The sequence below is a fragment of the Hippichthys cyanospilos genome, chromosome 4 (assembly GCF_059441005.1).
Source record: "Hippichthys cyanospilos isolate Australia breed blue-spotted pipefish chromosome 4, RoL_Hcya_1.0, whole genome shotgun sequence".
Classification (NCBI taxonomy): domain Eukaryota; kingdom Metazoa; phylum Chordata; class Actinopteri; order Syngnathiformes; family Syngnathidae; genus Hippichthys; species Hippichthys cyanospilos.
In genome coordinates this window covers 7,155,443-7,277,338 of record NC_142372.1, presented here as the reverse complement: position 1 = coordinate 7,277,338, position 121,896 = coordinate 7,155,443, and the positions used below count along the sequence as shown (strand labels likewise).

Sequence of the window (121,896 nt, the reverse complement as noted above, 5' to 3'; positions counted from 1 at the left end):
CCTAAACAACCGTGCTCTTAAATATTATATGCACAATGAAATAGATATGACAAGCGTAATTTGATGTCTTGGCACATAGCAGCTGTTAAAGGAGACAGATGGTTGCTTGACCATTTGCTTTACTTTATTTTTATCTTCGCCTTACAACATACGAAAAAACAACATTTTAAACACATACATCATGAAAACCATTGTGTTGTGGGATGGGGTGTTTATTATCATTCACAAATAATTTACAAAAATGACAGTGTCATTCCCATTTGTTTTAAAAAATGTTTATTCAGATTTCAACCACATGTCGTCGCTGTGGTGTCGAAACCCAATTCTTTTCTTGTTATACCAGCCTGACGATGCTTGAACCAATCAAACCTCATTGCGTAATCTCTACTAACCAATGACAATGCGCACCAACGCATCGAAACGCCTACTCCTCATTAGGTTAGATTGAACTCCGACTGTCAAAGTGTTTTAGCTACATACCCCACTTGCTACTTTAGCCGTGTTTACACCCGTGGGAATGGCGATCAGCTGAGCATTTGACCTCGCGTCAGTCCAGGTAAATCTTTTTTTAAGTTATTGGGCGTCTGGAGCAAGCCCGGTGAATATTTTAGGGTTACATTCGTGTGTCATCCAAGTTGTCATCGACGCCGAATCTAGTTATGCTAATGCTAAAGGTTGGGTTAAGGGAGAGGCAGGTGAGGTTACGTCAGATTGTTTTTAAAACAGTCCAGCGCATTAAAGAGCCGCTTTTGGTAGGTTAAAAGCATATCGTCTTTTGAAAATCGACATCCAAGTAAGGATGAACAAGACGTTATCCACATCAGAAGCCTAAGCCCCCCAGCTAGGCGAATGACTGTGTAAACTGATAGCTTGTCAGGCGTGCTCCTGCTAACAACTTCTTCCTTTTGAAGATGTATCTCTAATGTGGTCAATTTAGGTTTGTTTGAGTGAAGTAGTAGGTGTGCCGATCAGTTTGAAAAAGAAAAAAGTAAAATCGTTTTCCAGCCTTTTATTCTATTGATCGCACACCACTAAACAAAAATGTCACTAGAAGGAACTAGTTTCAGACATTGACGATTTCGTCGGTTTACTCCCAGTGTACTTAGTGTGAAACCAGAGTCTGTTTTATTGAAACACGAAGCAATTCAATTCAAGTATATTGCAAACGTGTAAGTGCATACTTTGTAGCAAATAAATAATATTTTCAGATCAAATAATAGAACTTGCACAATCAATTTCATGGTGCGAACTTGCATATGATATATTCAGAAACTATTTTTACCTGTTTATTTTATTTATTTATTTTTACCGTCAGCTGCAGATCTTCATAAATTTCTCTGTCTGAATGGCCTGGCCAGCACCTGTCATGGGACCTACTTGAAGAAAGAAAAGGGAGGGATACCACACTGGACTTCTACATGAGTTATGAACCTAAACCCCTTCTGGAGCATGTCTGCTAATACGAGTCGTAAGGTAATGTAAAAGAAACTGTCTATGCTTGAAATAATTTGAGCAGCAGTTAGTTAAAATGTCATTCACCAATGGAGAACCTTTTATTGGTGGAAGTATGTTTGACTATGTCACAAGTGCGTTTTTCCTGTACAAACAAGGGAGGTTTAACTTGTCATCAAGCTGTGAAATTCTCATGAAGCTGCCAGGTTTGCAGTTACATCTTGTTTGAAGGATTAGTTAGGGTCTATTTTCAACTTGGGGAAACGATGAAAATTGTGTCCATTCCTCCATTTTTTTTAGTGCTTGTCCTCAGCAGGTGAGCTGGTATGATACCAGCTGACTTGATTGCACGAACACCAAAAACACAATCTGTTTTGTTTTCACACGTCGATGGACTTTTTCAGTTTTTGTCGAACGTATTTAGTATTTGTGAAATACCCAACAAAATTCTTTACTGTACCAGTCTAAAGGTTGGGAAAACCTTCCAATTCAAATGTTTTCAGACACATTAAGACATCAAATTAACCTCTCAACTATTGATAATGCACAGCTGTGTATTTAAAATCATTCCAGGTTGTAAATCTGATCCCTAATGTGTTGTTGCATTGTCTGAATGACCTCGATATTAATATAACATAAAGGAAAAAAATGTGAACATTGAATTTGACGATGTTTCCAAACTTTTCATTGGTACTTATTTCCGACATCTAAAACTTTGTTACGAGCACTATAATTTTCCATATTTTTAAAACTTTAGTAAACCTAACATGTCTGTTTTTGAATTGTGAGAGAAATAAGTCATATGAAAAAATCCACACAAGCACACGGTAGACTGAATTGTGAGCGTAGGTTAGGTTCATCCTGTATGTCAAATATCCTTTACTTGTGAATTCTTTTCGAGCATTCATATCAACAACTATTAAATAAGTTCGAAAAAAAAAGAAAATGAGCAACATTGAGTGCTTTAAATCTTAAAAATACTCTTTTAAGATGTTGATTTTGGATATGGTAGTCTCGTATGTTGCAGTGATAGTTCTACATTTTATGTGAATTATTCATCTGATCTTCTATGTTGTAACATCGCAGAGACCTGAAAGTGAGGATCAGGGCGAGCTTAAAAACAGTCCGTCGCGGCTGCCTTTTAGCAAGAAGCAGCTTCCAGCCATTCCCAAGAATGTGGCCGCCGTCACCAAACCCACGGCCTTGGGAAGCCCCACCCACTCCACAAATGGCCCGCACGCACCCTACGGCCCCTTTTACTTGGAATACTCCCTACTAGCAGAGTTGTAAGTTACCGTGGCGGTGCGTGTGAAACGATTTTTAGTTCACGTGCGTCTTGGATTGATTTTCTCGTCATGTGACCTGCAGCACACTCGTGATTAAGCAGAAACTCCCTGGAATTTACGTGCAGCCATCTTACAAGTCGGCACTTAGTAAGTTTGCACAGAATTCTGACATTCATTTAAGCCATGCATTAAATCAAATGGAGGGGGATTAGTTTCAATACAGTTAGTTCCAGGTAGTATTTATTACATTTGTGTTCTTTTTCAGTGTGGTTTGGAGTCATATTCATCAGGCATGGCTTGTACCAGGATGGCGTCTTCAAATTCACTGTATATATACCAGATAACTATCCAGATGGTGATTGTCCAGTGAGTAATGTTTGGTCAGGTGATTCAGTGTAAAGAAAATGCATATATCTTAAGATCCTATCGATTTAAGCATCTTATCGTTATCTTAGCATTTTAGGAACCCCACGCATGAAGATAAAATGTGTGTTTAGTGCTTTTCTCGATGACAAAATGGAAGAAACTAGACTAATTAGCTCATCTGCTAACTACATAGGTGTTAGTTTTTTATTTTTTTTTTATGGTAAATGATGTGAGGCATATTTGTAAAAATCTACAAAACACATCACACCCTTCTTGACTGAGCCCAACTTTGTGCCCAATTCAACCACTCATTATGCTTCAATAACTTTATATAAAGGTTTCACAATGTTTGTTGCTTCACAGAAATTAGTTTTTGACATGCCAGTCTTCCATCCTCTCGTCGACCCAGTTTCTGGCGAGCTTGACGTCAAAAGAGCTTTCACCAAATGGAGGTGAACACCAATATTATTACCACTCCTTCCATCAAAGTCCAATAAACATTTGCACTATTTATATGTATAATTGGGTGTTTTGTGTGTACAGGCGAAATCATAATCATATCTGGCAAGTCCTTATGTATGCACGTACTGTTTTCTACAAGATTAACACCACGGAACCCCTCAACCCAGAAGCTGCTGTACTGTGAGTGTCCACTTTCTTATTTTGATTGTCATATCAAAATCAAGGCACATGGAAGGTACAACCATGTGACGACCAGGGGATTGTAGCACCTACCAGTCGCGTTAGTTTTAAGGCTAGTGACCTAAAGCCTGTCCGTACAAAGTTTGCATAGCTGTATCCCCCTCACCCTTTTCAGGTATGAGAAGGACGTGCAGTTGTTCAAGAGTAAAGTTGTGGACAGTGTGAAACTATGCAACAGTCGTCTTTTTGACCAGCCCAAGATAGACGATCCCTACGCAATAAGGTTGGTAGATCATCCTCACTCTTTTTATTTATTTATTTATTTATTTTTTAAAGGCTTGACATCATGAGAAATAATGTTGCCTGTTATTGTGTTGCAGCTTTTCTCCATGGAACCCAGCTGTTCACGAGGAGGCAAAAGAACGGATGTTCGCATACAGGGTAAGCCTATCACTGAGTTCAATAGGAGTATATGTACGTGTTATGTGGTGTCATAGGGTGTTCTCAGTAGGGATGTTCAGGTCCCAATGTCAGAAGAAATCAGCCCAATCACATGATTTTTGTTTGTTTGTTTTGAATTATTATTATTATTATTATTATAGTAAAAAATAAGATTATTTGTATACACTTTTTTCCTCCTGAACACTTTGTATCAGAGTAAGACCTGGTGTCAGCAAATCCTCAAAATCAGGTGACTTGCGCTCAGATTTGAGTGCAAAAAAATGTGATCGGGACACATTGCACTTCTGTAATTCATTTTCAGATTACAAATCAGTTTTGTAAAACTTAAAAATAAATAAATTATAAATCCCAAAACATCTAAAAGTGAAGTAAAATGATTCTAAAATGAATGATATAGCTTTAACACTGTTTAAAAGTGTTTACAAGAGCTTAAAGTTAAAGAGAAAACAGTTTTAACCTGAATTTAAAAGCATCACCTGACTATTTAATTTAGCATCTTATTCTATTTGCGTGCAGCATATTGGTTAAATGCTGCTTCACCATGTTTGCTTTAAACTGAGGGTTCGGATGTTTTAAATAAGGGGGTATTGATTTGCTTTCACACTAAAGCATCCTTACATTTTTTCATGACATATTTAATATTAGTTGTTTGCTCTAGAGACGTCCTGAGGACTATCACAAGGGAACACAGAGCTCTGGCCTGTCCTGGGTCAAACCTGGGTCGACACAGCCTTTCAGCAAAGATGATAGTCCTACTGTAAGTTGAACCCATGCTTGCATCGCCACTGGCCACTAGTTGGAGGCACCTACATCGCCAGGAACGCCGTACTTGCTTGCCGGATTTTCATTGAAGGACATTATGAATAGTCCTCAGCTTTAAAAGCTTCGCCCACCAACAGTTTGAGCGGACACAAACCAATTTCATGAGGCAAAGATGACAAATGGATGTCTCCAATGTAGAATCTAGCAATTCATGTAGATGTTTCAGGATCCATATGAACATGCAGCCCAGCCTCAGTGATTACATACTGTTCTTAAAATCCCAAAAAGTGTGCAGTGGCTTTGGTGTTCTCTCAGCTCAGGACTGTTTTTATTCATCACGCCAGGAATGTCAATCAGAGCTGGGTGAGGACCTGACCTCCAATTGTCAATCATCATTATTTTTATTTTATTTTTTTTTAATTCATTTTATCTTTCCACAGACTGCTTTCAAACGTTGTTCAGTCAGGATGCATTTTGTTTGTTTGTTTGTTCTTGGTCTGCTTATCAGAGGTTTAATATGTAAATAAGAGGTTTCTTTTAAAAAACAAAAAAAAAAAACAAGGTCCTACAGATATCCCACATAAATCCAAAGTCTCCCAACCCCTTTTGTCTAGCCAACAGGTTACAAGGATGGAAAAAAAGCCTTCCTTTTTTTATTTGTTTTTTGAGATTTGATGATCTGGTTATATGATTGGTGCTTACAAATTAAAATAAAGAAGCTGCTGGATGTGTTTGAAAGGTAACTTTTTTTTTTTGGCATTGCATTCTAATTGATTTTATTTTGCGATGTTCCATACAGACCCTTGTGCATTAATGCGTAAGATGACAAGCTATGTCAATGCTTTTCTGTGACATTAATAAAGATGTTGCTTTATAACCCACATTTCTGTCATACAACTGATTAGGAAGTCTATTTAGCCCAGGAATAGCGCAAATGGAAACATTCCTTGTCCAGTTTTTAAATAAATATTTATTCAGTGGTTTTCAGCAGTAAAATATTTGTTTGCAATTCTTGACATAACTTATGCCATCACTATGTTGAAATACAAACAATACACTTATTGTCAATGGAAAATAACATCGCATGTGCTTATGTCTCACGTAATGAACAGTCACGGCCCATCAGGTTCCTGAGTTTAGTCATGTGACATTCGTAACTGCGCCGTGATTGGTTGTCACCTGAGCCCTAAAAACATGTTAAAATTAACAAGTGGCAAAATACGTATTTAAAGGTAATGTTTGTATATGAAAAATGAGTATCGACATTGTTATAGACAACCGGTTAACTTTGGACTGGTGGAAATGGATTGTCAATTTTTTGCCCTTCCCTACTTTAAATGAAAATAGAGCAACGTGTATAGTTTTAGAACTATGTTAAACTTATGTACAGTTTTCCAAAAAAGCGCCGCACCTCGATACATGTGTAATACACAAATCGGCCACTTGAAGTCACTGCTGTCCTACGGTGGTTGCGCTCATCTCCGGGGCGCCTGACATGTTCGCACGGGAGGACTGACTTGTAGTCCATGTGCCAAAGTAAAAGCTCTCCGGATTGGCTTCTTTGGCTTCCAACGCGGCCATCTTATGCACGGTGTCACGACACCACAACACACGGGACTTTGGCCCGGAGGCTCCGTGATCAAATCAACCGCTCTCCAAGTGTGGGCGGTGCCCCGGCGTCTTGTTGTATTTCGCTGGGGGCGCGGGTTTAGTTTAAAAAAATCTTTATTTTTTTATTACTTTATTTTTATTTTTTATTTATTTTATGACACTTGGTCGGGGTGAAATTGCAGTGAACACCCGGACGTCCAATCAGGGAGGAGGTCACTAGTATGCAAATGTGCCCTTATCGGCAGTCACGTCAGCAGCGGCGGCAGCAACACAGAAGCAGCCAGCAGCACCCGCGGAGGTGGCGGTGGTGGTGGCCGGGCTTGGCTTCGGGTTCGGGCTTGGCGGCGACGGAGCAGCAGTTGAGCCGAGGTCGCCCGCAGAAGGAGCAAACTTCCACCCGGTACGCGCACGCATGTGTCCGCGTTTGGCGTCGCTTCTACCGGCTCCGTTTCGGGTAAGCCGCCGCCGCCGCCTTCTTTTCCCCGTCACTCGGTTGACTCGATGCGCTTCCCTTGGTAGAGGAAGCTGTCAAACCGCCGCGTCTCTTCGCACTTGTTCCACGTACTTTTCGAACAACGCTAGCGGGACTTTTGGCGCAGTTTTCCCCGCCGAAGTGTTGCTGGTGTCCCGGGGTCCTGAACTGACAGCGACCGGTACCGTTTGCTCGGTGGCTCGGTTGATTGTAACCAATTGAAACTGAAACTCAGCCCCGGAAATAACGCCCGGCGTGGTGCTTGTTATCTCGGACACTATCGACGTCGAGCCCCCTTACACCTTATTTCCTTCACCAAGCCACCCCCATCGTAGCCATCTCTTCAATCGTCATCAGTGGAAACTTCACCTTCGTTTCATTTTTTTCCGATATAGTTTGGCCAATTCTTTTGAAATTTTAGGGTGTACGAGGATGCTACGGCACTACTACTTGGTTTAAGGATATCTCAAAGTGACGGAAAATGGAAACTTTTCCTCAAAAGTTCTATAATGGGTTTGCCCATTTATGCATTGTGAATGGCATTGCCATTTACCACGATTTAGAATCGATTTCAAATGTCCCAAAATCGATATTCTAAAAAATTGTTTCATCTGATTCTTATTATTCTATGAAGCCTGTGAACTTCGTAGCTAGCTTCAAACGGTCGCTGTTGTGGTCCATAAATATATATATATATATATATATATATATATATATATATATATATATATATATATATATATACACATATATATATACACATATATATACACATATGTGTGTGTGTGTAAAGAATCACCATTCTAATTCCATCTGCTTTACTAGTCAGATAAAACAAAAGGACTCAAACAGTTTTTTTGTTAACAGAAATCATTGTAATTTAACCAAATCAAATCATTTTGAATCAAATTGATTTTGAATCAAATCGTAGGGTTAAAAATGAAACTAATTGAATCTTGAGACAGTCAAAGATACACACTCCTTGTTGATATTATCGGTCATAGCGTTACTGCAGACAGCTGTAAGTCTACACATGTGAGGTTCCCTTCATTAAGGAAGTAAGCACTGTGTATATGTGTGTAAAGATTGTCCCCAGATTATGTTGAAACGTCGATTAAAGGGAATCATGTCAGCTTTGGCTTCTTTTTTTGTTACTACCTGCCTCTTACCTCAACTGTCAGTCCATTTCTGAGTTCTGACCGCATTTTGAATTATGTCAACGAGGAAGTATTAAGAAACGTGACAGTGAGTTATTTGTTTTTGCCAACTGTGTCCTTTTTCTTCCAGAGAGTCCTACGCATATTTCTAGTCATATTCATAAGCATTCATTCAGAATATGGTGGGAAATTAAAAGAATATGGCATACATCCACCTCCATTTTTTTAAGAACCCAACAAAGAAGGCTATTGCACCAGTACTATTACACATATATCTCTTTTTGTATTTTATACAGAACCCAGAAAAGGTTGCATTTAGGTTGTGACTGTGCTTACTTAAAAAAATTACATGATCAACGAACAATATGGCATTTATCTACTTTGCCTTTTTAGTAGAAATCAGTGAAGTAAAATGTTGCAGTTTCATACAACAGACAGAGGATCTCATTTGCAGATAATTACATGAATTACCTTTAGCTTTTAACATAAGCCCAAGTGAAGTGGGATATTTGCAATTCCACATGGAAAAACAGCATCCTGTGATCAGGCAATTTGTTATGTGGTAATATCCAGCTTCTAAACACATTTTCTCTGCATATGAGCCATAACAGTAGGTTTTTGTTTGTTTGTTTTTTTATAACACAGAACCCAGTAAAGGTGGGATATAGCCATTAACATGTTCACTGTCACACAGACATGTGGCGACATCTAGCATTTAGCAACTTAATTTGCACACATCCAAGCTGTAAAAGTAGGTCTTTTTTATGGATAGAAATCCATGCCTTTTACACAACAACCCAGCATATATGAGATATAGCTTTAATCATGTGCACTTTCACGCATTGATGTGAGATCCTGCATTCAAGCGATTAGATATTTGACAATGTTCTGTCTCTTTCAGCTTTCACACAGCTTCACAAATTTGTCATATTGGAAACATAACAGTACATCTGACATTTAGGATGAATCTTGGTAGTTTAACTTCACATCCCGGTCCCCGAATTGTAGAGTATACCGTTACGCATAGGTAGTCCCCCCCGGTGCATCTCTTTAATACTAGATTCAGTTGATTCTCATATTCGACTGTATCCAGCACAGTGTAATATTAGCCTCGAGGCAGAGATAGGAGCGAGGAGTCTTCCACTATCTGCAATCATTGTTTGGCCTTGGTGGAGGTTTAGATGGTATTATTTGTTTCCGTGCTTCGTGGTCATACTGTATGTAGGATCAAGGCCTAGTTGGGTCTCCATGCTTTGTCGATGCTTAACAATACACTAAAGACAATACCCTCAATTGTCATTCCATGGTGATTTCTGGTGAGTAATGTGAAATACGGAATTGTTTGGGATTCATTTGTTTTAAAATATCAGCATGATCGGCTAAATTGATGTTATTGGCCCAGCAAGTCTTGGACAGAGTTTGTGGGCAACCTCCTGGCCACAATGCGTGTTTTGTATATCCATGTGGGACATACAGTAGTTGCTGGTAATTTATTATAGCACATTTTTTTTTTTCTTTTTATTGGGCTGTTTTGTTGAAGAGGACATATGCTTAGTTGTCATTTACTGCTTGTATATAAATACATAGGAGTAGTCCCACCCATTAAGGGTGTAATCAAACAAGCAAATACAACTTCTTTTATAAGCTCCTTTTGTATGAAAACACGTTTGTGACGTAACAGTGTGGCTAATTTACATAAACCCCCCATGTTGTGTTTCTGTGGTCGTGGCTTGACAGCTAGGTTCAGTAACTCTCCACCATTTTCAAGGACTTACATTTAGTCTTCAACTGAATGTCACCACACGAGCCTGTTCCTGTCTTTGCGCTCGTATATCAGCCCACTCTGCTATGAATGCCGGTTCTTCAAACTTTAATGCATTTGTTTTCGGTCCCCAAGCGATTATTTTTTTGCATTGGTTGCAAATTGCGAGGGTCTTTGCTGGCAAAATAAAAGTACACTTAAGAGCATTGGTTTCCCAAATTTATCAAGCTAGTTTATAAGACATGACCGACTAATCTGCAGGCTAAATAAATCAATGATTGTATTTGCCGATTGTTTGTTTTTTACAGACCCATTTACTCTGGTTAAATTAATCTGGTGTCATTATTTATTACACATAAATCAACACCTCAAGCTTGTATTCTTAAATATATACAGTATCATGAAATTCATTGATGACGTCATTTGATGGACCTGTCTTTGAAAACATAGCAAATTATAATTCAAATATGAATGCATTGTCGGGCTATTCATTTAAAAAATAAGCAGGCTATTAATCAGTTTTCTTTTCTTCCAAAAATCCTCTTAAGTCACAAAACAATCTGCATCGGTCGGGCTGCTTGATAATTGATACCTCCCTTGAGGTTGATGGCAGCAATCCTTGGGTTTTATTTTTTGAATTGAGCAAATGCAAACCAAAGACAAATTGTTAAATAGCAACAAAGTCACTAACCAAAATAAATGTAGTTATTTGAATCTATCAGAACTTTTTACTATTTTTAAGAACTATTACTACAGTAATAGTGAGTTTTGGTGTCCAACCCTACAGGTGACCAGTCCAGTGTCTACCTGGACAATGGATAGATGAGATTATCCGTGGTATATTTTTATTTTTTTTTGCGCCTAGAAATACATTGCGTTATGTATATCTTACAGCCGTCCAAATTCCCACCAGAAACCCTTAAAAATACTTGAATTCAATTGCTGTAATATTCCTGAAAGCATCCCCTTGAGTTTGCCAAATAGCATGTCAGCACAACGCCAGAGCATTCGCTGGCCTCTGTCATCGTGCGCCGGTCTGCGGTCGCTAAGCACACGCCCTCAAAGGACCTGGTCTGCCTCTGTTCCTGGGCTGTTGAAATTCTATCAGCTGTCAACGCCTCCCCGTGCGTCCTGCCCCGCAGCTCTGTCGGCTGTCCAGTTTAGAAAAGGTTGTGGTGGAGAGGAGTGGAAGGAGGGAGGGGGCATACAAGGGGTTGCACGAAGAGGCACCTGCTGCCGGTGGTTGGCAGTTGGCTCGCGCCAGCTGCTTTTGCTACACACATGAAAAGCCTGCTGATAGATAATTGACAGCGCAGAGTTCCTGACCTAGCTATTACGTGGTTTTAGAGCGCTTCTTTTCATCGGCGCATGGAGGGCCATTATGGAAATCTACTAGTCAACCAGCATGTTTCACGGAAGGGCTGGATGTTATAAATAGATGCAATGGGACAGCCACTTCATGATTTCTGTTCATCTCGTTTCGTTGTTTTTTTTATGTTTTTAATAACATCTATTTAGAGGGATACTAAACTTGTTTAGTCATTTTTAGCATATATAGCCGGTTAAATTATTTATTTTGTATATAATTTGCCTTTTTTTTCCAGATGCAATTCATGCTTTTAAAAACAAATTTTCCCACTTGCTGTTGACTGAAAACAACATCACGTGTCCTCAAGACTCATGAAATGGCCAATCACGGCTCAGCCTTTTCTGGGTTTGGTCTTGTGACCTTCATGATTGGTGATTTCCTGTCCCAAATCCTGAGCTCTAACTGCAAACATTGGTAGCACCAGTTCCACCAGTGCAAATGTTAACTTCCCTTTTAACTATACTCTGAGTAGGTGTGTAGGTTGTGTGCCTTGATTGACTGGTGGGTTAAATAGAGCACATATTGACTCCTCTTGCGTCAAATCAAAAAGATTAGACTTGAGTTACTTGTGAACCCAATAAGGTAACCCAACGGTAACAGCTGAAACTGCTTTTTGTGAAAGGAAGTACCTCATATTTGTTCTAATATCTATTTAATGTCCCCTGTTTTTACAGACTCATGATATGATGCCATAGCTCTTTGAACACTGGTTCATCGTAACCAACGTGGGATCCACTGAACCACAGAAGGGGCCGACACCCGTCAGAGCTCCAACATGGAATTTTTCGATGACCCCAACCTCTTTGGTGGAAGTCTGGAAGGGGTGGATGTGGACGGTTTCCCGTCAGCTCCGTCTTTTGGAGATGAGCTCCAAGACATGATGCTGCCAGTGTCTTCCACATCCACCCAGCAAGCCGTGCCCGGTTACACTCAGCAAATGGGGCACTACATTGGAATGAAGGCACAGAATCCTGTTGGGCAGCCATTTTCTAATCCTGCGGCGACAGGCGGTGTGGCGGCAGTGCAACAGGGCCAGTACCACAATGGTCCTGTGAGCCAAGTACCTCAAGCCAATGGGTTGTTTTTCAACAGCAGCAGCCCAATGTGGGGGAATCAGGACCAGAATGGTAACATGTATCATCCCTTGCCCCAGCAGCAGCAACTGTACAACCAGCAAATACATGTCAGACAGCAACAAATCCAGCAGTCGCAGCAGCACAGAATGCGTCAGCAGCAACAACGGCACCCGCAACAGCTGTTCCACCAGAGCCAGCATCAACAAATGAACATGCAGGCCATGCCTTTGGAACAAGGGCAGCATCACGGGTTCCCCTATCACCATAGGAGCCAGCCTCAGAGCCAGCAGCAAGTTCACCAGAGTCCACAGCAGGCTCAGCACCAGCTAGCTGCAGTAGGAACAAGATTTCACTCAGCGGTCGTGCCAAGTCAAAATGCTCCCCTGCCGGTATCTTGCTTGCAGCAGCAACAGAAGCGCAGCTTTTCTTGCAGATTAGGAATGGCGGAAAATAACCCTTCCATGGAATCGTCACCTTTGGTTCATGCACTGCCCACTTACTCAGTGAATTCTGTCACAACTTACCAACCAGCTCAGTACCCTTCCTACTCCGAAGAGCCAGAAATGGGCTGTTTGCGTCGCCCGACTTTGTCTTCGGCGTCTGTGGCGGCTCAGCCCGCTGCCGCTGCCACTCCGCTCGCGGCAGCTCTGCCCGAGCTCCCAGGGGCAGCGTGTCAGTTTCCATCAACATCAGTAATAGGTCAAGAGCATGCTCAGACCTCAGTTAGCCAGGCAGAGGAATGTCAATTTCAGGCTTTACGCCATCGAGGAGAAACCCAGGGAAACAACAAGTTGTCTGAGATGTTCGGGGAATCCATGAGCTGCTACTCCAGCGTGGCACAGCAGTTGCCCTCTGAGCAGCCTCAGCGCTGCGGGGCAATCAGCGCCAACGGATACCCGTCCCTAGGGGACAATCTCTTGGCATCGGAGGCTCAGGATGGAGACTTGGCAGGGTTGGAGCCCCCCGACCTCTTGCCTGACTTTCTGCCACAGCTGGAGGCAGCGCTCAGCCAACCAGATCAATCTAACAGTTCCTGGGCGGATTCCAATCAGGCATGGGGGCACGAGCACATGGCACAAACACCTGTTGGACAAAAGGAAGAAGAGGTAATTCTTTTTTTTTTTCCTTATTGGTGTCAAGGTGTGTGCTAGTGTGTGTTTCTTTGACGACGATTATGCTGAAGAATCATTTAAAAAGAAATAATAGTTGTTTTATATTTAGAACTTGATACACTGTACTGTTCTGAAAAATATGTATGAAGCAAGCATCAGTATGACAGTTTTGCTGCTCATTGTGACTCCCTGCTTTTTAACAAACAACCTTTCACGTTTTATATATGAAGATCTCTGAAACCAGAATAGGACGTTCTTGACAAATAACTCGGTACAACACTGAAGTGCTGTATTTCTTTGTTTTATGTTTTTTTCTCAAAGTACAGTACTAATTGTTTTTTTGAAAATTCCACACCCTTCCTTCCACCTATAGAAGAGAAAAAACAGTGCAACCAAATATGTAATGTATTGATGCAGCCTAACTGTGAAAGGTAACGTAGATCCCTGTACCATCATGCTTACTGTCGTTATGACCTTACTTTTGCGTTAGCGTCTGTTAGTGAGACATTGATGTGTTGAGACTTGCCCACAAATTTGGTCACCACTCTGCTGAATATGTTCTTGATCGAAGAACGTTTGAATGCGATACACCTGTGCTGTACTTTATTACAATATATCCAGTATCGTTATGTGATAAAATCATCCCCTATTAGATATATAATCATTTGTTTATGTCAGTTTTTTATTTAGATCTTTAGGATATTTGGTGTGTTCTCAGCAACCTTGCGTACCACTTTCTTCGTGTCACGTCACATTCCAGGCAGAACTAAATAGATAACAATTTTTAAAAAAAATACATAAAAAAATTAAGATTAATCTAACAGTTAATATCTGAATTATGCATGACATGCTAGACATGCAACTGATATGCTGTGGCGCGCTCTTATGTTTGCTGTGAGCTGACATCCATAAACATACAGTAGTATGCATGAGCACCAAGGGAGCATGAGTTTTTGTGTGACAAGCGTGACTTTAGTTGTCCTACATCTTTGAAGCTGCACTAACTTTGTGGTAGACTATTTATCTCCTGCAAATAGTCATGCACTATGCTAAGTGAGAAGCATGGATGTCAACAACCGTGTACATTACATTGCATGAAGCGAGAACACTCACAATCGATTAGTCTGTAATTCATTTATTATCAAAATAATCAATAATGATTTGATAATCAATTATTTTGAGGCATTATTACATCTTTACTACAGGTTTTTTTCATCATTGTGAGAAATCATTAACATGATCGGTGTCTTCACATAAATTGATATTACATTAATTAACCTATAACAATAACGTTGACAGATACTTTGAACAAATTTGGCATTTCAGAAGTGTGTATCAAACAGGTAGACCTTTTTTTTTCTCAATACCAAAAAAGTAGTTCTGCGTTTTAAAAAGTTGGTGATCCCTTCATATTGTAAATTGTTTGTAAATATAATGATGGAATTTGAGAACTTTCTGCAGTCACACAGTCTGGTGTTACTGAATGCGATTGTTTTTTTAATCTTTTTTGACAGTATCATTGAAGCAATGAAGATAATACTGTTGACTGTGCGACAAACCGTAATACATTTGTTCTTAGCTATAAACTCAAAACAGTGACCGTACTTGAAAAGGCAATGGTGTCACTCAGATGTAAAGGTTAATTTGAACTGAATAATTTGAGTTGTCCTAATTGAGAGTTCTATAGTGTATACTTTAGTTAATTCTTTAGCAAACTTAGTAAGTACTATAATGTTAGTAATCAGGTGAGTTTCTGCATTTTATTATACATTACTAGGTCAACATTGCACCATGCGTGAAAAGAAACGTGATCGTTTCATTTAAACGTTAACTCTTTCTCACTGGTGCCTCTGGCAGGTGACAAGGTGATATAACATGGAGTAATAACTTGTTCTTTTTCCTGTATTATCAGGTTATTTCCGTTTTGACCCTTATAAATGCACAAAAATACCTAATGACGGCTCAGAAAGGTAACTTTCATTTGATTGCCTGACAGGAAATGGTTTGCGGTTGATTGATCGTGACTTGAAAATGTGCACATTTAGGACTTGGACTTTCACTTATTTAGCATTTTTCGACCATAACTACTTAAAGTGCTTCACATTGACTACTTATTTATCTACTGATGACGCAGATTCAAGAGCAACTGGGAATTCAGTGTTCAAGGACACTTCGACACGGTCGGGAATCATACCCACAACTTCTCGGTTGGATGACCACCACTCTACTACCGCTGAACATTTAGGAGTAACACATTTCTTAATTGCTTTGGAGTAACACGTTCCTTAATTGCGATGTCATGCGAGCTACCAATACTACTTCGTGATCAACCAATCAACCACGATCGAGATATTGAGCAACTCTGCCTTTGTTTAATCTAAAGTTGTACAAGTCCTCAGACCTTCTGCCTCTCAGCAGTGAATACTGTACATTTTCTGTACTCCCTCACTTCATAATACTTATCCTCTTTGTGTTGCACCAAAAAAAAAAAAAATAATAACTGGTCCAGGGTGCCCCCCGCCTACTGCCCAAAGATGGCTGGGATAGGCACCAGCAAGCACGCGACCCTAGTGAGAATAAGCGGCTACAGATAACGGATGGAAGGATGGTAAAAAAATTAACATTTTTGCCATTTTATTCAAACAGTAACTGAAATTTATTTAATTTATGCTTTGCATTTTTCAGTCAGTGTGACATAATGTCCCCGTTTTTGAAAAACACTAATTCAACTTGTTACAAATTCTTTGATCAATGGATTATTAAAATAATTAGTACTTGCAGCCCTACTTGTGGCATTACAGTGTACACAGCAACTGCAAAAGTAGCCCCGTCATTGCTAAGATGGCCTCAGAGAAGATAGATATCAATAAATGCCATTTCTCCACTTTATTAACGTGAAAAGAACATTTCACTTCTTCCTGTGGTGTAAAGGACATCAATCTGACCACTTGTGTAATTTTGAACTAGTGTTCCCCAGATAAGACAAACTTGCTTGTGGGGAATTGTCTCGTTTGAGTGGAAGGGTAAGAGAATGCTGCAGCAAATGATGATTAAGACGACTGTCGGTCCAGCCAGACTTGTCTATCTTCCCCGTACACCGACAGCAGGTCAGGCCTGATTAGGCTAAGAGTGGAGTGTCTTCAGGACTTAGCTGTAAGCATACTTAGGGCTATATCAAGATGTGGGTCAGGGCAAGGCAGGAGCACACTGGAGTGAAGTGTGGGGGGAGGTTGCACGCTGTTGTGGTTGCTGCCACAGTGGCCGCCAGTGCACGCGCACGCTTGAGCGAAGAAAGGCTGTCGGAGGAAGGAGAGGGGGGAAAAAGTGTGGCTGAGGCGAGCACTCCGGGTAGGGGGAAGGGGAAAAGAGGAGTGCAGTAGCTCATGGAAAAAAAGACGGACAGCTTAGGAAAGAAAGGGAGGGAATGAGACAGCAAGGAAGAGCATGAGTGGGAGAAAATAAATGAGGTGTGGGTGGGGGGGGGGGGGGGGGGGGGGGGTGCAGGGTGATTGCCTGAGCTGGCTGTAACAGGCTTCAGGCAGATCTCGGCTCTTTACTAGGCGAGTTACCTAGCAGCCTCCATGGAGGCTCTGGGCAGTGACACATGTCCAAAAGGCGAAATCGACCAGGTTCGAGCATGCTTACGAGAATTTTGAAACAGCCGTGTAGTCCTTATATGTACTTTACTGCATAAAGAGCTTACAGGAGTCTTTGATCTTGTTCAAGACACCTGCACATTTTCCCCCAATAGCGCGGGTTTGTTGCACTTAACATCGGCTGTATTTACAGTTTATGAACAGACATCTTGTTCACTTTGTATGGCCACGTGCCTTCACGACCACGTGTTGCAGGACCCCTCCTCTCATCTATCTGTAAACAAACACAATAAAGGGCACAACATTCTTACCTTGACCAGAAAATGTATGTCCTGTATAGCCACGCTAAGGCACTTAAAATACAGAGACACATTATTCAGGAATTGGCAGACATTACATATTTACTTGGGATTTGTATAACAGAGATTGCAGACCAATTTTTAGTGATATCTCAGTCCCTTTTTTTGTCATGCTCTGTGCATTTCAACATGAACAGTCCATGTAATGGTACCAGAATCCAAACTGAGGTCAACACAAAGCTCCAGGAGTAACAGCTTTATATTTTCTTCCGTTTTGGCTGCCTTATGTTCATATAGAATCTGAATACAGGAGTTGATCACAATCTTTAGTCTTTGCTGCGTGTCCAAGTGCGACCTTTTTTCAGCCACAACTGGCCGACGCCGGCGTCTTTGTCCTTTATCGAGACCCTTTTGACTGGACCCTTTGTCCGGCCCCCGTGTCGATGCTCAGCGGCTGACTGTGCTAAACATGTGCACTGATTTGTGAAGAGCCTGCTGATGGTGGCGTGTTTGCTGAGCAGGCGAGGCATCGGGGGGTTAGCGGCCCATTCTGCACTCCCCCGCAGTGAATCCGCCTAATTAGGATTGATCACCAAATGCTGCAACAGTCAGCTCGCAGGTGTGATGAGCCCCTCGGGTTCAAGACTGAGTTATTGTCCTAGAGGCCTATACATACATAGAAGGGTCTGTTTGATAATAATAATAATAATAATAATTAAAAAAAACATGTCTTTTCCTCGCAGACAAATGGACAGACATGTACATTTCTTTCAACCTTCTAACAAGAAAATTCCATAGTGAGGAGATGGATTTGAAATAATTTGTTCCAGAGTTAAAATTGTCTATGCTCTTGTTAAATGTACAGTACAGGCCTTTCACTGTTTTTTTACTCTCTCTCTCTCTCTCTCTCTCTCTCTCTCTCTCTCTCTCTCTCTCTCTCTCTCTCTCTCTCTCTCTCTCTCTCGCTCTCTCACACACACACCCGCACCCACACCCACACCCGAAGGCAAAACACTGACCATAAGCGACTTGCATATGGCATGTCATCATTCGGCTGTAGTTTTATTCATGACACGGCCCCCCAGTTGTTATGCCATCATATCTTATCTATTTCTATAGCTTGTTTAACATAACAAGGCACCGTAATTTATCTTAGAATACCAAATTGCATTTACAGTTGATTTTGGTAACTAATTACCAAGCAGTTTTTATTTTACCTCTGAAAACTAAAAAAATAAAAATAAAAAACTATAGGTCCTGACACAAATGTTTGGAGTGCCAAAAATTGGAGGAATATCTAATCCCGAGCATGCCAAAAATTGGAGGAATATCTAATCCTGAGCAGTCCGGTTCAATAAAATCATTTTATACATTTATATAACTAAAACAAAAACTGAAAATTTATTATTTATTTTGAATACGCTCCAAAATAAAGCAAGTACAACATCTATATTAATCATAAAATATTAATATAATAATAATAATAATAATAATAATAATATATCTTGCAGGCCAGTTTGAATCCGTTTGTGGCCCAAAGCCGGCCGGCCCGCAGGCCGATTATTGCACACCCCTAATTCAGCCGCTATATCTGTCAACTAACACAAGCTTAATGCTGCAATCTCAAAATTATCATGTACATAATTTTTCATGGCCTTTAAACCCCTATCCCACTGAGGAGCGAATGTTGGCGAGTGTGTGGGAGGGTGGCAGCTCTTTTGATCCCCCTGAGATTCGTTCAGAAACACCGGACGTTCACTAGACAGTGGCCAGATGTGGCCCAACTTCAGCCTGTGCTGATCTCGCTGCACTGACTTTTTGATCAAGTTCAAAATGTCCATGTGATAAAAGCCGAACAGGTGGACGCCTGGACCCCGAATGCAGCATGAACGTACTCCACACTCCGAACCTTGACAAATGCCTGACGTGCACACACATTGCAGTCGTGACATGTTATCAGTTAAAACGCAGGCCTAAGTAAATGGGCAAATTTTCCCATTCGGATAGAACAGAAAATGAAAATGACTGTTTTCAAAGACATTTTTGAGGAAATTGCATTGTGAGACATTGAACCTAAACTTTACGAATAGAGCTTTTTACACTGATATGAATTAATATCAACCCTCATTCTCTCACACCTCCACGCTTGTGCACTCCTGTCTGCATCACGCCAGCCTCTCCGCCTGCTGACCTCACAGAGGTTTATATAACTCCGAGGCAATGAACGATCAGCGCGGACGAGCTTGGGTGGGGAGGCCGCGATCGGCCCTGAAAGACGACACCCAGCGCCGGCTTAATATGACACGACGTGCAGATTTTACACGCAGCTGCCGCGCAGCCCTGTGGAAACCTGCTGCTTCTGCACGAACCCCCACTTCTCCTCCCCACTTGCTAAACCTTCCCCTCCCTCGTCGTGTCAAGTTGTCTGCCTGTTTGCACTCGGCCCATCAGCTCCTCTGCTGGGAGGCCTGACAGATAAGAAAGGGCGGGCAGCGAGGGGGGAGGGGGATAAGCGAGGGTCAGCGGTAAACAGGATGCTAGGCGGTTGAGGCGGAAGAGGCGGCACTGTTGGGGAAAATAGGGGAGGAGGGAGGCTGTATTTGACAGTGTGTGGAGCATGTGACAAGCCTCAACTACTGCACCGTAGGTCTGAATTTCCAGTTATCTCCTTTCGTCTCATCTCTCCTTTTGCTTTAATGTTCATTCTACCGGGTGTAAAGGCCAGTGAGTTTATTTTGGGCTGAGGTTGAGGGAGCACGGCACAAATATGGAGTACTGTATGTGTGTGTGTCTAGCTGGAATGGACGCATTGTGACAAGAGGCAATGTAGCTGAACTTTGTTTGACCTGCCATTTGGCGGAGAAAAAGTACCACAGTCTCCCTCTCTGGGCATCTAAACATGAGTTTGAGGGGAAAATAGAAACTTGGAGACGATGCAAAATTTCAGGAAAATGTGGCGACTGACAGTGAAGACCTGGCCCCTGCACGTGTGTTCACAGTAGTACCCCCCTTTTTGATCGACTGTCACACTTGGCCCTCGGGTCCCCAGCTGGAGATTTATAGAAGTTCCTCGCTCTTTTACAGCATTCTGTTCTTACATCATACCTACCCAGATTTGTATGCTGGAACATGTTGTCGTCCATCTCTGACCTATGCTGACATTAGAATAAAATCATAGTTACGTAAATATTTCAGTGACTATGAATATAAAACAACAAAAGCATTATTGTTATTAATCAAAACATAATTTCTCAAGAATAGCGTGCCACCCATATGCCTTACGGCCCTCACACCCCCCAAAAATACCCTTTGAAGCTGTTTTTTCTATGTACTCATGAATATTATGTTTTCCCCAAGGGGGAAAAAATAACAGATAATTCCACTATAAAAAACGGTTGACGCAGAATGTCTGCCTTGAAGCTATGCGAACACCATCATATAGCATAATCAGGCATCTCATTGTAACATCAAGCTGTGTAGTGTATTTAAAGTCCTCATGACGATTTCACAGTGTTTCAGCACCGTCTACCTCAGTTAAAGTGCTACAGGAGTTCTTGGGCGTAGCTAATTCTTATAACCGGTTCCTTCACCGCGCAGTCCACCTCCTGCAGCCTGACAAAAGTCCAGAGAATCAAATCCAACTAATATGCTGATTTAAACAACGCATCTAAGTTTTTACATCTGATTGTTTTTTTTTTTTTTCCCATTTAAATCCACAAGATCCATATCAAATGTTGTTTTTCCCCAAATCTTAAAATGACCCATATGCGCAGACCTCCAGGCCCAAACATGTCAACATTGGGCAGCCATAACACATATGTAAATAATGATTGAATAATTAAGACATATATTAAAAGTTTAATTATGTTCAGTTGAACTGGACTAAAAAAAAAGAAGATTTTGGTTTTGGTCAGATTTTATTCTTAGATGTATCACAAATGTGCAGAACTGCAATATGCAGTTATCTGTGAACCTTCCTCTAATTTAATGATTATGATTAGAACCGTTTAATTTTCTAAAATTGTTACACCCACTTTAGCTAGGGGATTTTACAGACCGTGAAACAGGCCTGCATTCACAGTGATAAAGTTTTATAAACGATCCAGAATGGGTCCCACTGTTCTGTATAATTTGCACAGTTTATGGACATTGCCGGTCTTGCTACCAGTCGCCTAAACGACAGACCTTTAATCTTTCTGACTAAAGACCTCTCCAGAGCTGACACTTTACGATGCAGGGACAGTTACCCTAATTAGAGTCTCTGGCAGTTATTTAAGTCAAGTCCCAGCTGTTTTTTTTTTTTAAAGATGTTTGTGAAAACACATGCGGTTTTCTATTGTGAGTAAAAACTGATATGAACTATGCCTAAACTCCTGGATTGTCCATCCCATTGATTTGTTTTTGGTCAATAACTTAGAGTTGTCTGGAGCTCCCCTACTAATTCCTAGTGTGCTCAGTTGAGGACATCCGCGTCTTTCCACAGATTTCTCATGTGTTTGGGTGGGATTCAGCTAACCTTGCTGAACATGAACATGAATAGGCTGTGTCTCAGAAGTGTATTAAGGCAGTACATACTTCAGTAGTTTGTATTCAACAGTTAAATGTGACTAAACATGCAAAATCATTTAATTGAGCTTCCTTGGTTTTAAGTAATTTTTCCTATTACAGTATAATGTACTTTGCAAAGCTTCTCACACCTGTTTTCTTGAAACACTGCACACTGAGCTGACCCTAATTTCGATCAAAGAGCACAGAGTTGTATGTATTCTAAAATCTTCGTCATCTTCCAACAGCCCTAAATGTCTGGTGGGTAGTCAGGCATTATGTAAATTTGCTGCTCACAGTGGTTTATTGTGGTTGGCACAAGCGGCATCTGCACAAACTGGCACTGTACAAGTCCAGCTTTGGCATGTGGCCACTGGCCCAATGTTCAAACTGAGCCCCTTTAATGTGACATTGCAGCGAGCATGCACTTGCGAGCATGCACTCTCCCGCTTCACCCGTTCCATGATTCCATCTGGGCGGTCACAGCAGAGTAGGCCAGATAGCAGAGGGGGTCCAGTGCAGAGATAATGCACTGATGGGCTTTCAGCAGCATCTCCTGGGTGGGGGGGCATGGAAATCCTTTTATAGTTTCTACCTATCTTGTGACCAATGGAGTAAAGGATAGGCCGTTAGCCTTCACATGTTTTTTTCTACACCTTCACCTGTATTATAGCTTCCACATTTTTCTGACATGCTACTCCAACCCATTCTCATCACTCCAACATCCAGGAACGCGTGCCATTTTTGTCGTTCCAAAAGTTCAATGTTTTTCCGAAATTTTAAAGTTTTACCCAATATTTTTCCATTCACTCACTATGAGGATCGGGAGCAATTTTCATCATGCTAAAATGTTTTGAATGCAAAAAATGACCAACTTCTTACACAAAACAAAACATACTTGGACATATTCTTCATGATTTACTCACTCTTTTTGTGCTTTGTTTAAAACGACTTTTGATCTTTTTTTTTTGTTATTGTTTTAACTTAAATGTACTACTTTCCTCTCTAGAAACATTAGATTTTAGACCAACATTTCCTCATAAAATTTGGTTTATGAAACTAATTTCCAAGCACATCTGAGTCAGCATGGTTTGTTAAATTGTGACCAGTAGGAACTGTGGCTATCTCAGTCTGTGAGCATTAAAGTGTGCGGATGCATTTATGTCTATCAGGCCAGCCTATGTAGAGCAGAGTAGTGGTGATAAAAAGGTTGGGGACCCCTCATGTAGAACACACGAGTGCTGGTAGCTAGTGGCTAAATAATGCTAGTTGCAGCTAAAACGAAGCCCAAGCCATGGGTAAACACCGACATGGCACCTGTTCCCAATGTCAGCATAACTAGTAAGTCGTTTATTAGTACCCTGAATTGCCATTTGAATGTGATTTCAGAACAAAGTCGCGTTATCTGTATCTGGGGTGAGTAGTAACAGTTGCAGTCGTAAGACTAGTCAAGTTGTTATGCTGCGGCACGCTTCCTAGAACAATTTCAAAATAAAAGCGTAACAAGGCATTTGTGTCCATATATTATTTGGTAAACTGAGGTTTGTTTTGAAGTTGGCCTTCTCAATGCCTTTACACCGTTTTTTAGTCATGAAGAACAGTGATAATTGCTGCTGCGATTGGCGTAAAATGATTAGTCTAACGTGTGCACTAATAAGCGGGTATTTGGAGCAAGAACTAAATGCCATGCATTTCTCTTTTTTCAAAAGAGGTACTCAAATTACTCGGACTTGTCTTCACCCTTATTCAGCTTCACTTGACTGATTAAAAATAACCTCTCAAATTTTGGGGAAATGCAGCAATTAAAAAATTTGAATTAACATGTTATAAAAACAAAAAGTGCCGTTGTGACTTGTACATCTCCATCATAAGAGCCAGGGAGAGTGTGTTTAAATTAACCCTGGGCAGAAAAACTTGCCTACTCCTGCTGGGTGCAAATTCTTGCTCCTTTTCAGTCTTTTTTTTTTTTTTTTAATTGAGCTGCTTGCTGTGGTGGATAAAAAAGGAGGCAAGGAATGGAGTGTCAAGAGACAGTCACCTGTGGCTGTGCAGCCACCCACTCGCCTGCTCTTCCTCAGAGAGCTTACAGTCCCCTCCCCTTCCTGTACGCCTTCCCCCACCCCCTCCTCCCTCAACTGCTGAAAGTTAGCCGCACCCCCTCTAGTACAGAGCAGTCAGGCCTGTTTGCATATTTAACTCTTCAGTTGCTGTATAGCCTGGAGCCCTTGTGACTGCAGAAATGCCGTTGTCGCTTGGTAGCTGTTTTTTTTATTTGACCGTCAGTTAGCTTGTTTGCCGAATCCCATGTTTTGGATTCTGATATTTTTGTACCTTTACCCTTAATAGCGACCATGTTATTTGATTTTTTTTTTTAAATAGCCATTGGTTTACTGTGTCCCCCTGCCTACTTGTGAATTCACCTATTTGCAGATGATTTTGCATATTAGTTTCATTATTTGATGAAAAACCTGCCTATTTGCAGTTTTGTTTTGATTTTTTTCTCCGTGATATGTCCAAGGATGCCACAAGGTGGCACCAAAGTTGACCTATTAAGGACTTTTGATAGGATCCTGTGGCATTTTGGTGCCAAAGACCAATTAGGTTTGCCAGAAAGGTTTGAGGATTGGAAACCCAGTCAATTCCAAACTCACAAAGTTCCATGACTGGAAATCCAATCAAATGAAAACCCACAAACTCCCAGGTTTCCACTTTGAAGTGATGCTCCTCGAGTCTAATGTCCCCCAAGTGTCTTTCCCTCTATCACAAAGCCATCTCTGATATAATTCAGCCCATTGATATGAGCCTCCCTTGATAACCGCCTTGTTCTTGGGAAGGAGTGAGGGTGGAAAAAAAGATCACATATTGCTAGATTGAGTTGGAAATGCGGCCGGTCTCGCATGGCGATGATCAGGATATGTGATACGTTAGACTCCACAATTTGTACTTGAAGATCCATGACTCATCACTGGTGATGACTCTCCCCAGCAAGTCTGTTCTCATTCGTCTCATCATCTCGCACCGTGCTCATCGTGTGATGACCTGACTTGAATGATATGTACAGTATTTAAAAGCCTGTGTAAAAGATGAAATGGCGGCAGAAAACTAAAGAAAAAGGCATACTGTATCGTCCAAGCTGAATAAATAAGAAAAGCTTGGAGGCAGAAAAAAGTTCCAAGAGAGTTATAGAGCTCAGTGTGTGCAATTGGCAGCATGCTCAAATCCCTCCTGGGTGTTATCAGACTGTGCATTTGTGCTTGGATGGGACTTCGAGCCACAGTTTTCAGTGGGAACACCTCCCCAGTTTCAAAGTCCAAACTCAAAAGCACAGCCTGGCAGGTGAATCTGATGCCCGCTACTGCTCCTGCTGTTTTTCGGCATCGCTATTGCCACATCCATATTGGGGCTAGCTCCATAACGGTAGTCCCCTTTCATACAGGTGAAAGCCAAAATTTCCTGGCTTCCTTTTGAATTTTTTGTTACCAATATAAACATGCTTCTTTTTTGCTTTGCTGGGTCACATTTTACGCTAAGATTTTTTGTGTGAATGAAATGCATTTTTGCGATCAAAACATTTTGCGCTGACTGTAAACAAAGGGTTTTTTTGTTTGTTTTCTTGGTTTTTTTTTACACATCTCATTTGTGTAAAAACTGCACTGAAGTGGTTTGAATGGTTCTGAATGAGAGTTACTATATGCACCTTTTAAGCTGGCATTAGAGGCAGTATACAGCTTGCATGCCCAGTTCTGATTTATTTATTTCCGTGGTTTTTGTTAGTTTCATATGACTACTCGATCGAATCTGTAATTTTTTTCTTGTACTTGGTTCATTTGCAATAATTGTCACAATCTCACAACAGATTGTGTATTTGGATAAGATCAAGCATAAAAGACCATTAAACCCGGGAAGGGGTCAAATAATTTAAAGACATTTAAAATTGAAACAGGAAAGATTCGATTCTGTTCCACCCAGCGGGACCGCAACTCACTTCAATGGAGTACAGCAAGAGCATATGGTGCAATTGCTTTTTTTTTTGTTGTCATTTTGCATAATGATCATGTGAATTAACTTTTCAGGGCTGTAAATGTCCTTTTGCTTCCAAGCAATATCTCATAACTGAATACTTTCCGTGTATCTTGGCATATTTAAAAGTGTAACAATTGGGCTGGAATCAATGCAATCACAACTTTTTAATACAGGTTCAAACTACTTTGTGTTACACCCCAAATTGTAAGCCATCCGATTCATAGTGTTTTTGTTTCCACATTTTGGAAAAGGCCTTAACGGATTCCAAACATGCAACGACACAGATTCAAATAGTGCTCTTTATGAGTTAAATAAATAAATCTAAATAGCCACAGCAGGCATAATCCATCCAGCCTCTATCTGATTTTGCAATGCTGTGTTGCTCTGTGAAAGTGTGCACATTTGTGGGACTATCAGGCTCTTGCTGTACCTGCATCGTAATAGTGTGCGGATTGAGACGCAAGACCGCGGTTTAAGAACAAGTCAACATTCCAGTTAGTCACATAGACTTTTATTTACTTTTCAACATTCAACAAACACGAACATTTATTATTCCAACTCAGCTGCTGCTCTGGCTAATGTTTGAATGACTGTTTTGTTCATATTTACCAATCTCCCCGTACCTTTCACGTGACTTGCATTTATGGTGAAGTCTATCTTTCTGGAATTGCACTTCTAGCTACATTCCAGCCACCCATAACGGAGATTGTAATCCTTGCTATCTGTTGCTAGCCTAGGCCGGGTCTTTCTAACTGTACTGTACCTGGCTCTGGGCCAGCCATGTCTCTTTCCTGGTGCCATGTGCCATCGGTTGCACATGTCCGCCTGCTTTGGGGAGGGGGAGTCGCGTAAAGGCCATCGCCTCTGGACCTGCGGGAAAGCTTCGCTCCGCTCTCGGATTCTTGGTCTGAAAGTCTCAGAATGCTTTTATAACGTTTCCTTGAAAACAAATTATCACGCCATTTGCTGTAACCTACAAAAAAGGGCAAATATGCAGTGGGGGGGGGGGGGGGGGGGGATCCAGTATTGAGAGGGTTAAATTGTGAAAGTTAATGTAATAACTGCTAGCACCATCTGCTGGCCTACTTCCTTTATAAAGAGAGAGAGAGCGCGAGAGAGCGAGAGAGGGGGGAGCGAGTGAGGGGGAGAGAGAGAGAGAAAAAAAGAGCTTGGGTTTTAACGACATCTCTAATATTCATGCTGATGCATTTTGCTGCTTTGTGCTTTCATTTTCCTGCCGAAGCTCGCCGCGGTCGGGCCTCCAGTCGCCCGGGTTGCGGACCGCACATAAAAAAAAAGCCTTCGAAAAAGGAGTTACCTTACCTCGTCCCAGGCCGACGAAGAAAAGAAGAAACGAGGAATCAATGATTCGGCGGTAGGGAAACGAGAGCGAGGGGGCGGCCAGCGCGTCGTGGACTGCCACGAGCCTCGTCTGCCTCTGCTCCCTCATCACCCCGTGAAGAGACAAACGTGGGTGAGGGAGGGAGTGAAGAGGGAGAGCGGGGGTGAGAGAGCTCCTATGCACTCCTCTTGAGCCCTGCCCGCTGGGGGAGGAGGAGGAGACAAGCCACTCCGCCGTTCACGCACCGCCTGAGGAAGAAGACGAGTGGACCGCCGCCGCTGCCGCCGGAGGAGGAGGTGGTGGAGGAGGGGAGGCAAACCAGCGGGGACGGGGAGGGGGAAGGGGGGGGGATCCACACTCACCGCTCAAGGAAGGAGACTGTGGAAAAAGTGTATTTATTCCGGAGAAGGAGCGTCGGCGAGAAAACCCGGCGAAAGGGCAACGAGGCTTTTGTTAGCCGGTCACGCCGAGAGAGGGAGGGAGGGAGGGAGGGAGTTTGTAGGGGGAGGTAAAGAGGAAGACGAAAAATGTCTACAGTGAAGAGGCCAAGAGGAAGGGTAAGTGAGCTCTGGGAGGGAGGGGTTGGTGTGAGGGGAGGGGCGGAGCCGGCAGGAACTGAACAACCTACTCGACTCATGCTGCACTGCCGCCATCTTGAACTCATTGCTGCTTTTTTTTTTTTTGCTCTTCCTCTCCTCACCCTCCCTCCCTTTCCCTGCCATACTCACATGCTTTGCTTATATACAGCCGATGATGTTACATGTTTCTCCACCCGCCCTTCCCCCTTCAAACTGCTCTCCTACATTCCTAATCTAATTCATGCGCTTGTTTGGGATAGTCAATTTCTAGTTCTGTGTAGCTCCCAAATTGAGGCATGCCTTGCTACCTTTTCACGTTACCTTGAGGTAATAATAGTCTGAGCCGCAGTGCCTGAAACCCGTAATTTCAGTTATTTATAGATGTGTCACACTCATAGCAGCGACGTTCCCATGCTGCATTTTAAGCATTTATGCACACACATTCGCTTGTTTTTATATCTCGCCCCCCCCCTTGCCTTTCACGTTGCATGTGCTCTCATGTCCCTCCACTCCTAGACATTACTTTCAGCCCTCCCCCCTCATTTATCCATTCAATGAGAACATTCCAGCATGATCCGGTAAAATTTCGACCTAATGGTCTCGGCTGCGTTGCACACGTGACTGGTCATAATGCAGCCTTTGTGTGTGCTTGTTTTTGTTGGCTTGCACCCAGCGCACGTAGGTACACATGTTGCTGGTAAAGTTGAACTTGGGGTTAGTTTTCACAACAAGCTTTTATTTTAAGTTTCGTGTACAAACCTGCAAAAAACGACACCGGGAGGGGGGGTGGGGGTCTTCCCACACCTGTGATTGTACAACTAGTGGTTCTCAACTTTTTTTTTCTTTTTTTTTTTTTTTTAACTGATGCACCCCCTGTGTAAAAACATTTTTCAGCCAAGTAACCCCTAAACAGGGAAAATTATTTTTGGATGAAATAGTAACCCAAAGAGTGCTATGCCATCCTTACCTGATTTATTACTATGGTTTTACAAGGTGTGATTTGTTCTGTAACTCCCAATGATGGATCGTGTAACATCACATGTTTAATTTCTCATCTGCAGAATAGTTGTTTTACAATTAACAATGGGAATCTGTGCAAAACTGTGCAAAAATTAAGCCATATGAAGTTTTGCAAATTGGTCAGCATAACAATGTGGCTTGCTTTATGTTCCAGTTGATTTGCTCTTAATTTGGAAATCAGTTTTTTTTTCTTTCACCACATTAAAAAGCACTAAATTAAAATTGCTGATCGATGAATCCATTCATTTGAGAACTACAAATATAGTCCGTCACCTCAGTAGTAAAGGCATAACACTTCTAGGCAAATTTTAAAAATGCAGTCAATAATAAAATTGCTGATGCCTTCTTTTGCTACAATGTTTTAATGAGGTATATTTTGAAAATCAGATGATGGGTTTTGAGAAATTGAGACTTTTTTGTGTTGGGGAAAATGCTCTGTTTTTAAGCAAGATTTTGCTTACGTAAAATTGCAACATTAAATTAGGATGAAATAATCCGTCTTAATTATCTGCTTCTTGGGAACCCCTTCTCTGATTTCTTGACATTTTAGTGAAACATACATTTCCACCCATTTCCAAGGATTCTCTAAGTTGACCTGTCAAGAGTACCGCCACGTTTCAAACGGCATCTTTTGCCCTAAAAGCTTGAATTAAAATGGAACATTATTCTTGAGGAAAGCAGTGTGGGCAGCAGAAAATGTGATGTACTAAAATGTGTTTTACAGACAATTATTGAGGCTTTAGGTGAGCGCATTGCAGTTGATTTATTTATTTATTTGCACATCATGTTGCTAATGATAGTAAAAATTTATAATATTAATTTTATGTTAGTATATCATAACAAAGTTTTGGACATAATTGTTTTGTGGTGGTAAATGACTGCATCTTCGTATGCCTCGTGAGCACGTTGTCCGGGTTCAAATCTCCTTTTGGAGATTGCGTATACAGAAATACTGAGGGTTGTTTCCACATTCATATTAACAGTTAGTCGTCAGTTGTCAATATTTGCCTTTCCATTGACTGGTGACCAGTTCAGGGCATAACCCACCCTTTACCCAAAGTTAGACATAGTATGCTGTGCTTTCTTTGCGGTTAAAGAATTTAAGAAAATAAATGGGTAGCTGTTTTTTGTTGGTATTCATTTACAAAAGGTCTCTTGTAAACATCTCTTTAATATGTATTTAATTTGCAATTAGTGGGAGAGCAATAATGAAGAACCCATACATCTTTCAGCGTTTGAAGCTATAGGTTGCTCGTTTGTGGGTCCGTGAGACTCAAGGCCCACGTCACAACGCCTCATGCAGTCACGCTATCTCTATCATTTACATATGATCATGTATCCGCCTGGCCTGGATTATTTACAACCTCGAGGCCCAACACTACACTGAGCTGGTGTTTACCTTTACTCCCAGTGTGACTTCATTTCAGCAGACTTTTCACGTGGCACACACTTTCAAGGTTACTTTCCGCCTGATCTAGATTATTTGTAGAAACATCGGCTTCTGAAGCCCAAGGTCTTCTAGAGGCCATTTGAGCAAAGTATTTAAAACAATTTTATGTGTTTGTTTATATGAAGGCGACTTGGTGGTGCAGTGAATAGCACGTCTGCCTCACAGTTAAAGGACACCGATTTCAAATTCACATGGTGCCGGGCTTGCTGTGTGGAGTTTGCATGTTCTCCCCGAGCTCGCGTGGGTTCTCTCTGGGCACTCCGGCTTTCTCCCACTCTCCAAAAAGCATTTTTGGCAGGTGTATTGGACATACAAAATTGTGATTGGGTGCGTGAATGGTTGTTAGTCTTTGTGTGCCCTGCATTTGGCTGGCAACCAGTTCAGGGTGTCCCCCGCCTCCTGCCCGAAGCCAGCTGGGATAGACATCAGCAAGCCTGTGACCATTGTCATGATAAGCGGCCCTAGAAAATGGATGGATGTTTATATGAATGAATGTTAGACTACAGCTCTGTTGGTATGTTCAAGTTCAACTCAACATAATAAATTTGTCAATACTTTGCAATTAAAAATTCCAATTTTGATTAAAAATCTTGAAGCTAGGAGTTGGCTAACATGCTTGTTTGTTTATAAAAAGAGAGCAATATCTCGATGTGTCTAGCTGAAGCGTCAGTATCTTTACCTAAAGCCGAGTTCAAGTCTCCTGAAATTCATGAATGACAACTTAAGGAAATCCTATTGATGCGTGTGCCTGTGTTTCAGTGGTGCTTTTGAAAGTTGTTTTCAAATAACAACTTTAGAAATGTTTCCAAATGGGAGAGATACATTTTGGCTAATGTCTTTTTTCTTATTTTTCTATTTAAAGCCTCGAAAGAACACCAATGGTCCATCGAGCCACGTCCGGGCTCTCAGTCCCGTGATGAAGAGCAGCTCGTCGTCGTCCTCCTCCTCTTCATCGTCGTCGTCATCTTCATCATCCTCGTCCTCCTCCTCGTCCTCGTCTAGCTCTCCCTCGGAGAAGAGGACGCCGCGGCGGACGCACCATCAGCCAGACGTGGCACCCTTGGACAAGCAGGAAAAGGCCAATAGGATCATATCAGAGGCCATAGCTAAAGCCCGCCAGCGTGGCGAGAAGAACATTCCGAGGATCATGAGTCCTGAGAGCTTCCCCAGCTCGTCGTCACAGCACAAGAGCCGCCAGGAGCATAAAGGAAATGGAAAAGTGCGTCCCAAATTTAAAACCTCCAGGAAGGCCTGTATCGTCCCTTCTTCCGCATCAAAGCAGAAGCCCAAGATCGGGTATGTGCTTCTTATCTTGTATGAGCTTCTTTTAGTCCTGTGAACTTAAAAGATATTGTCTGAAATTAATTCGATCTCTTAAAGCTTCAGTCACAGTGAATTCAAGCTGCGAGCAAAGTTTGACTGTAGCCTCGTTCCACTACCCCCTATCCAACCCTCGCTTTACCCGCCACAAACATATACATAACATGAAGCTGTACGTAAATTATGCACCCATCTTTTTTTTTTGCTTAAGGTAAACATTGTGTGGTACGACATTCCTAGCCTTGTAATGAGCGTGAAAACCGGGGGCTTCATCTTGCTGAAATCAAAGTGGTATAGAACAGTGTTTTTTTTTTTTTTTTTAATTAATACATGGCGTCCTCGGATTACGACGGTCTCGATTTACGATGTTTCGTGGTTACGAATGCACGCAGTAAACAATTGGCCATCACCATGGAAGTGAAATTAGATATTATTAAGCGGCCTTAAAACAGTGAAACGCCAACAAACAAGTTGTCGTGCCCAAGAGAAGCCGTTTGAGTGCTGTGTTCCGTGTTTGGGTTTTGTTGATGTAATAAAAGTGACGGTTGAGATCGACCCTGCCTCCCCGCTGCCATTTCTGCCGGCCGTGGTCACATCGCAGGGCAGAATGACGCTTGTGCGCCGGGGTGAAAATGACCGCCGCGCTGTTTCCGGTTGCACGGCCCTTCAAAACAAGAGTTCCCTACAAAATAAAATGCAGTGCAAGAATAAAGTTTATCTGAGGAACTGTACTTTACAGTACAGTACATACAGAAAATAATCTATTTTATTTATGTTTTATGTTATTTTTTTTGTTATTTGTATGGTGTTGCGACTTACACTGAAATTTGGGTTACACCGCGTCTTAAGAACGGATCCATGTTGTAAGTCGAAGACCCTCTGTATATATTTCCTTAAAGTCCTCCATTTTTATCTGACAAGCTGTCTGATTACTTTGCAAGTGAAATTATGAATCTGAATGCAAGGGGGTAGTAGTTTTTGGTAAATGCTGGCTTATTTTTGGAGTCTAATATAAACCTATAACCTTCAATCGAGGTATGAGGATATTGATATAAATGAGAGTTTTGTGTTTGTTTTTTTCCTGAGTTCAAGTTCAAAGTTCAGACTTTACAGCATGCCTTGACAATACAATAAACCCGACACGGGCCACCAGAAAAGACACAGGTGCAAACAAAAGCTGCATTCACAAGTGACACAGCGCTGGCTCATATATGCAAGTGTAATCCATTTTCCCCTCGCCCTGTTCCCGTTATAGTGGTGTTGAATAGTTCCAGGACACACCCTTGCACGTTTCTATTGGTAGCTGGAACAGCAGCCAGTGCAGATGTGAGTGCTGAGGCAGTGCATGAATGAATGTGTTAATGATGCAGAATTTTATCTGCGTGAGAATAATCTATCACGCTCGCTCATGTTAATTAATTGAAGCAGAAAGTCATTGCAAGCCTTGGCAAGGCTGCCCACTTTAGTACCTTGCTTGCCCACATGCTAATTTGGTGGCAACAGTTCAGTAAGCTTTCCTCAAAATTTCAACAAAAGATTGATCATCTGATTTACTGTATCTTTGAGGCAAAATATTGCTTGATGATATACTGTAGCTTAAGTGCTTTCCCTCCACTACCACCCTCCACTGGAGGCAACAGAGCCGACCGTATAATCAAATGCATTCCCAATCGGTCTAATTTCCGTCTTTCAAAAGGTAGCAACGATAAGTGTCCTTGTTGCAGGGTAATGAGCTGCATAACCCATTTTTTTAGTCAGTGTAACCATGCATGGCCTACATTAGGAAAGAGCACAGCCTGCAAAGGGAGCTTACTGTTCTAGGACCTCCTTGTGTAACAGTTGTTGTTACGTCATGGCGCTGTACTCATTTTGTATTCCATTTTACAACATTTATTAGAATTGACACCCTATGTCGCGGTGATTTAAGCCATAGTGATGGTCTGGTCACGTCCTTCCCGACTTGTGAGTGCCTCTTGCTGTGAGCTGATGGCAAGTTCAGATGTACAAGCTCCTTGTGGGAGTGTGCAAAATGTTGCATTAAAGGCGCAGAGACTCTGCGTTGGCGATTCGTCATGCACACAAATTATTTTTGATGCTACCGTTTACAATGTCACTGCTCAGAAAGGACACTATACACAGAAACCGCTTTGTTGTTGATTTTTTTGGAGGAGAGCCGCTAATGTTAAGTCAATCATTTGATGTAAATTCAATTTACCACAGTGCTTTGAATCAGGTAAATGGGGTTTCTACCACAGGGTTTGTGGGCCAGATTATGTGTTAACTACAAAATAGTGACAATATAATAGATCAGCCTGACAGTATGTAATTTGTCAATTGATTACACACTCTTAAAACACTTCCATCAAAAAGGAGCTGACCTAACATTTGGGTCAATTTGATGCAACTTTCAGGGTTGTTTTATTCAAAAACACCCAATTTTTTAGGTTGTACTGTACAAAACAACCTATGTTTTGGCGTTGTTTTATACAAAACAACCAAGAAACTTCAGTGAAATCGATTCAAATATTGGGTCGGTCCTTTTTTGACGCATAACAGGGTTAATTTTAACCCAACAATTATTATTATAATTTTTTTTTAATACAAAACACAGTGGAACCTCATTTCACTGACCTAATCTCTGCGAGACAGTTGTGTTGTGTTTTGTACAATCTTGAGCCTCACTCTCTCGCCATAACAAGCCTTCCTAGACCGCATCCAATCCCTACAATCGAACAGATACTATGTCTGGCCTACTCATACAGTGAAACAAGAGCAAACCACCACCTTTCTCATTTCTGATTTTTAGTTCCTTATTTTTATCTTTTACAGTGGTATGCTTCCTAATTACACTACTGCAAGTGATGGTGTCAAATTGAGGACTGAATTAGAGGAGGAAAAAAAAAACAAAGTCAGGAACACCTCAAAAATCCATATCATTGCCATGACTGTTCGTCAAGGTATAGAGCAGGGGTGGCCAAGTTCGGTCCTGGGGAGCCACAATCATTTGAATCAAGTGTGATGTTTGAAGGGAAGCATTGAAAACAGGCTCTCAAGGTGACTTAGCCACCCTGGAATAGTTGACTGAGGCAATATACTTTTGAAGCGTTTTTTATCAATAGAAATGTTTGTTAAGCAACTTTTCAGTTCATATATTTTTTGTGATAGTTTTTTTTGGTCATTTGAAATGAGATTCTTAGAGTTTAAAATGTGTGCCTTTTCTTAGTAATTATTGGGAAGCATTGCCACATATTTTTACCAGGTCATACACATGCTTTCAGTAATTTCGTTTTACCTATGTTAAAGCCTCCAAAAAGGCAATTTGGTCATTGAGAGAATTATGATAAATGGCGATATCAACAAAGTCTTTGTCGTGTCTGGTGCCAGATGACCTGATTTTAATTAGTTAGTTGCCTATTTGCAATCCAATGTTAGGGGAAAATATTGACTAGAGGGCTGCATAGATCACTGTAGTCAAGTTTATGAGATAAAAATTCAGCCTCAGTATGGTCACAATGAGTTCATGTTGATACAAGACAAAGGGGCGGAAGGAAGCTAACATAGCTAGCACGAGTGCCACGGAACAAAGCTATTTTGAAATGTTCACTGGAAAAGGTCAAGGTCTTGTTGTCGTTGCGTCACTACTGACGTCCCGAAGCAATGATGGAGTGGAGGCAGCGTGCTCGCTTGTGGAGATTGGCTGCAGCTCCATTGTGCTATCGCTAATGAAGACAACCGGCAAGAATGATGACAAGCAGGCCGGGAGGAGAGTCCTGCTCACTGGCACGCACTAGCCAGGCTCTCCCCATCAAATATTAAAGCATGATCGAGGAGGGTGTGCTCAGCCCCTTCTGCAGACGGTGTCCTCTCCCGTTGATGCTCAGGAAGCTCGTACATGCTCATCTTTGTCACAAATTCAAGGCAGGAATAGAGTTTGAAATTGACAACATGGTTTCACTTAAAAATATCAATACCGTGTGAAGATTTGATGAGAAATTGTTCTTGCAAATCCGTAAAATATTCTTGAGAAACCTAAAGCAACTGAGTTATTTACAAGCCAAAACAGCTTCTTTTCTGTATAATCTTTTATTGTGTTATTTTTTCCATTCTGATGAATTGATACGAGCGACACCTCATTTCAGTTCAAAGAAGAAGCAAAAGAGAAGCTCCTTTCTGTCAGTATTTACCTTCAAGATGCGTCCATTAGTTAGGCGAAGCTTTTTTTTTCAGCGGCTTAAGCAATCTCAGTGCTCCACAGGCTTGAACTTGATTTTCCATGCATACTACCTGCTGTAAAATAACAGTATAATTATCAGGTAATAGCATTATGCCCCCACCTCCCTCAATGTTTTTTTTTTTCCCCACCTTGATTATAAATATGCTTCCTCCATCATGCTTAGAGCGGTTGAAATGTTTCCTGTGTGCCAGCCTGTTTCCCAAATATGCTGATGCTTCAAAGCGCTCAGAGTAGTGGGAAGAATACAACACAAAATGGTGCATGTGAGATCAATTACATGATAGAAAATGGAGGTTTAAAGTGTAGCCTATATTCCGCAGCATCCTATCCAACAATATTGCTCTTTTGTCCCCCTGTGCGGATCCATCTTATCCGGTAAATCAGATTTGTTTTTTTGGTTTCTCGTTTAATTATGTTATCCCTTCATTAATCTTTTGTGGGGTGTGTGCATGCTCGTGTAGTGTTGCATGATACATACGTGTACTGTCGGTGCATGTGCATCAGAGTGAGTGCAGTATCCATTTTTCGTCTGAAAGGTTGAGCCAACCTATTGTTGTATAACCAAACAATACAGTGCTGATAGTGCTCTGCAGTTTGCTTGTGTGTCGTCAACATCAGATTAATTAACATTCAATTCCACACTAGCGACCACATTCTTAAATGATTCACCCTTGAACTGACTCACGAAATTGCTGTCTTCCCAAGACTGACTTGTCTTATTCGGGACCCAAAATTCATATAAAGTGCAATTGTGCCTTTTAGGGGTCCTGAACGTGGTCCACCCAAAAGTGTATAGTAGAGCACCCTGTGTGTGTGTGCGTGTGCGTGTGTGTTTTCAAGTTTCACATTTTTAGCTGTCCAATGAAAGTTCAGTTCAAATTTTGTGATATTGATTTCTATCCCCAACACACACACACAAATTCCTAGATGAAAATATAAATTACTCATAGAATATTGCTCCAAAATTAAATTGAACGTCTGTTTTGTCACATGACTTATGAGAAATGTTTTATTTTGTCAAATGAAATGGTAAATGTTGTAATTGGCTGGTTGAAAAGGAAAGATGGTTGCACCATGTAGTTGGAACTTGCTACATAAACATACTGTACATTCCTGACCTTCTGTCACTGCCAAATGAACTGGAGTTCTGTGTCAAATCTTATACGTAATACATTGGATTTCAAGGTAAATATACAGTCTTAAGTCTTGAGTCAACCTGATACAATTACTGTACTATCATTTTTTTTAAGAGAGGGGAGTGTTGGTCAGTACTTCTCAATGCATTACTCATGTTTTTAGGATGAACAAGGCTTGGTAAGATCATTAAAGAAATCCTTTTCACACCTTTTTGTGGAAAGCCGTGTTTCAGTGCTCCGCACAAGAGACCCTTCCACGAATTAAATGAGCAGCTCAAAGAAAGTGCAAACTAAATTATCTACTTTGTCAAAATAGATTATAATGAGAATATAGGTTGCCAGAGTTAAAAGAGCATGATGAGAGTTGGAATCTAAAATTAAGTCAGAAAGTCACAAAGTTGAGCAACTAAAAGGAACAAGGAACTGAATAGCTGATACAAAAATGGGTTGACCAGATCAAAAAATAAATGGCTGAGTAAAAGTTAAAATCAACACACCATAAGCTCATTGCGTTGTCACATTATGCTGAACTGTATTTCCCGCACTATAAGGGATACCTAAAAGCCTTCAATTTTGTCAAAAGCTGACAGTGTGCCTCATAATTTGGTGCGACTTATACAGTGCATAAACCGTGAGTTTTAATTTTTAGGGGATCAAAAAATAAAATAACTTATTTGCCATATAAATTCTACAGTTTTTACCTCTGCATTTCAGTATGAATTTATTTTTTACAATGAAAAAAAATTATAACACCCTGTTTGAATTTTTTATATGATATATTATGCTCCAACTTTGTAAAAGAAAGCACAATCCAGAAACTGTTTTTAAATCAACAAAACAATATATTTGAAAGTTTCTGGTTGCAGCTTGATTGAAAAAAGAAGTTTAATATTGACTTGAATCATAATTATGATCTTTTAAACTCTAGATTCCTCTTAGCATTGCTCTAACTGGTCTCTTAATGTAAGAAAGAGGTATTCCCACCTCCATTAATTATAGACAAAGTATTACATTTTTACTGTAGAAATCCATTTTAATATCAAATTTATCTCTTTAATTTTGGGCCTATTTGACAGTCAGTGACCGTATTTACATGCGGCCTGTATGTGGCTTCTGAAATATTTGTGAATTGGCTGGCAACCGGTTCAGGGTGTCCCCCGCCTACTGCCCCGAAGCCAGCTGAGATAGGCTCCAGCAAGCCTGCGACCCCTGTGAGGATAAGCGTCTCTTGAAAATGAATGGATGGATGATTCCCTGCAACCTCTTTGGGCGTCTCAGCGGGTAGAATTAGCGTCACCCTGACTTGGCACATTTCTCGGCATTCACCGTCAGCGGCCTGCCGACAGGCATGCGCCACTATTGCCTTTTGCACAGGAAGTGATGTCACTGACAGGGCTGCTGCAAGCCCGGCTCTCAAGGGCATGTTGCGTGGCAACCATAATGTGTCATTGTCAGAGGGTTTGTGAAATGTAATATCATGAGCATGGGAGGGGGAAGGGGAGGGGCCAACAGAAAGAGGAGGCAGCTCTTTATAGCACTGCACTGCTTCAGGAATGGGTTTTTACAAACACTTCCTGTAACAGAGAGAATACATCGAGTCACCATATTCAAAAGCCACCATATTCTCAGAGATTCCCCACAACCTCGGGTTGCAGGGTGACTCTGTAAAACAAATAAGCTGTGCCTGTTTTAGATTTTTTCCGAACCTGTCTGAAAAATGTAGGTTTTGCTTTTTACAAAAAGAATATTGTGAAACAAACACAAAGAACAGGCAGGTTCGCATTTTTTGCTTCTGTTGCGCTTTTGTTCCATGGGTTGTGGCGACATAATGCAATTAACCCACAGCATCTAAGTGTTTTTTTTTTTTTTTTCCATAAAATAATTCAGTGTTTGAGCCTTTTTTGAGCCAAGCCCCATTAGCCGAGTTCTTACATGGAGACTGTATTACGTGATCTATTCCAATTTGCTCTTTATATGTGCCAACACAGTTATAGCAATCGTTTTACTGCCATGTGACACACTGTAATTGTGATTTACTGTATAGTGAGTTAGTTTGTCTATATAGCACAATAGTCTCGTCTTAATGACAAGTTGTAAGAAATTTAAAACAAGTTCTCCTGTCGTAGACGAGCTTTTGTCCGCAGACAGGATGGAGCCTGGTTATTCCGACTGAACTGTTTACAAGACGATTTATATGTTTGTTGTTTTTTCTTTTTTTCTTTTTCCCCTGATTGGCTTAAGGATTATGATACAATTGAATTAAATTAGTCTTTACATGCATATTTCAGCTTTTTATTCTAAATGAGGTGTTTATAAATTGTGTTTTGGTTTGGACATCATAATACATATAAACCAACTGATTGTTTACATTTGATAAATTAGGACATGGCGCACCACTACACAAATTTTAAACAGAAGTTTATATTTGGAAAAATAATGTGATGATTTAGTTTTAATTGGCTCTCAAAAGTATGAAGTGTGACATCTGGGCTTATTGAGTTGAGCATAGCTCTATTCAGTTCAGTTGTATGAATGGCAACTGGTAAAAATAGGCAATTTATACCTTCTGCTATCTAGTTAAAGATCATTTCATAATTCTTTCATTCCTGAAGTACACCTTGTAAATAAATGATAATTTTTGGAAGCATGTGCACATGTGCCATAGCCCAGGGACTGAGAATGACTGTATGCAGAACACCCATTAGTTTTCTCCCTTGAGAGGTACGACGAAGGTTCTTGCAACACCTATGTTTATGAAAATTCTCGAAAGGAAAATGTGGTGCTTTACTGTAAAGTGTCTTCTTTGACACTCACTTGTCATGACTTGTTGCTGCCATCCAGCAAGTATTTTATGCACCGCTTTACCCAAGCACTGACATCAGTGTTGTGGGATTCTGTTAGTGATATCACACACAGTTTGGGTGGCTTATTTTCTCTTCTTACATCTGATTTCCCTTTAGCCTGAAGATATTCTCTTTATACAGAGTCAAAAGTCAATCATTCGTGAATATATGTAAAAATAGCCACAACAAGGTGAGTATGCAAGTGACCTCACATTATTGCAGCTCACTTTGAGATGTAATTATTGCTTCCGACTCAAATTAGCTCTGATTTACTGAGCTGTCAGGACCAAGACACATATTTGCAGCTCCTTTACGGTTCTTCGGTCATGATCAAAACCCACGACGTGGAGGTAGTCCTGTAAATTTGGTGAAATATTAAGAGCAGCTACCAGTTACCGTGCGAATCCTTTGCCTTTCATGGACGTGTCCTGATGTCATTGTTACCCTTCTCAATGAGGTGAATGAATTTGAGGGGAGACAATGTTGAGTTTAATTTAATCAAACTGGTAATTCAAAGTGTTTATGTCAAAGCAATTTTCCACATTAAATTGAATGGAAATCCCATGAATTCGTTCTAGCGTCCCAAAAAACACATTTTAAATGTGTGTTTAAATATTGAAAATAATGCTTGATAATATTGCATGTATATTTAATGTATTTTTACAGATACTTCAGCAGGCAAGCTTTCTCTAACTTAATCACTTACTTTCTCCCCCAACAACTTGTACTGTCACATACTGTACAGTACAGGGCTGTTTTTTTTTTTTATACCAACCACAACTTCCTGTTTAAATTTACTGCAACAATACTAATCTCCGACAAAGAAGCTATCAATAGTGACGAATGTGCCTGTCATTTAAATCTTGAGAGTAAGAGCGAATACTGTCATGACCAACTAAACAAACACACATATGACTTGTGTGACTTTTCAGCTATAAACTACAGTGTTTCCCACCTGCAGTCCAGGTTCAATCACACCAGTCATCAATCGATTCTTTTTCCTCATCAACTAAATGGATGGTTGTTGTTTTTCCTCCCTCAGGAAAATTGTCATCAAGATTGGAAAGAAGAAGAAGCGAAAGCCCGACACTTCCGAGGAGGAGTCAGACGAGGACCCGCCGCCTCGGCACACTTCTAGAGACTCTGTAAGAATGGGTATTATGATAAAAAGTGTCGCCTTGAAACTTTTTCTTTTCTGATATGAAAGAAATGTTGCAGCTTAAAATACTGTCCGATACCAATATCGATCTAATACGATATCATTCTGAATGTTACTTGTTTTTGTTTATTTTAATAGGAGATGTTAAAAGAGACTTGATCAAGTGGTACTATTCGAAGAAGTTACAATAGCAAGCAACATTAGGCAAGAGAAAATGGAATATTCGAGATTAAAATCTACATGCTCGATCCAAATGCAAATACATATATATTTGCACCATCTGGCTGACGAATATAAGCTTAATAAGCTAGTTATTTGTGGTCTTGTTTAAACTTTATTAACCTCATTTGACTTCACTTGCATTAATGTTTTAGGTTAGAGCCCAAAAAGTAGTATGTATGTAGTTAGTGGTTATGTGGCTGCAGGTGATGCCCTTGATTGGTGCATACTGATCTCTTGATGGCATCAATGAGGTCAAAGCAAGGACATCAACACCTCATAGAACAGAATAAAGAATGTGCTGACAGTGGAATGCTTATTTGGATGTTCAGCTTTTTTTCCCCATTATTATTAACTGAAGCAATCAACATATGCTGTATTTGAATTTAGTTTCCCCAGCTTTTGCCACATTAACCCAAGAAAGAAAAGTAATCAAACTCATGTTGAGTTTTGCAACATGTGGTGTCCTAATCTTTTCATGACTTCCTATTTAACCAAACATTTCCTACACACACACACGCAATATAAATAATCACCATTGTGTTAGTATCTATACGGATGAACAGCTTACTGTTTGACTTGGCTATTTTTGTCATAGTCTGTGATGTTACTGACTTTTGGTCACTTTAGATGCGTTTCTATTGAGAAATATTATTGTGTCTCCAACCTAATCAGCTTTGTCTCTGTAGCATTTCTTTTTGATTACCAGCATTCATATGAGCAGGATCGTGTTTTGATGCGAAAAGCAGTTGCCCACACGCATATTATTTATAAGTATCAAAGTCAAGAAGGAATTGAATAGAAGTATTGTTTTTTTATTGTTTATTCATAGTAACTTTGACATGATGAAATGCCATGATGTCATATACAGAACTTAAAGGAACGGTGCGACAATAAACATCAGCATTGTTATTCATATTATTTGTTATATATGATGATCCCAAAAAGTCATAAAAAGCTGTCATCAAGATCAAACTGTTGTCTTTTTAAACTGAAGGCTATTGTTGAAGTCAAGTTTTACATATTGCCCAAAAAAAAATAAAAAATAAAAACATTGTCAATATAGAAACAATAACAGAAGTCTTGTAAATCCAAACAGTTTGCATGCTAACATATAGCATGATGGCAACCTTAATGGAGAAACTTTAAATAGAATGAGGGTTAAAATTAGAATCAATAAAATATAAGCAAGATTAAAACTAGAGATGGTCAACATGCATAGTGAAAGTACTAAAGCTGGAAGTTGATAAGTTTTACATCATGCCTGGTAGTCAGGTATTATTTCAAATGCTAATTGATAAAATGCCAAAATTCTCCTGGTTGGCATAATTGTTTTTTGTCTCTTTGTATTTCAGAAAAGACGCTCAAATCGTCAGGTGAAGAGAAAGAAGTATGCTGAGGAGCTGGAGGCCAGGTTGTCAGACGAGGACGGCAAGGTGATCGTCAAAGCCAAGAAGGCCAACACGATTGTGCCCAAGCAGCCTGCGGTTCAACTCTTTGTGGTGAGTGCTTGCTTCTTCTATCACTGTGTGTCAAAAGTTAAAAACTGCCTACCCATGAATGACAAAGGTTGTATTTATCCATTGTTACTATTGAACATATGTACTTCGTTGTGGGATGCGAGTTTATTCACATTAACACTAGGCAGACTGACTCCATTGGTTTGCCTACAACTTGCCAAATTAATATGTGTCATAGTAGTATAACTAGGGGGGGAAAGCTGCTAAAATCCAAAGTAAAAACTCAACAGGCTAGGAAGCTAATTCTTTGGAGAGTTGCTACTTTTAATAAAAGCTCAATTCCAAGGCACAATGTACCAACCACCATAAATTATTAATAGTTCGAAATCACAATTTCACCCGAGGGCTTTTTACGACCTGTGTGATTTATGAGCGTAGATTCCCGATATAGAAACAAACTCTCTCAAAAGCCTCATACCGCCGCTGACCATCAGCATTTCCTGTCGTCTGTGTTTTTAGGAAAACCCCAGTGAAGAGGATGCCGCCGTCGTTGACAAAATCATGTCCTCTCGCGTCGTCAAGAAAGAGGTAAGTTACACATCGCTCTTTTGCTCTTAATCCTCTGTGTGATGTTTACCATCAGTGTAATAAATTGTAGCTTTGTTTCTTCGTTATAACGTGTATAGGTTTCTCCAGGGGTGGTGGTCGAAGTGGAAGAGTTTTTTGTCAAGTACAAAAATTAGTAAGTTCTATTTATTCATTTTCAAGCTTTTTTTGCTGGACATTTCAAGTGCTTAAAAAATACTTCAAAAAACAAAACTCAACACTCGTTGCTTTGGGACAGGTGCATTTGCTAAATGTAATAAAACTAATAATCATGACCATTTTGGTCATGATAATCTTGATAAGACAATTTAATACTGTTTCATCTCTAATTAGATTGCTTGTGCATGTGATTTTCTTGTGTGTGTGTGTGTTTTGCAGCTCCTACCTCCACTGCGAATGGGCCACGGAGGGCCAGCTGGAAAAGGACAAGAGGATCCAGCAGAAGATCAAACGCTTCAAGATGAAACAGGCGCAGCGGGCACTCTTCTTCGCCGACGTAAGTTGACATACATTCAAATGCGCATGTGTGAGTTACCTGCTGCGTGCTTACGACTGCAGTATGAAGCAAGTGTGTGTAGGTTGAGAGGCATCCTCACTTGCTGTGTGGGTGGGCACATCTGTGTGTATGCCTGTTGACTCCAGATGGCGAGTAGGCGCTGGATTTGATTCGCTCCCTTTGTCTCCCTCTTGTGATTCCCAGATGGAAGAAGAGCTCTTCAACCCGGACTATGTTGAGGTGGACCGTGTGCTCGAGGTGTCTTACTGCGAGGACAAAGACACAGGAGAGGTAGAGCGAGTCCTTTCATTTTCAAAAAAAAGTGTTCAAGCAAAATTCAAGTGGTTATTAATAGTTTAATGGATTAATAACGTATGTAGTTTGTGATCAATTTTACTCTGTTCCAAATTTCATGGCATATACCCATACCAAAAATCAGGCCAAATTTGAGTTTTTTCTGTGTTTTTTCGCTCATCCCTCATAAAGGCATCAAATGCAGTATTGTTTATTTTCTCCATGTAATATCTTGAGTGAGTATCTTGTGGTGTCGGGTGTGTTCAGTGATTTGCAAGGTGTCCGGGGTGGATTGTTCACTGTTAACACTAAATGCCCTTCACTATTTAAAAAATTAAATGAAAAATTTGTTGAATCAAACCCCAAATTTTCAAGGCAGAGAACTGATACAATTTTCAAGTTGGGCATTTCAACTAAATATTTACATTTTTCCTGACATGAAAGTTGGGCTGTTTTGCACACAACAACAAAAAATGTTTCCAAGACTAATATGCCCACCTTTTTTTGTGATCATTTTGACAAGAAACATTCACACTTTTTTATCTGTATTAGTATTAGTAATCATATCTGGTATTACCATCTTCTCCATCTCTGTGGTGTCTACTCTACTCAAGCGCTGTCTTTTATAGCTGACAAGTGCCCCAAGGCCACGCTAACGGGCTCCCTGACGGGCCTTTTGTCACCGTTATGAAAGCGCTCACTCTCCTGCGTGTCTGCCGGCAGGAAGTGGTCTACTACTTGGTGAAGTGGTGCTCACTGCCTTACGAGGACAGCACCTGGGAGCTGAAGGACGACGTGGATCAGAGCAAGATAGAAGAGTTCGAGCAGCTGCAGGCGGCCAAGCCGGACTCACGCAGAGTGGTGAGTGGAGTGCGAGCCGCAGCTTGCGTTATTTTTGGATCAATTACCCAGGACATTGGTGTGAGCCTCTACTTTTATCCATTATATACCTTCCTTGTCAGAATGAGGAATACGATTATTTGTCAAATTCTGTTAATTACCAATAATCCTTGAACAGGTCATGGTATATTTGCAAATTTGGACTATTATTAAATATCAACAAAATGCTCCACTTTATGTCAATCAAAATCTATTTTTTGAATGTTTATGCTGAAATTTAAAAAATTCTATATTATCTGTATGAAGGAGCGGCCCCCAGCCAACCTGTGGAAGAAGAGAGAGCAATCGCGGCAATACAGGAACGGCAACAGCCTCAGGGACTACCAACTGGAGGGTGTCAACTGGCTGCTCTTCAACTGGTACAATCGGTCAGTTTCAAGCATCTCGCTGTTTACATGCTTTAGTGCTGCTGTTTTGGTTAGCAAGTAATGCATGTATAAAGAAAATAATTGTAAAGTTATGCTTACCTAAATCCAGTTGTCCAGAAATTAGTTTCATAGTTCCCCCAACATTGCGGTGCAACCACTTTGCTAACCTTGCTAGTAAATTGAAAAGTTGCACCAAAAATGATTAACTACAAAGATTAACTTCTATTTAGATTTTTTTTAAAAAAGGATGCCAGATCCTAGAAAAGAAACTCGTAGTTTCATGTCCTTGTGGAGCAACATTTTACTTATTATCACGAATTTCCTATAATATTCCCATGGCACTTGTTTACGTTTGTGCACAAATTAAACTTTTAAAAACTTTTCATTTGAAAGGATGGTTTATGTGTTTTGTTGGTGCTGCTATTAGCAACAGTGCCTAAAATTGTATAACTATCAGATGTGCGCAAAATAGCCTAAAATTTTGCTGCAGTGTACAAACCTGTATCGCCTGTGTGTGGACCAAGATTATTTCATTAGGCCCGCTGTGCAAATTTTCAAAACAAACCCTGTGGAACTGCATTATAAACTTGCCCATAAACATTCGATCGCAATAATAAACATTTGTTCCAATTATTGCTTTTTTCCCCCCTTGAATCTTCTGGTATCGCTTTTAGAGGACTTCATAAAAGCCAAAATGGCCCTTGATAGGGGGAAAAAATGTTGATGTGATCATGCTAGTGAGTATAGATTCAAACATCTGATAATAAATATTGAATTACATTTTCAGTCGGCTGCTACTGCGCTGTGCCTCGGCTCTTATTTAAGAACTGCGGCATTTCCTCATTTCCGTGACTTGCCTTTTTCCGATTTCACCCGCCATCAAAAAAGGAGGCAGGCGCAGCACACCTGGAGCACACACTCCATTATGCTTGTGTTATATTTGAGTGCGCAGGAGTATTGCGTGCCCACGCAGACCGATTTGTCAGCAATGGAAGGCTGCTCAAGCAGCCGGTGGGAATATCTGCCTGTTACCCCCATACTCTGGACAGCTGTGTAAATGCTACACAAAAAAGCTTGTGATTATGCTGGTGTCTTTAGTCTTTTAATATCAAATGCTTTGTTGTTATTTTTAACTCCTGGCGTTGTAATTTATGTTCTTAACATAGTGCAATAATCCTACACCCACACTTTTAACGGCCCACTTTTCCTTAATAATAATTTGTAATTGATATTTAATCAGTATATTTTATTTTAGTTGTATTTATCAAGATAGAAACCTGAGTAGAGTAATAGCTAAAGGGCAGATCGTTTGTCTGCAGCTGTGTAAGTTTATAGCAAGAACTAGCAAAAAAAGGAAAAAAAATAAGTGAACTTGTACCAGATTACAGGGCACGACATTATTGATCTGTTTTATCAAAGTATAGTTGTATCAGATGCTTAAATAACAGCAGTTAGTATGCTGACAAACAACACGTTTTATTTTTCACTATTGTCTTTAGGCGGAATTGCATCCTCGCTGATGAGATGGGCCTGGGGAAGACCATCCAATCCATCACGTTCCTGGAGGAAATCTACCGCGTGGGCATCAAAGCACCTTTCCTCATCATAGCCCCGCTATCCACTATTGCCAACTGGGAACGCGAGTTCCGCACGTGGACACACCTGAACGTCATCGTGTACCACGGCAGTGTTGTCAGCAGGCAGATGCTGCAGCAGTATGAAATGTACTTCAGGGACACGCAGGTAATTATGAGTATTGTTTAAGGGTGTAGCTTGCATGCCATATGTTTCGGAAGCTGAAAGTTTTCAGTTTTTCCAGCACATTTTCAGTACAAAAAGAAAAAAAAAAGAATCATTGCTAAACAACCTCAATAGTTCAAGATGTTCGATTTCATTGTCTCGGTAGTAACTCAGACTTTGAGTTGTGTACCAATATATTTTTCCAAGTCAATTATTTATGGCATTTGGATTTTTGCAAAGTCAGTGTAGATCATCACATATGCAGGTAATTTCTTATAAGTAGCTGTAAGCGTCTTTTTTGGGACAAGGACTGTAGGAATATAGAAATTGTCCATTTGCAAATCTGTGTTGCCCAAATCAGGAGTAAATAACTCATTATATTACATAGGCATTTTATAATCTGTATAAGGTAAAAACATAAATGACTACTATTTTCTTGTAAAAGGACATTATATATTAGTGTTATGTATTTTCAGGACATTTGAAAATGTCTTCGTGTTTTCATCCGGTTACCTTCGGTACACTAAAAAAAAGGCATTAAATCCGCAAAAAACAATATAATGTATTCAGAGACATTAAACACTGAAGTGGATCAAATTGACCGAAGACACTGACTTAAAATCACACAAAATTATAATTTTTTTAATGGTGTGTCAAATTCCTCTCTCCGGGTTCCTGGTTGCCTAAGATTTACCTCTGTTCTGAGTTCCATCTGTTTTGATATGAACTGTCATTTGTTTCTCAGGATTTCCCACATGATGTTTGAATTAGCTTTGCGTGATTTTTCTTCATGTAATTAATCTGGAGTTCCCGCATTGCAAAAATCCTTGTTAGGGTGATAAAAAAATTGGATTCTGCATAGAAGTGAATGCTTCTTTTTTAATGTGCCCTGTGACTAGGCCATGTGCCACCTCCGACAGGCCCTTCTTCACCAATTGAGCTGCCAAATTGTTAGTCATGTAGTAGTCTGTTCTTGTAAGCTAAGAGGTTGCGGCGCAGAGCAAAGCCGCCACCTCACACTGATGTCAGTGCAGCCTCCGAGGGGTGGGAGCACTCCTTCAGCGCCTCTCGGGCTTGTCTGTTGTGCGAAGGAGGATAATGTATAATCGAGTGGGCCTCCAGAGGCCCGTTGTCAAGGCGATGGTAACAAATGCAGAGGCGAAGTGAGTCGATGCTTACTCGTACGTGCTGACAAATAAACAATCCTGTGGGTGGGAGGAGGATAGGTGGAGGTTATGTCTCTCCTGTGGCAAAATAGAATTGAAACGTGTCAATTTTGCTTGCCAGCTAAAAGGGTTGACCACTCTCATCTCTTGTGTTCTTCTGTTACGTTGTTTTTAAGGGCCGGGTGTTGCGGGGCGCCTATAAGTTCCAGGCGGTCATCACCACGTTCGAAATGATCCTTGGTGGTTGCCCCGAGCTCAATGCTATTGAGTGGCGTTGTGTCATCATTGATGAGGCACACCGTCTGAAGAACAAGAACTGCAAGCTGCTGGAAGGCTTCAAGCTTATGAGCCTGGTAGGCCTAATTTTCACTGTAGTTCTTTTCTACGTAATATGCTACGTGTTAAAATGGACCCTCTCAAGTCGATCCAGATTCACTCCTCAAAAGCAAAACAATACATGACAGCATACTGCTTGCAAATTAACTACATGGGTTGCTAGGGGCTGCTCAGTACAATGTGCTCTAACTAACTGCTTTGCTACTGTTTTTGTCAGGAGCACAAGGTCCTGCTGACAGGAACTCCTCTGCAAAACACAGTGGAGGAGCTCTTCAGCCTTTTGCACTTCCTAGAGCCGGCGCGTTTCCCGTCGGAGAACACCTTCATGCAGGAGTTTGGAGATCTTAAGACTGAAGAACAGGTGAGCTCCATATCACGTTTCCCTATCAAAATGTTTTCATGGAAAATGTGCGCCCTTTTTTTATGTTGGCCCAAGCAGACATGAATGTGTAGATTTTGTCTAACTAGGCCATGCTGTCATTTTGTACCATATACAAACCACTTCCATATGGTGGATTTGGATAACAGTGGACTAAATGTTACTCACTCTCTGATTGTGCATGGACACGGTGACACCCAATGGAATCAAATCTAGAAGCAGCTATGAATGAGCCTTAATCTTGAAGCAGAATGGCAAATAGCTGTCTCAAGTCGAGATGGCCAACGTGTTTGGTTTTATCATTGTACTGTATCAGCAACTAAGGCAACGGCAACACCATCCATCCATTAGCGAACGCTTTATCCGTAGTCACATGTAGACCGCTAGGGCAAAGTCCCATGCACCCTCGAGGACCCTGCCTAAGGTGTAGAGCTGATCCTCTGTTCCACGACCGGGACAAAACCCACACTGCTCCTCCTGGCCAAGCCACCAAGCGCTCGCCAGCGAGCCCCACCTCCAGGCCTGGTTCAAGAGAAGGGACCCGGTGATCCATCTCTGGGGAAGGGAAAACTCTATCCAATATCTTTTTCTTTCTTCATTAAGGCTGTATGGGCTGTGCTTAGTCTGGTCCCTTCCCTTGGACTTGTTTGCCTTGAATGACCCTGCCAGGGGCATAAAGCCCCAGACATCGTAGTTCCTAGGACCACTGGGGCACGCACGAGACACACTACCACGATAAGATGACGGCCCACAGAGGGCAAGCGTAGGTTGTGAATTTGTCAATATCTTAACATTTGTAAAGGTTGTATGGTGGTCACCGTTTGACCCCGGACCAGAAAAACGTCCACTTTCTTTCTTTGAAGTGACTTACTGTGAGGCTGTGTACAGAGAAACTACTATGCGGCGAGCCTAAGGGGGAACTCATTAAATTAATAATTAGCAATCTTAACTGAATATGGATTTTGGTGTGCGTATATTCCATCTTTGTTAGCTGCCCCCGCAAGGCTTTTTTTTTGGGGGGGGGGGGGGGGGGGGGGGGCTACATCACTGATCACTTCATAAAACTTATTTACATGGATGGATTTGACAAGGAAGTTTGAGTGTGTTTTTGTCTGTAATGGTGTCTGCCTCATGTTTTTCCATTTACATTTCTTGCTCCTCTGTTTTCTTCCCTTTTCCTCGACCAAAGATCTGTGTGGCTTATCCTCAATAACACACAACAGATGAAAATGTGGTCATACATTTTGCGATTTTCTCTTTTTTTTTTTTTTTTGGTTTGACTTTTTTGTGACGGCTGGTTTTAAAATGGGATGATGAAGCAACTGCTGTGTTGACTGTTTAGGCTCTTTATTTTATTGTTAGGATATGCTATTCATATTGTAATCATATATCATATACTTAATTATACTAGAGTTTATATTTTTGTGCAGTTTTTAATTTTTTAATGTCCTATCTCAGGTGACTGGGCTAGGGCATGCCAATCAGCTGGCATAAATAGACAAAAATCACACTATTGTTCTTTTAAGCCAATATTTGTTTGTTGTGGCCTATTTTTTTTCTTACATAGGTTTATTTTATATTGTATTCAAATATTTAATATTTCATGGATTTTATATGTATGGTATTTCATTTTTCCCCATTTAAGGTTGATTCATTGTTGAGCAAGACTGTAATTAACCTCTCCATTCATTCAATTAGCTTCAAACACGATTGCTATTCTTTCTGAAGTCCACTTCCACTATAATCTTTATAGAGTAATACATGATAACAGAATCCCAACAACGAAATTACAACACTTGAAATGGACGACACTCACAACGAACACATACAGTACAGGACGTAGTTGCTATCCATGATATTTTCAAGGTATTCATGGTATTTTCAAACTGTAGCTCAAAAACAGTTCATAAATGTCAGATAATTAAATGTATGTGCACATATATTAACTTTTTCCCCAAATTTACATTCATTAAAAAACTAAACAAATCAAGACAAATGCTATGCTGATCTGATCATCTCAGTGCAACATTACTCACAACATATTACCCAGCGTCCCATCTCATCTGATGAACACTATTACTGTGGTAATACATTGCATGCATAGTTAATCTTAAAATAGCAGAAATTCCTTGTGGGATACACAGTGGCTTTCTGTAACCATGCTTTTATAATTCAAACGTAAACCACAACTGTCCTGTTATACTTGATGTGATGTTTTTTTTTTTTTAATGTACAAATATAGAGGCTGCAAATATAGTATCTAAAAAGTTCTCTAATTTATTTTGGGGGGTGCTAACAGGTGCAGAAGCTGCAGGGCATCCTTAAGCCGATGATGCTGCGGCGCTTGAAGGAGGATGTGGAGAAAAAGCTGGCGCCCAAGGAGGAGACCATCATTGAGGTGGAGCTCACCAACATTCAGAAGAAGTACTATCGCGCCATCCTGGAGAAGAACTTCTCCTTCCTGGCCAAGGGAGCAGGCCAGGCCAACATGCCCAACTTGGTCAACACCATGATGGAACTGAGGAAGTGCTGCAACCACCCCTACCTCATCAAAGGTATTATTGGATAAAAATGACATTCAAATTTCTACAGTGATATAGCTCTTGCAGCTAATGCTATTGCGTTATGGTCAGGGGCAGAAGAAAAGATTCTGGAAGACTTTAGGGAGGTGTATAGTCCAGCTGCCTTGGACTTCCACCTGCAAGCTATGGTGCAGTCTGCTGGAAAGCTGGTGCTCATCGACAAGCTGCTGCCCAAGATGAAAGCTGGTGGTCACAAAGTGCTCATCTTCTCCCAAATGGTGCGCTGCCTGGACATCTTGGAAGACTACCTCATTCAGAGAAGGTAATTATCAATATCAAGGTTCCACGGGACCATTTGCCCCACATATTGGTTGAAATCACTGTAAGGAGGGTGCAAATGAATGGCATTGCTGCTAGACTAGAAATATATGACAAAATTCGAATAGAATCTTTAGACTCAGCCTATTTATTTGTGTCCACTGTTGTGTCCATTTTGTCTCAGCATTATAGCAAAGTTAAATTGCATCCCACGCAAACACATGAGACATCATTGTAAAGGCCAGGATCATTGTAAAGGCCAGGACAGTTAAGCACACTCAGACTTAGTAGGGTAGGTCGAATGACTCAAGAGATATTGGCCAAAAAACAATATCTACTGTAAAGTAACGGGCACAAATGAATAGGGTAGGCCTCAGGAGGACATGCCAAAATTCAGAGCAAGTTGCTCCGAGACACACTTTTGGAATTAGGCAGTTCAACAAAAAAAATGACTTTTTCAAATTCCCACGTAAAAGTGTGGGCAGGGTCAGCAGATGCCATTTTTTTTGTTTCCAATCATCATTTTTCCATACGTCCCATTTTAACATCACGCCCCCATCTCTGCAGGTACTTGTACGAGCGGATAGATGGTCGCGTTCGTGGGAACCTACGACAAGCGGCCATCGACCGCTTCAGCAAGCCCGACTCAGACCGCTTTGTTTTCCTGCTGTGCACACGAGCCGGTGGACTGGGGATCAACCTGACTGCAGCGGACACCTGCATTATCTTCGACTCGGACTGGAACCCGCAGAATGACCTCCAGGTAAAGCTTGCATGGACCTGTGTAAACATATGAGGTCAAATCAAATTATTATGCAAATTACCTTGTTTCCTTTTATTTACATTTTTGATGCAAATGACACTCGGCATAATTGTCAATTTATGAACAACAAGAAAACATTCAATGCCAACAATCATTCATTTTTTATAAACTATAAAATATCTTGGGAAAAAAAATCATTTATCATTACATTTGTTGCATATTTGCACAGGCGCAAGCACGCTGCCACCGGATTGGTCAGAACAAAGCGGTGAAGGTGTACCGTCTGATCACTAGGAACTCGTACGAGCGAGAGATGTTTGACCGCGCTAGCCTCAAACTAGGTTTGGACAAAGCGGTGTTGCAAAGCATGAGTGGCCGTGACAACAGCCTGGGAGGAGGCACTGGAGGAGGGGTGAGTCATTGGAATTTATTTTATTTTATATTGTCATACTTTGGAAAATGAAGATTAATTCACAAGTAGTCATATGACTTGCGTACTCAAAAGTTTTTATAAATACAGTATCACATAGTCAAGACTTTCGTTACCGTATTTCAGGCATATTAAATTAGTTGTATTGAACACAGCTTTGTTCTCTCCGCCACGTGAAATGTTCAGTTTTACACACATTGCAAGTCACCTTTGAATTGGTTCTGGTTTCCATGTTAAAATATTTCCATATGGCTGACATTATGATCGTTACATGACGCTAGCATCACGTTAGCTTCCAGAACATTACCCCACTAGATGTGTTTACTTCCGCTTTTTCCAGCTATGTCGTAATGTTGAGAAGTATGAAACTGATACGTTTTGTTTTTCTTCCGGCAATGTCTGAGTGGATCATTTTGTTGCTACCTAGCTCTTCAAAAATAAACCAGGGTTTTTCCCACCAGATTTTAAGGCGCTGAAAATTATGTAATAGAGTATCAGACTATCACATAATCTGGACAGCCCTAAACTGCAGTAACTTGACTGAGGAGTTGGATTTGGTCCATTCATGTACTGAGAGGCACTGCTACACCCCTGTGAGAAAGCGGGAGAATAGGACAAATATAGTCAAAGAAAAGGAGTTTGTTTTGTTTTTCTTGGCTTGACATTTTCAGTTATGCTAAGTCTGAGGAGGTCAGTGTAATGTATTTCAAGCAATACTTGTGAGACCGCTGTTTGAGGTTCTTTTGGGGGGGAAAAGGCTTCAATCGAAGCTGCTCCCTGTTGGCCGGGAATGGTCTAGAAGATGCTGAGATAAGACTTTCTCTGACGGTCACGGGTCAGTTCCAACATAACTGTTCCAGCAACATTTGGGGGAAGAACATATAGGCATTGTTTGCTTGAACACACCATAAAGTAAATTTATTAATTTGAAGAGAGTGACTGAAAACTATCCAGAATGCTGAATTGTGGCTCTCACATTAAGGCAGGAACTGAGGCAATATCACCACCCATTTGAGGTGTTTGTTTCTCATGTAAAGATTTCATTCCCACTTCCAGGCGGTCCAGCAACAACTGTCCAAAAAGGAAATTGAGGATCTGCTACGACGTGGAGCTTACGGAGCCATCATGGATGAAGAAGATGAAGGGGCCAAGTTTTGCGAGGAGGACATCGACCAGATCCTCCAACGCCGAACAAAGACAATCACAATTGAGTCTGAGGGCCGAGGGTCGACCTTTGCTAAGGTACTGTGACACACACATTTTTGATGAGTAGAGGTTAGCAAATGCGATTGTTAAGATTGTTGAATGTCATCTTCCAGGCGAGTTTTGTAGCGTCCGGAAACCGCACAGACATCTCACTAGACGACCCTAACTTCTGGGACAAGTGGGCGAAAAAGGCAGACATCGACATGGAAATGGCCAATGGCAGAGTATGTATCTTTAATTTATAATATATTAAATAGAGAACAGATGTCAGTCAATATGTCTGTCAAGTGGAGTTCTGGCCGCAGCTTGCAATAAGCACTGATTTGACAAATTTAAACAAAATATGATTGGGTATCTAAGTGCCACCTCCATGAGTGAAATTGTGGAAATTGTCCATGGTTTTATGGTCTGTATGGACACTGCGGGATTTTTAAACATGCTATATTAGAAGTGTGTCCACTATTAAACAAGCAATATAATTGCAAACAGCAGGTTTGTGGAGTATTATGCATGTTATGCCTCATTTAAATCAATGGAGGAAAGATTCAGTCCAGGCAGACTACCTGTAATTTAGTTGTAGTAGTAGTACTTTAGTTGTAGTTATAGTTGTAGTGTTTTTGAAAACCATACTCAACGGTCTTGTCACACCTACAGAACAGCCTGGTTATCGACACGCCCCGCGTCAGGAAGCAGACCAGGCCCTTCAGTTCCACGAAGGACGAGTTGGCCGAGTTATCCGAGGGCGACAGCGACAGTGACGACACCAAGCCCAAAGTCAGGCGAGCTCATGAGCGGCCCAACAGCTATGGGCGCACAGAATGCTTCCGCGTGGAGAAGAATCTGCTGGTATACGGGTATGCACATTCACATTACCTGCTGGAGGTGTGCATTGATGCCTCTTATGCTGGATTTGGTATGTAATCGAGCCACACCTTGAGTTTTCCTTGTGTCGTCTTCCAGGTGGGGCCGCTGGAAGGACATCCTTAACCACGGTCGTTTCAAGAAACAGCTGACTGACTGGGATGTGGAGTCCATCTGCAGGGCACTGCTGGCTTATTGCTTGGTGCACTATCGTGGCGATGACAAAATCAAAGGCTTCATGTGGGACTTGATAGCACCTGCCGAAGACGGCCGCACCAAGGAGCTGCAAAATCACTTGGGTAGGTGAACTCCATGACGTCTTTGAACCATAGGGAAAAAAAAGATGGACTTTAATTTTGCCATCCTCTGCCGCCAGGGCTGTCTGCACCTGTTCCTCGGGGCCGCAAAGGTAAGAAGATGAAGACCCAGTCCAGCTCATTTGACATCCACAAGGCTGAGTGGTTGCGGAAGCACAACCCGGAGCATATGCTCCAGGACGACGGCTACAAGAAACATCTGAAGCACCACTGCAACAAGTAAGTTAACGCGGATCACTGTTGTATGTGGATGATGGTGATGATTCTGGAGACCTGTGGGTCAAAAGATTATGTATGTGTGTGTGTTTTCAAAAAGTTTTTTTTTTTTTTTTTTTTCACAAGGATTCAGTTAATGAAAATGGACAGTCATTTTTTGGAGCTGACTACTGTATTATTGGATTGGCTTTTAGGGCCTTCAGAATGTCTTCAGATATAAGAAATATTGTTCCACATGCGCATTGAGGACATTATGAAGTCACCCTCAGTTTAACGTATTTACGGAAATACTCGGCAAGAGCCAGAATATTTTCAATCTGTTCAATTTAAGGGGTAAATAAAAATGGGGAAGGGTGAGCTGTTTTGTCACGCACGTCTCTCTCGCCAATGCAAATAGAATGCACTCTTCACTTCTTTCGCCGCACACCCCCTTGCCTGGGTAAATACGAGCTACTAAAAGACGCTCTGGAACCGACACTGCTGATTCATTATCAGACGCAGCGTGTGGTTGAGTGATGGAAATCTTAATGAGACTTCAGGCCCAGCTAATGGCCACCATGTATCACCCTTACTCACAGGCAGCGAGAGAAGGTTTGGGTGCCATAGAGACAAAAGCTAAATAGATGATGAGCGCCTGTGTTGAAAGAGGACTGCCGTTTCCATCGAATGTTCCCCTTTGTCTCTCAGTCCAACCGTGCTGAATCCAGCCATTGTCCAATACGTGAAACACGGTATTTGCTGACGATGATGTTTTCCCACTGGAGGCCGCTCCCTGATGTTCATTAGAAACCAAAGCAAGGAGTGACATATCACGCTTAAGCGCTCATGCTGTCACCCGCGACGTCTTTTCCCACTCGCGTTGCTTCAGGCCGGGCTGGTGTCTGCGAACAGAGCCGAGAGGGATTCCTCGCATGCCAGCCGGCTGTGTCACGCAACTCAGCTGGCTTGCTGCGTAACGAGCAAGTGACAGCGTGCAAACTGTTGTCTGTGCATGTGTGTGAGTCACACTGCAAGCACTTGCATGGGACCTGTAAGGAGAGTGATGACAGGTGCAGTGGAGCATCACAGCAGCTGCGTCAAAAGTTGAGGGTCGGTGGGCGAGGCCCACTCATCAGACTCAATATTTGCCAGGAAAGATGTTGGGTTAATGTTTTTGTCAGATATATTTGGCTGTGGTCCTCTATGGCAGCTTTATTCCTTAGTTTTCCTTTTGAACCGCTAAGTAAGCATTTATCCATTGGTGTGTTTGTGTGATTTTCTCTTTCCGTTTACGACATTGTGTGTATGGCTTCCTTTTCCTACTGACTCTCTGGTTGCTGTTGCAACTGAGTAGGCGTGACCAACATACGGTGTGTGTACAGAGTGAGTGGGCACTCATATACCAATTTTTAGTGTGTCTGATGTGTCTGAGTTCTGAATTTGTTTTTGTGTCGGTTGGTTTGCTCGTTTTGTTTTGTTTTGTTTTCCCCAAGACCAACATTGCATCCTTCAGTCCAGTCCTTTTTTTCTTTTGTTTGATTGTAAAACTGGGATCAAGCACATGAATCTGCAGTCCTGTCAAATTGCCAATTTTAGCTAAGAAGCTAGTTTCCAATTGTATTCCCTGTGTAGAGTGTTAATGTGGCCACATAACCACGTAGCCACATAAAACTGTCCAGAAAAGACAACACATATACATACATATATTACTACAAGAATATTTTTTTATGTTCACCCATCATATAATCAGTGTCTGAATAAACTTTGGAACTACATTTGTAGTGGTATCTCTTCGTATATTTTATTCATCAACTTTAGAAGATAGATCTGTTGTTTTTTTTTTTCTGTTGTGTTTTTGTATTGTCAGCGGGACTATTGCATCACTAACAACAGTACTCCATTGCACATCCATATAAACCATAACAAAATACAGGCAGGCCGCATACATTGTTTTGTTGAGGAGTCACCATAAAACAATTTAGCTTCATGTTCCAATTAATTTGTTCCTAATTTTAAAAAAAGGAATTGTGTTCAACCAGACTATGTGTATGTGTGTTTGTGTGTGTGTGCGCACACTACTCCCTCAGCAATTGTGCTTGGTCAGGAATTTTTTTTTTTCTAAGCGGCTTTTCTGCTTGTAGGGTGCTGCTCCGGGTCAGAATGCTGTACTACCTGAAACAAGAGGTGATAGGCGACGAGGCCCAGAATGTTTTGAACAACGTGGATGCTAGGTGAGTGCACATTTGACCTCAAGGATTTTTGGAGAATTTTAAGCAGGAAAGATGTGAAATTGATGGTGTATTATACTTGATGCGGACAGACATTTGCTCAGCAACAGGAGATGACTGCTTTTCAGGAATTAACCTCTTCTAAACATTGCAATCTTCCTGTCATAATCACATTTTATTAATTATAATAATTCTTTAACACTTGTCTGTAGTTGGGTTTTAATAACAGCACATTACTCTATCTGTATGGCAGCGGCAGAATGTCAAACCGTAATGCATCTTACACGCATTAAAGAATAAATGAGTACAAATCCAAATATTTACATAACAGTAATGGTGGTGTTTTTGAATGTTGAATCTTCAACCTGTTGAAAGCTCTCAAGCCAAATGTTTAGACAACTATTGAGCACCACCTGCTGGAAATGTTTAGAACAACTTTACAAACGTCATCAAAAGAAGCTGTTGGTAGGAGACAGAAATAAAGACTACATTGTAATTGCAGTCTTTTGATCATTATACAACTCAGGTAGAGGTATTAGTTTGATATCATAATTGTGTCATTAATGTACCATTGGATTTTTTTTCCTTCACCAGTGAGATTAAGATTTGGGTGCCAGAGCCGGACCACTCAGAACTGCCAGCCTTGTGGTGGGATACCATCTGTGACAAATGTCTGCTACTGGGGGTCTACAAGCATGGTGAGTCTATAACACTTTTCCCTGCTGGACAATATCCCAGGTGACCACTAGGTGGGCTACACTATGGACTGGTCACTAACCAACCACAGGACGAATACAGTACAGACAAATCTGGATTTATATTTTTGGAAGTAAATCTGTCATGCATGTTTTTGAAATGTGGGAGGTAGCCGGAGTTCCCAGAGAAAAGCATACAACAGTGGTTACTGCTGATATTCCATGCTGTCTCTTTCATATCCATCATTTATTTTATCATTTTTTTTACGCCAGGTTATGAAAAGTACAACACCATCCGAGCAGACCCCGCACTGTGTTTTCTAGAGCGTGTCGGCCGACCAGATGAAAAGGCCATCGCTGCTGAACAGAGAAGCAACGATTTCATGGATGGGTGTGTAGAAAACATCCCAATAAATATTTTCAACCTTTTTTTATTAAACAATATATTGACCGCTTTTATCTATGTTGGTGTGTATGTGTGCCTGTCTGCAGGGATGTGGATGATCCGGAGTACAAGCCTGCTCCAGCTCTGCTAAAGGACGACATTGAGGTAAACATCCGACCCTGCCAAAGGCCAGCGATGTCTCCTTTTGAAAAGGCCGATCAATAATCAGACTGACAGAGATGAACGCGTTCACTCTCAGCACTGACATAGCAGTCACGTCTGTTCTTGTTTCTCATTCAGAGTAGGTGTTGTTACTGTAATTCCTCAACTATAAGACACATTTAATGTCCCCAAAATGAAAGCCAAAAGTATGATTGTGCCATATGAACGCAAACTCAAAGATTAGAATTTTGAGAATCTTTATTCATCACCATTCGAGAAAAAATGATCTGTCAGTAACAGAGAGATGAGTTTTGATGCACAGATGTGCATTTTTTTTTATTGTCCGTATTCTTACTTACAATAATTACTGTGCGGACGTCAGTTGGCTGTTAGAGTTCGTCCTATACACAGCTGCATCCTATACATATTTGGGAAATCACGGTATTTTCTTTCCCAATTTGAATTAACGGGACAGCGGTTGGGAATTATCTGAGTGATTTCACATTTGATGTTGATGCTGAGACCAGAAAATCTAGATACAAATAATAAAAATTCAATTCAAAAGTTAATTATCCATGAGATTAGACCTATAAAATGAGATTTCCTTCTTTGAAGTAAAACATCAATTTCCCCATAGGATGACGCCTCCTCTCCCGGAGACTTGGTTGTCACAGACAATGCTGGAGGTGAGTATTAGTCACGCATAAATCCTGCATGTTGTCAGCATGAATCAGAAATTCCACAGACACTAATTTGCAGAAATGCTTTTCTCCTCCCCCCTCACCCAGACACGGTTCCCGGAGTAGCGAGCGCCTACTGGCCCTCGTCCTCTTTGCTCACTGCCCGGCTGAGGCGTCTGATCACGGCCTCGCAGCGCTACACCAAGAGCCGGCAGATCCTGCAAATCCACCAGGTGCAGTCGCAGTCCCAGCTGGCCGTCATGATGTCTGCGCCACTCGGCCCGCCGCCCCAAGCGACGGCGCTTCTGCTACCGCCAGTGACTATCAGTGACCCGCTTAACCCCAAGATAGCCGCTAAGATTGAACGTCAACAAAGGTGGGGCAGAGTGAGCTACACATTAGCCCACATGCATAATGCAAACATTTTCACTTTGATTCAAGACTGTTTTATACTATTACAGACCATAAAATTTCATTTCATATATTAGCCTTAGCATAAAAAAAATGTATCAACAGTTTTAGCCTTAGCATAAAAAAAATGTATCACCAGTTTTTTTGCTGTTGTCAATAGATGGACCAGGCGGGAAGAGGCAGACTTCTACCGGGTTGTCTCCACATTTGGCGTGGTCTTCAACCCGACGCTTGGCTGCTTCGACTGGACGAAATTTCGTGCAATGGCACGGCTGCATAAGAAGACAGATGAAAGCCTGCAGAAGTACCTGTGCGCCTTTGCGGCCATGTGCAGACGTGTTTGCCGCCTGCCCCCCAAAGAAGGAGGTCAGACAATACTTATGTGTTCAGTGCTAAGTACGGTTTATGTAACCATGGTGACTGGGGAAATAGCTTGGAGTATTACAACTAGGCAAGCAGCAATTTAAAGTATCCTCAGAACTTTTCTGACCTATTGTTTCTCCTCTATTGTAGGGCTACACCTAAAAAAAAAAAAAAAAAGATATTCACCCAGGCTAGCTGCCCAGGCATGAGCTTGAAAACAATCTTACACAATTTCACAATGTAATTAAAGACACATTTTCAGTAATGCACCTCATTTAATGTCTTATTTATTCATTGGACAAGCCTTCCAAAGAGCCAATCTGTTTAAAAACAATTTTAAATTAAAATTTTTAAATCTTCAGTTCCCCTATTTAAGAAAAATAAAATCATTTTCAATTTGTATGCCATACAATACTACAAACTAATCAAATAAATACGGGCCATTCATTGTGAATGAGTTGCTAATGTGCACATAGAATGTTTGTTTTTTGTTTTTGTTTTTTTGTCAAGAAATAAGTGGTCACACTCATAAAAACTCTAGCAAATCTTGAATGTCAGACCAAAGCTTAAATGAAAGTGCATTCCATCCCCTCCAAAACATTCTTATGTGTTATTAAGAATGTTCTTTCAATATTTATAATATGATACAGGACAAACAAACAGAGACCTTTGTATTCAACATGATTTCTCAACATGCTCACATTCTTCCCATCTTTTTCTTCAGACTCTGCTGTGGACCCATCCCTCATCATCCAGCCTATCACCGAGGAACGGGCGTCACGCACCTTGTACCGGGTGGAGCTGCTACGCCAGGTGAGGGAGCAGGTCCTTCGCCACCCGCTGCTCTACGAGCGCCTGCAACTTTGTCAAATGAGCTCCGACTTACCCGTGTGGTGGGAGGTTGGCACACACGACCGGGACTTGCTCATTGGCGCCGCCAAGCACGGGGTCAGCCGCACGGACTACCACATACTTCGAGACCCCGATTTGGGCTTCATGGCGGCCCAGCGCAGCTACACCCAGACGAAAGCCATGACACCGCAGCAGCAATCGCTAAGCTTCACGCCGCTTTTGCAACCTCAGTACCAGACATCCGCCCCTTCTTCGGCGGCTCCACCCCCTGCCCCGAGGGACATGGAAACTAGCGGAATTATCCCGAAAGCCGAGCCCCCCTCAGAAGGAGAGGAAAACAGAGAGAAATCAAAAGAGAGCTGGAGTCCCAGCCTAGTTCCGGAGACCCCCGCAGGAGTCACAGAGAACAAACTCGACAGTGAGGGACAGATGGTGGCAGCAAGGACAAAGCCCCTGACGCCCAATTCCTCGGAGAGGAAGCCCAAGAAGGCCAGCAAGCGAAGCCGCAGGGAAAGGCGGGCCTCGGGGTCCGACTCGGACGGCTCCTCGTCCAGCTCTTCATCGCGCTCCTCCTCATCTTCCTCATCGTCCTCTTCTTCCTCATCCCGCTCCGGGTCCAGCTCGTCTTCGTCTTCATCGTCCTGCTCCTCTGGTTCTTCCTCCTCGTCGTCCTCCTCCTCGTCTTCGGATGACAGTGACAGCGAAGGAGAGAACGGAAAGAAGAAAGGTGAGAGGTCAAGATGCACTGTAGTCAGTAACAAAAAAAATGCTGAGAGCCAAATTGGAATGACAAAGTACTAAATGAATTGATGGCTCAAACTCCGACAACGAACTTTGCCCTAATAAGCGTCAATCAGAGGCAGACACTAAGTTGCCAAGCGTTATCTCTGCCATCAATTTAGAGCAGCACATTTAGGTAATTTAGATTTTTTTTTTTTCAACACACTCCATTTAGATTATTATGAGAAAAATGAAATGATCTACCCAAGGGAGTTAATGAGGCCTCCCAAAAAGGGGATAAAACACATCAAGAGGCTATTAATAAACACAGTGAGTCCGAGAGAGTCTTTGCAAAACCTGTTTTTGATGCGCAGTCACATTACTGTCAATTATGTTCATTATTGACACAAAAATGCTAATGACAGCCATTAGATTAAAAGCTTCATATCATTACGTGTGGTGTTTCCAGTGCCTGCAGCTCCAAGTGTGAAAGGCTTCGACGAGGACAGCGTGACGTCGTTAGGGACTATGCCCCACGATGCCCAAGACGCTCACACGGCACAGAACGGCGTCGCTGGCAACGCCTCACATCCTTTCCAGGCAGGAGGCTACATGCTTGCTGCATCCCACTGGCCCAAGGTGAGGCGCCGGCGCTACTCTTGACCAACAAGAGGTGACATTCTGTATTTGATGCCTTTGTGTTGTGCAATCAGGACCGCGTCATCATCAACCGGCTGGACAGCATATGCCAGGCGGTGCTGAAGGGCAAGTGGCCGGCCACGCGGCGCGTCTATGAACCCGGCGGTCCCGTTGCATCCTTCTACACCACCAAGCTCTTGGACGGCAGCCTGTGCGAGGACCCCTCAGCCTCGCCACAGGGGTCTAAGGTGACCGAGCATGTTGCAGAAAGCAAGGAGTTCTCAGTCAAGATGAACGATGTATGTTGATTTCTCCCGTCCTCGCCTCGCCTCCCTTTGCCCCTAGCTCCTCCTCATCCACGTTGGGCATGTCGCTCTAATTTTTCTCACTTTGTCTTTCATCCGGGGGTTCTGGTTAATTCTCGCGGTGGGAGGATTGACATTTAACAGCCCTTCCTGTCTTTCCTACACGCTTACTTTAAATTAGGCCGAAAACACAACATTAGGACAACATAGAAGGCTCCGAGATCTCCCCAGCGCTTAACAACATTTGGATTTCTCCAGTTCTCCTCTTTTGGCTTCCAATTACAGTCAGATTGATTCTACCTACGTGGCACTGTCTTTTGTGTGGCTGGTGTCCCGGTTGCACTAACACGCAATTAGCACAAACACTTACAGTGGAACTTGTACCAAAAGAGTCAAGGCGGTATATTACAAAAATATAGAAATACTGAAAGCTTAAAAAGGACGATAGTTTGTGTTTTACTGTGAAAATGGAGTTGAGTACTGTATTTAAATAAAGATGGTGTTTTGGGGAGAAAAAAAACATTTCTCCTCCAAAAATGTGAGAATATTTTGCAAAGGTAATAATGGCAACAAAAAAAGTCTTTTAAAAATAATTGAAATTAGTCAAATTGAAATGATGAAAAAGAAATAAAAATGAAATGGACTAAAACAGCAGAGAAAAATCATTCACAACCAAAAAAAGTTAAAAAAAATAAATTAAAATCAAATGAAAGTAAATTAAGGGAAAAAAAAAATTCAGGGAGTGAAAAAAATAGTGAATTGTCAATGTTTGACAGTGAGGGGGAAAAGGTTAAATAAAATGTGTAAGTAAAATGAGGGAGGAAAAAATGTAAACTTATTTGAAAAGTTGTAAAAAAAGAAAAAAGACTATCTGATTAAAAAAAGAAAATGGTTTAAAAAAAATCAGAATATATTCTGAAATGAGTAAAACACATTCAATGCCTGTTCCAACATTCAGGTTCCGCTGTAATTATTTGTGTTTTCAAAAGTCATGTTGCAATGGCGCTTTAAAATAACCCCTTTGGGCTTAAACAACAGTTTTCCCCACATTCACCCATAAGAATATTTCACTAACTCAAACATGTTCCTCTGTGCAGCAGGAGGGTGGTCTCAAGTTGACCTTCCAGAAACAGGGGCTACCTCTAAAGAGAGCCCTGGACTCAGAGGAGGCACCCGAAGCCCAGCAGCAGCAGTATCTGGCCCGGCTCCACGACCTGCAGAATGCCTCAGACACGGGCCTGGCCGACATCACCAAGCCGCCGTGCAGCTTCCAGAACGGTAGGTAACAAAAAGAAGACGTCCGCCATTAAACGGTTAACAAAGAATGTTGTTGCAGAGATTTATTCCTGGGTGATTCAGTGCCTTCAGGTCTCGCTGGCGCCATGAGGCTGAACGGGGTTCTGGATAGCCAGCCGGTGGTGAAGCGGCGACGGGGGCGGAGGAAGAACGTGGAGGGCATGGACCTGCTCTTCATGAACAGGACGCAAATCCCGGAACAAGTAAAATGCTGCATCAAAAAGACAAATTACTATGACAAACAAAAGTGTTTTGATTGATAGTCTGTTACCATCTGTAAACAAGGATATAACTTATGAATGATTTTTTAGTCAGTGAGGAAACTTCAGCAAGAGGATCTAAAAAAACAAATAACAAAGCAAAAACGTACCACACAAAAGAGTTATAGATGTAACCGCGGTCCATGAAAAAGGAAATGACTGAAGGGAACGTTTAGTGGTCTCTGCATCGCCCTCTGGAGGTCAAAAGAGACCATCTAGAACCTAATGTTAAACCTATGGCCCGCGGGCTGAATTCGGCCTGCAAAGAGTTTTAATCTGGCCTCACAAGATGATTTTGTGAAGCATTTAAAAAACTGAATTAAATGAATCCATTAGCCTGCTGTCCATAATCAACAGAAATAATCAGCGCAACAACTTACAAACGGAAGTGACCAATTTCCACGCATGTGCGAAATAGCTTGCTGATCGCTTCAATGACAAAAGTTGGAACCCTACACTGGTGTTCTCATCCATTTACATGAATTGTTTTTCATTTGTTTATTGCGATTTTACCAGTCCGGCCCACTTGGGAATCGACTTTCCTCCATGTGGCCCAGGCTAAAATTAATTTGACACCCCTGATCTAAAACTCAACCGTGTTTCCAGGCGGCTCCTGGATGGGGCGGCATCGGCCAAGTGGGCATGGCTCCGATGTCAGGTTACAACCACCAGACCTCGGGGCCGGGCCCGGAGGACTTGGAGAGCAGGGTCCCGGTCATCAACCTCAAAGACGGCACCCGGCTGGCTGGGGACGACGCTCCCAGGAGGAAAGATCTAGACCAGTGGCTGAAGGAGCACCCGGGCTTCGTGGCCGACACGGGCGCCTTCATCCCCGTGAGTTGCCTGCCGTACTTGACAAGCTCTCGACACACGTTTTGTTTTTTCTTTAACATGCGGCTTGGTGTGCAGGGCGTGAACAAGATGCCTCTGCATTTCCACGTCCAGGACGGCCGACCCAAGCAGAAGAGGCACCGCTGTCGAAACCCCAACAAGATCGACGTCAACAGCCTGACTGGCGAGGAGCGAGTGCAGATCATCAACAGGAGGAACGCCCGCAAGGTGAACATTTTGGGCTTCTTTGGTGCGCTGACCACTCTCTTTGATTTAATTGTGATGGTTTATTATATTGTTTTTCTTAATAGGCTATTTTTTTAACACTGATTGATAAGGCTTTTAATTGCCGTGAACACAACGGCATATTCACACAATCATAAAGTTAGTGGAACACGGATGTTGCACAACTTCGAATATTTATGGTAAAATGAACTCGGGCCGCGTGGCGAATAAAACGGAAAACTGCTTCGAGCGCATTTAACGTTACATTGGTGGTCTTCACTGATCGCTCATAATGTGGGATCTGGGAAATCTGAAACACACATAACTTACCGCCAAACAAATATACAACATATGGATATGAACACAATATGAAGAATTTACAAAGGTAAAATTTATTGTTTTGCAATAGTTTTTACATTGTCGACAAACTGTTGATCCGTCCTATACACGGTACCATGGAAAATACCATAATTTAACCCTAAAATTATGGCTGCGTCCTATGCACAGGTGTGTCCTATATTTGGAGAATTACGGCATAATAAAACAAAAATATTCATCATTACAACAATTTTAAAGCAACAGTACATTCAGTAAAGCTAAAATTGTCCCGAACATTAGCAATACTAATACACAGTACAATAGTATCTAGTATTAAAACAACAGTTACTTTATTATTTGAATTAACTGTTCTATCCAACAATAGAAATGTAATACAGTACTTTTAATTCTGCTAACAACAGAACATCAGTATTTAACATCGCATCAGTAGTTTTACAATAGTCGTTTAGGGCAATTAAAAACAATACGGTAGATTCAGCATTACAACAACAGTAATCCAGTTTTATATTTTGTCGTGCAACAATATCGCTAAGCAAGTTCCCGTTTCCAAGTATCCCCATTTCATCTATTGTATTTTTGGCTTCAAGGTGGGTGGCGCTTTTGCACCTCCCCTCAAGGATCTGTGCCGCTTCCTTCAGGAGAACCCAGAGTACGGCGTCCCGCCTGAATGGGCTGATGTCGTCAAGCAATCGGTGAGTCAGGGAAAAAATTGTGTCCACTCTAGTCATATACATATGGAGGTTATAGTGGGTTTATTATTTTTGGACTGCCCCTGTGCAGTCACCATTTTGTTTTGTCAGAACAAGTATGTATGTATTATTGTTAAAAATTAACAGGTAATATTGCATTGTAATTGAACTTTAATTCTCAAGTGACATCGAACATATACAAAAAATTAGAACAGTATTACATAAATTCTATATCTATAAATGAGCACGCCCATCCGTCCGTTTTTAAAATTTGAGTACAATTAAGGAAACAGCATCATGGTTTCCCACAGGCAGATTATAAATGTTGACCACTCCCTCCAAAGCTGGTGCAAAATAAAAACTACTCTGAAATAGATAGTGTACCGCCTTTCAACTCTGCAGTTGAATAAAAACATGCCGTCGCGGTCACAATGTTATCTCAATCGAGTAATCAACGGAGACCATGCTGCGAACGCAGAATGAAATAGAGACCACCTCTAATTATTAATAACGATTGCACTTCTGTGAACCTATGATTCATGATCTATTCTGTTTATTCTCGTATTTATTGGTCATAGTTATTTAACTCGTTTAGTGCCATGGAAGAGAACTCTTGCCTTTTAAAATAGAAATATTAACAATAAATGATAAAATTCTTATCAAACACGTTTTTTATGGAGGGTAAAGGACACCCTTGACTAATGCTTACCTGATATAAGCCAATTGAGCACTGTAGTGATAACTGTGACCATTGGATGGCAGTGTTTCCACACCTATAACACAGCTGTTACCTGCATGCAAGTGTAACTGAAGAATTAAAATCAATCTTTCATATTATAGCACCCATATTTACATAGCACGCAATATTCTGTGAGTGAAAATGCTAAGTATACCTTGAGAGGTTTCCTTTTCAAATAATGCTTGGCACCAATCAGAGCAGCGCTCCCATTTTTGTTTTATACCTGCTGTACAATAACCATAAAGTTCGAGATTAAATTCTATTCTATTCTATAAGCAGTGACGACTTTTCCTCTTGCAGGGTTACCTCCCAGCGAGTATGTTTGACCGGATCCTGACTGGTCCCATCGTTCCTGAGGAAGTGAGCCGGCGAGGGCGGCGTCCAAAGAATCCATTGGTGAAAGCGGCGGCGGCCATGACGCCCAACGCGACAGCGGCGGCGACCACCTCATCTTTGAGCCTCAACCCCCTGCTGGCCAACGGGCTCCTGGACCTGGGCAGCCTGCAGGCCTTCCAGCAGAACCTTCAGCTGACCGCCGGCCTCATGGGCCTGCCCCCCTCGGACGCCGGCAACCTGGCGGCGAGCAACTTAGCCGCCATGTTTCCCATGATGCTCTCGGGCATGGCGGGACTGCCCAACCTGCTGGGCATGAGCGGCTTGCTCGGGAAGAATCAGGAAGGAGGCGCGGCCGGCGGAGGATCCCAGGACAGTGAGACGGGACTCGGCAGCGGCGCCGCGGCGGGGGAGCCGAGCGCCCTCGGCGGGGAACGGACAAAAGACGCCGCCGCCGCCGCTTCTTCCCAAAGTGCCTCGTCCAGCTCCAGCCCGCCTCTCCCTCTCAACCCCTTGTTGCTATCCAACATGCTTTACCCAGGGATGCTTCTTAATCCAGGCCTTAACCTCCCCGCGCCCAACGCGAAGCCCGACCCCACGCCGCCCGCCCCCGCTCCTCCCGCCTCCCCTCCTCCCCAAGCGCCCGCCGTCAAAGCGGAAACTCCGGAAGATGACGACGACGACGACGACGACGACGAGGAAGAGCCCAAAGACAACAGCGGCAAAGCAGAGTCGTCTTCATCCGAATCCGGGAGCTCCTCCTCTTCCTCAGATGACTCGGACTCCAGCAAGGACTGATGAAATATTCGTTTATTTATATACGGCCCCCGTAAAAATCTATTCATATATTCACATATAGTATGTGGACCCCCACCCACCCACCGACCACCTATCACACCCTCCTCCCTGCATTTACCATTTCTTTACTTGTAAATAACTAACCAAATTGTTGTGTAATAAAAGAAAAAATGTCAAACAAACAAAAAAACTGAAAAAAAAAAAATCCAATTTCAACATTTGTGGACGAGGTAGCGTCTTGTTTCCAGACATTTTGCATGTCGGACTTGAGTAGAAGCGTCACCTTGTACTGTTTCAACAACAAAAAAAGGCATTATTGTAATTATTATCAAGTCAGGATTTAATTTTATTATTAAAAATGCGTTGAGCTGTACTATTAATATATTTTAATGGCGGGGGTGATGATGTAAATAAGACACGCTTGCTTTGCAGATCATGCGGATGTGAGCAATAACTCGGGCAGCTAACGAATGTCACTCAAGCTGTAGATTCCGTCACGTTCCAAAAACGGCTTTTCACGTTGGTCCTATCATTCAGTCACTTGATTTTCGTCTTTGCGACCGCACAGTGGACTAGTGTTTCAACACGTCCGCCCCGCAGTCGAGAGATCCCCGAGAGGCTCTCTCTCCCTGCTCGGGGTTGACAATTTTCTCCTGGTGCATCTTGCTTACTTCCTGTTTCCCCAAAAACACGGATTTCATGTTTATTGAAGACTCTAAATTGTCCATAGGTGTGAATATGAATGTGAATGCCTGTGAATAGAGTTGTACTCGTTATTTCCAGTGGAAATTTACCCGCCCGATCACACAAACGATTCATTTCCCCTCAAAACCTTCATCGGTTTTCGCTATGCCAAAATCCAAACTCCTCCATTTTCTTCAAGAGCTTCCTGATGTATTACCTCTTCTTCATGTTCCCCCGCCTCCATCGACTACCTTCCCACGGCACAAGCACAAAAAAATGGTTTTGATTGTTGTTCGATACAGCAGTGCCACACCTAGCAAGCGTGTTAGCATGCTAGCTAGCTTTGCTAATCACGCTAGGGTTTTTTTGTTGTTGTTGTTTTCAGCTTCAGCTTAGACTTAGAAGTGCCCTTATCTTGTACCTCCGCTTTTCAATCCTTTTTTATTTTTTACTTTGGGGGGGACCGCAGACACTGGAATTCCAACAAAGCCGAAGTACCTTTGCCGCCCTCTTGTGGACTGTTAGGTCATCAACACTCGCTTGTGGCCGTCGTGCCATTTTCCCATGGTCAGTGAATGCATCAAGACTGAAAAGCGTGCAGTGATTTACTCAGAATACACTTTTTTTTCCTCTTGTAGTGCCCTTATACATATTTGACAATTATGGTACAATCTTACACACACAAACACACTACTGCTGTACAGGAAGGTTTCATCCATGTCATCACTGAGACAAGATCTTTTTTTTTTTCTTTTTCAACATTTATTTGTGTTTTATTTCAAGCTTTGACGATATCCAAGTGTCACCATGGTCAGTTTTTGTGTTTCGCTCTGTGTAGTCAAACTAATTTCATGTAGTCAAAAGGAGGAAAAAAAATGAGGGGGGAGTGTCTTAAAAACAGACAAAAAACAAGTCATTTGTAATTTATTGGATTACTTTCTATGAAGTTCTATAGAGGAAACTGAGGTTTAATTATTTTTATTAAACATATTCTTCTGACTATCCATCAGGTGTCAGTTTGTATGAGCTTGTTTAATGTTATATTTTATTCTGAATATATTATATGTAAAATCACTATTTTCTTGCTTTAATGTGATAAAACAAAAGTCCCTGACGTAGTTGAAATTATTTTGAAAATGAATCTGTTTTTGCACAACAGCAGTCCAGTTTAGGGCAAACATAATAGTTGTCTTGTTTCCATATAGTAAAAACAATGGGGCGCATGATATGAATGCAATGTTTTCCATCACCAGGTGTGCGTTGCCGGGTTGGTGAGTGAGCTAAACAATTGGAGGAGGGCCCTACTCCTGGTCAGGAATTGATCATGGTCGTCATGGGAATACTCGACGCACAACACCACACTGAGATTGGAGCATCACTTTTAAGTCAACTGGCGTGGGCTGAAAGTCGTTGAAATTATGGGCTGCCACACCAGCAGGTGCACCGGCGCCAACGCAAGGGCAGCGAAGCCTTCGGAAATGCCAACCGAAAGACCCAAGACGGCGGCGTCTGCCTCGGCGGTGGCGGTGATGGCATCTTCGTGCAACGTTCAAGTGGACCGGGGGTCACACAAAGAAGAAGCAAAACAAGTTGACAGTTGAGGGACAACTGTATGCTTCTCCTCATAACGTAAGCTTAACAACATTCTGCTTGGAAAAACGTGAAACACTGCAGTCTTAGTTTGTGAATTTATTTTTTCACAAAACTGTCCCAACATAGGAGCTTTTACGTGGCTAGTGAATCAGTGGTGGAAACCAAGTGGTCAAACTCAGCCCTAAACTTTTCTATCAAGCTAAATGCTCAATTTGCACATGTTGCCATTACATCTGTTTCCGCTTTTCACAATAAAATGTTTTTTGTTTTTTTTTAAATGACGGATATCATTGTTATATATTTCGAACTTCATGAAAGCTTCAGGCGTCAACTAGAATAGAATAGGATTGGGCCATCCTAATTTATATATTAATATAAGTAAGTTGAGTGTACATAAGAATGTATACTTACGTGCATACTGTACACGCACAAATACAGTGCGAGAAAGTCGTTTGAATTACGTAACGAAATAGAACAATCAATGTAAAAACATGCATTAATATGTGTTGTTGTTTTTTTTTTTTTTTACAGATTGGCGTGTGCAGATGATGTGAACGAGATGAAAGACACAGCCACGCTCTGCCAGACAAATCCAGAAATGCCCACATCAAAATTAATAAATTATTTTGGAATAAGTTTTGCATGGATTCAGTTTATTCTTGTTCGTTTGTTTTAAGATCGACAACGAATGCTTCGTTCCATGCACCAATAGTGTAATTCTGCCAGTCTGCCACTAGAGAGCAATGTGGTATTAGATAAATATAAACTGGAGTTCTTATTCTTTCCACCAGAGGTCAGCAATGACTTTCATTTAATCGCTTCAAGCAGGAAAACGCTCAAGATTTAAAACGTCGAAATAAGACATCAAAAGATGTACAATTAATGTGCAACGCGACACTGCAGTGGTTTACGCGATTGCTTCTTAATTGTGCTGTCGCGGGTTCGCACTGACTTATTTGCATGTCTGTTATCCTTACTTAGAAAAATGACCACAAACGAAATTGTCAACGTGTTTGAACAAGTGTCAAGAGGGGAAATAATCAATCTGCTTGAACTCATCGCAGGTGTGTGGGGAGGGAGGGATCAGGTACGTGACGTACTTCCGTCATTGTTGCCATGCACAATATGTTGTTGAAATGAATTTGTGGTAGTGATAATATGTGATCATTATTGCATAAGTGGTTGAACAAAGACCTCTGCAAAAGCAGACACTAAAGTCATGCCATGCTGTCCTTTGAGAATATGGGTCTGAGACACCAGTTTGAAGACAATGGAGAGAGGACAGGGCACGTTGAACTCCAAGTAAGTTCGAAGTGTGTGTCTGCTTTACGTGGTGCTTTTTCACTCGCCTTGAGTCTTTTGTGGATATTTATATTATTGCTTTCAATTATTAAGTTGTGATGTTGTAGGCTAGAACTGGTCCTGTTTGCCTTGCTCATTATTTGAGGGGCAAATGTCCCAAGGGCTTACTTCTTTTTTTTTTCCTGGTATGTTCAAATGTCACAAGCTTGAGAAGTAAGTCAAGTGAACAAGTAGATGATGAACAAGTAGATGATGAACAAGTGGAGAGAAGGTGGTGAAAATCCTGTGGTCTAATCCAGTTCAAGTGGACTTCAAAAGGTCAGCAGATACAAGGAGACATGTGGACCGCCACCGGAGGCTCGCACAAGGACTAACCTTTAGGCTAAGGAATACAAGCAGACATAACAACCTTATATTATTCAAACACTCTTGGAATTGTTTTAGATGGCAACAGGATGCATTACAAAGTCTCAGAGACCCATGCTTAAAATTGAACAGAAAGTCGGCCATTTTGGTTGGAAGATGCATTTTTGAGCCTTGTATTTTGATGCTCCTACAAACAAATTGTCAAAAAATTGTAAGTCCCAATCCAATTTAGAAAAAATGGGCAACAGAAAAAAAAATGTGACACTTATTTAGCCATTTTTGTCTATATTTCATCTAAATTATTTTTTCCTGTACAATACTTTGATAACACAATTTGCCACTTGTTGTCAACTGAAAATGACATTACATTTAGGGCTCAGGTAACATCCAATCAGCTCGCAAACCCAGGTGAGCTGTGATTGGTCGTTGGAGACTTGAGCAGATGTGATGTCATTTTTAGTTGACGGCAAGCGGCAAAATGTGTTTTCAAAGGCATTAATTTTAAACTTTTTAGGTTGTAAATAGCTAAAGTTTAAGAATCCCTTCAAGAAAAAAAAACAATTGTGCTGTTACAGAAAGTAAAACTGTTGTTTTTCATGTATAATTGTACTTTTTTAAGCAAATTTTGCCCCTTGATGATATTACATTTAGGGCTCTGGTAATGACCAATCACAGCTTAGCTTGCAAATGTCACATGGCCAAACCCGGAAAACAAGTTAACCATGATTGGTTGTTAGAGCACATGTGATGTTATTTTTATTTGACAGCAAGTGGAAAAATGTTTTTTTTATTGGTTTTGCAAAAAATAATTTAGTTATCAAATTAATGAAAGACAAATATGAACTTTGTGCTGCTGAGAATGCTTTTACTGCTGAAAATGTATAATCTTACAGAAGGATAAAAAAATTATACTCCAAAAAAAAAACGTCACACAAGAGAATCAAGTCAGACTCTTAAAATAAAAAAATAATCTACACTGGTGTCGGAATAAATGTGATGTATTTTCACAAAAGCAGCTTTATGTCCTGGAGATTAATTTTGAGTTATTGATGAAAATACACATTTTTGACTGATGCCCACTTTGGGACTGAAAGAACATTCATTTCCTAGTAGTTCAAATTGTATTTGAAGCATATGAAAATAAGGGATTAGTAGATGATGCCCACAGATTAAAGATGAATGTGGTAAAATGTAAGACATTTTTCTCAAAACTAGGAATTTCATGTAGGCAACAGCAAAATTGCTGTAACTTCACATTTTGAGGTACTTGCATGCATTACATATCATTTTAAATGAAATCATGTGAAGTATTAGAATATTTCAATATTTTCATTTTCAGAGACACAAGCCTGTTTTTGTGAAAACGCTTCACAGTAAATGTATACCAGGTGGCCGTCATCTTTTAGCTGGTAGGAGTGGTGTAATAATAAGTATTATTATTAGGCTCTCATATCCTTTCCCAGGCCTAATTACATGACTGTCATTAAAATGCTAATTGGCGCTATAAAAGGGGCAATTAAAAGGCTCATTAAAAAGGGCTTTGTTCCAGCAGTCTACCTGTGTGACCACTGGTGCTAAAAGTCTAATAATCCCCTTTCAATGGAGGTTCAGATGAGGGTCAGCGACTTCTCATAGGTGGCGCTATGAGGCGTTTTATTCTCGCTTCGCACGTCAATCATCGCGGGTGATGAAAATCTTTTGGGCGGTCAAGAGGCTTTTATTCAAATCCTGATATATTGACTCAAGTGACACAGTTAGTTTGTTGACAAGTTGACACCGACAAGCAAACCTTGTCATGTGACCCACGATAGCCACATGGCCCCGAGGGTCCAGGTTCCGAGTTGTCCTGCCGGATCAACTCACCTTCCCCGGCTAAAGGGGGAGCATATGTTCAATATAACACATGGCTGCCTCGATACGCGTTTTCATCTCCCCGCTCCCCTCCATCTTGATACCATAGCAACCCGCAGCTTCACACATACGAGATGTGACGGAGGCACAGATACCCGTGCATGTTCTCGATTGTGAAATACTTGTTTCGTCTCGGTGATGATATCGTTGCGGTTTGTTTTTCGGCCGTGGAGGATCCCCGCTTAAAAGGTTAGCTTGCTCGGAAAAGGTTGCGCTATAAACTACCAGGAGCATGTTTGGTTCAGGCCGGATGAGTAAGTTGTACATATGTTGGAGTTGACATGGAGTCATTCTGTTGAACAGCGCGATGTCCACCGGGCCGGGATGTGATATGACAAGCAGACTGGAGCCTCACGGCGCTCTCTGTTCCGCTTTGTTCCGAGCACGATGACCTGTTTGGTGTGTGTACACAGTTCAAGCACATCGTAAGGCATGGGAAGTCGTTCTGCGTCAAGTCAGGTCGTCACATATACACACACTGACCTTACTGTAGTAGGGATGTATGATTTTTTTTTTTTTTCTGAACAAAACCAGTATGAATATCACATTAGTCTGTATGGAGAGCTTGAGCGCCTCTAGCTAGTGGTCAATATATGCTAACGGACAGATTTGGCAGTCCATCAGCACTGACGGACTGTCCGTCAGTCCGTCGCTAACGGACTAGATAAGAGTTTTTTAAATTCCCTAATTAAAGACGATTTTAAAGTAAATTCGACCTCAGCAATACTTTGTTTTACTTGTAGTGTATATGGCTGATGAAATGTAGACAATTTTAGATAGATGTTAATGAAACCGTATTCTATAGTTGTAGGGCAGGCAGTTATAAATGAGGACTAGCATCCGTCATTTGAGTATCATGTAAAGCAGGGGTGGGCAATTCCAGTCCTTGAGGGCTGGTGTCCTGCATGTTGTCCAGTTTTCTCTCTCAAACACGCTTGATTCAAATGATTAGGATTATTTTCAAGCTCCAGCAGAGTGCAAGAGTGCTTTTCGTGTAAAAATAGATAAATTGCGTTTTTCTTTAACTCTGGTGCTTTAAAGGGAGGCTAGTAGTGCTCTCATGTCCACATGCATGTATTTGTGCTGTAACTGTCAACAAAACAAGGAAACGAATTCAAACAGCCAACCACAATGCATGCGTGCCTAAATCATGTTTTATTGTGAAAGATTTGGTTTTGCACTTGAATGCCATCTATGATGTTTCTGAAATCGTCCCAAAAATGAACTAAAAGCCCGTTAAAGGGAAAGTCAACTATTTCTTTCCACAATAATATGTTCTATGCCGCTTTGCTAGTCTAATCGTGGTATTCTTATTACTGTATTATTTTGTTGTGGTTAATCTGGCCATTGGTATAAATCAAAATGCAGTTGTCGTTGTTGTTTTACATTAATGGAGGTGTATATAACAAATTAGTGTAAAGACAGTTTTTGGGGTGACTTCCCCTTTAAAGAAAGTGTTTGTGCTCTACACTGTCCCCTTAGTGATTGCGTTTTCATGTCAGTACTTGTCAATGATCATTTTCATGCTCTTTGCTGGGTAAAAAAAAAAAAGACAAATTGTAATATAACAATCCTTCAAGTGAGAATCATTGTCACAGAGAAAGCTATTTTTCAGACTTGACACAAGTATGAGTGTGTGTCTGCGCGCGTATGAATACACATCCAATCTTTCACGCCTTGGAAAGCAGCTGCTCCATTTTCTCTTCATATCAACAACAGAATGGCAGCCATATTCTACTCAGATGTTGTTATATCTGAAAATGGCACAAAAAGCAAGAAATGATGGAGATGGCTAACCGCGCATCACGCTCCACATTGCCAGGGAGATGTATCTATTTATCAGGGCCAGAAGACAAGGGGATGAAGTGCAACAATGTGACATTTGCTCCACTTTAATTACTTTGCAGGCCTGGGCCACGTGGGTTAAAAGCAAACAAACCATAACTTTCCCTGACATCCTCATTCCCTTCCTCCTTCATTCCATTCCTCCTTGAAGTGACCTCTGATGGATTTTCCCTGACAAAGCATCCCTTATGAGAGAGCAGACGACAAAATCTCCATCATCTGCCTGGAGGCTCATGTCAAGATGAGCAAAGCCGTGCGTGTTCACTGGTATCCTCAAAATGTGCCAAACTAGACTTAACAAATGATGTGTAATGCCACAAGGACCCACTAGAGGCCACTGAAAATTCCTCAAATAGTTTCTAAAAAAACGGTTTCTTTTTTTTGTTTTTTTGGAAAGTTTTGGAGATTTGACTTTTACAGAAACAGAAACATCATCCAGTTCGAGTAATGCAAGGTCAACAAGGAATCACCGGTGACCCGCGACAGGAGAGTAGAGAGAACTACTGTGAACATTTCCCAACTCAGGCAAACAGCAGCTTGTCACACATATTAACATCACGTGGTCGCTGAGCATTTGATGAGTTTGGATTGTGGCTCGGAAGGGTTGGGAGGTGCACGATGATTTGATTCAAATATTGTGATTGGGAGGGTGGATGAAAAAAAAAAAAAACACCTCTGCAATCTTCAGTAATTGTTTCCCAGAGTGAAATTGATTCACGCCCAACTAAGCATGAAATAAGCTTGGCAGATGACACTGGTGTAAGTGTGCCCGAGAACCCAGCCACACCATTGGGATAGTAATAATCAGCACCTTTTCAAATGATTTCTTATTGTAAAATACTTCCAATGGTACGATTTAAACTAGGGGTGCCCAATACGTCGATCGTGGCCGACCGGTCGATTGCCAAGTTTGTATTGGTAGATCGCATGACAACGGTGCTTAACGCTAACTGCAGATGCACACATGTAACGTAACATTATATTCACTTCTGTTATTATTAGGTTAGAGAAGACATTTTTCTTTATTATTCATACCTTAGCATTTAACACTTTACAGTTATTATTTGTACATGGTGAGTAATCCTATATTAAGTTATTTGGTGTGGTTTTGGCCTCATGTTTTAGTTATTTGATAATGTTTTGGAGCAATTGTTTGTCACAGGACTAAGCTAATATTGCTAACGCCAATTAGCAATTAGTTTGTTGGCCTGCTCCCAAAACAACTGTTATCTGTACTCTTTCCCCTGGATCTCTCCAATATTTCTAAACACTAAAATCTCCCTTTCCACTCTTACCAAGTGTACTTTCAAACAAGATAATCAGATAACGCTCCCACCTTTTTCCAACTGGGACAGCACACTATTTTAGGGCAACCCTATTTTTGACAGTCCTTCTTACTTAAACCGTCAATAATTGTGTGTTTTTCAAATCTGTATTTTAAAAACAAACATCACACAGTAATACAGACGCACCTATTATATCAAAAGATCGCGCGGTTGGATGGTTGGTTAAACCGATAGAATAATGATGAACTGATGAATGTTTGAATGGACAGATCAGATGGATGATCCGTAGACAGATGGAAGAATAAAAGGACCATATGGGTGCAAAGATCAATAGTAGCAACGGAGAGATGGATAATGGAAGGACCTTTATGAATGAGTGTTAGTACATATGCACGAATATATTCATAATGAATGGATAATATATGGATGAATGGTTGTTGGAGTGGATGATTGAAGGAAACAAGGATGAGTGACTCACACAGATGAATAGTGGATGAACAGAAGGATATTGACATTGGGAGTTGAATCCATATAACGCCATACAAGAGACCAACAATAAGTATTGTTAGTTATTGTTACAGGGTCAGACATCTCGCGCACTGTATATGTTAACTGCAGCATTTTGCCTCTGATTGGTTGTGTTTAGACCAGCCCGTTCCATTACCCCCCCCCCCACCCCAAGCCCACCAACAAGCCTCAGCAAAAAGACAAACTGCAATTTAGTGTAAGCACACATCACTGTAGCACTTTAGTCCAAATCAATAGGACACGTTGTCTTTGTCCACGGAAAGTGCAAACAAATAGAGCAGTGAGGCCGATTGGAACAGAACAAGCAATTACAACGGTGTTGTGATGTTGGCAGTCCTGTGCTGTAATTATGCTTTGAATTTAGTTTGGAACTTGGTGATTACAGGACCACTTTAGAGAAACTAGACAAGCGTTGATCTTTATGTACAATGAAGGAATTAACGGGCTGTGCATGTTTCAGTTCAACGAGATGACCAAAATTGATATATTGATAACTCTCAGGCACTTACTTTATATCTAATCTGACGTAAATTGCTATGTGCTGAATATGGCCGCTATTCTTTGGTTCATTGCTATCGTTCTTTCTAGGTTTGGCTTTGGAATGCTTTGCTGACCTTGTCGGTTTCGATGAAAAGATGCAAATGATCTTGATTTTATCCAAGGTCCTGTCAGGGTGAGTTTTGAAAATGAAATTAACCATCGAGCACACCATTTGGCGTCTTCTCACCCAGTTGCACGGTGTACTGTAATTACACATCTACGGCACTAGGTGGTGCACTGGTGTTCTCATTAGCAAAGTCTGCGCGGGACTATTTTTCAATTGCTCTGAATCAAATTGATGATTGTCTTCGGGTATAGTATAAACTAATTATTGATAAATGTGACCATTATTTTTTGTGATTAATCAATGCGCAAGCGCTTTGATTTTGACAGACCTAATATATGCGTATAAAATTGTGTGCAAATATATAATGGAGCCGAAAACGGACTTATCTTTCCTCTTTTTGCTTTTTTTCGTTAATAACACGTCAGCAAGCATTTGCTGAACTAATAATGCACAAGTGCAACTGGCTTCGGGGATTGTATGTTTTCAAATATTTCAGGGTGTGCCACGGGGACAGTTTTGGGGGGTGTTCTGGCCCACAATGCTGACCAGATGTGAATTGTTGATGTTAAGAGCACTCTCCCTTATCATAACAATGCATATATTATTTGTGTAAATATTTAATGAAAGGTGCTTGAAAGCCTTTCCTCAACGTGCTGACAAAAAGGTCATTTTAACCCGTGTATAACCTCAGTATTAAACACGAACGCATGATTCCTACTTTTTGTTTCACTTTTATCATTCTTTTAAGCCGTGCACCGAAGCGTGTTTTTTAATTCCCTAACGTGCCAGTAGGGGGCACTGACACAACACAGCAGGCTGCCAATCTGTTCTGCCTGGCTGGCCCTCAGAGATGTTTGCAGTAATTTAGTTCCACTGCCAATATATAAATAGGAATTCTGCTGTTAGCACAAAAGAGGAAAAGGGGGAGGAGGAGGAGAGCGAGAGAGAGTGCAGAATGAATGCGAATTGCTCCCTTGCTCCCATTTCTACATCAAAGTAATCAAGGAAACAAGCTTTTCTTTTAATGGAAAGTATGCAATTACAATAAAGCAAAGAAACGGATGAAGGAATCCGCGAGAGATCGTCCGACGCTGCCATTATTTCTTCATATATGCCTTTGTGCTGAAACAATAACTCCATTTTGCGCATTTGAAGGACACTTTTTGTGCTCCGTCTCCCGCCAAATAAAATGAAACGTGTCACCACGCAAGGACATGAGATCTATAACGGCCTTCGTTCGTGTGGCGTGCAAAGAAACGCGCGCGTGCGCGTTGGGGGCCTTCTTCTATAGGGCGACCCCACGCTGTCCCGTCTTGTGCAATGTCACAACAATGCTAAACATTTGCTAGCTATAGGGGCCGCCGAGCTGAATGGGCTGTTTTGTCCCTCCGAACAATAGCGGGGCTAAAAAGTGCTTAGCAGCTGTGCGCTGTGCGCTGCAGCGGGCCCGGCGTTCACATTGGACCGCAAACGTCGCGATGGGAAATGTCGTGCGTGCCGCTTGATCAGACGCGTTATGTTTTTGGCGTCATTTTTTCAATGTATGCCGATGTGGATTTAGAAGTGTATTTTTATATGCAGTACTGATGGTGGTGATTAGTGGTGTCGGTGGTCTTTGAGATTTTAGTTTCTTTTGAAGTTATTTATGAGTTTTTTTTAAGTTATTCATGGTGATTTTCTTCATGTCCTAAATGATCATTACTATTACTGCAACTACTACTACTAGTCATAGTAGTAGTACTAGTCGTAATAGTGTTCGATTATATGATGAAGTTGATTGTTATTCATTATTATTGTTGTTTGAGTAGTATTTGTGTTCTTTGAGATTTTAGTTTCTTTTAAGGTCGTTTTATTGTTTCTTTTTACTAGTAATAGTAGTAGTACGTTACATGATAGTGATGTTTATTGTTATTGTTACTTCTGTTTTTATGAGTAGTATTAGTGTTTTTTTTATATTTTAGTTTATTTTGAAGTTATGGTGATACAATATTTTTTACGTTGATTTTCTTGATTTCTTCAATGATGATCGGTAGTAGTAGTGTTTGATTATATGATAATGATGACTACTATTGTTGTTATGAGAAATGTTCTTTGGGCTTTTATTTGATGTATTTATTTCTTTTATTGAAGTTATTCATGGTGATTTTCTTATGATTATTGTTATCAATATTAGTGATTACTAGTTTTAGATGATGATTATTATTAATATGAGTATTAGCAGTATTTAGCAGGGAATATTTTCTTCTCTTTATTTTATTCATGGGTATTTTCTTAATATCATAATATTTGTTATGAGTAGTGGTAATGTTCATTGATGGATTTATTTTTTTGTATATATATATATATATATATATATATATATATATATATATATATTTAGTTGGAGAATATTTACATTAAGATTGCTTTTAAAAAAATCTTGTTAGCAAAAGTGCTTGTGCAAGATTTTATAACTTGAGTTTTTGATTTTTGTTCATTTTTCTCATGTTTCCATTCACGATTCACCTCCAGTTTAGAATATATACATTGAAACATTCTTTTTATTGTAGTTTTTTTTTTTTTTAATGTAAGCCTATTTCCCTTCACTTAAAACATTTAATCAGCCACTTACCGATTTCATGTTCCGTGTTTTTAGATGGTTGGCTGGGAGATTTCTTGCATCTCATGAAAGGGAGCTGGTACCTAATGAAGTGTCCAGCTGCAAGCAAACGCTAATCAAAGCCAAAACCGAAATGACTCTGTATGCGTCCACTTTGTTTGGAAGCAAGTGGGGGTATCAACACGACAAGTCCGCAGCAGCTGTCATGTTGGATGTATTCAGTGCAGTCAACAGCCAACGTCTGCTTTGGTGCTGTGTGTGAATGTAATCAAGCTCTGTCACATGACTGACAAGCCATCTTCTTCACTTGACTTTTTCCTCATTCACACCATCCCCGTGGACTCCATCCATCTTGTCTGTTCGCATGTGTCAAACCGTTGCGGTGCCACGTTGAAAACTCTTGTTGATTATACTGCATTGCGCATTACGCTACGTAATGGAATATTCCACGTATGAGACAAAAGTTATTATGGGAAACAAATTCACTTATGCTTGCATTGATTCAGCCTGGTATAATAAATCTTCCAATTCATATTTCAAGGTATTTCTCAATGGCAACGATCACTAGCTTGATATTACAAATTGCCTTTGATTTAATGACATGAAAAAAAGGCTATATGGGAACCTTAAGGTCTTGATTTTTTCCCTATTCTTCAGCTAGTACTCTCCACAAATCATATTTATTCTTAATTTTTGATCGAAAAGTTTGACTCGCTTATCTGATTGTTTCATTGCCACTCCCTTTAGTGCCGCTCCATCTAGTGGATACATAACGCAACCCCAGCCACTACTGTAGCTTCTAATCTATGCGCCTTATAATGTGGTGCGCCTTATGAATGAAAACAATTTTAAAATTGGTCATTTATTGAAGGTAGCCTTATAATCCGATGCGCCTTATAGTGCGGAAAATACGGCACTAACTGAACAAATTGACTGACCTTCCAAATAACCAAAAAAAAAAAAAAAAAAGACTTCATGATTGACTAATTGTCTGGCCGAGTAATTCGTTGACTGACAGTTAAGCAACTGACTGAGTGAAGAACAACTAGCTACAGTATCTAACCTTTTAACATTTCCTTTTGTTAGACTGAAAAATATTCAGAAAATGCCATTCCACTCCAGACATGTAGGTGGCGGTAGTGGGCATCACAAAATGAGCTCCAACTGTCACATTCAGCAAGCTTTTTTTTTCATTGCTCCATTCGCTGAAACCAACAATGTATGCAGTATATAATCTTTAAAAAAAAAAACAACAACAACAACATGCAGAGGATCACATAATCATCAGGGAAGATCATATTTCATCATCCAGCGGGCAGTATATGAATACAGATAGTATCAACACGCCATGGTGTGTGTTCCCTGACCCATTGCTCTGCTTTATCATAAGAACTGATCACATCTTTGTCTCTCAGAGAAGGAGCAGAGGGACCTCGTTAAAGCTGGTCAAGATACATTCTAATAACACCTCATATTAGATATACCGCTGTCAGCTTTTTTTTTTTAATCACGATATGACAGTCAGCGACTGCTTTATATAAAGTATGTACAGTGTATGCAGATTTTAACTATTTAATATTACTATTTAATTTATTTACTGAAGCCCCCTTTTTTCAAGTACTTTATAAATAACCATATTCTTGCAAACAGGCTAAAGATGCTAGCTAGCTGCAATACCACAAGCCAATTCCGATGGTTTAAAAAAAAAACAAAAAACATCCTCTTTAAAATTCATTGAAACAAAAGGTCTTTTGCATGCAAGCCCAATACATACAGTATATTCAGCAAATCAGTGAATAAGACTAGAACAATGTTAGTCAATGACTCAATAAAAATGCAGCAGCAAAATGTATTTAAATGTATTCATTTCAGCCGTGCCAAATGGGACATATGGATGTTTTCAAATTGTAATCTTCTGCTGGTGATTCATGTGCATGATAATTAACGCCGCGCGAGCTTCTTCAGTGAGCACGCTTCATCTTTTTGCTGCTAACAATTATGTGATATTCAACAGCATCATAAGGAAACTTGCAAAACAGAGAAATACACGCGAGCATGCAAAACAGTCACATTTTAAGCAACCATGCGTGATAATTATACTTAAAACAAAAAAAGAGAATCTGAATGTTAATGGTCCAATGGCTTGTAAAACAAGGAAAGTGTATTTGTTGTTTTCTGGTCAAGGGTTCAGAATTCAGGATTTAGATTTGTGGGTTAAGGTACTTGATTTTGGTTTTGAGTTGGGTTACGGTTAAGGTGCTAAGGGTATGGTACAAATTCAGGAAATGCTGTCTGATTTTCTGGGCCCAAGCTCATCTGAGAGCCACTAAATTGACCCCTTTAAGGCTTAAAAGCATACAAATGTGGACTCGTCAGACCACAGTAAATGTTTTCACTTTAAAACTTTTAAAGGCCGGAAAACGTCAAACTCCAGTCCACAAGGACATGTGTCCTGCATGTTTTCCAAGTTTCTTTTTGCAACATACATGATTTAACCATTGTGCAGTATTTTGACCATTTTTGCGTCATTTTCTTTCACATCATTCTCACAGTATTTTAGCTAAAAATGACACACTGCTGATTGGTATTAAAGTGTGATATATCGTGTGATAAATAAGTGGTTGTTCCATGTTGAACTTTGACAACATGTGAGTGAAATTTCAGCTCCCTAATGTCTTCTTTCAGTGCTTAACATTTGGTGTTAAGATCAAAGGATTGGACAAATCTCGTACAAGGATTAAACGATTAGCCGATTAGTGACCTCTATAAGAGCTTCATAATGATCCTGATCAAAAACATGCGAGACATTGGCTGCCAATGACTGGAATTTAACGTTTTTTTTGGCCTCAAAGAATTTAAAGTGCACACGTCCGCTGTGGTCTGACGAGTCCATATTTCTAATTGTTTTTCACAATCATGAACGTCATGTCCTCCAGGTCAACTAGGAAATAGACTATTTGGGTTGTTATCAGCGCAGACCTCGAAAGTAAGCATCTGTGATGGAATGGCGGGGAGGGGGGGGGGTGTTATCACCGACGACGTCCACGTTTTTGAAGGCCCTATTGCTGAAAAGGTAAGGCTCTACCCAAAAAGATAGAGTGGGCGCAAGCAAGGTTTGTTCAGACAAGTTGGTTTCGGGACATCCTTGATGGACAGGTTAAAAGTTGAGAAGGATAGATTTGAAAGTTATAAAATTGTGATTATGGTTGAGAGGAGTTAGCTTTTTTAACTAACTTTCCTAGAGTGAGGTTTGAGGCTCAAGTTTGGGACATTTTCACCAGAATGCATGCGCTTACAGAAATCTGTACATGTTTCATCAGAAGACTAATTAACTCAGCTGTTTATTAGCGTTCAAATGTGACATCTGGTTGCATTTCCTAGATGAACAGAAGCGTCAATTTCTACTTGCTCTTAATAACATCATCAAAACCCTGCATTTACACAATATTTGTCCCCTTTTTATCTTACGCGCAGTTCATGCATGAAATCAGAAGCGCCTGCACCATTAACATTATCTCTCATTAGTCACTTCCAGTAAACAAAATGAGCTTGCGGAAGAGACTGAAGAGGAAACCGAGCCGTGTGGATTTTTCATACCCGAGGACGGCCGAGAAATCTTAGAAATGTAGTAGCCGAAATAAGGAGGGTGCATGGCGGGTAGTCGTGAAACAATCCGTGTCACTCTGTGGGTCCTCCAGGAGAAGGCAGTTATGTGGGAGGAGGAGCTCCATTAAAAATTCATTAGCACACATGCATATTTCCATGAACGACATTATTCAGATTATGCAAAGTCACATCAGATTGTCTACTCATCTCAGCCAAAGAGATTCATTCCATCATCCTAAAGTGTGCATGTCATCTAGCAGCAGGCTGCGTATGCTAATCGCATACACTCGAACTAGTTAGCTTTGACGCCGTACAGTAGGATTTACGTTTTAGAATCACCTGACTGTTCAGTAAAGAGGAAACAGAGCCATGGATTTACTGACTTGATTCTCTGTATTAGAAAATTTACATTTTTAAAGACAGAAATACTATCCCAGGTCTGTCCACATTATAATTTGGTATGGACCCTCAACAGAAAAGAAAACATAAGTTTATACCCAAAACTCCAACGTGACTGTAGACAGCATTAGAAAGTAGACTTGAATCAAAATTTGGATTTTAGACTCACAAACTAGACTCTGAAATTAGACTTTGAAACAAAAATGTAGAAAGTCTTTATACAAAAACTACATAACTACAGCCGCATCAGAAATTAAACTCAGCATCTACATTTGGTATCTAGACTATCAAAAACTAGACTCAGAAACTATCCCTTCACCCGTTTTTGGTAGCCGCTTATCCTCACTAGGATCCCAGCCATCTTCAGGCAATAGGCGGGGGACACCCTGGACTGTTTACCCAGCCAATCGCAGGGCACAAAACGACAAACAAGCATTTATACGAACAATCACACCTATGGACAATTTTGAGTGTCCAAGACACCCTCCATGTGTGTTTTTGGAACGTGGGAGGGATCCGAATGGAGAAAACCCAAGCAGATACGGGGAGAATATGCAAACACCACACAGGAAGGCTGGAACTAGAATAAAACCCAGGAATTCTCAACTGTGACGCGGACATGCTAATGCTCAGAAACTAAACTTAGAAAACTGATTGGGAAACTAGACATGTCAAGAAACTTGGAATACAGTTCGACATGACCGAGAAAGCTTGAGAGTTCAATCTATTATGATATAATATAACAAACTAACGGCCATAGCGACTGCATAGCAACACATAAATCAAGGAACAAAACAGTCGCCTCCAGTAACAACAGTAATTACAAGGCCCTACATGATCAAGGTGATAAATACATAAAATGATAAAGTTGACAAATATACCACCATAGCACCTGCATAGCAACTGATACCATAACAACCAACTTCCTGTTTGGGCTCATTTGTACAAATTCCCACGACACAGATATAGTCCCTTAAGAATTGCCTCGAAACACCACACACAAAAAATGACTCAAGATAAATATGTCCACCCAATGATATGACATTAGGTGAAACCCGTATTTATTTTTAGGATGACTTCCTGCGAATATTCTGGCCCTCAAAAAAAAAAAAAAAAAAGTGATTCATTTGCTCGAAGAATAATTTAGGTAGCATTACGAGAAGCATGTCATATCCTAGCGTACCTGCTGTGAAAGAAGGTGAGCTTCCAGGATGAAGGGCGCGTCGGGGGAGCTCCTGCGGTGCACCAGAGTAGCACTTGTTAACTAAATGGAAAGGTCCGGGGGTCCTCCTTCTCCCTAGTGTCTCCGTCTCCACCGAGAGCACAAAGCCCAAGTCTGAATAGTCAGCCGGATCCTGCAAGAAACACAAGCGGCGGCAGACAAACGTCGCCAATTAGCCGAGCGCCTCTCACCCATTAGGAGTGTGTTCACATCTGATTAACAGGACGCGTTTGCTGCGGCGGGTCCAAGCAAACGGGGAACCTTTCCCCTCAGGCACTTGCTTTTCTCCTCATATCTTCATTTATGTCACTTTAAAGGCTTTTATTATGATGCTAACCGTGAGACCTCTCGTGGGAGAGCAGTGGGAGAAAAAAAAGAAAAAAAAAACTTACTGTATTGTACCATTGTTTCCTGCACTTTTGTTTTCTTCTAAAAGAGAAATGTAGCCCAAAAATCTCACTTTGGCCTTCTTCAATTTTCTGAAGGAGAATGGAGCACTTTTTAATGGTGGAAAACTTCTTCAAGTGGCCGAAAAGATGATGTATTGTGTTGCAACTGCTCGCTTAGACGTTCAGCTGCCTTCACCTGGACAGCTGCGTCTTAAAAGTAAAAATTCACAAAAAAACGGACTTATGAATAGAACATAGAACATACAAGTGTTGAGGCACCGGTTGCACTTAATACTTTAGTGTTTAATTACCTGAAGCAACTCAGCCATGCAATCCCAGGTACTTATTTATCCTTTTTTTTCATTCTTAAAAATTGTTTAGCAGAAGGAGTGTCAAAAATACCTGGTATAAAAGTAATCACATATGAGAGTAATCATTTACTTGAGGTACCTAAGCCCTAAAGATATCAATTACTATTATATATAAGATAATATTAGTATTAAGTACTAAAATAATTGATCGCACTCAACTCTAAAGTAGTAATCAATTACATTTGTACGTAATCCAAAATCAAGTTTGCATGTTCTCCCCGAGCCCGCGTGGGTTCTCTCCTGGCACTCCGGGTTCCTCCCAAACCTCCAAAAACATGCATGGCAACTATATTGGACATACTAAAGTGTCCTTAAGTGTTATTTTGTGCTTGAATGGTTGTTCGTCGCTCTGTGCCCTGTGATTGGCTGGAAACCAATTCAGGGTGTCACTCGCCTATTGCCCATAGTCAGCTGGGATAGGTACCAGCAGGCACCTCTAGAAAATGGATGGATGGATGAATGTTATTTGAATATATAAAGTAATCAATATTGATTACTTTACAGCCAAAAGTAATCAAGTACTAAGGTACTAATTGACTACTGTTGTGCTTAACTAGCAACAATTATTTTGCAACTTTTAGTAAATAAATTTGATTAGTACTTAAGTGCCTAAAGCAATTACTTTAGCACTTACTGCCGCCTAGTGGCTTGGCATGCATGTAAATGAGTAAAACCAATCAATGCAGATTTGTATAGCAATAGTTTTTCCTAATAAACTTAGGTATATGGACAGATTTTTTTTACACACGAAGAGAGAATTATCAGAGTTTAAATAGCCCCGGTTATATGTCACCAAAGCTTCTGTCACGTGAGTGCCGGCGACGGGCACCATTTGTGATACTTGACGTCCGACTAACGCCTTCATGAATCCCATGACTGACCGACAAGCGCTAACTCGCGAAGCGACTGACACGCAACCCAATCAATGACTGTCAGGTACGCACAAGCGGCACAATCGCGAGTGTCGTCCCGTCCCGTCCCTCCGTTTTGACAAGCCTAATCTAATCTCTCGGCGCACACGGCGTGACCCCATTGCGTTGCCTTAAAGGTGCCTCCTCCTGCACGCCCTCTAATCCCATCAAAACACACTTAATAGTGTTTGTAGACTTCTCAAAGGCACCGGCTTTATTGTGGGCGAGGCCGACACGAGGCACACCAACGCCAACAGGAATATTAAGCGAGGCGGTCCGAGCAATATAGAATATAAATGGGCTTATTTTACACGGCAAACCCATGCGCAGACTCTTCTCGTTGTAATAAATCATTCCCATTCAGACAGCCTCTACTCTTAGGGCATTGTTTAATACTATCTGCAGTAAAGGGGAGGGGGGATGGGTAAATAAATTGGTTTACGCAGAAAAGGAATAACAAAAACATACCAAAAAATGGGGGGGGTGAGGGAGGGCGGTTTGGGAACGACGCAACGCGCCGATGAAAGAACGCACTTGACTTATTGATGATAATGAACTCGCAGATAAAAGAATGCAGCACGGACAGCGTCAGGGGGGACTCGTATTTAGACGAGAGAATGGAGAGAAATCTCAAGTAAGCAGTAAATGGAGCAGAGTAAGATTTTCCCTCGTCCGAAAGAGCGTTTTAGTGCCGAGGCAGCCACGGATGGAGCTACATAAAAATGCAATCTATGTCTCGGTGACACAGTGAGATAAATATTTTGTCAGACTTGCTGAAGCTTAACGGCCCTCGAGAAACACATCTTGCCACTTTGCTGGTTTTTTTGGGGGCTTTTTTTTTTTTTTTGGAGAGGGGTGAAGTTGAGTCAATCAGATTTCAGATGATTTGTAGTATAACATTTATAGCGAGGCTCTATTGTGATGAATCAATAAAACAGTAGAGGAGATAGATTCTACTTTGTGAAGAGATTCATATGCTAGGTATAAACTCTAGCCATAATTTATCATTAGCTAGCTAGCTAAAAAAATGATCTATCTATCTATCTATCTATCTATCTATCTATCTATCTATCTATCTATCTATCTCTCTATCTCTCTATCTCTATCTATCTCTATATCTATCTCTATCTCTATATCTATCTATCTAAGTTAGCTAGCTAACTATAAACTCTAGCCATAATTTATCATTAGCTAGCTAGCTAAAAAATTATCTATCTATCTCTCTATCTATCTATCTATGAGAATGAGAAGGAGACCATCAATTAAAGCTCATTAAAGTAGGAGGAAACATAAGTGTGTTCGTTTTAAAAATAGTAATTAATTTAATATTTTTAAAAATCAATGCACTTTATTTTTGTATGGGGAAAAATCATCATTAGCCTCAAAAGATCCATATAGTCAGGTCCTAGTTTTTAATTAATGTCTTAATTTTTCCAATGCACTAATGTCAGTTTGAATAGAAAACCTGCGCAGTATTTCGTCTGTTCCTTTGATATTTACGTCAAAGGCATTTCACATCAAAGAGAAACATTGAAAGGGAGCTGAAATTTCACCCAGACCGTGACAACATGTCAAAGTTCAAAATGACTAGACCACTTAAGGTATTTATCACAATACCAAGAGCATGGCATTCCTTGGGTCAAATTCTGAGAGGAAGATGTGAAAGAAAATGACAACAATTATTCAAATACTGCACAAGAGCAAAAATGCAAATAACCCACACACACACGAAAAGCAACTCTTTATTTATACATTCTTTTCATGTAATTATTAGTTCATGAGCAAACCCATTGGAATAAAAATGCATTTTTCTCTCATTCACTTTTGAACCTAAGCGCTGTTGATCATTTCTACTTTTACTAGACTACTTCAACTATAAGTAGACATTGTGAGTATTTCCACTCTGCTAAAAGACAAAGTATCACCGGGGGGGATTGCAATCTCCCTAAGGACGAGGGCCAAGAGAAACCTTAACGATTTGCTCTCTCTTGCTGGCATCATTTTAATTATGGATTTTCCCTAGCACAAAATCGACCTGGCCAGATACTTGTGGCAATACCTAGCTGTCTATTAATTATTAGATATGCGTTAAAATTTGATGATTAATATCCTGGAAACAGTCCGTTTCTCGAAGCTTATTATTAAATTGCAAAGTGTGCACTGCCAGAGAGATGTGCTTTTCTCTTTTTTTGATTTTTTTTTTTTTCTTATTTTGCAATTTGCTATTGATGAGAAGGGCTATCAAAGGAAGATTTTTATCAAGGTCTTTGTAAAATAGACTTAAAAATTAGATTTAACAATGCAGTGCTGTATGTCATCGTTCTTTATGTGTCACTAGTATACGAGTGGTAAAAAGCACATCAATTATTTAATGCCTCATCCCCAAGAAGCATGACGTGTACATACAGTGCTTATCACATTTTTATTAGAAGCCCTGTCATATAAAGAGAGCATCCAGCGTGACGCAGTGCAATAATGTGGACTTTTTCCATTTCAGGGAGCTCAACGATTTACCATTTTAAACAGGAATAAGCAATTTCAAACTGAACGTTCATTTCAACGTTCAACGGTTTTTTTGTTTTTTTTTTAAACTCCAGATTGAATGTCAACAGTCAGCATATCATATGTCGCCTCTCAAGGCCTCTGTTAACCGCTGATTAAATTTGTATTTTCTTGCTGCTAGGGTAACATGTCTTTGATGTTAGCAAAAAAAATCATACGCTAAGCTAACTGGAGACTACGTTTTTTTTTTATCGGATGAATTTGTGCAGGCTTACCTATGTAGTCGTATTGCCGTCAGGTATCTTTAGGCAAGCATCTCGATTGCACGTGCGATTCCAGAGGAAGGCCGAACATGGCTATCAGCAAACAGCGAGGTGTTGCAGGGCAACGCTGCATGATGAGATACCGGAAGAGAGGCTACAAGAATAATGAGCCACCAAAGAGAACAACTCATACTGACTCACTGTTTGTTTCACGCGGTAAACAGTGTGTTGGAAGAATAACGCCTCCATTTTTCATTCAAAACAAAGCTGAGAGGCCAATTTTATTAGGCTCGCCGAATACTCCATTGTATTTTGGAAATTTTCATATTTGGTCATCCTTTACAGTTTATGAGTTCATAAAGTTCAGTTTTGTGCATAAATGGAAGATTGAGAAAAAAAAAAAACAATCTATGATAACGATGTGGGTAATTCAATTTCATCTTGAACTTCATGCAATCCGTATGATTGGATTCATTTTTGTGTGTCTTAGACTTGTGTTGTTAGGGTTTGGAAAACAAAGGCCAATCATGAACTGAAGTGGACCTGGATTGGCTATCATTGTGTTTGGCGTAACGTGATAGGTTGCTTTTGAGGGTGGGAGAGAAAGTTCAGTAGCAAAAGGAAGACATGATAATGGAAGTGTATGTACGTTGTCAGTTCGACACCTTTGATAAAGATAGGCTGCTAAATGCTAACTATATCAATAACACCATGGCAAGTCAAAGCAAAGATATTTGCCAAACTAAACTTGATAGAACCTCGCGTATGAGCAAGTCTGGAACGAACAGAATGTGCAATGTTCTATTATAATGTAATTTTCTAAGCATCTGGCAAATGACAAAAGAAATATGCAGTATTCCTTCTGAAGTTTGAAACTAAAGGTTGCAGCCAGCCTTTGGGGCTCGTCTCAAATACAGCAGAAGGTAAATGGTTACAACGGCATCTATTAAAGAAAATACATTAATAAGGCCACATTCTTCTTGTTGTTTGTACATCAATACAATCATACAATGTATATAAAAACTGGGTGATGGTATTTTTAGGCGATATTTCAAGGAGAATAATCACATAAATAAGTCCTGATATTAATTCATCAGTTTTTTTTCATCTATTGACAGCACTACCCAGAATATGGTTATTGGATTTAAATTTCCAAACGCACCCTGTATGTATTAAATTGACATTTGTTAATGCTAGCAAGCTAACCTTTTTTGTGTTGTAGCACGCCACAAGTAAAGATTAACACCACATATAGTAAAGTGCAGGTGGTGCATTAACACAGCGGGGCTATTTACAGCGCTTATTTTGATCGGGTGCTAAGAAAGAAAATGTTCAAGACATTGATTCACCTTTTGCTTGAGAAGCGTGCAATCTAATTATAGCCCAGGGACTCCAGTCAAGGCCGCGTTAGTTTTGCAACATCTTGCTCTGCTCTATGTGAATCAACCCCCCCCCCCCGCCCACCACCACCACCACCACCCCCACCCCCATGTGGTTCTGGCAGCCATTAGAAAGAAAAAGAGTGCCCTTCTCTTTCGTCTCTTACATCCAACACAGCAGAAAGGTCAATGCCTTTAAAACATCTGAATGATCTACGCAAATAAAAAACAAAGACACTAGGGTCACAGCTTGTGATCCCTTCTAACGAGCAGTGCAGTATTTGTAAATCGGTTGTGTAAAGTAATCAGCTTGTTGTTGCTTGCTACTTGGCACCCAGCGAAAGTGTTGCTTCTGCATGTATCAGCCGCATCAAAGAAGAAGAAGGGGGGCAGCGGGGGTCTTTGTGAGAAAGGAGGAGGCAGGGAGTTGTTCTGTGAAGCTCATTATTCAGTCGATACCACATCACATCCACTTCATTGTTCTGCACATCAGCCTACGCAGTAACACAGCACAGCTGCTTCATTTGCGCTCAACAGATTTCTCACAAAGAGCCCCGTTCGGCTCAGGTTTTGCTTACAAACAGCTAGCTAAAATCTTAACCTCAGCCCTTGATCTTAAATCACTTTTTTGGGATGTTAAAACGCTCCTATGACTTGCTTTTGTGTTTACATGAAAACATCTGCTTCCTCAGTGGATGCCTTCATATAACGAAGGCTAATTATTTACGGAAATGTATAGCTAGCTAGTAACTTGCGTGAGTTATACGTGTTAAAATGGTAGCATACATACTTCAGTGGACAGGCGCGGAACAAATAAAACTTAAGGACAAACTGGGACACTGGAGTACGGCGGTACCTCAAGGTACAAAATTAGTTTGTTTCGGGATAGCTTTTGTTTCGAAATTTCATTCGTATATGCAAATTATGTAATGAAACAATTAGCAGATGAGGTGAGCCTGACCCGAACACAGGTTGACCCACTCTACGAAAAACTGCCTTGTTATATCCAAGCTTTCTGCATGCACTTTCCACATGACAGGAAAACAAAAACAGGAGATGTAACACCCCCTGGTGGCTAGTAAAACAACTGCAGATATGCCCTATTGGATTATGAGCTTCAGGGTTCAAAGCGTGAGAAAAAAATAGTGGCTTTAGGTCCGAAATTCACACTGTAGATTGCAAACATTCTAATTCTTGGTAAACCAAAATTCACTGAACACGTAAATGTTTAAACTGAGATGATCAAGCACCGTGGAAATTAAGTCACTTTCAAGCTAATTACGCCACATTCTTGGTTAACATGCTATCATTTGTTGTGCTAGCACCTTGTGCACTGACAAATTGTATTATTATGAATACAGTTACTGGCATGTTAGCATTTAAAAAAAACGTAATGAAAGCTTAGCACCTTATTTCATTTCAGTTACTGTAAGTCATCATAAATTAAAATGATGTCAATAAAAGCACATGTGCTGCATTGTTAACTTTCCCAAAAGGCGGTCATTGTGGAAAATGTATTTCTCTGCTAAAGCATTTATTCAGCTAACTATCCTGAGGAATAATAATGGAAATCATACCGAGTTCCAGTAATATCTAGTGTTTATCCTTTTGTCAATATTTCAATCTGCTCATAGTGTGCAGTAAATCATTGCGGGGCCTACATGACCCAGATGACCTTGTGGGGATAATGGGGAGGCATTGTTGCTGATATAAAGAGTATGAGAGGGGAGAAAATTCAATTTTGATTCAGCAGAGTGGGTCCAAGTGATTTTGACCTAATGGATTGGCAGAGATGTTGCATATAGAGGTCACCCTGGATGATAGGTCTAAATGAGATTTGTTAAAAAACACACGAGAATGTTTTGTCTCAAGGTTACATTCTTTTTGGATGCTTTGCTACTTTTAATGGGAGTTAATTTTTTTAGTTCATGGCTGCGCCACATGGACTTTTTTGGACTTTTTTTTCCAACTTCTGTTTGAGTATTTTTTGCATTTTGTACCCAAAGAAAGCATTGATATGTACTGTGTATGTGGAAGAGGAAAACATTCACGATGTCTCCAAAATTAATAGACGTTTTTTCACCGTTTTTTGCAATTTTTTCAGTGTATTCAAAACAGTTTCTCATGCTGTTCGATGTAAAGTGTGTTAAATACATTACAGTCATACCCTTAGTTAAACACAGACCAGGACAGGAAAAAAAAAAATATATATATATTATTTTATAATTGTACACAACCAAGATAAATAGCACATTTGCATCTGCCAATGCGGAATAAACATCTTTGACTTTAAACTCTGTACTGTATACTGTATATTCAGAGCATATTTGCTACATTTGCTACGTTGTGTTTGCTACGATGTGTTTGCTAGGATGTGTTGGCTACAATGTGTTGTCCAAGTTGTGTTAGCCACATTGTGTTGTCCAAGTTGTGTTAGCCACATTGTGTTAGCTACGTTGTGTTAGCTACGTTGTGTTAGCTACGTTGTGTTACCACAATGTGTTCGCTACGGAGTGTTCGCTACGGTGTGTTCGCTATGATATCTTTGCTTCAATGCGCTCCCATTTGCGTTCACTCTATTGTATTTGTGACATGGGTCTTGTTGTGTTTGCTATGGTTAGTTCGCTATGTTCTACTATGGGCATGTTGCGTTCGCTACGTTAAGTTAGTCACGTTGTGCTCAATATTTTATGTTAGCTATGGTGCGTTTGCTATATTGTTGGCCATGTTGTAATAATCTTGTCCAAGTGCAAATGCAAGGAAAAGTCAGCCTCAGTTCAGCAGAAAGTTAGTTAATAATTAATGATATCAAATACACTTGTCATGTTCTGTAAAGGCCAAATGAACTGAATCTCACTCAGTGTGTTTTTTTTTTAAACTTTTGTTTATAAAATAATAAAACCTCAAACATTTTTGATTTTGTTTTCATCATAAAGTAGAGTCTGGAAATGGTTCAGATAGCCATCTGATGTCAAACACCTGCAGACAACAAGTCATGTCATTGTAGTTATCGGTATTGCTCTGTGCCCGCAGCGAGATCTTTGCAATCATTTTTGCTGCATTTTCACATTTATTCCCTCACTCTGGAGAGCTGCTGTAAAATCTTCCGTCTTCCATGAAAATATCATCTGCAGTATATTAACGTGGATGGACACAGGCGCTCGGACACAGTGTGATGCTTACTGAGGTTGCTTTAAAGATCCCCTGAAGCGCAAATCAGAGCTGAGGTCATAAGCTGTACTTGCGATTAAAAAAAAAAAAAAAAAAAAAAAAGGGAAATATGAGAGCGAGCTGTAGGCCAAACTGTGCTCAATTTCATCTCATGTGGCAAAGCAATAGTAGAATTTCTGGAAGACCCTCCAATAAAATATATTTGGATGTGCTCAAAATATTACACTTTATAAAGCACAACTACTTGTACCTCCTTAAGTCAGCTATGTGAAAAAGCTTGGATATAACCATTGGGAGAGAATGTTTCTCAAATCATATTTTATTAAATATCGATTTCGTGTTAGACGCCAGTGTTTATGTACTATATATTCTGTACTATGTGACACAACATATTATTAGGCGCAGTCTTGATTATGGGGTCTATTTCTGTACTTAAGTCATATATCGGGTGCACCCCATGTTAAAAGGCACATGCTCAGAAATACGGTCTGCAATGAAAGGGAACGTATGTAATGATCTTTGCTTTTTTTTGCTACCAGTGTACACACTATGTATTACATAAAGTTGATTTATTGCACTCAGCGTATGTAGTGTCCATAGTATGTAATATTCTATGATTGGTTTATCGCTTCCAACGTAAGCGCTTTACGTTATATGTAACGTTCGCGGAATGTTTAATCGCTACCTGCGTATGCGCTGCACGTAATATTTAATGTTCTCTGATTGGTTCGCCTCTGCTAGCATATGTACATTGAGTTCTCTTATGTCCCTGTGTCAGCAGGAAATAGTATGGGGTCAGGATTGTAGAAAAAGTATTCGCAAAATTCACAAATGTGTAAAAAGAACAACCAAAGACACAAATGCATAACAAGAGTCACAAATGCGCAACAAAAATCCATAAATTCGCAGCTGACGTTACAAATGCGTAATCCGAATCCACAAATGCGTAATGACAGTCTCAAATGTGTACATTGATTGGAATGCGTCAACATATAGTTGAATGCGTACATAGATGTGTAATTAGCAATATCTGGAAAAACTTGGCCTCCTTGATTGGCTTAAACGTGAGTCACAAATGCGTATCCCGAGAATTGTACTTTTTTTTGTTGCTTCCCTGCAACTAATTCTGGCCACTAGGGGGCGCTACTAGTAACACTAAAAACTTTTTGACTTGGCAATCGAGCGAAAAAATAACAAAAAAACATGGACGCTTCTGTCAACCATACATAGGTACTATTTAGGCTTTTAAATCAATGAGAAACTAGTCCCCCAAAAAATTGTTCAAATGGGATGGCGGAAAAAATTTGTATAAGTTGCTATTTAAAAGTGGAGTAAAATAACTGCGAAATGAAATCCAGGTATTCACAGGACATATTGAGAGAAGAAATCCGATTGAACCTAATGTTCTTCATTGAACTGATTAAGAAACGACAGTGTATTTGTTGCCACTGCGTGCTCCACAAATCAAGCAGCTTCCTGCAAATCTAAATCATTCATCAATGTTTACGTAGCATTCAGTGCGGCAAATGCGCTGAGCGCCATCCTTGACACGCCTGACATTGTCACCCCGTCGCTACGCTAGGCCGAACTTCACAGTTCCATCAATAATGAAAAGCTACAAAGAGAAGACTAAAGACCGCTTGATGCATAGCCGCTGGACAACATACGTCAGGCAGCCTTAACAGCAAACCTCCGACCTATTTGTTGTCCGTAAACATAGAAAAAAAAAAAGCATTGCGCAATGATTACTGACGGGCGACTAATAGTCCCCTGGCTCGGCCACTTTCCCCTGACGCGTCCAATAAATTCCCACCCCGAAGTCATCGTGATGGATCTCGGGAATGTTTTCTGCATCAATGCGTTAGCTCTAAACAAATGACCGATAAATGGACGAAGGTAAAACGGCATCTTTCTCGCCTTACTAAAACAGGTGTGTCCAAAGGACTGTAATAAAATTAACCATTTGCAGCAAAAAGATTTTTAAATGATGAAAGATTGCACAAAAAAGTATTTCAGGATATTATTATTTTGTATAATGAATGTGTGTGTGAAAATTCACGAATCTCAGTTGTACGTGAATTTAAGTGTTAACAAATGTCACATAATTTTCAAAAGTAAATATCACACAAATAGTGGGGCTCAGGGTCGCGGAGACTCGGGGAGAGTAAGCTGCCGCTCTTGCCACACTTTAACGCACTGAATGTTGTTTGTTTTAAAGGAAAATAATGTTTAAAAATATTTCATTCGTTTTATTTCTGTAGGTGCGTGCAGTGGGCTCCCGTGTTGCGAGATTAATCCGTTCCGCGGTTGGGCTCGTAAGGCGAATTCACCGTATGACGGGCTATCCAAACCTACAGTATGTTAAATAGCTAATGTGTTTAGAACCCCAGGTAAAAGTATCAAAATTGTATATACATATTAAAAATTGGTACCAAAATAGTATCGTAAGTGCAACGTATATATAACATACACATATACAATACAAAAACATCATAAATAAAAAATATAGAAATGATTTATTTACCTTTGAGTGGCACTTGTTACCCTAGTAAGGGTAGCGTATTTCGTATTTCTTGATTATCTCCAGCTTCGTTTCCTTTTAAATCATCTTCATACTTCTCTCTTTAACATCACTAGCAATCTTGGGATCCATGGCTAACCCTTTCAAGTTTGAATTAAGCGGTAAAATGCTCTATAAATAGGGTTACGTCACCACTCACGATCGAACAAAGCTTTACCGTTCCGCCATTTTGAAACGATTGAGGCTGACCAATAGCAGACCAGCATTGTAGTGACGCGTTGCTGGGAGGCAAGTGTGACGGCAACTGAAAATAAGTGTAATTACCTGAAAACACCTGCATATGGAGACGAAACAATACAGCCAAGCCCCTAGGGTCATGACAGTTGTTTTTGTCGCAAAAATGGGTAAATGCCATAAAGAAGGCATGAAAAAACTCAGTATTCCATGTCGCAGCATGAAAATAATGCAAGCCAGCTCCTACTTATCAGCAGTCACCGTGTTTTGCTGCATATCTCATGTTTACCAACAGACTATTGAATTGATTTTAGCATGTTTCATAAATGCAAAGTGAAATGCCTACCTTCCCTTCGATTTTTCTGTGGACTCTGTAGCGTGATCAAAGTATAAAGTTCGGACATCTCTGCCTCAAAGCGAACCATTACCTCATTAGTTTAGGGCTCCGTAATCGGCAGCGTATCAAGACCAGCACCACTGTCAAGGAAGGCATACGTGGAATTCATTCCATAAAGCAAAAGCAATGCTCAATAAAAGCCAACGAGGCTGCACGGTAAACACATCGTCGCACCTTAAACTTGATTGTAGCCTCGCGGCAAAACATTACCACGAGACTCCGATCTCTCATATTCAAATGAGAAGTGAACTTAAACAGGGAGCCCGTGCTCTGTGAAGAGGCTTTAAAAGAGAGAAAGAAAAAGTCTTTGCGGAAACAGCGGATTGATGAGGCGACCAGAAGGTAATTAAGTTTGATATGCAGCCTACAGACAGGAACAAAAGTGTATTGAAGTTATGGCCTGTCATCCGGGTTGTTGTACTCTCTAACTTAATACTTTGAATAAATTCCACATGAATATGGAATTAATCTTCCCGGTTCATGGCCGATCTTGTTTAGCATGATAACAAATGAGGAATGGCCGTACGGTGTATATATAATTTTTTTCTTGGAATGTAGCTTCAATATCCATCAATCAATTTTTTTACGCTGCCTATCCCGTTGGCTCAATGAGGGGAAGGAACTCAGAATATATCAAATTGTATATAGACTTAGCTATTATCTACGTAAATTAGAAAAGAACACAAAAAGGGGTTGGCACTGCTGATATTTTTTCTTCTTTATCTAAGAGAACATATTGCAGTATGGCTCAGCATTAATAGCTGAAGTTGTACAACAACAAACTAGTTGGCACAGCGAAAGCAACAAAGTCCTGGGAGTGCACCTCGTTCACCTCTGGATTTACTTCAACACGACCTTATCAAAGTGTACATCTGTTTACCAATTCTTGCAGGAGACATGAGGGAGATGGCAGGCTCCATTTTTTTCCCCCTCTATATTACTTGAGGCATGTCAGGAGAGAAGAAACATAGCGGGAGCATATATAAATTGAACGTGTGTATACTGCTCACTGAATGATTTATTTGCGCTGGTTGCTTTGAAGGAGAGAGAGAGAGAGAGCGAGCGAGCGAGAGCACAGTGTCCCCTCACAAGTGAAACAACAACAACAACAGTCCAAGTTGGCTTTTCACTGAGCTTTTTAGATGCTTCACTGCTTCTATTGCCCTTTTCCATTCCACCTCTGCTGGAACGTGACACATGGAACCATGACAAATGTGTCAAAAGAAACAATACTAATACCCCCCCCCCCCCTCCCACACACACACACACACACACACACACACACACACACAAACTAATTGTTTATTCAAATGACGGCAAGTAGGAATCTGAAACCTTTTGAAAATCACACTGTTTACATTACCATTTGATCAATTAAGTTATGTATATACCTTATATATTATACCACGGAGTATCAAGCATGCAGTAAATGTAAATCCTTTCACCAGAGAAGACTTCCTTTAAAGCAACATAAATCCACTAGTGTGATGCTCTACAGCAAAGGAAATTTTCCTAGAGACCCCCATTGCAAATGTTTGCGGAAAAAAAAAGCCAAACATTACATTCAGCTAAACTGGTTTCGAAAATAAAAATTGCAAATTGCACACTTCCTTCTAACAAATAAGGTCAATTTCCCCCCTAAAGGTTGCTGCCGTTTATTTAGTCAAAAACAACATTAGCTTTGCTGGCTTGACAAATGTAAAAATCATTACATTTTTAAAAAGATATGAAACTGAACGAATCGGTTGCCTGATTAAGAAGTCAGACTTTCATAACGTAATATGAAATAAAATGAATTGAACACAAATATACAGACAGCGCACTAGCAATGCACTATCAACAGTGGCCACAGGGAGCGCCAAAAACAAAGACTAAGCCAAACTAAATCAGTTCAAACCACTCCAATTATTTCACTGACCCCTTGCCACGGACCCCCCTTTGAGAACCACTGCTCTACAGAGTTCAGATGCACTTTTTTTAAGGCATAAAACTCTGCCCCCCTGAGTAGAATGTTGAATAGTCTCCTGAGAAATCAGCACACATTAAATACCATCCCTTTTGAAAATGATCATTTATTTACAGATATGTAGGTTTCCACTTTCAGTCGCCGTTTAAAATGATTATTTAGTCTCTCTGATGTAATTACATGCTGTTTGTCAAACCGCACAAGCTGTGATTAACACATACATATATTACAAGTTGCCACATGAATATGTGATGAGTGTCCTGAATGAATGTGTGATTAACGCAAGAATAATGAAAGCGTAATAGAAATTTCTTTTTTTTTTTTTTTTGGAACAGCCATAATCTGCTTCTTTCCCTTTGTTCAGACACAAACCCTTCCGGCTCCAATTTCCACTCTCACACTGGGAATAATGAGACAGTAAATTGAAGTGAGTGGCCCACTCAAAGAAAGAGGGAAGGACAACTTTCAAGTTCAGCTCATATGCAGTATATTCCGACCTTGATTTTTGTGTGTGTATAGTAATAATACAAAAAAGATCCGTGTGATGCAATCACAGCGATTCAAATGGAAATCAAAGGTTGGATGATCACAGAAGCATTGACTTTACACTGCAGTACAAGATAATTCATGGTTTAGTTTGTGCTGCCTACATGGTAACATATTCATAAAATTCTGAGATTTTTCGTGAAAGTAAAAAATGATCATACTATTCTACATAACACCCTGTAACATGAAAGACCATGTACTGCAGCAGTACATAAAGCAATGCAATACTGCGTAACGCAATACTCCAATTTTTCATAATCCAACACGACATAATCTAAAATGACCAACAGTGGGCAATGCAAGACTATGTAACACACTGCTCAATGTACCATAAAGCGTCATAAAAATCAAACACATGCTTAAACACATATCACATGACGATGGATACAACATACATCAGCAAAAGAAATTGCAAAATAATACAGCAAAACATAATCCAACAATAGAGTACAATTTACCACAATATGACACAACATAACATAAAAGCACTGTTACCTAAAGTAACCCAACACAATGTAACACTATGTAATATTATAACAACATAACATAACACAAAGGTAACGACATTCTATAACACATCGTATTATGATGCAATGTAACATAATGTCCAACATAAGACAACGTAACAGCATAATTTACCACAATATAACCAAAGACAATAACATAACACAATGTGACGTAACAATGTAATGTAACACAGTGTAACACAGCACAATGTAATGTAACACAGTGTAACACAACACAATGTAACGCATCACATAACACAATGTAAAATGATACACCGTAACGCATTATCGAATACAAGATATTGTAACAGCATATTATAACACAATGCAATGTAACACAACTAAACGTATCTCAATGTAATGTAAAACAATGTAACACAAATTAACATAATGTAACTCGTGATCTAACAATTACAGCATGTTAATGCAATGTCATGTAAAGGTGTACTGGAACACAACAGATTATAACACAATGTGACGTAACACAAAGTAACATAACACAAATTAACGTAACACAAGGAAATATAACCCGACCTAACACAATGTGACCAAATGTAGCACACAACTTTTATTAAATTTTCTGAACTGTCACCTGGCTACCGTCATGTTTGAGTGTTTTGCAAATTTTGTTGTGGTTTTCTCGGTTGGCATTACACCAAGTGTTTATTTTTTATTACAAAACAGCGTTGTGCAAGAAAGACCAGAAGTGGGTCACTGAATTGAACTGCGGGAACAGTACATCTCATCTTTGAAAGATCATGTCCAATCTGACCTCATTGTGCAAGTAGGTTTTAGGCAGCAAGCCTCTTGGTTAAGGTTAGAAAAGCTCTCCGCACTTGGTTGGCATGGTAACAGAAACAGCAATGGATGGATGAGTCATGATGTAGAGTCACATCTGGTTTACATGACAAATGCTGAAATCCAAGAAAAATGAGTTTGTTGACTCAATTGCGTATAACACACGAGAGCACTTCTGGCTAGTCGTCTAGTATCGTTGGCCACTATAATAATGTCATAAATGTAGAACACTGCCATGCTGTCAGTTGATATGCTAGCATACAGCATTCTTGCGTGAACACACTGTGTTGATATTGTAACATTTCGTGCCACAGTGCTGAAATGCTAAATCAGAAAGCAGATTTTTTTCATGCCAACATCCAACATGTTACAGGGACTCAATTAATCAACACTTTATTGTACGGATTATGTCGAATGCTAACATGCTGATATTTAATACGCTAACATCTAGCAAGCTAGTAGACTGGATCGAACCCGTTGCGTTGATGGATAAATAAAACACTTCTTTTCTTTGGGAAGGAGCTGAAGCCCTTGGATACTGGTAGAAGCTGATTTGCTGACAAATTACACATACAGCAATGTTAGCGCTGTTGCTAGTGCTAACTCATGGTGAGATGAGCTATCTTGGCTGGTCCAATGCAATTATAGACTACGAAATTGGTGATTTAAAGTCACCATGGCAACATATTGTATGTACTATTATCTTTTACAAAAGCCAGTGTACAACCCGGAGCGTTTTGCAGCTGTTTTTTAAGGTCAAATTATTACATGTTGTGGCTTTTACACTGTTAAAACGACACAATTAAACTACTGTACAGCTTTGTCAACAATGCTCCTTTAGTAGCAAAATTGCACTAACAACATGACCTCATTGGCAGAGGTAATAAGGTCTCAACACACACACATACACACACACACAAGCCCCCCACCCTCAATCCATCCATTCCCTCATGGTTAATTGAACAGAATAGTTCAGTGTGCAATTAATTATGATGTGCTGAGATGATGTATGGACCTGACAGGGCATTGTGGGTAATAATAATAGGGGGACAATTTATTTACTGGGCCTACTCGCATGCACCCCGCCTCCCACCCTGCAGAAAAAAAATTAATACATTTTCACAAATTCAAATTACTGAAGAAAATAGGAAGGAAATGGTGTCAGACGCATACGTGAGCAAGCCGCTTGGGAATATAGCTTGTGTGCATGAAAAGGCGCACAAATCACACACACACGCACAAGCGAAAAGTGAATCGATGTTCTTGTGGGAAAATTGTAAATGTAAAACGGCAGAAATGAATCACGCTAATGACACAGCTGACACTTGTGTTCGATATTGTGATTTCAAATCCCCTGGAAAGATTGATTGCGTGTAAGCTTTCCTTTATTTACTTGCTGCAAGACAATAAGAACTGACAATACTGGTGGATGAACAAATTACTCAAAAAGACCTCAATGTAGAATCCTTATCTGTCTGCCATGAGGCGCTATCATGTTAGCACACCAACAATGCACCTTGTGCTTTTGTATTTTAGCGCCAAAGTACTACTAAACTCATGCTCAGAAAGTCGGATTCATCCTACTCAAAATTGTCTCACTTCCGACCAAAAAGTGTTTGAGACCAATGTAATTAACAAAGATGTCTGATTCCGCAAAAGATTTTTGTTATTCTGGTTCCTCGCAACACATTTTGAACTTCAGCTAATCTTAATCGCAATTATTAATATAAATAAAGGAATATCTTAACTTCAACGCATTTCATACATTTCACTAAATACCAGACGAAAGACGTAGTTCTGAAGTTCCCTGAATGCCGTATTTGAGTCCACACCACTTGTTAGCATGCTATGTTAGCACACCTATTACTAGCAATTTAAATCGCACCCACACCCTGCTTCAAACGATAAACTAGCATTTTGCTTATCTTTTAATTGAATTTATTTAATCTTTTTTGGCATACTTTGATTTTTATCAATCTCGGGACCTCGTCATTGCATTTGGGGCCGTAACGTGGCAATGCGCGTTGCTATTGAGGTCTCAAATTTAACCTATAACCGTTCGATCAGCAGCCCTATAGACAGTTAAATATTTTGTTAGTTGAGAAAGGCCTTTTTACTGCAAATTTTGTCTTTCACCTCCTTGCAAAAAGCTCTGAAATATTGAACACTGGAAACGTGCATTTAGTAGTTTAAAGAAAGCCAAAGAAAGTTCACGGGATAAGATTATAAAGCATCTTCAATTGATACTGAAATATCTCAAACATGCATGATATCAGACATATTATATGCTATAGTAACTTGCATTCTCTTGACAAGGGGCTATTCGTTTTGACAGTGGAAAAGCTGGTAGTAGTGAGCTGCTAGTTGGTATGCAGCCAAAGTTGCTCTCCTCAGGCATCTGTATCGTTTCTCCACTTAAGTGACGCTTTGAAGAGTCCAATGAATTGAACATTGCAGCAGATACACCGAGCAAGCATCTCTGTCAATCAAAGTGGATGTTTACTAGTGCACTTGGAATAACCCTTCCAAAAAAAAAAAAAAACATTGATAGCACACAACTTCACTTTTCAATGCCAGCTTGTTACCACCTTGAACTTTATTTCAACTGTTTTACATCTAGGTCTTCAATTTATCTTGTTGGGCTTTTTGGATCATATCATACAGCGTGTGATTGTTTAAGTCACTTCAAGTGGTGGAACACCTCGGAATGTAGTGCCATTTTTTGTGTGTACCAACCTGGACATCATTCTTGATGCGTTTGAGCTTTCATAGATGCAAAACTCCCTGGTTCCGACATTCCAAACATTTTCTTTTCCAAAATATGTTGGCTATATCTCGTCATTGCATTTGTGAAATGTGAGTTTATAAGCAAAATCCACCTTTTTATATCCATCTCAGGGAGTGGCCGTTTTGCTATTTGCAGTTGACTGAAAGTCACATTATTGTTGGTCAGGCTAGGACTAGGCCTGCAAAATTAATCAAATTTAATCGCGATCAAAATATTGGCTGCCATGATTAATTAAGCTTATCCCCGGCAATATTAACATTTAAAAAGCCGACTCCCGGATGTATGTCAAATCAAGTACTTTGTCATCCAAACACCAGGGGGCATTGTTTCGCACATGTTTGCATAACAAAAGCCTCTGCTTTTTCAACCTAATATAATATTTACTAGTGTGAAATGGCATTGAGTTTCACACCTGATTCCTAGTATATATAGTGCTAGCTGTCAATTGAGACCCATTTTGAAATATCCGATAATTAATTCAGTTTGAAATGACCGAAAATGGGGTTTTGACTGATTTGATTTAAAATTTCCGTAAAAGTAAATAATGTGCTTGGTTCTAAGTAGATTTTGTTTTGTTTTTTCCATTGGTTTTCTTTATTTATTTATTTAGTTTATTATTATGATTTGCAAGTATCAAGCCTTGAAGCCTTTTTTATAAACTGTTTGTTTAAAAAAAAAAAAAGCAATATATAGACATGTTTGACCACGCTGCATGAATAATCACGATTAATAATTGTGATCTCAATATTGACCAAAATAACTGTGATTATTATTTTAGCCTTAATCGTGCAGCCCTAGTTATGACCAATCAGGGCTTTTTTGTTTTTAGTCATGTGACATTCTCAAGATGAGCTCATTAGCTGAACCCTGAGCAAGTGTGACATGACTTTCTGTCACCACATTTTAAAAACAGTTGAGCTAAAAATTGCCCAATTTTAGTTCAACAAAAGATAAACTCAATATTAATGAATCTCTTGTTCTTTTTTTTTTTTTGGCAAAACACCCCCCCCCCTTTTTTTTTTTTTAAAAAAAAAAGGAAATTCAGTAAGATTTACCGAACAATTGGGTTTTCAGGAAGTTGGGTCAATACTTTTTGACCTCAGATCGTGTTTTTAGAGCGCATTATGTAGCAAAATGGCCACCTGAGATTAATAAAAATGGGGAATTTTGCAACTTAATTCATACTCCAATAACACAGTATCAATTAGAATAGTAGAGGGCTTCCACAGAAAATTATTGCAAATATTATTGCAAAATTTAAAAAAAAAAAACATTTTCGGGCTGACTTCCCCTTTAAGTGACTAAATTTCATCTTAGAGTAGTAGCCACCATCTGACAAAATATCACGTTGCATTAATAATGCACCATTAACTGACAACATAAGTACGCGGATGTCGGCTGATGAGTGGTGTGATTGAGAGCAGAACATCTTGTTTCGGCAGAAAAAAGAAAAGCTGAAGTGATCACTATCAGCTGCTTATCAGGGGGCTAAGTGATGTAATAAAGTGACTTTCAACACCTCACTTTGGCTTTGTTCTAGGAGGGACGTTCCCACAAGCGGCTTTTTCAGCTCTGAACTCAATTCTGCAGCTCTTTTGTAGGAGATTAATAGACATTGGCTTCCTTGATATTGTCCCCATATGATCACAGGAACTTAAAAAACGGGGATGCCGAAAAAGCCAGTCGTCAGGTTAAACTGATTACAAGCATTTGATGAATTTATGCAAGTCGCCAATTAACTGCAAGACTGAAAGGATGGCGTGTAAAGAAACCCAATTGTACAATTTTTTTTGGTGTGTGTATAGTGCTTAATAAATATATTACACCAGCACCTGATGTCAGGGTTATGCCACAGCTGCTTGGAATTAGCAGCATCGGTAATTACCAAAATTATAAGAGCCTGGATGGAATTTAAATTACTGCGGTAATTATTGATGTGTTTCATGAATTATCAACCTTTCTTTGAAATGTGAGCGCAGCATGGTGTCGGTTTGATTGTTATTTTGAGGTTTCCCAGAAAAAAAAAATTGCCCCAGATATCAGTTTCAGGAATTGACTCAAAATTGGGTGGGAAACGGGATGATGAATTCATTTATGTATAGACTTGAAGAACTCACTGTAAAAGTACTGTTGAGAGTTTTAATGTATTCCAGATTCAATAGCAATACTGAACTATGCCCTTAATAAATCATGTCTGCCTGCACATAATTCTTTTTTTTTTTTTTTTCTTACTGATTACAAGGTCTTATGGCATATGTCTTAAAGGAACATGCAGGTCAGAATGCCCTTACAGACATGGTGTATTTTCATGTTGTTCGATGAAAAGCACAGAGGGGAAAATGCTTTCATCATTGTGCTCCATTTGACGTTAATCTGAGAGCTTTTTTTTTTTGATGCGCCACCAAGGACGGAACAAGGCCACTCATATTGGAACAACATTGCATACATGCTGAAATAACACACTTCTTCATTGTACATACTCTACCTATTTGCTTTTCAATGTCTGCCAAAGAATGCCTGAAAGAACATTTTAATAACAATTTACTATATATGTTGCAGTTGTCCATTTTGTAATGGTACTGGAGGATAGTGAAGCTTGAATGGCTGGCTACAGAAAAAATGTCTGAAAGGAACATTTTGTTAACAATTTTGAATGTAATCTTTACTATACAGTATATATTGCCGTGATCTAGTGCTACTCAAATAGGGGGGCGCGAGGTGATCCCAGGAAAAAGGCTTTGTTTTTGTCATGTGGAAAGTAATTGCAATAAAGATATAATTTTCATCATTTTCTTTGAGTTTCAGGCACTTTGGTGCACTTGCTTCTTTTTTTTCCGTTTTAGACTAAGCTATTACCCGCATAAATGTGATCAAAATAACAGTTGTTGTAAGTTGATTTATATAGCGTTTTTCTGTTGATAATGTTAAAAAGGATACATGTGTAGATATGCTTAAACCATTTTCATAAAAAATCTTATTTATATTCAGTGCATCGACTGGGGGGGGCGAAAAGTTTTCTCTTTTCTCGGAGGGGGCTGGCAAAATCTAGTGGAGATACACTGCCGTGATCCATGATGTAATTTTTACTGTAAAAATAGTGAAGCTTGAATGGCTAGCTTAAAAAAATGGCCGAAAGGAACATTTACATAAGATTTACTACATGTCTTCTACTTTTTTGTAACGTTTACTGTCGCGTTGTGACGATTCAATGGCTAGCTACAGACTAGCATGTAATGCCAAGTGCGGTCCACATTGTTCCTTTTTGAGCTCTGGAGACATCTTGAGATTCATTGCAGTATCCTACATGTCCACCGTCCCTCCGTGGAATCACTACAGCAATGACGATTGGGAGTTCACTTTTCTATTAATTGCTGCTTAAAGCCTCTGCATGAACTTATGCATCATTCAGATGTAATATCTTGGAATCATCTCTTGACTCAAGTTGAGATGCAAAGTGAGAAATGGTGCATAAATGATTTCATCTATTTCTGTGATCCATGCTGATGCACTGTAAAGAGGCTTTAATGGCATCCAAATGATATTCATGATGGGGAGAGTAATTAGGTTGTGAAAGGGAGACAAATGTAATAAGAAGACTGATTTAGACGCTCTCCTCACCGACAGCTGCCGCCTGTAATCGTGACGCCATGTTGGCGCGGGATATGCCGTTATTAGATTCCTGTCGTGATAAACGTTATTTATTGCCGGTGTGAATTTTTCATTCCGTGCTTGGTGGGGCCCGGTGTCAGAAGATTCAAGATCCAGGATGTTTATTTGTCATACGGACAGTAAAAAACACAACGGTAGCATTGAGCAATGATATTCTTCCTGATAATATGCTGTTGGTTGTGGGTCTATGAGGTCATTTTTAATGAAAGAATACAAGCAGGGCAAGCTGCGCCTTCCTTTCTAGATATCCAAATTAAAAAAAAAAAAAAACAGTTATTTCAAATCCAGCCTGATATAAGAATGCAATGTACCGGTAGCAGATGTGCAAGTCTGTTGTATGTTTACCATCGGGGTGGGGGGGGTCATACATTATTCATCATGTTCCAAGCTCGGTGTGTTTGTTTGTTGACCCTTCAGCGCTAAGTTAAGACACTCAAAGCCAACAGATCGTCTTCAATCTCTGCTTACCGCGGATCATCACACGCCATGTTGCAAATACTATTACTTGTTTGGCTGAATTCAAAGCTAAAATGTCTTTACTGGTTTCCGAGATCCTGAAAATAGATGATATAAAGAGGAATAAGCCGAGTAAACTTTATTCCCAGAGCTCATTCATTATGTACCATATTGCATTCATTTCAGTTCAGTCCACAAGCAGACTGTGTGTGTGTGTGTGTGTGTGTGTGTGTGTGTGTGTGTGTGTGTGTATGTATGTATGTATATATATGTGTATATACATATATATATATATATATATATATATATATATATATATATATATATATATATATGTATATATATGTATATATGTATATATATATATATGTATATATATACCGATTATTGATCACTGATACCGATTATTAGTAGTGGAGGAGGCCGATAACCGAAATTTGGAGACGAAATTCATTTGCAGTAAAAGTGTAAAAATTTTAAAAAAAAAAAGCATAAAATGGAATAAACGCAAACCCTGAACTTGAGTATAGTATACAGTATATAGTGTACAAATAGAAAAAAGGCCAGAAACGGAAATGCGTAATCGGCAAAACCGGCAGTACTTCTATCGGCAAAACTACGAAAATATACCTTAACATCGATACTCATAAGTGTGAAATATAATAAAATGAAACGTACGGCATTCCTGCCTGATAATTCGAATCGAATAGCATGCTGTTCGATGAGCGTGGCCGTCTGTAAACCCAGAAATGGAAATACATTATCGCAAACCCGGAAGCACTACTTTTGGCAAAACAACAAAAATATACCTCAAATATTGACCTACTAGAACCTTTCCTTTACACAAACAAACCAATCATCATCCATCGAAACACAATATTCTTGTTACAATACAGAAACTATTTTCTTAGCATTATTTGAAAAAAAACATGCCGTTGAATCAGGATTAAAGGCAACACATTTCCATTGATTTCATTATATCCGGTCAATTTTTTTTTTTTTTTTAAAGGCCGATCTCGACATATATTAGTATTAATAATATTAATACTAATTGGAAGGTAGGCAAAAATTTGCACAAAAAAATATGACTGTTATGCCGTAATGCGTTCTATGTTCAAGTGTTCTTGTGGCGACGTATCTCAGGGCGACCAATTATTACCACTTGCCGTTGTTTGAAAATGACATCAAGATTGCTCAGGGCTGAGGTAACGAACAATACCAGTATCTCTAGCTGTGTCACACAATTCCTGTCGAATTTTCCATTTTAAGTTTGCCTTGTTGACATCATCCTCCCCTCCAAGTTTCCAAGCTGTCATCTCTTCAAAACATCACACATGTAAACAATTTTGGAGCAAAACACTTCCATAACCCCTTGCGCATCGCAAAAACAGACGATTGAAAAGATGCTCGGTGCAAACACATCCCAACAGCAGCTCTCGAGAGGCAAATTACACATTTCTTCTTTAATTGACTAGGCTGAGGGGAGAAGACGCCCCCAGTCAAATGATCTGTGCAAATTTATAGGAGGCATACCGCACACTTAAGATAAAATCCGTGCTGCAAGAAGAAGAAGAAGAAGAAAGAGCTCCTCCTTTTTGCTCTTTCCACGCCGCTTTGATAAAGGTGCCTGACATCATCTAGGCACACTGAAGCCCATTTGTAACCAGGTTACCGACTATCTCTCATCTGTAATTGAGAGCATGCAGCTTGAGTCAGAAGTGTATCAACAATATAAAATGTTGTTAGCTTTCCATCAAGCAGCCTCCGAGGAGAATTAATAGCTGCGCTATGAGAAAGAGTGAGGTGGATAGGGGGACTCGAACGCACTCGGAATGAAGACTGCGGTGACAGTGAACGATGTTGTGCTGCATGCGGTCGTTGTTATCGCCGCAATGGAAGAAAAGGTGGAAAAGTCATTCATTTGCATAAACAGAATGTACAATATTTCCTCCCTGTTCTGTGGAGAGTCTAAAAAAAATCACTTATTCATAGCTATTCATGGGTATATATGTCAAAAATATATTTATACTGGGTTGCCGGTGAATAAGTGAACTCGTTCACTGCCATTGACGACTCGAGACGTCCGAAATCCATTTTAACGGGGCCTGGCAGTGAATGAGTAGAAAATGTTTATTTATACAGCAAGTCGTATCAAAAATGTCATTATAATGATCCCATGTTTATTCCCAAAAACACCTGAAATAAAAACAACCGAGAAATGATAAATATAATAATAAATCCGAAGTAGAGACTTAACTTTTTTTTTTAGCTCTTTCAAGGCCAACAGAATATTGTGTGCTATCTCTATGTAAATATGGGTGCCATAATATCAAGACTGATTTCAATTCTTCAGTTACACTTGCATGTAGGTAACAGCTGCCTTGTAAGTGTGCAAACACTGCCATCCAATGGTCACAGCTAGCACTACAGTGGCTTATTTCAGGTAAGCATTAGTCAAGGGTGTCCTTTACCCTCCATAAAAAAAAACGTATTTGACCAGAATTCTACTATGTATTATTATTATTACTATTTTAAAAGATGAGAATTCTTGTCCGTGGTGCCGAATGAGTTAAATTCTTAAAATCAATACTTGTCTGCTCCAACTATCAAGAAAAGTAGCGAGGTAATATACATGGTCATAAATGAAAATCTTAGAGGAGCAGTTTCCTGCATGTTTTTGATGTTTCTCTTTCAAACACAACTGATTCAACTAATTAGGATCATTTTCAAGCGCCTGCTGAGCTTGCTGATGAGCTAATCAGCAAACAAGTGTGTTTGAGAGAGAAACATCAAAACCATGCAAGAAAGCGGTCCTCAAAGACTCGAGTTTGACGTCTGTGAAGTAGAAGTTTAATGAATAAAATTGTTGTTTTCAGACTGGTCTGACTGATACCTGAAGTAACAAATTCAATCCAAAATCCAAATTTTCTTTTGTCCCATTTTGTTTCATAGTTTGTTTGTTTTGTTGACATAAATAACTAAAAGGGATCCTTTTGTCTGGTCTGATTTAGGAGATAAAGTAGCAAGAAAAACAGCACCAGAAAAAGTTAGTCATGAATGAAAATCGGCAACTAAGCAAAATAACCAAACCGCAACTTAGTAAGTGAGCACTGTTCAATATTTTATATGTGCCCACACTAGCTTGTGCATGTCACATGACCTAAATCAGAAAACAGGCGAGTTGTGATTGGCTGTTAACCGATCAACTGTGATGTCATTTTCCAGTGACAAAAGCAGGGAAAGAACAGAATGGAACATACTTTTGGGTTGATTCCCACTTTAATGCAAAATTCCTTTTGACTCCATTTTTACATCTGCAACTTTTCATTTCCCGTGATCTTTCGGTCGGTATGAAAAACATGTCCCGTATGAATCACACATGCGTGGTAGTCCATGTTGCTGTCATACTGTGAAGCATGTTTTCCATTTCTGCACACTTTGTTTTCACATTGAGGTTGAAATGAGATCCTGGCATGCTGTAAAGCTAAACAAATGGATTGGAATGTGCTGTATGAAATGTTGTGCAGTGTGTTTGTGAGTTTGAGTGTATGCGTGTGTGTGCTGCAGGCACTCAGCACTTTGTCCTAATGGGAATTTCACTCCAGTCTTGTTTGCCTGCGAGTGGTCTCGCTGCTTGTGTGTGCTCTAATTACAGACAAGATTAGGGGGGAGGAAAATGAAAGCGCTCACAGCCACTCCTTTGTAATTGCCACAAGCAAACGTTTGTAATTATGAACAGATTGCTTTACTATTGACAATTAAAACAACAGCGCAACTTATTTAACGACTGTCGGGAGACTCTCGGAAGGTGTGGCCAAAAGAAATATCCTTCTCAAACGCATGCAAGAGCTTTTTGTTCTCCGGTGCTCGGTTGCTATAGATGCAAAGAAGCAACAAATAGAATATGCAGGATTTGAGTTTGAATGGGGAAAATACAGTGTAATGCTGTAAAAATGCAATTTATCTTGTAATTGCTTCTCATGCAATTTATCTTGTAATTGCATGTGAATGGTACAAATGTTGCAAGCGAATTAATTGCATGATGCAAATATAATAGCAAAATGTCTCCATTTGTTTGGCAATTTTTGTGTGGGAAATGTGTAATTCCATAAAAATGTTAAGTTAAGTAGTAATTTCGTGATAATGAACAAAAGTTGAACGTTATTAACTATATGAGATCATTACATTTGAAAAATGTCTCCATTCATTTGGGATTTTTTTGAATGGAAAATATGTCATTTCACCAAATTAATATTTATTCCATTGAAATGCAATTTATGTGGTAATTGCATGTGTGGTTAAAAAAAAGTGGGGAAAATATGAATTATATGACATTGTTTTTTGTTTTTTTTTTGGAAAATGTAATTTAAGTTGTAATTGCATGGTAGTAAAAAAAATAAAAATTGGAAAATGAATAACTATATACAGAAGTGCACTTGCAAAATGTCTCTCGTTTTGGATTTATTGAAAAATGGAAAATAAGTAATTTATCAAATTAAGATGTATTCCATTAAAATCCAATTCATGTAGCAATTGCATGTGTGGCATACAAAGGGGAAAATTTGAACTATATAAAAGAAGTATATATGCAAAATATCCCCATTCCCTTGGGATTCTTTTAATAATGGAATGTTATCAAATGAAAGATTTATTTATGGTTGTGTTCATTTTGAAGGTAAAATGAATCTGGCATGAAATGTTGATTTAGAAACTCAAATTTTGGAATGTACAAGAAATTATATTTATATCTAAGTTTTTAGGGGGACTGTTATTAATTCTAAAGTCAAAGTGAATATTGTTTGAATCGGTAAAAAATTGCCGATTAGTTGTTTTTTTTTTCTTCTGGAAAATGTGGAATTTTGGCACATTGAAAATTTTAGTCTAAAAAATAGATGTTGGGATGCTCTAACTGAGTTGAACAAAAAGTATGCCTTGAATCATAATAGCAAGGATGATAAATTACTGATCGTCCATTGTGTTTTGTTGTAAGCGATACACTAAAGGCGTCAGTATTATTAGTAGCACAGCCATAACGATAATCCTCCCACCTGTTCCCCATAGTCATTCGATACTGACACCCGATATCAAAGTGCGCTGGGTGACCATGTCGCTATGTTCCCTACTAATGAGCGGCATTATGAGGCAACTGCCAGCAAGCTACCATACATTTCAATGGCTACATGATGATGATGACGATGTCATTGGGGTGCCATTAAATCTCCGCACTTGCTGTTTGTGTTGTGGATACCGTGTCCTCTTTTTCAACAGTATGTCCTCTGTTCATGATGCGAGGTCTGAAGTCCTATTGTCTGACTTTCCTTTAATTCTATTTGTCCTACAAATCTATCTATCTATCTATCTATCTATCTATCTATCTATCTATCTATCTATCTATCTATCTATCTATCTATCTATCTATCTATCTATCTATCTATCTATCTATCTATCTATCTATCTATCTATCTATCTATCTATCTATCTATCTATCTATCTATCTATCTATCTATCTATCTATCTATCTATCTATCTATCTATCTCTAGCTAGCTAAATATCTATCTATGTATCTATCTCTATCTCTATCTCTATCTCTATCTCTATCTCTGTCTGTCTGTCTGTCTGTCTGTCTGTCCAATTAGCTTTTTGTCTAACTAGCTAGGTAGCTAGTTATCACCTTGTTTATTTAGTCTCTAGCTAGCTAGCTAAGCATCTCCTATCTAGCTAGCTTTCTGTCTAGCTAACTGGGTAGTTAGTCAACATAATGTTTATTATCTATCTATCTATCTATCTATCTATCTATCTATCTATCTATCTATCTATCTATCTATCTATCTATCTATCTATCTATCTATCTATCTATCTATCTATCTATCTATCTATCTATCTATCTATCTATCTATCTCTAGCTAGCTAAATATCTATCTATGTATCTATCTATCTATCTTTATCTATCTCTATCTCTGTCTGTCTGTCTGTCTGTCCAATTAGCTTTTTGTCTAACTAGCTAGGTAGCTAGTTATCACCTTGTTTATTTAGTCTCTAGCTAGCTAGCTAAGCATCTCCTATCTAGCTAGCTTTCTGTCTAGCTAACTGGGTAGTTAGTCAACATAATGTTTATTATCTATCTATCTATCTATCTATCTATCTATCTATCTATCTATCTATCTATCTATCTATCTATCTGTCTGTCTGTCTGTCTGTCTGTCTGTCTGTCTGTCTGTCTGTCTATCTATCTATCTATCTGTCTGTCTGTCTGTCTGTCTGTCTGTCTGTCTGTCTGTCTGTCTGTCTGTCTGTCTGTCTATCTATCTATCTATCTATCTATCTATCTATCTATCTATCTATCTATCTATCTATCTATCTATCTATCTATCTATCTATCTATCTATCTATCTATCTATCTATCTATCTATCTATCTATCTATCTATCTATCTATCTATCTATCTATCTATCTATCTATCTATCTATCTATCTATCTATCTCTAGCTAGCTAAATATCTATCTATGTATCTATCTCTATCTCTATCTCTATCTCTATCTCTATCTCTGTCTGTCTGTCTGTCTGTCTGTCTGTCTGTCCAATTAGCTTTTTGTCTAACTAGCTAGGTAGCTAGTTATCACCTTGTTTATTTAGTCTCTAGCTAGCTAGCTAAGCATCTCCTATCTAGCTAGCTTTCTGTCTAGCTAACTGGGTAGTTAGTCAACATAATGTTTATTATCTATCTATCTATCTATCTATCTATCTATCTATCTATCTATCTATCTATCTATCTATCTATCTATCTATCTATCTATCTCTATCTATCTATCTATCTATCTATCTATCTATCTATCTATCTCTAGCTAGCTAAATATCTATCTATGTATCTATCTCTATCTCTATCTCTATCTCTATCTCTATCTCTATCTCTATCTCTGTCTGTCTGTCTGTCTGTCTGTCTGTCTGTCCAATTAGCTTTTTGTCTAACTAGCTAGGTAGCTAGTTATCACCTTGTTTATTTAGTCTCTAGCTAGCTAGCTAAGCATCTCCTATCTAGCTAGCTTTCTGTCTAGCTAACTGGGTAGTTAGTCAACATAATGTTTATTATCTATCTATCTATCTATCTATCTATCTATCTATCTATCTATCTATCTATCTATCTATCTATCTATCTATCTATCTATCTATCTATCTATCTATCTATCTATCTATCTATCTCTAGCTAGCTAAATATCTATCTATGTATCTATCTATCTATCTTTATCTATCTCTATCTCTGTCTGTCTGTCTGTCTGTCTGTCCAATTAGCTTTTTGTCTAACTAGCTAGGTAGCTAGTTATCACCTTGTTTATTTAGTCTCTAGCTAGCTAGCTAAGCATCTCCTATCTAGCTAGCTTTCTGTCTAGCTAACTGGGTAGTTAGTCAACATAATGTTTATTATCTATCTATCTATCTATCTATCTATCTATCTATCTATCTATCTATCTATCTATCTATCTATCTATCTATCTATCTATCTATCTATCTATCTATCTATCTATCTCTATCTATCTATCTCTAGCTAGCTAAATATCTATCTATGTATCTATCTATCTATCTTTATCTATATCTATCTCTATCTATCGATCTCTATCTCTATCTATCTATCTATCTATCTATCTATCTATCTATCTATCTATCTATCTATCTATCTATCTATCTATCTATCTATCTAATCGTATATGTCTGTTTAGCTGGAGTTTATAGCTAGCTAGCTGGAATTTGTAGACTGAAGAAATATTCGAAATCTATTCGAATATCTATATTGAATATTTATTGTTGAGATGCTACAGTTCTGAGGATTTGGACAAGTTTGGGTTTCTAATTGATTATCAAAATTAATTAGTGATTCATTTTGATTAGCAATTAGTAGATTAATCGATTTAACTTTGCTAGTTGCTCAAGATAATTGTTTTTTTCTCGCGATATTCTAACTTTTTTTTTTAATTAAGCTTGGCATAATTGGTTCAAAGAGGCAGGGAGATGTCGAACATTTCCATTCAAAAGCAGAATTTAGAGGAGTAAGGGCGGGGTGATTTTTAAGGGATATACTGTGTTTAGGACACTCATACTGTAAGTTGTGTTTTATCATACACACATACACTTTAACACACTGTCATGCAGTACATTGGTCTGTATTGTCATGCTGTTATTTATTTGAAACAAACTAAAAATGTAAATGTAAGAATATTAAATATAAACAAGCAAGCATAACTGAAAGGAAAAATGCGTATTTGGTTTGTATATACAAATTTCAAGAGTTAGAGCGAGAAAATGTAATTAAATACAATGTTTTTTTTTTATCAGCTCAGTTGTAAAAAAAATACGACACTTGTATGACTGGAATGTCAACGAAACAATCATATACCTTTTACATCACGCTCACCATCATCTCCCATTACCAAGTGTTTTTATTATTACACTCATTTTACCCCCCCCCCCCTTTTTTTTTAATTCAACTTGTGTGCTCTTTATGTCCTCATAAGGTGCTCTGGATGCCATAACAGATGGTGTTTCATTTTGTGGTCAAAGAGTGCCAGGAGTTGTGTTTGATTTTATTAGCGGTGAGATTTAGCACATACATGCTACATTACGGCACAACACAAGTCCCATTTCTCATCTGCGGGAGAAAATGAAAGTGTGATGAAATGTAATATAGTCACCCTCGGGCGCAACTGCCGGGACTGGGAATTGCGGCACAATAAATCTAATGGATATTACTACACTCCAACACCACCCCCCACTTGGTCTATCCTTTATAATCGCTCTCTCTCAATGCCTAGGTTACCTTCTTTTATTCTCCCTACATTGTACATGTTTGCATCCCTGCTTTCTAGCACTTCACTTTTCCATCAGACTCCTTTTGCATGAGTGTAATGGATTTTAAGAAGAGAAATGCGAGTCCGGCTGCGTTTTAAAGAGCACGCCATCCGAGGCGTACATACACAGGTCGTTATGGAAAGCATGTGACCGTGACATGAAATGATGGCTTGGTCGTTAGAGTAACAAAGAAAGCGCTCATCAAGCTCGATTTATGCAAGATGCAGACGCGGATGCAGATTTGTATTTTTTTCATGTCATCAGTGTCAGGCAGAAAATTCATTTGTTCAGATTTCATCAATATCATTTATCACACATCTGGACTTTAGCAAGTGCAGATGAGATGTTTTGTCTTGCGGTGTAGCATATCATGTCAAGGTCATAAAACTTGATAACTCTAGGGGTGCTGATTGTGTCGCTCATGAAGGTGGCATTGTTTGATCACATGACATGCAAAGAACCAAAACAAAAAACACGCACTTGACACAATGCAATTCCTTCCTCCTTTACCATCAAAACAGGCGCCATCAACGGCGCTAAAAGCTAAATGCATAGCCATATAAACAATGAGTTATATGTATTATACCATTGATTTCATTCAAATCACTACTACTGTTATTAGGATTAAGAATACGATTTTTCTTTAGTATTTATACCTGTGCATTTATATTACGAGAGCTGCAGTCAATGCTGTTTTGTAAGATTATGTGGTGACATCATAAAGGGGGGGTGTTAAAATTTTTGTTTAAATAAAAACAAATTGTATATTTCCATGTAAACAGGTCGTATATTTTTGAGTCGTATTTTTTTTGAGGAAAATAAATTTTTCAGGAAAAAAATGCACATTGAAAATATTGAATTTAGTTTTTTTAAAAAAAAAAGATATTTTTTATTTAAAAATATAGAAGATATATGATAATATGTATATAACTCATCAAAGCTTTGTTTAAAGGCACAAAAGGTAAAGCGGGGGCGTGCAGGCTAAACAAGAATAGTATCAATAGAAAGAATAGGAAGGGGTTGAGTGTTGTCTTAACAGATGGTGGAACAACCTACACAGTGACAGTCAATTGCTCTTTGTTCCCTTGCGTATTTATAGCTCGCTCGACCATCTTTACTTCTGTTTTACTGCTTAGAAAAACAACTGCAGTCCTTCCCCATTATCAACATTGCAAAGCCTGAATAGATTGAAATGTTTTGACAGCTAAATTACAACTTGTTGAAGTCAGGCCGAAGCCTCTTAAAGTCACAACTTGGTAAAATGTGTGTTTTTTTTTTTTCAAAGATCATCACTGTCGGTCAGTCCACATGAGTGGGTGTTAATTTTACAAATAAATGACTAATCTAAAGTTTCGGCTTGCGCTCCTTGATGATGCAGTGTTGTTGACAAAAATGTGATGATTTAAGATTCCATCACCAGCCATATGGAAACCGATTACGGCTCCAACTAAATCTGATTGCTATTGATTATTAATTCAATCACTTAATTTTTGACAAATGGATGGATTGGAGTTTTAATACTAACTGCCATTAAAGGTTATAGTCATCAAAAGTCAACTTTTAAGGGTCTCACAGTAAATAATTTAAGTCATTTACATTTGACATCGATAAAAGTCAAAATTGTGCTGGTAGTGAATGTTAAACATGTTTTTTTTATTTCTATCTATTCATAAGCAACAATTGAAAAAAAGAACTGCAGGAAATGATTTAAGAATTTATTTATGATGCATTTATTGATTTGGTCAATATTTTGTTAGGAAATTGGCTGAAATGTTGGTTATTGCTTTCCAAAATCAAAGCAGGCACTTGTATATTTCATATAATGACACAATGAATTGTGACACTCACTGTGATCATGATCTTTCAATTTTTTTCATCATTCTTGTAATAATGCACCACTTTTCCTAGTACTGCAAACTTAATGAAAAATGACCACATTTTCTTTCAGTACAATTTATAACTCGTTTTCTCCCAAAATGCTAACAGAAATAACCTCAATCTAGCAAAAACAACAATGCATAAAAACATATAGGATGGTGAATTGTTATTATGAAATAGAATGATTAGATATGTGAAGAAACTTTCTAAACAAAGAGTGAAAGGTCTTTTCTTACATCTTCCACCATCCCCCATTAGAAGTGAGTTTGCTTTTTGAAGTGAACTGTGAGCGTACAGTGAGTGACGCTACCTCCTCCGTCTTTTGTGCTCGTCTTCATTGTGCTTTGCTCTCCCGGCGTTTTCCACCACGGAGCGACAACCCACACCTCCTATTAATGCCTGATTAGGCCCAACACTGGCTGTGAGCAAAGGGCGGCATTCAGGGCACCACTCCCACACCCAAGAATTGCAAAATGAATACCAACACCCCCCCCCGTTCTCCAAAAAGACCCGCACTTCTCTTCAGTCACTCCAAACTTTTCTACGCTGCCTTCAATCACCCTGCAAAACTGGATTCTTCAAGTGTCAAGCTTTAACCACACATGAAGGCCAAACTTGTACTTTTTTTTTTTTTTTTTACTCATTTCCTGCAACACGTTCATTAAAACAAACTTCAAGATCAAGTTCTCCTTTGGGGTTTGGGGATTTGTTTAAGATAAATAAACCTGCACAGGAAGACAGCTTCAATATGCGCTTTTCATCTCATGGCAATAGGGAGGAGAGAAAAGGGGGGAAAAAAAAGCTCATTTAAGTTCAGCTAATTAGAAATTCCTGACGCTCTTTTATACAAATGTCTTATTGAAGAATGGATGAAATCACCGAAATAACTTTGGAATGTCCACATGCTAGAAAATTCAATAATTTTTGCAATATTTGTACACTGGCAAAAAGGGAGTTTCATTCACACGTAGAAAAATGATTGTAATTTATTTTACCAATAATCACGTCACAAAAAGACTTAATGTGTCATTTGCGGGACGCTGAGCAACGCAAAAAAGCTGAGGAGAGCGTGGGACCTTCATTCTTCCATTCATTTTTTTTCACTAACTGCTTCACAATGGAACACACATGCAACATTCACGGGTCCATAAACATGGTGAACAATGAGGTGAGAAGAAGCTAATGTGAGCAAATGTAGGCATTAATTGACCACAGAAGAAAAACATGGATTGCAGAGATACATCGAAAAATTTTCCAACCAGAAAAGTTCACCAAAGTGTGTTCTGACCAGATGAATTACGGTGTAAGATTTAACATGTGTTATACTGTGATATGATCGGGATATTTGTGGCCCGTTTATGGGTTAATCTTGAGTAAACAACGAAAAGAAACTTTACATTTTGAGATTTCCCTAAATATTGTCCTTAAGATCTCTATTCTAGAAACCGAAAAGTTAAAAATGTTAGTCAAAGGGTATGAAAATAAGCGATTGGTCAACAATGCTGCTGTAGGTAACATGGTAACAGTGCATGTGTTTAGCTTGCGTGAAGCTAGCAAGTTAGCGCCTCTCAGGGAACTCAGTAACTTGTTCTGAAAATAATCTGAGATTCTGAGGCAGGGGTTTGGTTTTGGTATTTGGTATTTTAGCCAGACATTCATAGTCATAATTAGCCTTTCGCGGACCACATAAAATGTTGTGGCGGGCCGGATTTAGCCCCCCGGCCTTGAGTTTGACACCTGTGGTATATAAGACTATGGGTGTCAA

General features: G+C 40.0%; 2 protein-coding genes and 1 non-coding gene across 7 annotated transcripts; all 3 read left to right on the top strand.

The window, feature by feature from the left end:
• The first annotated feature begins 411 nt into the window (after window positions 1–411).
• aktip (akt interacting protein) lies at window positions 412–5,851 on the top strand. Of its 2 annotated transcripts, none has more exons than XM_088414115.1 (10): window positions 412–556; window positions 1,316–1,473; window positions 2,539–2,738; window positions 2,821–2,885; window positions 3,004–3,104; window positions 3,468–3,556; window positions 3,648–3,746; window positions 3,922–4,029; window positions 4,127–4,187; window positions 4,867–5,851. In XM_088414115.1, the coding sequence occupies exons 2-10, from the start codon at window positions 1,426–1,428 to the stop codon at window positions 4,972–4,974; spliced, it is 879 nt and encodes a 292-aa protein (XP_088270241.1). In that variant the 5' UTR covers window positions 412–556; window positions 1,316–1,425; the 3' UTR covers window positions 4,975–5,851. The 2 variants fall into 2 exon arrangements, with proteins under 2 accessions (XP_088270241.1, XP_088270242.1); XM_088414116.1 differs by having other exon boundaries at window positions 4,854–5,851.
• Window positions 5,852–6,776: 925 nt separating this feature from the next.
• On the top strand, window positions 6,777–70,288 carry chd9 (chromodomain helicase DNA binding protein 9). Of its 4 annotated transcripts, none has more exons than XM_088412279.1 (39): window positions 6,777–7,035; window positions 12,016–13,523; window positions 31,245–31,678; window positions 40,958–41,060; window positions 42,649–42,795; window positions 43,273–43,341; window positions 43,440–43,495; window positions 43,738–43,855; window positions 44,060–44,146; window positions 44,873–45,010; window positions 45,296–45,417; window positions 46,917–47,160; window positions 48,500–48,676; window positions 48,877–49,020; window positions 51,338–51,593; window positions 51,672–51,882; window positions 52,446–52,641; window positions 52,871–53,053; window positions 54,128–54,313; window positions 54,391–54,501; window positions 54,932–55,131; window positions 55,238–55,437; window positions 55,515–55,674; window positions 57,792–57,881; window positions 58,473–58,576; window positions 58,847–58,964; window positions 59,066–59,123; window positions 59,758–59,806; window positions 59,909–60,176; window positions 60,372–60,577; window positions 61,299–62,153; window positions 62,616–62,785; window positions 62,860–63,033; window positions 64,191–64,368; window positions 64,450–64,589; window positions 65,253–65,480; window positions 65,556–65,705; window positions 66,629–66,733; window positions 67,770–70,288. In XM_088412279.1, the coding sequence occupies exons 2-39, from the start codon at window positions 12,117–12,119 to the stop codon at window positions 68,598–68,600; spliced, it is 8,673 nt and encodes a 2,890-aa protein (XP_088268405.1). In that variant the 5' UTR covers window positions 6,777–7,035; window positions 12,016–12,116; the 3' UTR covers window positions 68,601–70,288. The 4 variants fall into 4 exon arrangements, with proteins under 4 accessions (XP_088268405.1, XP_088268404.1, XP_088268403.1 ...); XM_088412278.1 differs by having other exon boundaries at window positions 6,778–7,035; window positions 64,188–64,368; XM_088412277.1 differs by having other exon boundaries at window positions 6,778–7,035; window positions 62,860–63,084; window positions 64,188–64,368.
• On the top strand, window positions 53,825–53,954 carry LOC148424448 (small nucleolar RNA SNORA16B/SNORA16A family). Its single transcript, XR_015865518.1, has one exon. It is a non-coding gene; the product is annotated as a small nucleolar RNA SNORA16B/SNORA16A family (small nucleolar RNA).
• Window positions 70,289–121,896: the final 51,608 nt, after the last annotated feature.

Coding starts and splice junctions, on each gene's coding strand:
- aktip (XM_088414115.1), top strand. CDS start 1,426: ATGAACCTAAACCCCTTCTGGAGCATGTCTGCTAATACGAGTCGTAAG. Junction 3,747..3,921: donor AACCCAGAAGCTGCTGTACT/GTGAGTGTCCAC, acceptor CACCCTTTTCAG/GTATGAGAAGGACGTGCAGT. Junction 4,030..4,126: donor GACGATCCCTACGCAATAAG/GTTGGTAGATCA, acceptor ATTGTGTTGCAG/CTTTTCTCCATGGAACCCAG.
- chd9 (XM_088412277.1), top strand. CDS start 12,117: ATGGAATTTTTCGATGACCCCAACCTCTTTGGTGGAAGTCTGGAAGGG. Junction 43,342..43,439: donor CTCGCGTCGTCAAGAAAGAG/GTAAGTTACACA, acceptor TAACGTGTATAG/GTTTCTCCAGGGGTGGTGGT. Junction 58,965..59,065: donor AGCAACGATTTCATGGATGG/GTGTGTAGAAAA, acceptor GCCTGTCTGCAG/GGATGTGGATGATCCGGAGT.